This window comes from Hyperolius riggenbachi, chromosome 3 (assembly GCF_040937935.1).
Source record: "Hyperolius riggenbachi isolate aHypRig1 chromosome 3, aHypRig1.pri, whole genome shotgun sequence".
Classification (NCBI taxonomy): Eukaryota; Metazoa; Chordata; class Amphibia; order Anura; family Hyperoliidae; genus Hyperolius; species Hyperolius riggenbachi.
Genome location: NC_090648.1, coordinates 94,423,708 through 94,567,886, shown reverse-complemented (window position 1 = coordinate 94,567,886; position 144,179 = coordinate 94,423,708). Strand labels below are relative to the sequence as shown.

The 144,179-nt window shown below is 45.5% G+C and overlaps 2 protein-coding genes across 2 annotated transcripts; one reads left to right on the top strand and one right to left on the bottom strand.

Moving 5' to 3' along the window:
- The first annotated feature begins 33,921 nt into the window (after positions 1 to 33,921).
- Positions 33,922 to 68,874, top strand: STAR (steroidogenic acute regulatory protein). Its single transcript, XM_068274605.1, has 8 exons — positions 33,922 to 34,067; positions 42,159 to 42,464; positions 45,234 to 45,347; positions 46,390 to 46,517; positions 48,609 to 48,767; positions 55,465 to 55,649; positions 58,092 to 58,185; positions 61,359 to 68,874. The coding sequence occupies exons 2-8, from the start codon at positions 42,401 to 42,403 to the stop codon at positions 61,470 to 61,472; spliced, it is 858 nt and encodes a 285-aa protein (XP_068130706.1). The 5' UTR covers positions 33,922 to 34,067; positions 42,159 to 42,400; the 3' UTR covers positions 61,473 to 68,874.
- A 1,517-nt stretch (positions 68,875 to 70,391) lies between these two features.
- ASH2L (ASH2 like, histone lysine methyltransferase complex subunit) lies at positions 70,392 to 128,058 on the bottom strand. Its single transcript, XM_068274604.1, has 16 exons — positions 127,955 to 128,058; positions 121,778 to 121,844; positions 118,384 to 118,526; positions 118,184 to 118,272; positions 117,081 to 117,175; positions 110,097 to 110,192; positions 107,801 to 107,896; positions 105,247 to 105,322; positions 95,818 to 95,908; positions 86,849 to 87,066; positions 86,577 to 86,744; positions 84,447 to 84,640; positions 83,103 to 83,195; positions 80,963 to 81,061; positions 75,990 to 76,049; positions 70,392 to 73,284 (listed from the first exon to the last, which is right to left on the bottom strand). The coding sequence occupies exons 1-16, from the start codon at positions 128,041 to 128,043 to the stop codon at positions 73,177 to 73,179; spliced, it is 1,782 nt and encodes a 593-aa protein (XP_068130705.1). The 5' UTR covers positions 128,044 to 128,058; the 3' UTR covers positions 70,392 to 73,176.
- Positions 128,059 to 144,179: the final 16,121 nt, after the last annotated feature.

Sequence of the window (144,179 nt, the reverse complement as noted above, 5' to 3'; positions counted from 1 at the left end):
AAGAAAAAAAGAAACACAGCCTAGTTATTTGTGTGCTTGGCACTGTACATACACATGTCTATCTCATCATGTCACATGTCACCTCGTGTGTCTTAAGGGCTCTGCCTCTGACACAGGATACCTGGCTTCCAACCTTGGCTCTTCCTGTTCAGTAAGCCTGCACCTGTTCAGTAAAGAGACCTTGGGCTAGACTCCCTAACACTGCTACTGCCCATAGTGGCTGCAGCTCGGGAGCTTTGAGTCTGCCAGGAGAAAAGTGTGATATAAATGTTCTATGTCTTGTCTCTGTTTCCCAGAGTTTGTTGTAAATATGTTGCAGTTAGCATATAACTGGGAAGTGAGCCAGTTAAAATCAGCAGCTTCTACATTTGATTATCTCAGTCCTGCATGCAATTTGCAACTAACTCAGAAATCGAGTCTCTGATTGATCATCTCTAGGGGGAAACAGGAGACAAGGAGGGAGGAGGTGTGAAGCAGAATAAAGTGGAAATCAATGTGATGCTGAAGGACAGAATGAGCAGATCAACAGGCAGATCACTAAGCAGCCTGCCAGAGATGAACTGATAAAGAGGAAGCGGTGTATCATACGGGCAAGAGAGGGTGAGGGAGGCAGACAGGCTGTATAAGAGGGTGAGGGAGGCAGGCAGGCTCTATAAGAGAGGGTGAGGGAGGCAGGCAGGCTGTATAAGAGAGGGTGAGGGAGGCGGGCAGGCTGTATAAGAGGGTGAGGGAGGCGGGCAGGCTGTATAAGAGGGTGAGGGAGGCGGGCAGGCTGTATAAGAGGGTGAGGGAGGCGGGCAGGCTGTATAAGAGGGTGAGGGAGGCGGGCAGGCTGTATAAGAGGGTGCGGGAGGCGGGCAGGCTGTATAAGAGGGTGAGGGAGGCAGGCAGGCTGTATAAGAGAGGGTGAGGGAGATGGGCAGGCTGTATAAGAGAGGGTGAGGGAGGCAGGCAGGCTGTATAAGAGAGGGTGAGGGAGGCGGGCAGGCTGTATAAGAGAGGGTGAGGGAGGCAGGCAGGCTGTATAAGAGAGGGTGAGGGAGGCGGGCAGGCTGTATAAGAGAGGGTGAGGGAGGCGGGCAGGCTGTATAAGAGAGGGTGAGGGAGGCGGGCAGGCTGTATAAGAGAGGGTGAGGGAGGCAGGCAGGCTGTATAAGAGAGGGTGAGCGAGGCAGGCAGGCTGTATAAGAGAGGGTGAGAAAGGCAGGCAGGCTGTATAAGAGAGGGTGAGGGAGGCAGGCAGGCTGTATAAGAGAGGGTGAGCGAGGCAGGCAGGCTGTATAAGAGAGGGTGAGGGAGGCAGGCAGGCTGTATAAGAGAGGGTGAGGGAGGCAGGCAGGCTGTATAAGAGAGGGTGGGAGAGGCAGGCAGGCTGTACAGGAGAGGGTGAGGGAGGTGGGCAGGCTGTATAAGAGAGGGTGAGGGAGGCGGGCAGGCTGTATAAGAGAGGGTGAGGGAGGCGGGCAGGCTGTATAAGAGAGGGTGAGGGAGGTGGGCAGGCTGTATAAGAGAGGGTGAGGGAGGCAGGCAGGCTGTATGAGAGAGGGTGAGGGAGGTGGGCAGGCTGTATAAGAGAGGGTGAGGGAGGCGGGCAGGCTGTACAGGAGAGGGTGAGGGAGGCAGGCAGGCTGTATAAGAGAGGGTGAGGGAGGCAGGCAGGCTGTATAAGAGAGGGTGAGGGAGGTGGGCATGTTGTATAAGAGAGGGTGAGGGAGGTGGGCAGGCTGTATAAGAGAGGGTGAGGGAGGCAGGCAGGCTGTAAAGGAGAGGGTGAGGGAGGCGGGCAGGCTGTATAAGAGAGGGTGAGGGAGGCAGGCAGGCTGTACAGGAGAAGGTGAGGGAGGCAGGCAGGCTGTACAGGAGAGGGTGAGGGAGGTAGGCAGGCTGTATAAGAGAGGGTGAGGGAGGCGGGCAGGCTGTATAAGAGAGGGTGAGGGAGGCAGGCAGGCTGCACAGGAGAGGGTGAGGGAGACGGGCAGGCTGTATAAGAAAGGGTGAGGGAGATGGGCAGGCTGTATAAGAGAGGGTGAGGGAGGCAGACAGGCTGTATAAGAGAGGGTGAGGGAGGTGGGCAGGTTGTATAAGAGAGGGTGAGGGAGGCAGGCAGGCTGCACAGGAGAGGGTGAGGGAGACGGGCAGGCTGTATAAGAAAGGGTGAGGGAGATGGGCAGGCTGTATAAGAGAGGGTGAGGCAGGCAGGCTGTATAAGAGAGGGTGAGGGAGGTGGGCAGGTTGTATAAGAGAGGGTGAGGGAGGTGGGCAGATTGTATAAGAGAGGGTGAGGGAGGTGGGCAGGTTGTATAAGAGAGGGTGAGGGAGGTGGGCAGGCTGTATAAGAGAGGGTGAGGGAGGCGGGCAGGCTGTAAAGGAGAGGATGAGGGAGGCGGGCAGGCTGTACAGGAGAGGGTGAGGGAGGCAGGCAGGCTGTACAGGAGAGGGTGAGGGAGGTAGGCAGGCTGTATAAGAGAGGGTGAGGGAGGCGGGCAGGCTGTATAAGAGAGGGTGAGGGAGGCAGGCAGGCTGCACAGGAGAGGGTGAGGGAGGCAGGCAGGCTGTACAGGAGAGGGTGAGGGAGGTAGGCAGGCTGTATAAGAGAGGGTGAGGGAGGCGGGCAGGCTGTATAAGAGAGGGTGAGGGAGGCAGGCAGGCTGCACAGGAGAGGGTGAGGGAGACGGGCAGGCTGTATAAGAAAGGGTGAGGGAGATGGGCAGGCTGTATAAGAGAGGGTGAGGGAGGCAGACAGGCTGTATAAGAGAGGGTGAGGGAGATGGGCAGGCTGCACAGGAGAGGGTGAGGGAGGCGGGCAGGCTGTACAAGAGAGGGTGAGGAAAGGAATTATGAGAGTAAGTAGAAATATACTCACAAACCGGGGTTACCTCCAAGGTAACCACTGTAAATGCAGGTGGGAAGAATAGACCTGTCCCCACTCAGGATTAAGAAGTCGCTCTCTGTAGATCGGAAGAAAAGGGGGGTTTGTCACCCCTCCACCAGGGGTGGACTCAATTGAGGTATAAAGAAAACAGAGGCGCCAAAAGGATAAAATACACGAAAAATCTTAAAATTGCTACGGAGGCAGTGGTGGACTTACCTTCCAGAAGCAGAAACAAGAACTGTCAATTTCAAAACAGTTGTAAATTTATTGACATACTCCAATAACAAAGTTGCAATGCATTTCGCAGGTTAAGCCCTGCTTCATCAGGCAATAAACAAGGAGTATATGGCAGTATCAGGTCAGAATTTCGCTAAGCGCCTCTTTTAAAACTGCAACTATGACAGTATGATGCAATGATTTAAAAAAAAAAGCTATATAACTGAAAATAAAAATATGTGACTCTTTTCTTTGTTACTAATGTTCTATTTATTATCCGTACTACATATCCAATTCATTATGTCATAAGGTTTTTTTTCCACTTCAGGTTTGCTTTCAGCTAACCCATCATAATGATGTTTCTACAATAAAAAGCAGAGGCGATGAGCTCCCCTACCTTCCTGGTCACGCGAGGCACATGTGCATAGTACTACTGCGGCAGATTTATCAAAGCCAGCGCAATCAAAAAGCGCAAACCTGGAGCAAAAGTGGAGCAGTTGTCCAGAGCAACCAATCAGAATCCTGGATCTGGGCATCTTCCGCTCTACTTTTGCCCTGATTTCCTTTGCACTGGATTTGATCAGCTCGGTCCTTAGATTCACAAAAAGAGTGTAAAAGATGACAAGGTCTCCTGGAAAGCTGACTATCCTGCAGATTTGCGATCATTTGCTCACTTTGCAAAATGGCTGCAGTCTCAGCAGTTCTAGTGAAGTGCTAATTCACTGCAAGAGCCTGTCCTTTCCCATACAATAGGCTGACAGTTACTGCTGCTGCAACTGCAGCATGGATCGCCCAGCCCTGTCTCTACATCCACTGCTGACAAAGGACAGAAGAGGAGAGTGTCAGTGTGAGGTGTGCATTACCTGAGCTGTGTCAGAAGAGGAGAGGTCAGCGCTGGGGAAGATCAGGGTGCCAATCCTGCTGCATTTCTGCATCTGTATACAGTCTTGCTTCTGTGCAGAGTATACAGAGGCAGTGACAGGGGGAGAGGGAGAGGGACGTTCATGATTGTGGTTGCTTAGGAAACGCACCTCACCTCAGGGCTGCAGCGCTTAACGCAAAAAAAAAAAAAAGAAAATCAGTTTTTTTAAACCTCTAGCAGCAACTCGCATCCATTGCAGGAACCTTCTGATGATGTAACCCCTAAGCTTCATTTTAATGCCTTTAAACCATATTGTATATTATAAATATTTTAGACACAAGCAAATAACTTTTATCTTGGGCTTTTCTCCTGGCGAACGCAAAGCACCGGAGCTGCAGCCACTAGGGTGCGCTCTGTAGGCACAAACAGTGTTAGGGAGTCTTGCCCAGGGTTTCCTTACTAAACAGATGCTGACTTACTGAACAATGCCTGAGTATTGGGCTGATGAGTTATCACAATGGGGTCCCTTGTTGTGTAAATATTCCAGTGTAGAAGGACCATACAGACATTAAAGGATACTCAAGGTGACAAAAAACGAATGAAATAAACGATTGTATCTATTTTCCTTCTCCTAAAAATGACTTTTTAAGATATTCCACAGTTTTATTTTATGTTTAAATCTACTTTTTAAGTTTTAACTGTTTTATTGTTTTTGCTCAATGACACATTCATTGAAGTATGCCAGAGCTAAAATCTATGAGCTATTGACCCTGTCTATCTCTATCCTGCTCTCAGAAGCCATTTTCTGCTAGGAAAGTGTTTTAGTTGGAATTTCTTATCAGTGAGGGTCACACTGTAGTCACTTCCTGTCTGAGTCAGGACTGAGTCAGCCACTTACATACCTGATATTTAACTCTTTCAGGCAGAGAAAGAAAAAAAGGAACACAGCCTAGTTATTTGTGAGCTAGGCACTGTACATACCCATGTCTATCTCATCATGTCACATGTCACCTCGGGTATCCGTTAAGCAGATCCGATTGTTTTTTGGTCTATCTCGCCTGAGTATCTAGCGTGAGTACAGACACCCCATGACATCGTTTCGCGATCCGCTGTGGTGTGAGTCTTCCTCACGCTTATGTATCCGAGTCTGTTTTGTCTAGTTTTTATTAATCAGAAAAAAATAAATACATAAATAACCACACTGAAATAATGCTTCCTACTGATCTTTGCATTCTGTAGAGTTGAATGAACATTTATCAGCAAAATGAGACCGAAGTGTCACTTTGAAGAGAACCTGAGATGATCCTAAAGCAAAAAACATAAGATACTTACCTAAGAAGAGGCCACCCTCGGGATCCTGCAGAGGTTTCCATGCCCTCCTCCAGGCCACCACTCTTGCCCGGGACTCTTTTTCGGCCATGTTGCACCCGTGCGCAGCAGCACAGAGCTGCTGGTGGACGAGAGAGGAGAACGGCCATATAACATACCTGAAAAGCTCTTGTTGGCTATGTTCTGGGGGTCTGCGCAACGGTGGGGGCCAGAAGGATGTGGGAAGCCTCCCCTCTTCTCAGGTAAGTAGCTGTTTGTTTTTAATATTTCTGCCTCGGGTAACTCTACACAAAAACTCGACATGTTTCATTTCCTAAAGTGGAAATTTTGTCAGGAGTGAAAGGTGCTCAGTGCTAGAGTGCCATAGTGCTAAAAACAAGTTACATTAAATACAAATCACATATTTGGTATAACAAACTAACAGAGTAACGGCCGTAGCAAAACAGCCTGCTGTAGTCCATCCTTAAAGCTGCCTTTTTATAGTGTGTGACCAGACCCAGAGGATGCTGGGTAGGGCGGGATCCAACTCCTCCTCCCACGTGGGAGTATCTCCTTGTCTGATAGGTTCAAGTTAGAGTCCATCATTGATATCATCCAATCAACCAAGTCCCCATAGTCATTCATATAGTGGTAGAACATGAAAATTCCCAACTTTAAACGTATTTTTTCCCCTAAGGTGGATCCTCAGTAGCAGGCTAAAGCTGTAGTGCAGCGGGTCAAAGTAGCGGCACAGCATTTCAGCCCAAAAACGAAGAATCCGTATTTTGGGCACTCTGATTGGTCCAGCCGGGGGGGTGGGGGGCGTGGTCGAGCAGAGCGCTCAGAGGCCTACGTCAGGGCTGCGCAGCCAATAGGCCACCGCTGTCCTCTGGCGGCGCTCGCTCTGGTACGTAAGTGCACATTGACAGACGTGATCATAGGCGTGATCACGTCTAAATGCGTTGCCATGGTGATCCCAGCCACCAAGGCAGAACCACCGTATAGTGTGCGCTGTTACGAACAGGCTGCGTGCCAGTAGTCATGGTAACGCATAAACAAAGTCACATTCGTTATGGGCGCCGTACCATAAATCAGCTAGGTCACAAGAAATCAATTCTACCCAACTATAAAACGAGGCTGGTGGGAATTAAAAAGGGGGACTGCCGGAAGATCACATACAAAGATATATTAGTGATACAAGGGGAAAGAGGATGGAGTAGATACCCAGTTAGCAAGCAACGGTCATAATATAGAGGAGGGTGAAGGAGGAGGAAAATAACTACTCAAGTCCATAGTCAGATATAGGATCAACTCTATATACTCATATTAAAGCGCCAGGAGTGGACTAATGGAGGTAAGTCTTCACATGAGGAAAAAGCAGCTCCACATCCATTAGTTAGACACAGGAGAGAAATACAAGGACACAGCAAAACACCAGTAAAGGAGGTCTCGGGGGGATGGGGGGGGGTTCCACATTTACAAAAAGGGGGAAAAGGTAAACCCCTCATTGAGGCCCTTAGGGCTCAGAGTGCCCAGTCTAAATATCCATCGGGCCTCAAGCTGACGCAACTTCTGATCCAGATTACCCCCCCGAGGCCCCATCTACCATTTCTGTATAACCCAGAATTTCAAACTGGACGGGTCACCGCCATGTTTTTCATGGCAAGTGTCTAGCAATTGGGGTGTTGCGTTTGTGGTTAAACCCCCAGACAACTCAGGAACAGGGACAAATGGGGCTACAAGCCCCGTCAGTGGAGACGGAGGGAGGAGGAATGGTAACACCTGATGTGACTGATACAATGCGAATTATTAATCTTACTGACTACACACTGAATCAACATGAGATTTCTGTCCTCTCTAAGGGATTGACTTTTGTGCCCACGCCCGACTTTGATCTCTTCGACACCGTCAAAGATGTCAATTTGTTTGCGAGTAAGTTGGCCATTTACAAGTATATGAATTCCCCAACCATGCAGGCTAAACGACTAGAGCAGGGGTCGGGAACCTATGGCTCGCGAGCCATATATGGCTCTTTTCATGCCTGCGTATGGCTCTCTGGCTCGCTAAAAGACGTGTGACAGAGCGGCCAGAGAGCCTGTGTTTACTAATCTGCCCCGCCGTAATCTGCGCCGCGGCCCCGCCCCCCTCCTCCATGCCGGGTCTTTGTACTTATGTGTGCCTCTTTCATCGGCACCGCCTCCCGCGCCAGAATGCCTTTTCTGCCCGACCCAGATTGATGCTGGCGCTGCCTGTGAAAGTGATGTCACACGTTACGTGTGACACATCGGCGCAGCCAGCGGGAACTGAGGCAGCTTGGCGGGGGGAGGAGCCGACCCGACGACGTGCGACCCGGAGGCAGCCGCACCCATAGCTACTGCTTCGGAGCGCACTAGTGCACAAGCCAGCAGCAGCCGCCGCAGGAGCCGCCGCCGTAGGAGCCGCCGCCGTCACTCCAGGTCCAGGAGGTCACTCCAGTCTGGTAAGTTCATTTGTGGGGAAATCTTCTGCCAATGAGAGTTCATTTGTGGGAAAATCGTCTGCCAATGTGATAGGCATTTGTGGGGAAATCGTCTGCCAATGTGATAGGCATTTGTGCGGAAATCGTCTGCCAATGAGATTGCACTTGTGGGGAAATTGTCTGCCAATGAGATTGCACTTGTGGGGAAATTGTCTGCCAATGAGATTGCACTTGTGGGGAAATTGTCTGCCAATGAGATTGCATTTGTAGGGAAATTGTCTGCCAATGAGATTGCATTTGTGGGGAAATAGTCTGCCAATGAGATTGCATTTGTGGGGAAATCGCCTGCCAATGAGATTGCATCTGCCAATGAGATTGCATTTGTGCGGAAATCGTCTGCCAATGAGATTGCACTTGTGGGGAAATTGTCTACCAATGAGATTGCACTTGTGGGGAAATTGTCTGCCAATGAGATTGCATTTGTGGGGAAATAGTCTGCCAATGAGATTGCATTTGTGGGGAAATCGCCTGCCAATGAGATTGCATCTGCCAATGAGATTGCATTTGTGGGGAAATAGTCTGCCAATGAGATTGCATTTGTGCGGAAATCGTCTGCCAATGAGATTGCACTTGTGGGGAAATTGTCTGCCAATGAGATGGCACTTGTGGGGAAATTGTCTGCCAATGAGATTGCATTTGTGGGGAAATCGTCTGCCAATGAGATTGCATCTGCCAATGAGATTGCATTTGTGGGGAAATAGTTTGCCAATGAGATTGCATTTGCGGGGAAATTGTCTGCCAATGAGATTGCATTTGTGGGGAAATAGTCTGCCAATGAGATTGCATTTGTGGGGAAATCGCCTGCCAATGAGATTGCATCTGCCAATGAGATTGCATTTGTGCGGAAATCGTCCATTAGCAACTGCATAACAACGTTATTAAAGAATGCAGACACTTATTGTACTTTAAAAGTGTTTGTTTTGCATAAAATGTACACATTACCTTGTATTTAGTTTTAAACATATTGTATGGCTCTCACAGAATTTCATTTTAAAATATGTCGAGTTTATGGCTCTCTCGGCCAAAAAGGTTCCCTACCCCTGGACTAGAGGAATTCGATGCAAACGCTTTGGACATCCTGAATGACCTTTTAGAGGAGAATAGGACTGGGGACATACAACTGGGAACACCAAAAAGTAACCTGAAGAGTAAAAGCAGGTTTTGTCCCAGTATTAGTGGCTACCCTATCATCCAGACATTTGTAGACACTGTGGTTAAGGACTTAGAGGACCTGGTGAAATCAAAACACCATACTGACAATAATCTTAGTAAAAACGAACAACTCGCCCTACAAAAATTGATGACTAATGATGATATAGTTATTAAGAAATCGGATAAGGGCGGTAATATTGTCTTACAGTCCCGGGATGCATACGTTAATATGTGTCGTGTGATTCTCTCAGATGAGAGACAGTATAAGATATTAGAGGGGAATCCTACACAGACCTTCTATAAGAAACTTGAAAGCCTGTTAAAAGAAGCATTGGGAAAAGGCGTCCTTGACAAGACTGATTTTGACTGTATGCTTAATAGGTCCCCCACAGTAGCCACGTTTTATGCCCTCCCCAAAGTCCATAAAAATATATGTAACCCACCCGGTCGCCCGATTGTTTCGGGCAATAACTGCCTTACCGAACAGATTAGTAAATATGTAGATTCTTTTATGAGACCCTTTGTGGAAAGTCTTCCAGCATACCTACGTGATACTATGGACCTTCTGAACAAACTACATGATGTACATGTTGGTAACCAGGTATGGCTGGCCAGTCTAGATGTAGAGGCCTTATACAATAATATAGACCATAAATTAGGCCTTAATGCCACAAGCTATTATCTACAATCTAGAAGTATCTACTTGGCAGAACATTCTACTTTGATCCTAGACCTGTTGTCATTCATATTGAATCATAACTATTTTTTGTTCCAAAACAAATTTTACCTACAGAAGAGGGGCTGTGCAATGAGGACGGCTTGCGCCCCATCATATGCAAACCTCTTTTTGGGGTTGTGGGAGGACACAATTGTCTTCGGAGAGGAGTTGGCAATATACACTTCTCATGTGATCTTCTGGGGCCGTTTCATAGATGACATCTTCATCTTGTGGGACGGCCCCAGGAATCTATTTGTCGATTTTGTTAAACAGGTAAATGCTAATCAGGGGCGTAACTAGAAATCACTGGGCCCCCCTGCAAAACATTGGATGGGGCCCCCTCCCACCAAACCCCTCCCCCAGAAAGTCTGGGGGTAGAACAGTGCTGTACACAAGACCCTGCTGAACACTGAATAGGGACTGTCTACAAAACTTTGTATGATTCCTTATCAGTGGCTGAGCAGATGCAGTCATGAGAACAATTGTGAAGAGAGCAGAAAGTTTTTTCTCTCCCTGCCCTTAGTTGTCAGTCTCTCAGGACAGGGCCCTCTGTGGCTTCTGGGCCCCCCTGCAGCTGCATCCCTTGCAGGGTCTATTGTTACGCCCCTGATGCTAATGACATTGGAATGTTTTTCACCCATGAGATACACAGGGATAGCATTAACTTTCTAGATGTGCAGATTTGGAAAAACGACAGTGGTGGCTTGGATACCAAGATCTTCCGTAAGCCCACGGCCACTAATTCCCTGTTGGAATGGCGTAGTTTCCATCCGGAATCTCTAAAAAGGAGTATCCCAAAAGGGCAGTTCCTGCGGGCTCGCAGGAACTGTACTAATGAATCAGACTTTAATGAGGAGTGCCAAACCCTAGAAAAACGCTTCACTAAACGTGGTTACCCGAGAGAAGTGATAAGGGAAGCATATGAAAAAGCACAGGCAGTGGAGCGTAAGGATCTCCTTATCCCGAAAAATCGTGATTCCCCAAAAGAATGTACAAAGGCGAGACTAGTCAGCACTTTTTCTAACCAATCAAATAATGTGAAGCGCATTCTAGGGCGACACTGGTCCATTTTGAAATTGGACACACAACTAAAGGATTACCTACCAAGGGCACCCCTCATTACATACAGAAGGGGAAAAAACTTGGGGGACAACTTAACGCACTCCTTTTTACCCACTGTTAATAAAAACACTGCTAAGGAAAGGAAAACCTGGCTGAATTCTAACCCCCCCAAGGGAATGTATAGATGTGGGAAATGTAAGGCTTGTGCAAATGTCCTCAACTGTAAGAATTTTGTTGCCCCCAAGGATGGACGTACTTTTGAGTTGTGGGATTTCTTTAATTGTAATAGTGAAGGAGTAGTATACGCCATCCAGTGTCCTTGCCCCCTAATTTATGTGTGTGAGACTACAAGAGTCGTCAAAGAAAGAATTCTGGAACATCTGGTAGATGTTAACCACAAACGCAACACCCCAATTGCTAGACACTGCCATGAAAAACATGGCGGTGACCCGTCCAGTTTGAAATTCTGGGCTATACAGAAATGGAAGATGGGGCCTCGGGGGGGGGGGTAATCTGGATCAGAAGTTGCGTCAGCTTGAGGCCCGATGGATATTTAGACTGGGCACTCTGAGCCCTAAGGGCCTCAATGAGGGGTTTACCTTTTCCCCCTTTTTGTAAATGTGGAACCCCCCCCCCCCATCCCCTCGAGACCTCCTTTACTGGTGTTTTGCTGTGTCCTTGTATTTCTCTCCTGTGTCTAACTAATGGATGTGGAGCTGCTTTTTCCTCATGTGAAGACTTACCTCCATTAGTCCACTCCTGGCGCTTTAATATGAGTATATAGAGTTGATCCCATATCTCACTATGGACTGGAGTAGTTATTTTCCTCCTCCTTCACCCTCCTCTATATTATGACCGTTGCTTGCTAACTGGGTATCTACTCCATCCTCTGTTCCCCTTGCATCACTAATATATCTTTGTATGTGATCTTCCGGCAGTCCCCCTTTTTAATTCCCACCAGCCTCGTTTTATAGTTGGGTAGAATTGATTTCTTGTGACCTAGCTGATTTATGGTACGGCGTCCATAACGAATGTGACTTAGTTTATGCGTTACCATGACTACTGGCACGCAGCCTGTTCGTAACAGCGCACACTATACGGTGGTTCCGCCTTGGTGGCTGGGATCACCATGGCAACGCATTTAGACGTGATCACGCCTATGATCACGTCTGTCAATGTGCACTTACGTACCAGAGCGAGCGCCGCCAGAGGACAGCGGTGGCCTATTGGCTGCGCAGCCCTGACGTAGGCCTCTGAGCGCTCTGCTCGACCACGCCCCCCCCCCCCCCCCCCCCCCCCCCCGGCCCCGGCTGGACCAATCAGAGTGCCCAAAATACGGATTCTTTGTTTTTGGGCTGAAATGCTGTGCCGCTACTTTGACCCGCTGCACTACAGCTTTAGCCTGCTACTGAGGATCCACCTTAGGGGAAAAAATACGTTTAAAGTTGGGAATTTTCATGTTCTACCACTATATGAATGACTATGGGGACTTGGTTGATTGGATGATATCAATGATGGACTCTAACTTGAACCTATCAGACAAGGGGATACTCCCACGTGGGAGGAGGAGTTGGATCCCGCCCTACCCAGCATCCTCTGGGTCTGGTCACACACTATAAAAAGGCAGCTTTAAGGATGGACTACAGCAGGCTGTTTTGCTACGGCCGTTACTCTGTTAGTTTGTTATACCAAATATGTGATTTGTATTTAATGTAACTTGTTTTTACCACTATGCACTCTAGCACTGAGCACCTTTCACTCCTGACGAAATTTCCACTTTAGGAAATGAAACATGTCGAGTTTTTGTGTAGAGTTATAAGTTAGGATTGGGAAAGGGGAGGATGGTAACTTTGTACCTCTGACAACACCCCCTACCAATATATCACATTCTATTGTGTATAACAAAATAGGTCTTTTTTTAGAACTATATAATAAAAGCTAAGTTTTAAAATTAGTTATCTTCGAAAAGGGTATATGCGTGTTGTATTCAGAATCAGGGCGCCGGGAAAAAGGGCGCAGGGTTTTAAAAGATAATCATGAATAACGTTTAAAAAAAATTTGTGTTATATTTCGTTTAAAAATAATGTTTTATAAAGTTATAAATCATTAAATAATGTGTATAAAATCGGCAATTTTAAAAACGTTAATCTTCCTGTTTAAAAATTGAATTTATAATAACGTTTTATAAAACATTAATACGAATTTTCCTAAAGCTATACCTAACCCTACTCTCACACAGAACCCTCCCTGTACCTATCCCTAACCCCTAGACCCCCCTGTTGGTGCCTAACCCTAAGACCCCCCTGTTGGTGCCTAACCCTAAGACCCCCCTGTTGGTGCCTAAACCTAAGACCCCCCTGGTGGTGCCTAAACCTAAGACCCCCCTGTTGGTGCCTAAACCTAAGACCCCCCTGGTGGTGCCTAACCCTAAGACCCCCCTGTGGTGCCTAAACCTAAGACCCCCCTGTTGGTGCCTAAACCTAAGACCCCCCTGGTGGTGCCTAAAACCTAAGACCCCCCTGTGATAAGCATTAATAACGTTTAAAAAAAATATGGTGCGGTTTTTCGTTTAAAATGTAAAAAAAAAAAATGTACGGTTTTTTCGGTTAAAAGTAATGTTTTTAAAAAAATATTGTACTGTTTTTCGTTTAAAATTAGTGTTTAAAAAAATTATAAATCATTAAATAATGTGTAATCATGAGAAACAGTTATAAAACATTAAAAGTCTCCGGGCGCCGCTTTTAAAACGTTATTTTTCTCCAGCGCCCTTTTTTCCTGTTGGGCGCCGATTAAACGGTATTTATTATGGGAGTGAATGGCGGCGCCTTTTTGTCCACCTGCCTCATGCGCCCAAATTTCCTGCTTCCGTGTTTTGCATTTATCGGGTGCACTGTAAGGCAGACGTGTCATGAGACAATTGCACTCCTGTAACACTGAGCTAGTGGCTATAATACTTGTCAAGTCACTCATTCAGAAAATGTATTAGGGCTTGTTCACACTATGAGCCTTTGGGTATTTTTTTTAAGCGCTGGCGATTTTAGAAATCGCCCTCAAAGCGCTTTGTGCAATGATTCCCTATGAGAATGTTCACATATGAGTGGTTCGATTGCGTTCCGCTTCAAAAGCGCTGCCTGTACTACCATTTTCTGAGTGCTTTGGCTCAATGGAATGTATAGGGAAATCGCTAAGCACTTGAAAAAGCGCTGTGTATAGCGATCTCCCCAGGGCTCCCCGATGGTTGGGTTGAGATTTTTACTACAAGCTTCCAGCAGAGCTGTAATACATATGGAAATAAAACTGTAGTGGGGTTGGAGATTATAACAAGCTCTCTTGAACATGTTTAACTACACAAATGTTTAATTCAATGTTTGATTCTAGTTTCAGGTTCACTGGAGACCTTTACAGTAAAATGGTAGAAGGCCACAATGACCCATTTTTTTTTTACTTACATAAGAAGGGATATTTGGAGGCCCCCTTATTCTTTTTAAGGGGGCTTCCAGATTTATTTATACCTTTTAAAAAGGACTAAATATACTATAGTGCAATCTCAGACAGGCAAAAAAAAAAGTTCTCTGAAAAAACTTTGACACATGTACAAAAATAGAAAGAATGGTTCTTCAATATCACAATAGTACGGTAGGTCTTAAAAGCACATTGGTTGGTTTGAAAAAACAGTTGGTTGTAGCTTTGTGGGCATTTAAACTTCAAGGCAACTGTAAGGCTTGGTGGTGTATTCTCCACAGTCAGCATGCAACGCATGAGCTGACGTGGAGGAGGTACACACACTAGCACAAGGAGACAGGCTATCCCTAGTATAGTGGAGGGGAGGACTGACTCCAATAGGAGAGTGTGGCGCACAGAGTCGGTGCCGATCCGACAGCCACAAACAATGCTTCCGCTATAACGTCTCAGCGCAAAGTAGCGCTGAGCGTATAAACCAGAACTGAGGAGATCAGGACAGGTAGACAGAATGAACGCTTGCTAGCTAGCCGCTACTTAGTGACAGCAAGCGTCCACAACAAGACAGACTGGAATGAGGCAGCCAATGCGTAACGGCGATGGCGTGCCTCACACAGACAGGACAGGATAGTCAGGAAATAGCAGGATCAAGATAGATGAACGTAACACAGATAAATATACAATAAGCATGATTTCCTAGCGTATTACAATTACAGCTATCAATGAAACTATTTGTAACGTCTGACTAACATATGTATATATCGGCAATGAACCGATATATGACATAAGCAGGAACACTGACTTAGGACTGGAACGATACAGGGAACAGGACTCAGAAGGATTCGCTATCTCTACGCAGAGATGAACGCAATCCACAACCGGTAACAGGACAGGATTCAGAAGGATTCGTTATCTCCTCGCAGAGATGAACGCAATCCACAAACGGTAACAGAACAGGATTCAGAAGGATTCGTTATCTCTTCGCAGAGATGAACGCAATCCACAAACAGAACCAGGAGCAGGGTAACTACCTCAGCACGGGTGATCACGGTACGCGCAACCTACCAAAACGTGCTGGAAAGCTGACTAACTGCACACAGGATATAAACAGTTTGTGTACGTATACATCAGCGACACTGATGTATCAACGTAATACGAATACAAGGAAAATAATAAACGTGCTGGTATGCATATATATTGGCAATGAACCAATATATGATGCAAAGACCAGCAAAGTATCTTTAGAACAAGAAACACGATCGGGGGCTGAAGCGACAGCAAGACAGGCTTAAACTGAAGCTATGAAAACCTGAGGAGTCCTGCAGGAAGCAGATCTTTATACTGAGGTCATCCAATGGGAGCAGACATGCAGATTCCCACACAGGTGAATGATAATCAGTCACAAGCTGACAGCAGGGAAAGGCAGACAAAGCTATGCAGCTTGCATGGAAAGAGATCAGAACTGCCTGAGCTGCAGCACTACTACTTCCAGCAATACCTGCTGCAGCAGCGATCATTACAGCAACGACACATGTTCGTTTCGGGCTTTTGTATAGCATTATATGTGCCCTTTGTCAAGCCGTAATACCCAATTCTGCGTAGCTCAACCAGGGGAAAAAAGACCAATCAGGCGAAGAGCCAAAAAGTGGGGGGCGTCTGAACCCACCAGACGCACTAAACCTTCCCAGAGGCTGTAATGAAGAGCTGCTAAGCGGGAACCCCTTAGCAGCTCTTCATGTGTCGTTGCCTTGAAGTTTAAATGCCCACAAAGCTACAACCAACTGTTGTTTCAAACCAACCAATGTGCTTTTAAGACCTACTATTTCTGATATTGAAGAACCATTCTTTCTATTGTTGTACATGTGTCAATAAAGTTTTTTCAGAGAACTTTTTTTTTGCCTGTCTGAGATTGCACTATAGTATATTTAGTCCTTTTTTAAAGGTATAAACAAATGTTGAAGGGCAAGGTGGATTGCCCCAAAAAGGACTGTGTTCTTTGATCCTCCACAATATAAAGGATCGTATCCCAGAATCTGTTTTATAAAACGGCTTCCAGATTTAACCAGATGTCCTCCCTATAATATCACCTTCTCCTGGGCACCAGAAGTCAGGTGTCCATAACATTGTACATGGGTGCTGTGCAAAGGGAAGAAAACATTTGCCACCCCCATTCTGTAAAGTACCCCTCAATGTGATGGACCATGAGGGATTGCTCAGGGATCCCCACTCTCAGCGACTTTAAATTCCCTGTATGGGTGACAGGACTTAGAGGGGGCATACTGTACGTATTATAACATCGTAGGTCAGTTGGGCGCAGGGTGAGCCTAATGACGCTCAAATTCCCGGTGGCATTAAATACTTTTCCCCCTCCGAGTTGTAGCAGCTCAGATGGGAAAAGTAATTTGGGGTTCGGTGATCATTGGAACCCCGAATTACCTGAGCGTGGTCTGCGCGCTATAGCATTACTGCTATAGCGGTGCCCAACTCAGGCTACACAGGGCCTGCACATCACCTAATCCACCTGCTTCATTAGGGCAGAGCAGAGTCGAGACAAGGTCCTCCAGCAACCACGGCTGAGACACCAAAGTGCGCGCCTCCATCCCTCCCACCCCAGACGTCACACACCGATTGCTGTTAGACTAAGAGGCGCCCCAGGGGGCCCCCAACACCTTCATCTCTAGTGTCTGGCTTGCAGTCACTGCCATGCATCCCCTTTTTTATTTCTCTCTGCTTCAAACACAATAGGGAAATGATTGCTGAGTGAGTTGTGCGCCCCCTCCTACACTGCGCCCTGAGGCTGGAGCCTCTTTTGCCTCTGCCTCGACCCGGCCCTGGGGCAGAGCACAATCTTTTTTGTAGTTTCTTCTTTAAAATTTACTTTAATAAAAAAAAAATTGGACACTTCCCCACCATCACCACCACTGCTAAAAAAAAAAAAAGGACATATGTATGTTTTCCCATTATTTAAGAAGGGCAAAAAATCAGATCCAGGAAATTATAGACCTGTAAGCTTAACATCAGTTGTATGCAAACTATTTGAGGGGTTACTAAGAGATACTATACATGACTTCATAGTAGAAAATAATCTTATTTCTCAGCATCAACATGGGTTTACTAAAGACAGGTCCTGTTTGACTAACATGCTCAGCTTTTATGAGGTAGTGAATGCTAATATGGATATTGGGAATGCTGTAGATGTGATATACTTAGACTTTGCTAAGGCCTTCGACACTGTCCCCCACAAAAGTCTGGTGCAAAAGATGAGGATGCAAGGACTGGGGAAGAGTCTGTGTGCTTGGATAGGGAACTGGCTAATGGACAGAAAACAAAGAGTTGTGGTCAATGGATCATACTCAAAATGGGAGACTGTTAGCAGTGGGGTCCCACAGGGGTCTGTACTGGGTCCAGTGCTCTTCAATTTATTTATTAATGACCTAGTGGATACAGTAGTGAGCAATGTTGCTATTTTTGCAGATGATACAAAATTGTGCAGAATCATCAACTCTAAGGAAGATAGTGTTATATTGCAACAGGATCTGGATAGGATGGCTATATGGGCACATACATGGCAGATGAAATTCAATGTTGACAAATGTAAAGTCATGCATTTTGGTCGTACCAATGGTCTAACACCATACAAAATAAATGGGATACAGTTGGGAACATCAAACTTGGAGAAGGACTTAGGAGTACTCATCGACAACAAGTTAAATAATCGTACTCAATGCCAAGCCGCTGCAGCTAAAGCTAACAAAATTTTGGGATGCATTAAAAGGGAAATAAAAACTCGAGATGCTAGCATAATATTGCCCCTGTTTAACTCTCTAGTAAGGCCACATCTGGAATATGGAATTCAGTTCTGGGCACCACATTACAAAAAAGATATTGCAGTTTTAGAGCAGGTGCAGAGACGAGCAACAAAATTGATACGTGGGATGGAAGGTCTCACTTACCAAGAAAGGTTAGATAAACTGGGTTTATTTAGTCTAGAGAAAAGACGCCTTAGAGGAGATCTAATTAACATGTATAAATACATCAGAGGGCAATATAATAGCTTAGCGGATGAGCTTTTTGTCCCTAGGCCTTCTCAAAGGACTAGAGGACATGATCTGCGCATGGAGGAAAAACGTTTTAGCCATTTATTTAGGAAAGGGTTCTTTACAGTAAGAGTGATTAAGATGTGGAATGCATTGCCACAGGAAGTCGTTATGGCAAACTCTATACCTGCATTTAAAGGGGGCTTAGATGCTTTCCTTGCGTTGAATGACATCCATGGCTACAATTACTAGGTAATGCCAATGATGTTGATCCAGGGATTTTATCTGATTGCCATCTGGAGTCGGGAAGGAATTTTTACCTTGTAAGGGTTTTTTCGCCTTCCTCTGGATCAACAGGGATATGTGAGGGAGCAGGCTGGAGTTGTACTTTGTACTGGTTGAACTCGATGGACGTATGTCTTTTTTCAACCAAAGTAACTATGTAACTATGTGGATATAAGTGATATATACACACAGTACATAATTACCAGTATAATTATATTGGGGAGGAGGGGTGTTGTAAAAAAATAAACATTCCCCTCATACATTATTTCAATAAACATGATTCTCAATATGTAACGATCGGTGAAGCACAGAGAGGTCTGATTACCGATGATCTGCAGTATCACGGGGAATACAGACGTATACCAGATTATAAGTGATCTGCAGTCTCACCGATAATCCAATATACTAGCTAACCTCTGTTCACCTGAGTAGAGTGTGGTGTTTGGTGTAACAGTAACACTTAGAGGACTAGGCCTCAGTGCAGCAAGGAGTACTGCACAGATTCCTTCCGCAGACCTGAGCTCTCAAAGACGGGAGGAGTCAGACTGACAGTAGGAAGGATAGTCTGAGAGTGACACTCAGGAGGAGATGTCACTGACAGGACGAGGAACCGCCTCCAAGCGTAAGGTCGGTTCTCGAGGTCGGACAAGCCAGGTCGTACACACACGGACAGACAAAGTACAAGATCATAAGGCAGAGGCGGAGTCTAGGTACAGGCAGAGTTCGGCAACAGGGTATCAGAAATATCGAGGTACTAGATCAGGAGGCAGAAGCAGAGTCTAAGGACGAGCCGGGGTTCGGCAACAGGGTATCAGAAATATCGAGGTACTAGATCAGGAGGCAGAAGCAGAGTCTAAGGACGAGCCGGGGTTCGGCAACAGAGTATCAGAAATATCGAGGTACAAGATCAGAGTTCAGGAGGATAGTCAGGCAAGCAGGAAGTCATAACAGATAATCACAATCAAACTAGTACTTTAGCTATCAACAGAATCTAGCTAAGTGTAGGGTTACAGCTCCAGCTGGTCCCGGCACACTTATGGATCTGACTACGGATCTGGGTGCTCCCACATGTGTTATCGCACGCCAGACAAGGAACAAGTGAACAGCCAGCAGTATATATACTCAAGGACCTTTCCAGGACCTCCCTAATTGCTGGACCAATGGAAGTTGTGGAAAATGTCAGCTGACCAGCCTGGTCAGCTGACTACTTCTGGCTGTTATATAAGCTCTGTCTCTGTGCGCGCGCGCGTGTCACTGTGAATCCTGGTGGACTATCAGTCCCAGCCACACCAGAACTGTCTTGCAATGTATCTTGAGCACCGCGTGTGGGGGCCACTTCCAATGCGGATTCCGACGTTTTCAATGCGGATTCCGCCGTTCCCAATGCGGATTCCGCCGCTCTGCCTAAGCGGCATGCGGCGGTTTTTCCGCGTTGTGATGCCCTGCTGGACGCGGAAACAGCCGCCTCACTTTGAGAGACAGAGGCTTTTCCGCGTTTCATCACAGTACCCCCCCCCCCCCCCCCCCCCCGAGGAGTGGACTTGAAATTCCCTCACTAACTCATCCGCATGCATGCGGTTCCCAGGTACCCATTGCCTCTCTTCAATGCCATACCCTTTCCAATGTACCAGATACTGCGTAGAATTTTGTACTACCCAAGAATCTAAAATCTTCTCGACTTCATATTCCGGTCGATCATTAATTATTACCGGAGGAGGAGGATTGAGACCCACATGAACTGCAGGTTTCAGTAGGGATACATGGAAGGACCTAACGCCACGCATGCTCGTAGGGAGATCAATGGCATATGTGACATTGTTGATTTTCTTTGCTACCCGGAATGGGCCCACGAATCTGGGCCCCAACTTGGCTGAGGGCTGTCTCAAAGTCAAGTGGCGGGTGGACACCCAGACCAAGTCTCCTGGTTGAAACCTCCACTCTAAAGAGCGTCTCTTGTCCGCTTGACCTTTCTGACTCTGAAATGCTTTCACTAGATTATCTTTTATGGTCCACCACATGTCCCTAAATGACCTCTGCCAGGCCTCCAAGGCTGGGAATGGGTTGGACGCAATCGGTAACGGAGAGAATTTAGGTAATCTCCCGGTCACTATCTGAAATGGACAGAAACCCGAGGAAGAACTCTTTAAGTTATTGTGCGCAAATTCTGCGTACGGTAAAAATTTGACCCAATCACTCTGCGCTTCAGCAACGTAACATCTTAAAAATTGCTCTAATGATTGGTTGACCCTCTCCGTTTGGCCATTTGTCTGTGGGTGGTAGCCCGAAGAAAATGACAGTCCCATGCCCATTTGGTGACAGAATGCCCTCCAAAATTTTGAGACAAACTGGACTCCCCGATCGGATACTATGTCTTCCGGAATGCCATGCAGCCGGAAGATATGGGTGATGAATAGGTCGGCCAATTCCTGGGCCGAGGGGAGTCCTTTCAAGGGCACAAAATGGGTCATTTTACTAAAGCGGTCGACTACCACCCAGATGACCGACATGCCCTCCGACCTAGGAAGCTCCCCCACAAAATCCATGGACAAGTGGGTCCATGGTTCGCTCGGGGTGGGCAAAGGCTGCAGAGTACCTACAGATGCCAGCCGGGAGGGCTTGCTTTTTGCGCACACCGCACATTCCCTGACAAACTCTTTGCAGTCAGCTGCTAGGGAAAGCCACCATGCTCACCTGGCCACTAAATCCTGCGTTCTAGACGCCCCAGGATGTCCCGCATTCTTGTGTGAGTGGACCATCTCCAAGATCTGGAGACGGAAGGGCAACGGGATAAACAAAACCCCCTCAGGTTTCCCTTCCGGGACATCCTGCTGGAAAGGACCCAAAGTTTCCCTCCAGTCTTTCCAAGTCTCGGTAGCGGCTAACACCAACTTTCGTGGAACAATGGTCTCAGGAACAGAGGGCTGTGCTGTCTCTGGCTCGAAACACCTAGAGAGTGCATCCGCCTTGGTATTCTTACTACCTGGAGTGTACGTAATTAAGAATGTGAACCTCGAAAAAAATAACAACCATCGAACCTGCCGAGGGCTTAACCTTTTAGCCCCCTCGATGTACTCGAGATTCTTGTGGTCGGTATAAACCGTGATGGTGTGCTCCGCTCCTTCCAGCCAATGACGCCACTCTTCGAAGGCTAGTTTGATGGCTAGGAGCTCCCTGTTGCCTATATCGTAGTTTCTCTCTGCCGGAGAGAACCTTCGTGAAAAATAGGCACACGGGTGTAATCTCCCTTGAAGACCTAAACGTTGAGACAGCACAGCCCCCACTCCAATCTCTGAGGCGTCTACCTCAACTATGAACGGGAGAGAAGTGTCCACGTGCCTCAATATGGGCGCTGAGCAGAACAACCCCTTTAAAGTAGCGAATGCCTGTAAGGCCTCGGGAGGCCAATGAGTGGTGTCTGCCCCTTTTTTTGTAAGACTGGTAAGGGGTGCAATTACTGTGGAGTATCCCTTAATAAACCTTCTATAGTAGTTTGCAAAACCCAAGAAGCGTTGTAAGGACTTTAACCCCACCGGCTGCGGCCACTCCAAGACCGCAGAGACCTTGGCAGGGTCCATAGATAGGCCCGAGGTGGAGATTATATATCCCAGAAAAGCCACTGACGTGACCTCAAAAATGCACTTTTCCAGTTTAGCATATAACAAATTCTGCCTCAGTTTGTTCAAAACCCATCTGACATGAGTTCTGTGATCAGAGAGGTTGTTAGAAAAGATAAGGATGTCGTCAAGGTAAACTAAAACGAACTTCCCCAACACCTCCCTAAAGACCTCATTAATGAGTTCCTGGAAAACGGCCGGAGCATTACATAACCCAAAGGGCATTACCAGGTACTCGTAATGCCCGTCCGGAGTATTGAAGGCTGTTTTCCATTCGTCGCCTTCTCTGATGCGCACCAGGTTGTATGCCCCTCGTAAATCTAGTTTCGAGAATATCCTAGCCTCCGTGACCTGTGTGAATAGGTCATCTATTAATGGCAGCGGGTAGCGATTCTTCACAGTGATTTTATTAAGCCCCCGATAATCGATACATGGCCGTAAGCCCCCATCTTTTTTCTTAACAAAAAAGAAACCTGCCCCAGCGGGTGACCGGGACGGCCGAATGAAGCCCTTGGCCAAATTCTCACGGATATAATCCTGCATGGCCAATTTCTCGGGCCCCGACAAATTGTACAAATGTCCCCGGGGAGGTACACAACCTGAACGGAGATCGATGGGACAGTCGAAAGGGCGATGTGGGGGTAGTTTGTCAGCGGCCTTGGGACAGAATACATCAGAAAATTCGGAGTACTGATCTGGCACACCTCCCACCTGAACACTGGTTTGCCCCAATGTCAACTTTCCCAAGCACCGTCGGAAACAATGAGGTGACCAGGTAGTTAACTGACCCGTGACCCAGTCTATTTGAGGTGAATGAGTTTGCAACCACGGCATGCCTAGGATAATAGTGGAGGTGGACATACGTAACACATAAAACCATAACTGTTCCCCATGCAGTACCCCTATGGCGACTTTTACCTCCGGGGTCTGTGACAGTGGGCGCTCCCGTTGCAGAGGGGAATCGTCCACTGCCGTGACCTGAATGGGGGGACTCACTGGAATGAGGGGAATACCCAACTCCTGAGCAAATTCAAGGTTCATAAAATTAGCCCCTGAGCCTGAATCGACAAACGCTTCAGTGGCTACTGACTTCTTCTCCCATGTAATCGTACAGGGGAGAAGCAATTTTTTCTCTTTAAGGGGTGAAAATTGTGTGCCTAGGGTGTCACCCCCCACTACTCCTAGGCAAACTCATTTCCCGACTTGTTAGGGCAATTTCGCACCCTATGTCCTGCCTCTGCACAGTACAGGCACAGACGTTCTGTCATTCTCCACCTCCGCTCCACCTGGGTCAGTTTTGATCGACCAATTTGCATTGGCTCGGGTGGAGGCAAGGCCGGAGAGGGTGAAACAGGCGGGGATGCCGTAACTGAGGATGCAGCAGAAGGTACCGCATACGAAGTCACCCTGACACGGTGACTGCCCCTAGCCTGCCTCTGATGGCGAAGTCGACGATCGACTCGGATGGCCAATGATATGGCCTCATCGACTGTCTTGGGCTCGGGTAAGGTTAACATCAAATCGGAGACCTCCTCCGACAACCTAGACAAGAAATAATCCATCAGAGCAAAGTTGTCAAATCTGGCGGTAATAGACCACCTACGAAACTCTGCCGCATAATCCTCGACCGACCCTCTGCCTTGCCGCAAAAGTTTGAGCTTCCGCTCAGAGGTTGCCGCAAGGTCAGGGTCGTCGTATATCACGGCCATAGTCTTAAAAAATTCCTCTACCGAGGTCAGAGCAGTATCGGTGGGAGGCAGATTGTATGCCCAGGTCTGGGAGTCACCGGTTAACAATGTTTTAATAAAAATGACCCGTTGGGTCTCAGTTCCCGAGAATCGGGGTCTCAATTCGAAGTACGACAACACTCTACTCCTAAAATTCCGGAAGTCAGACTTGTGGCCGGAAAACTTATCAGGTACGGGCATACGTATGTCATCACTAGGAGGGGATCGCACCGAATCAACTGACATCTGAAGGGTTTGCACAGAGCCTGTTAGGGCATCAATCAAAGCTTTGTGCTGGCCCAGTGCTTGATGGATAGTATCCACTGTAGTGCCAAGCACGGTCAGAGGGTCAGCGCGTGCGTCCATCAGTTTATTGGTCTGGCGTTCTGTAACGATCGGTGAAGCACAGAGATGTCTGATTACCGGTGATCTGCAGTATCACGGGGAATACAGACGTATACCAGATTATAAGTGATCTGCAGTCTCACCGATAATCCAATATACTAGCTAACCTCTGTTCACCTGAGTAGAGTGTGGTGTTTGGTGTAACAGTAACACTTAGAGGACTAGGCCTCAGTGCAGCAAGGAGTACTGCACAGATTCCTTCCGCAGACCTGAGCTCTCCAAGACGGGAGGAGTCAGACTGACAGTAGGAAGGATAGTCTGAGAGTGACACTCAGGAGGAGATGTCACTGACAGGACGAGGAACCGCCTCCAAGCGTAAGGTCGGTTCTCGAGGTCGGACAAGCCAGGTCGTACACACACGGACAGACAAAGTACAAGATCATAAGGCAGAGGCGGAGTCTAGGTACAGGCAGAGTTCGGCAACAGGGTATCAGAAATATCGAGGTACTAGATCAGGAGGCAGAAGCAGAGTCTAAGGACGAGCCGGGGTTCGGCAACAGGGTATCAGAAATATCGAGGTACTAGATCAGGAGGCAGAAGCAGAGTCTAAGGACGACGAGCCGGGGTTCGGAAACAGAGTATCAGAAATATCGAGGTACAAGATCAGAGTTCAGGAGGATAGTCAGGCAAGCAGGAAGTCATAACAGATAATCACAATCAAACTAGTACTTTAGCTATCAACAGAATCTAGCTAAGTGTAGGGTTACAGCTCCAGCTGGTCCCGGCACACTTATGGATCTGACTACGGATCTGGGTGCTCCCACATGTGTGATCGCACGCCAGACAAGGAACAAGTGAACAGCCAGCAGTATATATACTCAAGGACCTTTCCAGGACCTCCCTAATTGCTGGACCAATGGAAGTTGTGGAAAATGTCAGCTGACCAGCCTGGTCAGCTGACTACTTCTGGCTGTTATATAAGCTCTGTCTCTGTGCGCGCGCGCGTGTCACTCTGAATCCTGGTGGACTATCAGTCCCAGCCACACCAGAACTGTCTTGCAATGTATCTTGAGCACCGCGTGTGGGGGCCACTTCCAATGCGGATTCCGACGTTTTCAATGCGGATTCCGCCGTTCCCAATGCGGATTCCGCCGCTCTGCCTAAGCGGCATGCGGCGGTTTTTCCGCGTTGTGATGCCCTGCTGGACGCGGAAACAGCCGCCTCACTTTGAGAGACAGCGGCTTTTCCGCGTTTCATCACACAATAGCCATCTTTTCAGCATAAGCACACTAACACTTTCTAAGAACGGTTATCCTTGAGGATTGAGTCACCACACATCCAGCATTGAATTCTCTCTTTTTGTAACTGTATTTTTAATTTCAATAATAACACAGAATGAAAGAGACTACTTTTGTAATAACCTGAACTGAAAGGTCATATTTGTAAAGCAGTGGAAATACCAGCAGATTCTTCCCAGTAGAGTCCTTCACCGGCTCTGCGGGTCTCCTCACCAGCTCTGCGGGTCTCCTCACTGGCTCTGTAGACAAAGGGGAATAACAGACCTACAAGGAGGCAAGTTAAGTTCACTGCGAGTCTCTGCGATGATGACTGGAAGCTATACTCGAAAAACAGAATATTTATTGAGAGATAATTTAAAACTTTCATGGTACACAGAGCAATTTTTTGTACTTTATTAGATTTTAAAGGACCACTATCATGAAAATTGTAAGATATGAAATACTTGTATGCATGTGTATAAAATTTACATTTATCCCAGAGTAAAATGTACTTTTTTCATATGTTGCTGTCACGTACAGTAGCTTATACAAATCTGACAAATCTGTTTTGGACTAGTTCATTTCTTCAAGGGGGGGATCTCAGGGTTTTCTTTATTTTCAAAAGCACTTCTTACTGAATGGCAGTTGCTTGGTCTAACTGTCAAAATTGTGTGCAAGCGAGTAGAGAGGCTGGTTAATATATTTGTACAGATCCTTTCTGGGGAGGGGTTTTGTAAAGAATTAAGAAAATACTGAGCATCCCCTATGAGTAGATGGACTAGTCCAAAATCTCTCAGATCTGTCAGATTTTACTACCTACTGTAAAGGTGGCCACTAACAGTCCTATTTCTAGCAAAAAAAAAATGTGTTTGAGCAATCAGATAATTCTGATTGGTTGTAAATAATCTCAGTTGATGGGCACAATCGATCACGAACGATTATAAAAATGTCCGATTGGATTTTTGTCTAAACAAAATTTGGATTTTCTTGTCAGTTGTGAGAGATAGGAAGCAAAGATTGGTTCATTGATGGTGTAGTGAACAATTTATTTCAATATTTCACTTCGAGTCAGAATTATCTGAACGCTCAAACGATTTTTCGTTAGAAATTGGATCATTAGTGGCCACCTTTGTAGTATAGGCTAGTGGGATTTTAAAGGGGCTGAAAAGTAACTTATTGTTTGAATAACATATAGAAGAGAGAGTATTGTAAATCAGATCATCCAGTAAGTTAAAAAGTTTTACATTTGATTGGATACAAAAGACATTACAACCTACTAGAACAGGGGTCCTCAAACTAAGGCCCGCGGGCCGGATGTGGCCCCCTGAGGCTTTTTTACCGGCCCCATACACACAAAATTGTATTACTTATAGATATGGTCAGCTACATCTTTAAATATTGGTGGTCCGCATATAGAATAGCAGTGCTGGCACCACCCATCCACATGGAAGCCATAAAGCAGTAATTTTGCTGGTTTCCAATCAAATTCCACATCAGGTGACACTGCTGTCCAATTGGTCTGCACGCTGTCACCTGGGTATGCTACACTGTCTGGCACGCAAAGATTTCGGCATCATTTAATGTACACTCCGGCCCCTCATCAGTCTGAAGTATGTTGACCCGGCCCTCGACCCAAAACGCTTGGGGATCCCTGTACTAGAATGTATATATACAGAGTTATTGTTTTTTTTTTTTTAACATTATATGCTCAGGCAGAACGACCAATTTGACTACTGGAAGAAAATACAAACTTTAGCATATAATATTACTTGTATGATTCATTATTCCACTCATGATTTTACTTCTCAGTTTCAACAGATGATGCGTTGTCTCCAATTAAATATGGTATGTGATGGAAATTATGGTATTTGCCAAGTGCCCAACTTATTTATTATCTTTTCTAAAAAGATAAAAAAACGTTATATACTAAGTAACACTTTAAAGCAAACCTGCAATCACAAAAAAAAGATACTTACCTCAGTGAAGGAAAGCCTCTGGATGCTCCCCGATCCTACACAAACTGTCGCAAATTGGGATGCATTGCCCAATAACTGAGAAAGCCCACAACCCCTCACAAGGAAAAGGCTCCCAGGATATAATAAAACTGGGCAGCACAGTGGAATAGCGCCTAGCACTCTCGCCTTGCAGTGCTGGGTCCCTGGTTTGGTTCCCAGACACTATATGCATGGAGTTTGCATGTTCTCCTCCTCTCTGCATGAGTTTCCTCCAGGCACTCCGGTTTCCTCCCACATCCCAAAAAACATACAGAAGAGTTGATTGGCTTCCCCCTAAAATTGGACCTAGACTATGATGGACATAGGACTATGGTAGGGGTTAGATTGTGAGCTAATCTGAGGGGAAGTTAAGGAACAAGACGGCGCACGTGAGCTGTCAGGTCACATAGTAACAGGGAAAAAGTAACTGGGAAGGAGGCCGTAATCATGAAGGATGGACTGTGTACAGAAGAATGATGTGACGTCTGTGTGAAGAATGGCGCCCTCGGAGGTCCAGAGTGTACAGTGGCAAGATGACTGGAGGAGGAGAGGAGTGCGGAGGAAGGATCATGCGAGATCTTCGGCTTCTAGTGTAGTCACAGTGTAGTGTAGTGTAGCTGGTGGGCATCAGAGGTTAGTGTAGAGACTTTAGACTATGAGTATTGTAGGAACAATCAGTAACATGACTCTACTCTGTAAAAAGCACTATGGAAGACATCAACGCTCAATAGATACAGAATAATAATAATAACAATATTAATAATGGTAGGGTTTGTTTTTTTACCATTTCAATTTTTACAAGTTTGCATCTTTTTCTTAGGGACACGTGTGACACTGAGGAGTAGTGGAAGTTGCTTGTGGCCCAGTCATTAAGACATAATGTGCTATATTAATACAGTGCCTACAGAATGCAAAATAGGTTTTCATACTTTTATGCTATCGACAATTTTTGGATCCACTTGTAATCTGTTATGACCACACCCACTGTGTATGGGTCCTCATATTCTGCACAGGGGCCCACTGTTGGCTGTGTCTGCCTACATGTGAATATAACAATTTGATCTAGAAAAGTCTTCAAAAATCCTCATTTCCCATCTATAACACATCTGCCTCCCGGAACATTTGAACGTTTCACAATAGCTATTCTTCATCAGCTGACAGCGTCAGAGCCCTCAACCAATCATAACTTTTAATTTTAGAATATTCCATAATCTCACGTGGCATGGGGTGGATTTGTCATTAAGGCAGCCTGCGTCTTAAAAATAGACTTCAGAAGCATTTCATTTTCCACACCAGAATAGATGCAAATAGCAAAGTCTTACATTTTTCCAGTTGACCTACCCCATAAGTGACCCGTGGTGGACTGTGTAAGGTCAGTGTGATGGAGTGGCCTGACGTCATGGAGACTGGCAGTGATGTGTGTGCTCTGCAAGCTATAACTCATCATACAAATATTATTTTATCCTTGAATCATATCACGCTGTGTTACTTAAGCGTCTTTCCTTACTGAGAGGCTGAATAATGTGTAGGAATCTGAACACGTGGCAGAAGTACAGAACTTAACCTTACTTGGAATCAGTTCTCCCTCCTCTACTTATCTGTTCCTCATATTATAAAATACATACATAAACTTCTCTTGTCTGGGTTGGTCCCTCTGCTCCCACTTCTCGAGCAATTAAATTTCCCTTCACTGACACATCAGCGGCCTATTTCTCTCTAACTACTCATCATTTTGATATGAAGTTTTCATAGAATGTAAAATCTGATGGTATACTCTATTTTCTATTTATGTCCAGTCTCTACTGTACGGACTTGTAACAGGTTTCATTTTTCATTATAGTCCCATATGTAGATAAACACACGAAGATGCTTATTTAACCACTTCCCTACCACAGGTAATTTCACCTTAAAAACCAGAGCAATTTTCACACATCACGCTCCTCCCATTCATTCGCCAATAACTTTGTCACTACTTATCACACAGAAATGATCTATATATTGTTTTTATTTTCACCACAAATTAGACGTTCTTTGGGTGGTATTTTTCTTGCTAAGAATTATCTTATTTTATATGCATTTTAAATGGAATAGCAAGGGAAAAAAATCATTATTTCTCAGTTTTCAGCCATTAAAGTTTTAAAATAAACATTTAAATTATGTCCCTATTACAATGTACGGTGACAACATTTTATTTGGAAATAAAGGTGTATTTTTTCCGTTTTGATATTATATCAATAATTACAAACCCTTATTTGCAAATATAACAGTAATATACCCTCATGACATTCATATTAAAAGGTGAAGTCCCTAACATAACTATTTATGTATTTGATTTAAAATGTTTTTACAGCTGTTTTATTTTGGTAACTATGGGGAAGGTAGGGGTTGAAAGAGTTAACTAATGAGGGGAATTTTTTTTTAAATGTATTTTGCATGTATTTTTATTTGACCACTAGATGTCCCCACACTATCCTGTGTACTGTTAACAGCACACAGGAAGTATAGATTATGTAAGTGTAGTGTATGCGTATTTACTTTCAGCCTGACCACCAGCATCTCACTGATGCCGGTGATCATTAGTTAAAGGCACTATGATTGGCTTTTGGGAACACATATTCCCAGTCACCGATCAGTGCTCAGCACAACGGTGGTGGGAACATGCACAGCAGCACACGCGGTGGTGAAAATGCGAAAGTACATAAATACGCCGCTGATCTGCAAATTGAGTTTTCAGGGGCATGTATATACGTACCAAGGATCTGGAAGAGGTTAAAGAGGAACTGTAGTTAAAATAACATGATGAATAAAATTGCTTATTGTTTACAATTTTCATTTATAGATTATTTAGTCAGTGTTTGCCCATTGTAAAATCATGTCTTTCCCTGATTTACATTCTGAAATGTATCACTGGTGGTGACAACTTTAGCCCTGCCAGGTGATCTGTATGGAATGTTTGTTACTGAGAGTTCTATGCACAGGGGGAGATATTGCTTGCTTGGCAGTTGGAAAAAGCTGTTAATTCCCACAATGCAATGAGGTTCACATACAACAATGAGGTTCACATACAACAAACTTTCAGGACCTTGGTCATGACATCACACTGTGAGAGGAGTTTCACCACAATATCACCCATACCGACCACCTTGATAATCTGTTTGAGAAATGGTAAAGATTTCTCTTGGAAAAGGGGGTATCAGATACTGATTGGGATGAAGATCCATCCTTGGTTATAGTTCCTCTTTAAGGTTAGACAGTAGGTGGTGGTGGTAGTGGGGGGGTCTTTTTAATTTCATTTACGGGGAATTTAGGATAGGCATTAGGTGGTGGGGGTTAAATTTAGGCATTAGGTGGTGGTGGTGGGGGGGGGGGTAGGGTTAGGCACTTAGAAGGGTTGGTTAAGGTTAGAATAGGTGCTAGGTAGTGCATAGTAAAATATTGGCGCCGTAATACGCACTCAAAGTAGAAGTCCTGGCCCTTGAGGCTGAAGCATCTACACATATAGCATGGGGGGAGATTGGAAGTTTGCAGGAATATTCACCAAGTATTGGCTGCACAGGAGAAATGGAAGTTGGCAGCAGCACAGAACAGCTCCTTTATGTGCTCATATACTTGATGGGAATTTGGAAACAGAAAGCAGAGATCCATCGAGCTCCATACTGTGCCTTGTTCAGGAACAATCCAGCTGTGTCTGGTTCTCCCGTGGTGACCATCCTTGCTAGCTTTTCCATTTTGTAAACTTTATCTAGTGTAAATAAACTTTGTTCTATTTCCAGATCAAACGATGGCATCATGCATGCCTCCCCAGTCTGCGATGCACATGGAGGTGTACAGGAGATGTGGCCTCCTCTAGAGCTTATAGAGAGGTCTTCTGCACACCACCCAACATCTCAGACTCGACCATGATTCCGTCCATCAGATTCAGGAGAGGTTTTCTCCTGTTATCTGCAAAATAGACTTTCAGCATCTAGCAAGTAAAACAGTTGCAAAAAATGTAGGTAAGAAAAAGAAAAGTTGCGTTAAATTTCAGTTGGATTGGAAAAACATTTTTGGAGCCCTTTTTTGCTTGCAGGAGTTAACAGGATTTTTTTTTATGGTGCAAAAACATTTCCTTTGAAAAAATGACTGAATCAGGGACTGGGTGACCATAAATCGGTAAATGATTCATGATTCAGGAAAACAATTGGTCCTCAGATCACTGGCAGATTATGAAACCCACCATTCTTTTGAATTATGGATTGATATTTCCAAGATCACAGACTCAAAATCACTTCAGCAATCCACCACCATTTAAACCACTTCCTACCAGAGGATGTGAAAAGAAGTCACTGCACTCTACTCTCTATAATATATATATATTCATTTAGATGTGATAGGTTGTGATAAAGTTATTGCCAAAGTAATCAGAGCTGCACTGAACTGTGAAAACAACCTCAGAGAAGTGAACAACCTTGTTCATATTAGTAAACAACAGCAGAGTCAAGGAAGAAGAACCTTCATATAAAGCCATGATCATCCTTTTATCATGTATGGTTCTCTAAAGTCTAAAGCCTGTCATATTGGGGCAGGCTTTCTCCCGACGTGTGAAAAAGATGGATCCCTCTTCTCTGATTGACATCCCTCTCTGGTCGACATCTCCCCACCCCGCATAGATATTAGAAACAGAACTGCCTTAAAGTGGATCCGAGATTAAAAACTAACTATAACAAGTATCTTGTCTATATATCTTATCTAAAGTTTAGATAGTTTACACAGCAAATCTAGCTGCAAACAGCTTCAACAGTTTATGATTATTTATTCCTGTGATACAATGAGAGTTTCCATGTTCTGCTTGTGATCATTACACACAGGCAAGCTAATCTGTATCTCCAGCCCTCAGCCTGTGAAGACTTCACTTCCCTCTCCTCTGCCTCTAAAATCTCTGGCTAGTAACACCTCCTGCCCAGGCTGAGCTCCCATAAGCCCTTGCTACATGGGTCTCAAAGTGCCAAGGCACTGGAGAAGCTGTGAGTGAGACTTGTTTAGTTTATAGAGAATTAGAGTATTAAAACAAAACAAAAACAAAAAAAAACATTTGGCTTGAGGAATGCCCTATAAACTATATGAAAGGAACACAATTATGCAATGAGTAAAAGTTTATCTCAGATCCACTTTCTTTCTTGGGCATGGAGTTCACTAGAGCTTCACTGGAATCCATGATGAAGCTAGTGGATGTTAGACACCTTGGGCTCGTTTAGGCCTCTTACACAGTAAGGCCTCGATTCATAAAGCATTCCCGCATTCGGAAACGCTGAAAACTGCTCACTTTACCGACCACACAGCAAAATCTGTATTCATAAAGGCTTTTTCCGCATGAAAAGCCGACATTCGCCAGCAGAGTGATAAATCACCGCCTTGTGCGGTGATTATCATAGCAAAAGTAACAAATGTCAATTCATAAAGATTAGAGGTAGCGGTATGCGGACGGGTATTACCGCTACCTCTGATGTGGCGAGAAGCGTGCGGAATACATTGCAGTGAATGGGACAGACCTCCCAAGCAGCTGCAGAGAGAACACCGCACGGAGGGACTCCGCCTGCTTCTCCTGTTTCCGCATGTCTCCCGACAGCCTAACGCCTGCCTACAGCGGAATATCTCCGCACACCTTGTCACAACTAGCAACATTTTTATGAATTACCACCCTGAAGGCGGAAATACCGACAGCGGTGTTTCCCCGCTCGACGTTACCTTTCCGACAGCACTTTTATGAATCGAGGCCAAAGACGTTGCGTTTGGTGCATAACGTGCCCCTAATGCAACGCATTGAAAGACTATAACTTGGACATTATTTAGACCTGCTTTTGTTGCGCTGTTTTCATTGCACAGTGATAGACCAAAAATTGCGCATTACTGAGCATGTGTAAACAGTCTAACGCAGCTAAAACGTGTATAACGCATAGCATGCAGCACTTTCATTTAACGTGCAGCGTTAGACACCAACGCAACGTCTGCACTGTGAACAGCCCATTGATTTTTCATTGGTGTGAGTTATTCTGTGTTACATGTTGTTGTAACGTGCGGCTTTAACATCGCACTGTGAAAGAGCCCTACGCTACATGTGATTCCAATTCTGATTTTTGGGATTAAAAAAGTCCTGCATGTTGCTTTTTTTCTTCTTGTTTTGCTAGCATCCCGTGAAAATTTCAAAACTGAAGTGCGATTAGTAGTGTTAAAGAAGCTTCAATACTTGAACTATTGGAGATTAATTGCTACATGTTGTTTTTTTAAGATGGGAAAGTGGACATACACTTTAAACCTTTTATACTTTTTCATGTGTCTTTACATTTTAACTTAATGCTTGTAGCTGAGTCCATTGCATTGTTTGATGCCAGTCCAGGCTGGATGCATGCGATAAACTCTGCAAAGTGTCACACTTTATAAATGCATAATTATAATATCTCTCTCATCCCCAGTTTCTCCAGTCTGTGGTCCAGCTGGCCATGAACTCAGATGAACAGAACTGGACCTCTGTGCAGAGATTATACTGCAGAAATGATATCTCAGCTCAGTGTCGGGGTATTCCAGCACTGCACTCTGTTTATCTTGGCACTGGGGAACTTCTGCAGTGTTAGAGGTCTGCATTAGGTGAGCATTTAGGGATCTTTAAAATTTTATTTTACACTTTTTGGTCTGTTAAAGTGAACCTCCGGACTAAAAATCTACTCAGCAGAACGGAAAAGGCTTGGTGTTTCTTTAACAGTTTCACAGCATCAGAACTTTGTTTTTCTTACCAAAGCATCATTTTTAGCTGCATTTTTAGCTAAGCTCCACCCATCAAAGAAAACTGCCCGGGATTTTTTTCCCTGATGCTGTGCAAAGCATGATGGGATTTCCTATGTTGTTATTCACGTTACCTAGCAACTGGGAGGGGTGATCAGCACACAGGACAGTTGGAACTGTGTCTCATGCTCCCTGTCACCTCCTTTCAGCCAAAAAGATGGCTGCCCTCATGAAATCATACATTTGCCTGTTCTTTTAAAACAGGGTGGGTGAGAGATTATATTACCTATCTATTTTAATTAACATAACTAATGTAACTTAATGACAGTATGTTTGTTTGGGCTGATGTTCCTCTTTAACCTCTTGAGGACTGCAGTGTTAAACCCCCCTAGTGACCAGGCCATTTTATGTCAAATGGGCCACTGCAGCTTTAAAGGGAAGGTTCAGGGAGTAGCAAAAAAAAAAATCCAAATCCACTTACCTGGGGCTTCCTCCAGCCCGTGGCAGGCAGGACGTGCCCTCGGCGCCGCTCCGCAGGCTCCCGGTGGTCTCCGGTGGCGCGCCCGACCTGGCCAGGTCGGGCTTCTTCTGCGCTCCAATCTGCAGCTCACTGGTGCACGCTGACGTCATCGGACGTCCTCCGGGATGTACTGCGCAGGCTCATAACTACTGGAGACCACCGGGAGCCTGCAGAGCGGCGCCGCGGGAAGCCCCAGGTAAGTGGATTTGGATTTTTTTTTTTGCTCCTCCCTGAACCGTCCCTTTAAGGCCAAGCTGCAGGGCCGCACAACACAGCACATAAGATTCCACCCCCCTTTTCTCCCCACCAACAGAGCTCTCTGTTGGTGGGGTCTGATCGCCAACCCCCACCCCCCGTGTTTGTTTGTTTTTTGTAAATATTTGTTTTATTTATTTTTTAATAAATTGTACTATTTTTTTATTATTTTTTATTGTGGACCCTCCCTCCCCCCGCCAGCCAATCACTGTGATCAGCTGTCATAGGCTTCAGCCTATGACAGCCGATCACCTTCAGGTCCCCCAGGGGGACAGCCATGTCACACGGCTGTCCCCAGTTCAGCGCTGCTGCTGATCGTAGCGCTGTACATGTAAATAGACGGCGATCATGCCGTCTAACAGTCTCCCGAGTTGCGATTGCCGCTCGGAGACTGAAGGCGGGGCGGAGCTCCGCCCCCCAAGCAGGAGATGCGCGCGCAGCCTGCAAACTGCTGCCCCAGGACTTTACACAGATCGGCGTTAGGCAGTCCTGGGGCTGCCGCCGTGGCCACGCCCAGCGGCGTGACGCGGTTGGCAAGCAGTTAAGGGGCCCATACACTGCTCGATTTCAGCCATCAATCAACCGATCGATTCTATAGAATCGATCGATCAGAAATTGATTCTTTCAAATCGGCAAATCGATCAATTTGCAGCTGATTTCGATCGATTTGATCTGACAGGATGGAAAATCTAGGTCGATCTGCTGCTGGCAGCAGATCGATGGCCCATAGAGTTGCATTGGATCCAATGGTGCAATAATGCATTTAGATCGATTTCCAATAGATTTCATTCTGAAAACACCTGATCTGCTGCCTGCTTGTTCAGGATCTATGGCTAAAAGTATTAGAGGGAGAAGATCAGCAGGACAGCCAGGCAACTGTTATTGCTTAAAAGGAATTAAATATGGCAGCCTCAATATCCCTCTACAGTTGTCCTTTAAAAGTCACAATTGAAGCAGCCTTACCGGTTTTTGATCAGGAGTTCAGGTCCACTTTAAAGTGTATGTATTTATATCAGCACTCATTAGCATATTTTGCTGAAGCTTACCTGTTTCTGTGCGCCTCTCCCAGCCACAGACTGGTTATTTATGTTGAGTTTCTTTTCACTGTTTTTGATTCTTTGCACTACATGATATTTTACGATTGCTTCACTCTTTTTAATGTACAAAATCGTTTATGTTTTAACTTGGAGACTCTTTATGTGTTTGCTATACTTTGCTCTTTTTCCAATTTTTATCCCCCCTGCATGGGGATTATTATTATTTATTTATTTATTTATTTATTATTAAGTTCTCTCATTAAAACTTTTGAAACTATTTACAGCCCCATAACCCTCTATTAAGCAGGGAAATTCCAAACTCTGTAAAATGTATAAGCAATAGGCTCGTTGCTATACACCAGTGGTTCTGGAGGCTAGCCTGGCTTCAGGGGCATAAAGAGGTCATTTGCATATTCAGTAGCGGTGCATTGTGGGTAACCACAGTTGCTCACTTAAAGCTGAATAATTCTGTTTTAAGAAGGCAAACTACATCAACTAAATAATAAAACCTATGGACAGTTTCACTTTCACCTTTTTTGGCCCTCACTTTCCCTCTCCTCTACATCAGATAATAGAATATATAATCTGAGTGGGGGAACAAAAACACTTTATTATATTCTGTCACTTTAAAATCACCATTCCACGATTTCAACAAAACTCAGCACAATTTAAGAAAATTGTAACTGATAGTAATCTGAGAACAATCCAATCCTCCTCTCCCCACTGAATGTTCTTTACTCAGTTAACCTTATGCAACCAGCATTGGAGGCTTCATCAGACACAGGTGATGAGGAGAAGTAAAGAAAACTGTCTACACAAGCGATAAGAGAGGCTAGGGAATAAATAGAGATGATCGGGCAGGAGAGAAGACACTGATCTAGCAATCTGTGCATCAGAATGTTGGAATAAAATGAACAAATAAAGTCTATTCATCAGGGCCGGATTTGTACTCTTTACCGCCCAAGGCCACTGTCACCAGCCGCCCCCCTTCAGTATAGGTAGCAAGATGACCCCTCTGCCCTTCCTTCCTGTGCAGTATAGGTAGCCAAATGACCCCTTCCCCCTTTCCCTCCAGTATAGGTAGCCAAATGGCTCTTTTAATCCCTCCTCCCCCCCTTCCTTCAGTATAGGTAGTCAGCTCGCCTTCACACCGCAGCAGCCATCAGTGTCACTCATTTCTCCGCTCGTCTCCAGTGCAGGAGCTTCCTCTTCCTTTATATCTCCAATACTGCCCAAGTCCATATCTGCTGGGCCGGCCACAATGCAAATGTGCACAGAGAGCAAGGTGGCTGCGGCACAGGCGGTTAGCAGCAGAGTACCGCAGTCAGGCGCTTGCCTGTTCTCCCTGCATTGCAGCATTTGCAAGCTTGCACCAGTTTAGCCTGCTGCTTTGGTGCCCTTGCTCCGGTGGTGCCCTAGGCCATGGCCTAGTGGCCTAAATCCGGCCCTGCTATTAATACTCTAATAATAATAATGCTTTTGCATTCAAGCCTGACCATATGGAAACCAATAATGTCCTCCTGTATCTGTCACCGGGGATACACTTTAATAAGGTAACAGAGGCATCTGACAATCTAGTTCCAGTCACGTGACCAATGCCTGGGCACCAGGACAGGAAGTAAAGGATTTTCACTAGGAGTGGAATAAAAACGTTACCACTGTATTGCAAAAATTGATTGTGTTGCTGTGTTTAAGAGATATCCGTTAAATACCTGCGCAGGAACCTTCTGATTGCATTCATAAATAACGACACAGGCCCTTATTCAATTCATTTTTTCTCCTTCGTTTTCTACAAGTCGATATGTTCACACCTTGGACTTGATTCACTAAACCGTGATAACTCGTATCACGGCCACGCTAGCGTTTTCGCACACATTTTTTCAAGCAAAAATTTGCGATTGTCAACGATGAGTTATCACGGTTTAGTGAATCAAGCCCCTTTACAATAAAGTGCCTTTAAAACCACCTACAAACAAAAAAATACTTAAAATTATTTTTATAGTACTTTTTCATATACTTTTTGGCACTTTTTCAATTGCAAAGGGCAGGAAAGTTGTTTTAACCACTTGAGGATGTCACCCTGGGTTTTAAACCTCCTAGTGACCAGGCTATTTTTTTACAAAATAGTCCACTGCAGCTTTAAAGTGAACCAGAGACGAAGCACCCTTGTGTATTTTACCATAGAAATCAGTGGGAACATTAGAGAAAACATTTACCATGCTCTCTGTTCCATCCTCACTGCTAAAAGTGTCTGTTATCTAGCTGAGATAAGAATCCCGGACTGAGCATTGATTCTGGCTTTGCTATAATGACTCAGCTATAATGATTCCTGAGCAAAGCCAGCAGGGGGCAGGCTTGGACTTGAAGACAGCAAAGAACACAGTCTCAGCTATAATTATTCTGTAGCAAAGCCAGACCGACTGCTTAGTCGGGATTCTTATTTTAGAGGTGATAACAGGCAAATTAAACAGAGAACAATGTAACAAAGAGCAGATTAGGTGTTTACTGTCATGTTTCCACTGATTTATAAGGTAAAATACATGAGGTTGCTTCATCTCTGGTTCTCTTTAAGGCCTTGCTGCAGGGCCGTACAACTCAGCACACAAGTGATTCCCTCCCCTTTTCTGCCCACCAACAGAGCTTTCTGTTGGTGGGCTGTGATGGCTCCCAGGATGTTTTTTTTTTTAAATAAATATTTATTGTTTTTCTTTTAAATAAAAAAAAGTTATTTTTTTTATACCCCTCCCTCCCTCTGCCAGCCAGTGACAGCAATCGTCTGTCATAGGCTTCAGCCCATGAGAGCTGATTGCTCTCCTGCGTCTCAGGGGGACAGCCGTGTCACATGGCTGTCCCCAGTACAGCTCTGCTGTGTAGATCACAGTGCTGTACAGACTAAATAGACAGAAATTTCGCAGTCTAACGGTCTCCTAGCGGCGATCGTCATCCAAGCAGGCGCATCGGCGCATGCGATCTCCTGCAAATCCCAGGACTTTACGCCGATCGGCGTTAGGCGGTCCTGGGGCTGCTGCCGTGATCACGCCCATCGGCGTGACACGGTCTTATACTAGTTAAACAAAAATTAAGAAATTATTTAATAGGAGAAAACGCAGGAGAAAAAGTTAATTGCATATGGGCCAAAGGCCCTTATTCAATTCATTTTTTTTCTCCTTAGTGTTCTCCAGGCTGATATTTTCACACCTTGACCCATATGCAATTCACTTTTTCTTCTGAGTTTTCTCCTAGGAGATATCTTCAAAATTGTCCATAAAATGCCCTTTAAAGAGACACTGAAGCGAAAAAAAATATGATATAATGAATTGGTTGTGTACTATGAATAATTACTAGAAGATTAGCAGCAAAGTAAATATTCTCATATTTTTATTTTCAGGTATATAGTGTTTTTTCTAACATTGCATCATTCTCTAATATCTGCAGATTACACAACACTCAGCATTCAAAATGATTCTTTCAGAGCAGTCTGTGAACTAATGACCTCTCCTCTGGCAGAGAAAAAGAAAACAGTTGAGATAATAAAAGTCAGAAGACAGCCCTCTCCACGACTTTTGAAAGTCATAGAAATGAATGGCTTTTTTGCATAGAGATAACAACTGGAGTTTCTTAACTCTTCCCGTACTGGAAACAATTAGACTGATGTATCTGATCTTAATGTTTTATTTCTTAGCTGTACTACACATACAAATCATAATATCATTTTTTTTTCCGCTTCAGTGTCTCTTTAAATCACCAGCAAGTGAGAAAATACTCAAAATAATTTTGATAGCCCTTTTTCAATTTACCTTTTGGTACTTTTTCAGTTGCAAAGTGCTAAAAAGTTATTTTAAATGGAAAATTAAAAAATATCTCCTAGGAGAACAAAATAATTGCGTACGGGCCCTTATCCATAAAATGCCCAGCAAGCAAGAAAATATTCAGGCCCATATGCAATTCACTTCTTCTCCTGTGCTTTCTTCTAGGTGATATTTTTCACAACTTGTCAATAAAATGCATTTTAAACCTCTAGGGCTTGATTTACTAAGCGGTGCTAACCTACTTAGCACGTCTAAAGTCTTTAGGTGTGCTAACCAGGGTGCTAAGTAGGTTAGCACCGGTTTTCTCAATCAGATGGCGCGCTAAGTACCGCTCGCAAAGTCCTATGCGCGCGCTAAGTCCCATAGGCTTTAGTGGGCACTTCGCGTGGAGTGCCCTGCGCTCTGTGCAGTGCGTGTGCAAAACTTTGCGCGCGGTACTTTGCGCACGATCACTGCTTCTCACATTTCAACTGAGTTTAGACGTGCTAAGGGCCAGTGCTAAAGTTAGCACCGTATTGTAAATCGAGCCCCTAATGTTTTGGTACTTTTTCGGTTGCAAAGTGCTGAAAAGTTATTTTGAATAGAAGTTGAAAAATTATCCCCTAGGAGAAAACCCAGGAGAAAAAAAAATCAATTGCATAAGGGCCTCAGAATCATTTTGATAGCACTATTTCACCTTTTGGTAATTTTTCATTTGCAGAGTGCTGTAAAGTTACTTTAAAGGGAAGGTTCAGGGACACCTTGCAAAAAATAAAAATCGATATCCACTTACCTGGGGCCTCCTCGCCGCCGCTCCAGAGGCTTCCGGTCGTCTTCGGTGGCCGACCCGACCTGGCCAGGCCGGCTGCCAGGTCGGGCTCTTCTGCGCTCCAAGGACGGGCTCTTCTGAGTCCCACGCGGGCGCGCTGACGTCATCGGACGTCCGCCGGGCTGTACTGCGCAGAATTACTGCGCCTGCGCAGTACAGCCCGGCGGACGTCCGATGACGTCAGCGCGCCGGCGTGGGACGCAGAAGTGCCGGGCCTTGGAGCGCAGAAGAGCCCGACCTGGCAAGGTCGGGTCGGCCACCGAAGACGACCGGAAGCCTCTGGAGCGGCGGCCAGGGCACCTCCTGCCTGCCACGGACTGGAGGAAGCCCCAGGTAAGTGGATATCGATTTTTATTTTTTGCAAGGTGTCCCTGAACCTTCCCTTTAAAGAGAACCCGAGGTGTGTTTAAAGAATGTTATCTGCATACAGAGGCTGGATCTGCCTATACAGCCCAGCCACTGTTGCTATCCCAAACCCCACTAAGGTCCCCCTGCACTCTGCAATCCCTCATAAATCACAGCCGTGCTGTGAGGCTGTGTTTACATCTGTAGTGTCAGTCTCAGCTGCTCCCCCGCCTCCTGCATAGCTCCGGTCCCTGCCCCCGTCCCTTCCCTGCAACCAGCAGGGAGGGAAGGGATGCAGGCGGGGACTGGAGTTCTGCAGGAGGCGGGGAGAGCAGCAGACTGACACTATAGAGATAAACACAGCCAGCTCTGACAAGTTGTTTGTCAGCAGCGTGGCTGTGATTTATGAGGGATTGCAGAGTGCAGGGGGACCTTAGGGGGGTTTGGGATAGCAACAGAGGCTGGGCTGTATAGGCAGATCCAGCCTCTGTATGCAGATAATATTCTTCAAACCCACCTCGCGTTCTCTTTAAATAGAAGATCAAGCATTATCACCTAGGAGAAAACTTGGGAGAAAAAGTGAATTGAATAAGGGCCAAAATCTATTATAGGCTCTAACCTTTCACTTTCAGTTCTAAACTACAGACTAACCAGCAAGCTCATGGTGACCCAGAACTCCTAGGAGTGTGTGAGGGGCTACAACGTCCTAAAACCCCCTTACTAAAATGCACGGAGAACAAAAGTTTGCTTTCTTAAAACAGAATTTGCAATAATTCAGGTTGGAGTGAGCTTGAGATGTCTCCCAGAGCAACACTGCTGAATATATGCAAATTATTGTACCCTTAGAAGCTAAACACACCTCTAGAACCGCTGGAATGCAATGATGTGTCAGTTTGTTAATTTGTACAGAGCCATAATAATCCAACATGCATACTAAAAAGAGAAAAAAAAAGTCTGAGCAGAGTTCCAGTTTAATGCCTTTTGAGCAATGTTCTGAGGCAGTCCGCGTTATGTTATTATGAAACACCACGGATAGGGTTAATGGCTTAAGCACCGTTGCTTCATCTCTGCCTTGATGTACTGTATCAGGGCTTAATCATCGGCTGACATGTTTGTGGAGCTTGTGTCCTTGCCCCCGCTGGTCTCCTGCAAATGGTGGTGTCCTTATCTGTGTCATTGCAGCGCATCATCCTTCAGGCGGGAGGATTTATATGAGGTGCTGGACCCAGTCCCAGCTGTACAGATCACACAGACCCAGAGCTGATATACACTGACTCCAGGCACTGATCACCAGCACTCAGTCTACACAGAGGTGACCAACTGTCTGCAGAACGCCTGGAGATTCTGACAACCAACTTCTAATACATAACCAGCGACCAACGGCGCTCACTGACTTCCTCCGCTGAACACTCCTGATATACGCCATGCTGCCTGCTACCTTCAAGCTCTGCGCTGGGATATCATACAGACATCTGCGCAATATGACAGGTGAGGCATTGCCACAAAACCTCATCCACTCACCTGTGAGTAGCAGTAGAGTGTTGTACCGTGTTAGCCAGCAGTGAAGGCAAGAAGTTTTGCATCAGGTTGATACCACTTATTGGCTAATAAATGGTATCATCCTGATTCAAAACTTCTTAAAACTAACCTGTAACAAAGACTGGTTAACAAAACTATTTTGTTTTATAAAACCTGGAACCACCGTAGACGTGAGAGGACGGTCATACAATCCACTTAATTGCTATAGTATAGTGAATGATATGGGGCAGAGATGGCAGTTTGCCTCAAATGCAGTGCTGGGACAAGGTCCTCCAGCACCCAAGGCTGAGACACCAGACTGCGCCCCTCCATCCCTCCCTTCCCAGCCGTCACACATGAATTGCTATTAGTTTAAGAGGGGCCCCAGGGCTCCCAACACCTTAATCTCTAGTTATCTGGCTTGCAGTCACTGCCATGTATCCCCTTTTCTTATTTCTCTCTGCTTCAAACATAATAGGGGAATGATAGCTGAGTGAGTTGTGCGCCCCCCTCCTACACTGCGCCCTGAGGCTGGAGCCTCTCTTGCCTCTGCCTCGGCCCGCCCTTGCTCAAACGTTTTAATGTCTTTTTTATATATTATCTAAGTTTGTTATGGTAGTAACAGTACATTGTTGGGGTGATGCAGGCATAGCTATACATCTCTGTGTCTGTTTGTGTATACACAGCAGAGGGTGACTAGATCACTCATTCACAGGGAATCGGGGACAGTGTACTTAGGACCGGGGTCCCATGAAAGCCTTTTAGGTACTTTTTTGTAGTTGAAGGATGACTGAAGTGAGAGAGATATGGAGGCTGCCATATTTGTTTCCTTTTAAACGCAGCTAATTGCCTGGTTATCCTGCTGATCCTTTGCCTCTAATACATTTAGCCATAGACCTTGAAAAGCGTGCAGATCAGGTGCTCTGACTTAAAGGACAACTGAAGTGAGAAGAATACGGAGGCTGCCATATTTATTTCCTTTTAAACAATAACAGTTGCCTGGCAGCCTTTCTGATCTATTTGCCTGCAGTAGTGTCTGAGTCACACCAGAAACAAGCATGCAGGTAATCTTGTCAGATCTGACAATAATGCCAGAAACCTCTGATCTGCTGCATGCTTCAAATATCCCTCTCAATGAGATTTCTCAAACAGGATAATTCCTTTGAAGCTGCTAATAAATATGGCATATGTATATCTTCTTATGTCAGAGGATCAGCAGGATAGCCAGGCAACTGGTATTGCTTAAAAGGAAATAAATATGGCAGCCTCCATATACATCTCACTTCAGGTGTCCTTTAAGTTTAACTGGATTTGCCACATGCTTGTTTTAGGTGGGGGACTCACTTCTGATAAATAAAAGGTCAGCAGAACCACCATTAAATAATGAACACCTAAATGTGAAATGAAGGTGGCCAGTTTAATTTAGTTGGGTACACACCTATTACAGAAGCCAGAAGGTCATCACACCAACCAGGCAACTGGCATAATTCAGAAGAAGATAAAGATGGTGTATTGGCAGCCCCTAAATTCGTCCTACTTACAGTGAACATGAGGAGATCGATATGGAGGCTGCCGTATTTGTTTATTTGTAAACACAGTTGCCTGGCAGACTTGTTGATTTGACTATTTGGCTGCAGTAGTGTCTGAATAACACCAGAAACAAGCATGCAGCTAATCTTGTCAGATCTGACAATGTCAGAAACACCTGATCTGCTGCATTCTGGTTCAGGGTCTCTGGCTAAAAGTATTACAGGCAGAAGATCAGCAAGACAGCCAGGCAACTAGTATTGCTTAAAAGAGAATAAATATGGCAGGCTCCATATTCCTCTCAACTCGGGTTCAGTTTCCATTCATGTAGACCCCAATGGTGTAACTAGCAAGGAAGGTGTGTGTGTGTGCGCGCGTGCGTGCGTGTGTGTGTGTATATATATATGTGTGTGTGTGTGTGTGTGTGTGTGTGTGTGTGTGTGTGTGTGTGCGTGTGTGTGTGTGTATATATGTGTGTGTGTGTGTGTGTGCGTGTGTGTGTGTGTGTGTGTGTGTGTGCGTGTGTGTGTGCGTGTGTGTGTGTGTATATATGTGTGTGTGTGTGCGCGTGCGTGTGTGTGTGTGCGTGCGTGCGTGTGTGTGTGTGTGTGTGTGTTTTAAGATTACCACTCCAAGCAGTACAAAGTTATGTGGCCATCGATCATGGTCCTGCCGAAGAATTCTTCTTATTTATTTTCTCCTGGGGGCCTTATTAGTATCCTGCTGAGAAACTGTTGTCTTGCCTGACTGCAGATGATAAGGCTGGGTTATAGCAGATAGCTTCTGTTAGTTCAAGTTAGACTGATAGAATGTTGTACTGTATATTCAGGTAAGGGCGGCTTACGGATTGGACTGTATATTACATTATTATGCAAGATGTCTGCCTCCAGCACTGTCTGTAAGGATTTGGGAGATACCTTTTTAACTGTATGTTATGCCAGATTGTAATTCCACTTTAAAGACAAAAAAGAAAAATCTGCTAGTTTGTAATAAATATGATATCACACAGGATACAATGCCATGAAGATTTATTTATATATTATTAGTCTCACATTCATGACCACAGTCTTGCATTCTGTCACGAAAAATTGTGTGAAGTTGAATTGTATTGAGTAACATTATAAATATGCATTTACAGTAAATATGTAAACATATCATTTTTAACTATAATTGACTACATATTTACATTTGTTAATGTTATTCATTTGCCAGGACTCAGACGAACGGCAGCTGTTGCCCTCTCACAAGAACTGGAGAAGCTGGCTCTGGTGGGGCCCGGGCCCAGTCAATGGATAAACCAAGTTCGGAGGCGGAGCTCCTTACTGAGTAAGACCCATTAACTTCCTCCATAAAGCAAAACTTGTGCCAAATGCACTCTTCAAACAAGTGTTAAGGTGGTCACACAGCATACAATAAAAAGATCCAAGTTTACACCAATTCGATAAATACGATCAGTTGTCATGAAAAATCAAAAGCTTTTTTTTTCATTTGTTCGAGAAATCAGATCGAATTTCCCATTTTTATTCGTTAAAAGAAGGTTCGGAGTGTTGGATTTTTCTGATCAATTATTATGAAAATTAAATGGTGTTGGGCAGATAGTCAATTACTTGATGTACAGACCCAAGCATTTTTTCTGAGTTTTCAGTTATTTTATTCACAAATCATTATTGGGGTAAAATTGAGTCAGTGTGAAAGTAGCCTAGTTCTTGTAAGCAGAAGGTCGGCCATTTTGAGCTGCTCACTGGTGTATAATAGAAAGATACTTTCTGCATGTACAAGGAATGGAGGTGTACTGTTGAAAAAATACTATATGAAAATCAATAATCAAAAGGAGGTCTCAGGGACCAAATAAAATCTTCATAATACAATATTTAAGATACAGAAAAGAGTGAGAAAGTAGCCCCTATAAAGCATTGTGCTACCCACTAAATAATGAGTTAAAATGTCTTAGTAAGTATGTGCACAAAGATACATTTTAATACACATAATAACCACAGGTACATATGTACAAGACAAAGACAAATAACATTTATATCGCGCTTTTCTCCTGACAGACTCAAAGCACCAGAGCTGCAGCCACTAGGACGCGCTCTATAGGCAGTAGCAGTGTTAGGGAGACTTGCCAAAGGTCTCCTACTGAATAGGTGCTGGCTTACTGAACAGGCAGAGCCCTTAACCATTACACTATCCAGCCACTACATATGTAAATAAATATACAATGGGTGTAATAATAGATATATTACATAGTAATATAGACATCTGTTCATCAAGTCCAACTAATATTGTGATTGATTGATTGATTGATTGATGTGGCAGCTGCGTGTTGCATGTGCCTGACTACAGACTTCTGAGTGTTTTGCTCTTCCAGGTTCCAGGCTTGATGAGAAGGTCTTCAATGAAATTGAGATGTCCTACATCAAACAGGGGGAAGAGGCATTGAAGAAATCCATGAATATTCTCAGTGAGCAGGACGGGTGGAAAGTCGAGATTATTGAGGTATTGCGAAGTTTATGTTTTCCAACTAATCCTAATGTCTTTGCTAAATGGGCAGTTAGTGGAGATACAATTAATAGTATTGCAAGAAGAGAAGGTAGAACACTGCTTGCTTTTGTTTCACTCACACATTTTGTGCTATAACTATAGTCAGTGTAGAGATGTGAGACACCCAGAGGACAGTCAATAGTGTGTGAAGGAGAGGAAGGTACTCTAGCCATTGTGCACATGGTGCCAGTTCGAATGACAAGACACAGAACGTTTATATTGCACTTTTCACCTGGTGGACTCAAAGCGCCAGAGCTGCAGCCACTAGGACGTGCTCTATAGGCAGTAGCAGTGTTAGGGAGTCTTGCCCAAGATCTCCTCACTGAATAGGTGCTTGCTTACTGAACAGGAAGAGCCAAGATTCAAACCCTGGTCCCCTGTGTCAGAGGCAGAGCCTTAACCAGTACACCATCCAGCCGAATGCAGTAGGTAAAGTCAATCGGAAGCAAAGGACTTGATTGAGCAACGTTTTCCAGGGCTGGAGATCAATGGAGAATCATAAAAACTCCTTCAAACCTGGCGTATTCCCTGGGTTCCTGGAGAACCCTATTAGTTCATGCCTGATGTCCTTTTTATGTCCACTACAGCTAATGTGCACAGGGCTGGTTTAAGCAACAATAGGGCCCCAGGGCAAAATAAACCTGGGGGGCCCCCCCAACATATACCCCAGAACAAAAATCGGCATTAGGGGACCTTTTTTGCAGCTTGTATAGTCAGGGTGTGAAGTCCCAATGGGTCGGAGCTCCACATTCTGGCTATCCCAGCCTGCATGGGGGACAAGGGGTTAAAAAGTTTCAGGAGGGGGGACCCCCCTAATTTGGTTTGTTTTTTTTAAATTGCCACACTGTAAACATAAAAAAAAAATTGGGAAAATAGGAAAAAATGCCAGGGATCTTCATACAGCCATATTGCGGCTGTATAGCGATCCCTGGCCAAAGCGCTGTGGCTGCGTATGGACCCCCTGGAAACCCCGTCAGGAAATTTATTGCGCTTTCGTTTGATGCATGTAAAATTACACTACCGTTAGGTTTGCTACTAAAAGTGACATTTACCGCATTTAACCTCTTGACGACCAGCTAACGCTGATTGGCGTAAACTGGTCATCTGCGGGTTACCATGGAAACGATCAAGCGGCCTTTCCATGTCAGTTCACGGAGGGTGTCTCCGTGAACAGCCGGAGAGCCGCCGATCGCGGCTCGCCAGCAAAATGTAAACAGGCGGGTAAGAAATCCCCGCTGTTTACATCATACGGCGCTGCTGCGCAGCAGCGCCGTAAGGCAGATCGGCGATCCCCGGCCTCTGATTGGCCGGGGATCGCCGGCATATGATAGGCTGAAGCCTATCCTTCAATGCGCAGGGCGAAATCCGTCCTGTGCAGCTCACAGGGGGAGGGAGAGGGCGAGACGGCGGAGAACGCTGCGGAGGGGGGCTTTGAAGAGCCCCCCCGCTAAGCAAATGCAGCCGGCGGTGATCAGACCCCCCCAGCAGGACATCCCCCTAGTGGGGAAAAAAGGGGGGTAGTCTGATCGCCCTGCTGCACTCCTGATCGGTGCTGCGGGCTGTAGAGCCCACGCAGCACCGATCACTGAAAAATCCCCTGGTCGGCAAGAGGTTAAAAGTGTACTTTTTTCCTTCGAAACTTTAAAATCGATTTTTTCAAAAACTATAAGGTCTTTTTGAAAAATTGTTTTTTCCTCTTATTCCTAATGATCTCCTTAACATAGCCTGCAAATTTAGGGTTTCTAGCATTTAAGGTGGATTTGCTATTAACCATTAAAGTCGGCAGGTTTTTAAATGTGTATTTTTTTTTTCCTTTGAAACTTTAAAATCGATTTTCTCAAAAACTATAAGGCCGATTTGAAATTTTTTTTCCTCTTGTAGCCACTGGGGGCCCCTACAAGCTCTGGGGCCCTGGGGCAGCTGCCTCCTTTGCCTCTATGGTAGCGCCGGCCCTGAATGTGCACTTTGACTCTAGTATTACAGTGATATTCATATTGAGATAAATGCACAAGTCAAACTAATGTATATTCACATCTAATTTTGAAGGCAAATGGAGATAAAGTATTAAGCAAAGTTCTGCCAGACATCGGAAAGGTCTTCAAACTAGAGGCAGTCGTGGAGAGGCCACTGGATAAAGTCTATGGAGAACTGGTGGACAACATGGAACAAATGGGGGACTGGAATCCCAATGTAAAGGAGGTCAAGGTAGGACAATGCCTACATGCCATAGTTTGTAAAGCTTGATGTAAAGAAAAACCACCATATCTTATATTTGTCTATTGGTAACATTGTATACATTTGAAACCCTCTTAGGCCTGGAACCCACTACACATCGCAAATCACTAGAGCAATCGCTAGCATTTTTCATTAGCGTTTTGTAAGCGATTTCATGAGTGTTTTCCGTCGCTTTTTTGAGCGATTTTTAAAAAGTGTAAGCTTTTTGCCAGCGATTGTGTAGCGATTTGCCATTAGCGATTTTAATTCTGATTGGTCCTTTCAGTGTATCATATTTTTTTTACAGTTTGCAGTAATTTAAAATCGTATTCAAATTGCTATGTGTAGCAATTCGTGAGCGATTTGCCAGCGCTTAAATACTTTACATTGAAGCGCAAACGCTCCCAAAATACTGCATGTCCTGCGATGGCGATTTTGCTAATTGAAATTGCTACTGTGGAATTTGTTACATTTATTTACATTGGCAGAGCGTTTAGGGAAAGCGCTAGTAAATTAAATTGCTCCCTAAACGCTAAAAAAATCGCTTTAGTGGGTTCCAGGCCTCATACTGTATTTTACCATACAAACGTTCTTACAACAGCTGGCATTATATTGCTGTAATCACACCTCTGTGTCTTGTATAATATATGACATGAGCAGTAAGAGCTTTCACTTGGCTGCGTCTAATATGGACCTGATTTTAGTGGCTACCAGACGCTTCTAGTATGACCTTCTGGAGTTTTCAAGTATCAACACAACGAGACCTTCACTACAGCCAGAAAAAGTCAAAATTGTGTCCCTGAGCTTCAATCATTGAACTTCATCCCAATCAGTAGCTGATACCTCCTTTCCCATGAGAAATCTTTTCACTTTTCTTGAATAGATCATCAGGGTCTATAGCTGATATTGCGGTGAAACTTCCCCCACAGTGAGATGTGAGGGCCATGGCCCTGACAGTTGGCTGTCTGTGAGCCTTGTTGCATTGTGGGAAATCACAGTTGTTTCCAACTGTTAAGCAGTATCTCCCTCTGTACATAGAACTCTCAGTAAGACTCAGTTCACATTCTTGTGGATGCAGATCGGATCCGTATGTCAAAACCGTGTCCTGCCCTCATATTGGATAAGAAGTCCGCAGAGAGGAGGAGCAGGAAGTTGGCAGTCCACTTTGGCTTCTGTTTTCTGTGTATGAAGGGAGACCTGTTTTGTATTGCCTTTCATCGCCTACATAGGGATCCGCGCTCTGGAAAACAGTGTCAAGTCCGGACTTTCCGCTCAGTTTTCATGCACGGAATCCCATGGATCCGTTTTTCTTTACAAGTGAGGACGGACAATATTTTTAACATTGGGATCCGTGGCTCCGTTTTTGTCTACTTCAAATAACGTACCACGCGGACACTGTTTTTAAACAAGTGTGAAACGACCCTGAACAAACTTTTTGCAGAGATCACCTGCCAGGACTAAATATGTTGTCACCGGTGATAAATTTCAATATGTAAATCAGGTGGTGGAAAGATTTTACAATAAGCAAACACTGCATAAATGAATATTGTAAAAAAATATGCTATTTTCACTCCAGTTCCTCTTTCAGTCTATGCATTCTAACTGCATTCTAAACAAAGAGAGCATCACTCCTTTGTGCCAAAAATTACCTATAGTGAACCTCCAGACTAAAAATCTACTCAGCAGTATTGAAAGGGATTGGTGTTTCTTTAACAGTTTCACAGCATCAGAACTTTGTTTTTCTTACTGAAGTCTCATTTTTAGCTGCATTTTTAGCTAAGCTCCGCCCCATCAAAGAAACTGCCCGGGCTTTTCCCCCCTGATGCTGTGCAAAGCATGATGGAATTTTTGATGATGTTGTTCTCATTGCCTACCAACTGGGAGGGGGTGATCAGGACACAGGACAGTTGGAACTGTGTCTCATGCTCCTTTTCACCTCCTTTCAACCAAAAAGATGGCTGCCCTCATGAAATCAGAAACATTTGCCTGTTCTTTTAAAACAGGGTGGGTAAAAGATTATATTACCTATCTATTTTAATTAACATAACTAATGTAACTTAATGACAGTATATTTGTTTACGCTGAAGTGCATTCTGCAGAGTCACTAAAATTCTCATTTTAAATAATGATACTAGGAAATTTTACTGAGGCGCCCAAAAAGCTAAAATAAAATGTTATATTGAGAGATTCATACTTTTCTTGTCAGTATCTGGGAAGGCACAAGGATGCAGGAGGACCCCTGTGAATCACATTCTTTTCTGTGTGTTACATAAAGTTCCCATCGGCCAGTGAGGATGTGTAAATGTGATCTCTAGGAGTTCCCCCAGAGTAGAAGTTTATTATTTTAATTATTTTATTTGTGGAAGGTACCTGCATAGAAGAACACAGTGTTATAGAGATCTTTCATTACAGTTACTCTTTGTGACCCTAGGCCAAGTATGTTGGTGCTCCCCTTCCAAGTGCAGCAGGCCCTCCCATTCCAGGTGCAGCTCCCTCTTCCATGTGCAACATTCATGTGCTGCAGCCCCTCCCATTCCAGGTGCAGCTCCCTCTTCCATGTGTATCATCCATGTGCTGCAGCCCTCCCATTCCAGGTGCAGCTCCCTCTTCCATGTGCAACATCCATGTGCTGCAGCCCCTCCCATTCCAGGTGCAGCTCCCTCTTCCATGTGTATCATCCATGTGCTGCAGCCCTCCCATTCCAGGTGCAGCTCCCTCTTCCATGTGCAACATCCATGTGCTGCAGCCCCTCCCATTCCAGGTGCAGCTCCTTCTTCCATGTGTATCATCCATGTGCTGCAGCCCTCCCATTCCAGGTGCAGCTCCCTCTTCCATGTGCAACATCCATGTGCTGCAGCCCCTCCCATTCCAGGTGCAGCTCCCTCTTCCATGTGTATCATCCATGTGCTGCAGCCCTCCCATTCCAGGTGCAGCTCCCTCTTCCATGTGCAACATCCATGTGCTGCAGCCCCTCCCATTCCAGGTGCAGCTCCCTCTTCCATGTGCAACATCCATGTGCTGCAGCCCCTCCCATTCCAGGTGCAGCTCCCTCTTCCATGTGTATCATCCATGTGCTGCAGCCCTCCCATTCCAGGTGCAGCTCCCTCTTCCATGTGTATTATCCATGTGCTGCAGCCCCTCCCTTTCCAGGTGCAGCTCCCTCTTCCATATGTAGCATCCATGTGCTGCAGCCCCTCCCATTCCAGGTGCAGCTCCCTCTTCCATGTGTATCATCCCTGTACAGCAGCCCCTCCCATTCTATGTGCAGCCCCCTCTTCCATGTGTATCATCCATGTGCTACAGCTCTTCCCATTCCTGGTGCAGCTCCCTCTTCCATATGTAACATCAATGTGCTGCAGCCCCTCCCTTTCCAGGTGCAGCTCCCTCTTCCATGTGTATCATCCATGTGCTGCAGCCCCTCCCATTCCAGGTGCAGCCCCCTCTTCCATGTGTAACATCCATGTGCTGCAGCCCCTCCCATTCCAGGTGCAGCCCCCTCTTCCATGTGTAACAGTCATGTGCAGCAGCTCCTCCCATTCCATTCTCTCTGATATGTCCATCACTGTTGATAGCAAAATCATTATCCCACCGGGCCTTCTACCATCGAGGAGATGCACAGCCTTTCCCAGGGCCGGCTCTCTCATGAAGCAAGGTAAAACATTTGCATCAGGCGCAGAGATTTCAGGGGCAGCATTGTTGTACTGTGTGCACCTTCCTGAGGAGGAATGGAGTGGCTGAGGGTGAGCAGTTTGTTTGTCACAGACTCACAGCCAGCCAGTGTGCTATTGTGTTGAGCTGCAGTATGTCATGTGAGAACATTAAATGAAGCAGATGAAATTGTCGGTTACTGTGCGATCATTCCAAATCGGGGGGAGGGGGCGCATTCTATTTTTCACAAGTTTGCCTCAGGCAGCAAAAAGTCTAGATCCGGCCCTGGCCTTCCCTGCAGGTGTTTGGGCTATTAGGACTATATACATTTCACAATGTGGCATCTTCACTGTATTACTGCAAACACACTCCAAACTATTGAGCAGTCGCTGTTTGATTTCTGGCACAGAGATTCTGATATCTTACATTTCCTTGGCCTTTTTATCGCCGCGGCCTTGGCGTCTGCTTCATATTTCACAGAAGAACATTCTTTGTGCCTGATGAGACTTAATCTCCCTCATTAATGTCCTCACCATGGTTCAGCGTATTTCCCTCCAGGGAATGAGGCTTGCTTACAGAACAGGCCACGTGTTAGGACACTTATTGCCACTTGTAGACGTGTCGCAGCTGTGCGGCCTCTAACTGTTGTGAATAACAATTTGTGAGTGGCCATCCAGAATGATACATTCATTTGTTAAGCAAACATCTGCAGTGCTCCTAATGGCCACTTCCCTGAGGCAGAACCAGGGAGCTGGCACTCAGCGGTGTATCTGTTAGAGGCATGACGACAGAACTGACCATATGGTGAAATCTACCTAATCTTTGGCTGCCTTCATTCTTCATTCAGGATTAACCTCTGATATACAGTATGAAGGTCATCTGGAAAGCTGTTTTCAATTAATCAATTTCAGAGATACGTAAGTGGTTAAAAAAAAACAGGATAATCGTTTGAATTCCTTGATCGAAAAAAAAAAAATCATTTTCAACTTTCATTCGATTTGATCATATAGATCGAATAAACAGGAAAATCGAACGTTTTTATTGTATGGTGTATGGGCACCATGAGACACCTTCGTCTGGGTCAGGTTAGAGATGCTCATTCGGATAGCGCCAGTGGTGGGCTGAAATTTTGCATGAAAATTCGCAATTACGCATCATAATCGTAATGCAAAATTTCAGAGAAAATCACAATTTCGTATATAATAGTAATATTTCATCATTTCACATCATTTTTCGCATAAATTTGTGCCGACTTTGGCGGTTAAATGCAAAGCCCCCATACATGCTATTGCTGCCATATGTTAAAGGACAACTGAAGTGACAATAATAGAGGCTGCCATATTTATTTCCTTTTAACCACCCTGGCGTTCTGATTAAATCGCCAGGGTGGCTGCGGGAGGGTTTTTTTTTAAATAAAAAAAAAACTATTTCATGCAGCCAACTGAAAGTTGGCTGCATGAAAGCCCACTAGAGGGCGCTCCGGAGGCGATCTTCCGATCGCCTCCGGCGGCAAGAGATAACACGGAAGGCCGCAACGAGCGGCCCTCCGTGTTTCGCTTCCCTCGTCGCCATGGCGACGAGCGGAGTGACGTCATGGACGTCAGCCGACGTCTTGACGTCAGCCGCCTCCGATCCAGCCCTTAGCGCTGGCCGGAACTGTTTGTTCCGGCTACGCTGGGCTCGGGCGGCTGGGGGGACCCTCTTTCGCCGCTGCACGCGGCGGATCGCCGCGCTGCAGCGGCGATCAGGCAGCACACGCGGCTGGCAAAGTGCCGGCTGCGTGTGCTGCTTTTTATTTGGTGCAAATCGGCCCAGCAGGGCCTGAGCGGCAGCCTCTGGCGGTGTTGGACGAGCTGAGCTCGTCCAGACCGCTCAGCAGGTTAAATAATACCAGTTGCCTGGCAGAAGTGGCTGAGTCACACCAGAAACGAGCATACAGCTAATCTTGTCAGATCAGACAATGTCAGAAACACCTGATCTGCTCCATGCTTGTTCAGGGGCTATGGCTAATAGTATTAGAGGCAGAGGAGCAGCAGGGCTGCCAGGCAACTGGTATTGCTTAAAGGAAATAAATATGTCAGCCTCCGTATCCCTCTCCCTACAGTTGCCCTTTAAGGAGAATAGTGGGTACAAGTGGAAGAAATCATTTTTGGAAAAGACCTTGTAGTTTTTGAGAAAATCGATTTCAAATATGCAAAGAAAAATGGTATTTAAACTGTCATTTTTCAGTTTTAAAAAGCATTTATTTTCTTTGCATTTTGTGCAGAATTGCGTGGAATTGAAATCCTCACTTCAGATGGGAACTTGGCATTTCCGATTGGAATTCTGGAATTGGAAATCGTAATTCCACAGACATCTGATTTACCGCAACGCTGTCATTTTAGCCCCGTCACAGAACTCGGAAGCTTCGGAGCAATCAGAGAATGCAGAATTTTTCTTCAAAAATCAGATTGCCACAGTCACTTTAGACAAATCACAAGATTCTGTTTTTTTCCCAATTTCTGAATTATTTATGCATTATTTATGCATTTCATTTTTGCATTCTCTGATGCAAAAAAAAAAAAAAATGACAACTAAATTACTCCTTGGAAATTGAAAAAAAAAAGTAATATCGGAAAACTAGAAATTGGAGAAACGTAAAATTGGAGTTTCTGCGGAATCGGAAATGGGCATTTCTGACCATCCCTAGTTGAAATGTCCGAAGGGTGCCAGATGGTGTTTTCCGCCCTTCTTTTAGTAATCTAGTGATTGAGCTTGATGGGTAAAAATGTTTTTTTCAACCAAACAATGTACGCAACCATGTGATGTTGATAATTCCGTCTGGCATACAAATTTCACACGAATTGCGTGCAGTTCCAAAATGGGCTAATCAAAATGAACGGGATGTGCATGTGATCGGCTTCACTGTAAGCTGCATACAATTTGCATGATATTTGCAAACGCCAAAATCATTAGCATCTCATTAAGCGTTTCCAGTGATGAGGTAATTAGCGTTATACTGCGGGATTACTGGTAACGGGAATTCTTATTTCCTCCGCAGATCCTCCAGAAGATTGGGAAGGACACGATGATCACCCACGAGAAGGCAGCAGAGACTCGTGGCAATGTTGTAGGGCCACGTGACTTTGTCAGCGTTCGCTGCAACAAAAGGCGAGGCTCCACCTGTATCCTGGCCGGAATGTCCACGAGATTCGGGGAAATGCCAGAACAGAAAGGTTACGTCAGGTGGGTACACGTAAAAAAGCGCCGCGGTAATTTGGACGCCTGGGGCTCGCCGATAGTAGATTACGGTAAATTATTGATATTCTACTAATGAGCAGTGGCTAATTCTGACAGAAAGAAATCAGTAAAAATTACCCAAATTCTGCTATTGCCTAACCCACTTTTTACTGTAACTGTAACCCTCCCTCTACTGATGCTTAACACTAACCCACCCCTGTAATCTCCGCCACCTCCTGACATTGTGCTGCCTGTTACCGATATTTCAATGGGGGGGGTTGGTCAGACACTCAGACCACGACAAAAAACAGTAAAGGTACTTGAAGGTAACCAGTGATGTCTTTTTAATACGCTGTGTGTGCTCAGGGACGGTTCTCACTCGGAGTGCAAACCGCGATCACAGTTTTGCTGCGATTTGCATTTTGATCCCTGTTCAACAGAATGAGAATCACAACACATTCATCCCCAAAGAACTGCATGCAGCACATTTGCGATTTATGCAAATTGCAAAAGCTGTAGTGAGAATGATCCCATGGGGATACATTAGCAGCAGTGCTTTGCTGTTCGCCGGCGATCAGCAAAGCACTGAAAAGCGCCCAAGTGTGAACTAGCCCTCGAAGCAACTGAAATCAGTAATGCATAAACATAGGAGAGAGGAAACAGCTTGGCAGTGGCACTACTCAAAGAGTTTAATTCTCAAATAATTACAAAAAACACGTGACTGTCCATTGTAACAATCTGGTGCAATACTTATCGTGGCTCGCTGGGGTGCTGGGTAAGCAGTGGATGCCAGTGATGCACGGCTTTACGACTGTTTCACTGTGCTGAGCTTCTTCTAAAGCTTAATGCGCACAGCGAAACGGTTGTCAGGCCGTGCAGCACTGGCCCCCACTGCTTACCCAGCAACTCACGATAAGTAAAGTATTGCACCTGATTGTTACAATGGACATTCACTTGTTTTTGTATTTATTTGGCAATTAAACGCTTTAAGTAGTGCCAAGCTGTCTCCTCTCTCCTATGATCATCTAGTTCCGATATTTATTGGGTGCCACATGTATTCCCATAATTATAGTAACTTGTGCAACAGCAGTAGACCGTTTCAAACCTGCAAGACCCTTTGCAAACACTTAGGCCTGGTGCACACCAAAACCCGCTAGCAGATCCGCAAAATGCTAGCAGATTTTTAAACGCTTTTTTTTATTTTTATGAGGCGTTTTGCTAGCGTTTTGCGGATTGCTGCTGCGGTTTTCAGTATAGTAGATTTCATATATTGTTACAGTAAAGCTGTTACTGAACAGCTTCTGTAACAAAAACGCCTGCAAAACCGCTCTGAAGTGCCGTTTTTCAGAGCGGTTTGCGTTTTTCCTATACTTAACATTGAGGCAGAAACGCATCCGAAATCCAAAAAATGCCTCACCCAGGCATTTTTCGTTTCTGCAAAACGCCTGCCGCTCTGGTGTGCACCACCCCATTGAGATACATTGACCAAGCAGATCCGCAGCCGCAAGCGGATCTGAAAACGCCCAAAAAGCCGCTCGGTGTGCACCAGCCCTTATAGCAGGAAGTTAGGACTACGTGGCTTAGGAAATATGCAGACCAAACATGAAATGATGACTGTGTCCTCACCTCCACCCTTCTATCACTGGAATACTTGCTTAATTACTGTGTTATTGATTGAAGAACTGACTATAGTTGTTGCTCTCTGTATTTTGAGTAAAAGGTTTCATTTTTACATGAATACTTCAAAGGTGTAGCAGCTTCCATGCAGGATCAAAACTCAACTCTAAGCACACAAATCCACCCTCTCCACAGTGTTGATAATTGTATAAAAGATCATTAAAACCCTTCCTAATACTTAATTTTGCATTAGAAATTATGATCACATAACCATTATCCAGAGCCGGATGATCACCCACAAGTCAAACCTAGGCAGCTGTCTAGGGTCTGGAGAGAGTAGGGGCTTGGTGGATGCTAGCCTCCACCAAACCTAATTAAAAACGCCAGGTGACCATCAGAGATGGGCAAATCTTTCCTAGGGCCCTATTTCATTTGAAACCTTTTCTGCCATTACCTGTGTGGGTGCATACAAAGCAATCGGCTAAAATAAAATTAAAACCTGGTCAATTAAACTCTTCCCCCGTGGAACACTGACTGCAGAGGATAGGGGTCATTTCTTGTGGTGACCTAAGACTGTCTCCTGAAACTATCATGAGAAATAAATTTAGATGTGAAAAGTCTATTGTCTGAACAGGCCATAATTCCATACCTGATTGGCTGCCTTGGGGTATCACACTTTCCACATCATTGCTCCTCGTGCTTCTCCACTGAATTTGTCTGTTATGTCTCTCTGTATTTCTATGCTGCAAACAGACTGTACTAATGTGCAGTTTCCAAGAATTGCTAAGCTGATAATAAAGTAACTAACTTGCTGTAAATGTGTAATTCTAGGGGGGAGAATGGACCCACGTGCATGGTTCTACACCCTATACAAGGAGATCCATCAAAGACTAAATTAACTTGGCTTCTCAGCATTGACCTAAAGGTACGTATACTGTGCGAAGTACACTTGCTCTACAGACGGGTTGTCTTCATTCACATGTGTCACATTAAGAATAAACTTTTTGAAGGTTCATTGTGCAAGTTTTGTATTTAAGTGTATGTAGCTTGAAAATGGTCTAAAAGCAGTGTTCCCCAACCCCGTCCTCAAGGCCTACCAACAGTGCATGTTTTGTGGAAATCCACAGAGGCAGGGCCGACCTTAGGTTTCACTGCGCCCTGAGCGAGACCTGATTTTTGTGCCCCCCCCCCTCCCCCCTCATCCTCTTTGCACATAAGCGCACACACAGACACACACACACACACCCATATGCAAGTCACCTTTTCTCCTGAGATATCTCCTAGGACAGTGGTTACCAACCTTTTTGACGTCGTGACACATCACGCCAAATGCTCAGATCTCTGTGACACGTCACATATGTATAATAGCAAAATACTACTAATAACCACGAATGGATGGAAAAAGTGCATTCTCCTGAATATACTTAAACATAAAGGCTAGAACCTTTCTGGAATATTAATAAAAACAATCAGTGGGACAGTTAGCCACACCCCCACCCGCCCCTCCCATTTAGAATGGTAGCACAGCACCGACAATTTGCACCACGCGTTATAGCCGCAGTGCGCCCCCCCCACAAAAAAAAACACCCTCAGACTCCATATAGGTAAGTAGCCAGGTAAAGGTGCCCCAGTATAGGAAGTAAGTTGAAGGCCTCCATCACCCCCATAGGTAGCCAGGCGTAGGTGCCTCCAGTAATAGGTAGCCAGGTGTTGGTGCCCTCAGTAAAGGTAGCCCAGCTATAAGTGCCCCTAGTATAGGAAATCAGGTGTTGGTGCCCTCAGTATAGGAAGTCAGTTGAAGGTCTCCATCACCCCCATAGGTAGCCAGGCGTAGGTGCCTCCAGTATAGGTAGCCAGGTGTTGGTGCTCTCAGTAAAGGTAGCCCAGCTATAAGTGCCCCTAGTATAGGAAATCAGGTGTAGGTGCCCTCAGTATAGGAAGTCAGTTGAAGGTCTCCATCACCCCCATAGGTAGCCAGGCGTAGGTGCCTCCAGTATAGGTAGCCAGGTGTTGGTGCTCACAGTAAAGGTAGCCAGCTATAAGTGCCCCTAGTATAGGAAATCAGGTGTAGGTGCCCTCAGTATAGGAAGTCAGTTGAAGGTCTCCATCACCCCCATAGGTAGCCAGGCGTAGGTGCCTCCAGTATAGGTAGCCAGGTGTTGGTGCTCTCAGTAAAGGTAGCCAGCTATAAGTGCCCCTAGTATAGGAAATCAGGTGTAGGTGCCCTTAGTATAGGTAACCAGCTATAGGCACCCCCTTGGAAGCCGGTGCCCTAAGCAACTGCTCTGGTCGCTCAGGTCAAAGGCCGGCTATGCACAGAGGTAGTTAATCAGCTCTGCTGAGACACTAATTACCTCACCTGTGCATGTTTGTGGTTTTCTGCAAAACATGTACTGTTGGTAGGCCTTGAGGACAGGGTTGGGGAACTCTCGTCTAAAGGATATCCAACTTCAGTCCTCAAGGGGAAAAGGTCCTTATGCATTTTTGGCTAATTGATGGGACTGAGTCAGGGAAGGTGTGGTTTATCAACATTGGCGGCTTCAGCTTCACATTTTTTTTTGGGGGGGGGGCATAAAAGGGGCACAATGGCTAGATAGTGTGGATCGTTTTGGTGATCAAAATTGATGTTTGTATAGTGAGCTTTAGATATTTTTTGCCTAATGATAGAATTAAAGCGGAATATAACCCTGCATTTCAACTTTGCTCTAAAACATTATTTACAGTATATTATATGCAACGAGCATTTTTTTTTTACTAGACCAGTATTGGAAGGGTTACACAGGGCTTTAAAGTTCCTGGAGATTTCTGCAGACGCATCCAAAGCTGAAATAGATACATTTTGTTTACATAAATGTATCTAAGTGTTGAATGTGACTCATCTCTCTGACTGAGAAGGAGTTGGAGGACAGCCAAAGAGTGTGTAACATTTATCAATAGATACATATAACTAGATAGAATGTAACAATCTGAACTTCTGCATATTTCTCCACGGAACTTTAAACCTGTGTTTAACCCTTCCAATGCTGGTCTAGTAAAAAAAAAAAATGCTTTTTGCATATAATATGCTGTAAATAATATTTTAGAGCAAAGTTGAAATGCAGGGTTATATTCCGCTTTAAGGCTAACTAGTTCAGCAATGATAGGAACCAAATGTAAATGCCACAAATAGAACTAAAAAGGCTTTTGAGCAGAGCAGATTGTCCAAATGATGGTACTATTATGGAAGAAAATTTACTTACAGATATACTTGGCTAGTTTGCTGGCATGCTTTAATCATTATTTTCTAGCAAGCTGCTCCTGTGTGGATGGATCGCAGACAAATCATTCCAGCCCCCAGCCTGTGTCTCATGACTCTAAAAGCAAGGGGAGGGGGAAGAGGCAGGAGGGAGATAAACACTGTGGGCTTGTGCACACTGAGCGGGTTTTTTGGCGTTTTTTTTGGCAATGTATCTCAAATGGGGTGGTTCACACCAGAGGGGGAGGCGTTTTGCTGAAACGCATACTCCCGGGGTGAGGCATTTTTTGGATTGCGGAGGCGTTTCTGCCTCCAATGTTAAGTATAGGAAAAACGCAAACCGCTCTGAAAAACGGCAGTTCAGAGCGGTTTTGTAGGCGTTTTTGTTACAGAAGCTGTTCAGTAAGAGCTTTACTGTAACAATATCTGAAATCTACTACACCAAAACCGCTTCCCAAAACCGCAAAATGCTAGGTGAAACGCTACAGAAAAATAAGAAAAAGTGTTTCAAAATCTGCTAGCATTTTGCGGATCTGCTAGCGGGTTTTGGTGTACACCAGGCCTGTGTGTGTATAATTCCTTATCTTAGTAGCTAAGCATTGCTGTAGTCTAGAGCATGTATTTTACAGACGGGATATTTTGAATCAGACTAATTATCCTGATTCAAAACTTCCTGTCTGTAAAATACAAGCTCTATTTATTGGCTAATTTAAAAGAAAAAAGTAAGCTTTCCGTTAGTAAGCCTTCTTCAGACTCTATTCCTGTTGACTGACACTGTTAGGACATTTTCCTAAATTAATCAAGAAAATCAGTTCTCTAAAATAAATACATAGTTACAATTATTGTTTTTTTTTACCCCGCAGGGATGGTTGCCTAAGCCCATCATCAACCAGGTCCTCTCCCAGACACAAGTGGACTTTGCCAAGCATCTCCGGAGTCGAGTGGCCACGCCCTCCGCCAGTGTGGCCCTCTGCTAAGCCTGCCGTGTCCATCTTATCATGACGCTCATCTACTCATCCGTCACACTAAGGGTGGCCATAGACCTCAGATGATGACTAGCTGTGCAGGCACAACTCAGCCACCAGGGGGCGCCTTCTTCTCACATAAGAATACATGTTTCGGTCACCCACACAGCAGTGAGCCAAAGGGAGTGGGTAAAGCAGAGCATACACCATACCGTCGTGATTGTACAATCTTACTACTTCTAAGCAAACTGTTCCCAGTATTCTCAATCCGTTGACCCCCCCCCCCCCCCTACTACATAGATGTGGTAAGACTGTATGGTGTATGACCACCATAAAGACACCACCAGCTCATCTCACTGCTGTAGACGTGATATTATCATCCAGTCTTGTAGTAATCGGGCAATGATCATCTTATGTCTATGGCCAGCTTAAAGTTAACCTGTCACAACAGAAATGCCATTCGTTTAGGAACCGATAGCTTACTCTTTGGCTTCACTGTTTAATGGGCCATTGATGTGGAAGCAGGAAGATCAGATGTATTATTGAACGGACTATACCTATTCACCGGACAACATGCGCGATTACAGTTGCAGTGACGCATTCTCCTATGTGCTGTGTAGGCAAATCAGAACGCTGTTCCAAATGATTCGGAACAGAATTTGAATTTCAAGCACAGCAGGCCACGGCAGTGTGTAGTGGGGGTGACCTCACCCTTGGCGCTGCCCTGCAGGGTATGTTCCAGCTCTAAATACTTCCTCCTTTAGAGCCAGAAGGAGGAAGTAGCTGGAGAGCTGGAACTTACTAGTGAGCACTTGGAGTAGCTATTCATAATAGAATTTTAAATTATGGTAGATAGCGCTGCCCATGGCAGAGGGGGGTTAACTTATCTTATCCCAGATCCTTTAACTTAGCCCAATCTGTAAGTCCGCTTAGGGTGGCATTTGGCCTTTATTCGGCTCTTTTGCATCAGGTGACACTGCTGTCCAACTGGTTGTCACCTGGGTATGCTTCACTGTCTGCTGCACAAAGACGGTCTTCGGGTGCCGCATGACTGAATGGCTGCTGTTGGGAGTTCTCCTGGCATGATTTGGGGGAATATATACCTAGATTCAATGGGCTTGATTCACAAAGCGGTGCAAAGTGTTTGCACGCCAGTGAAAAGCCCCTTATCACGCCTAAACTCACTTTAGGCGTGATAAGAAGAAACTCGCGCGAAGTTACCGCGCGTAAGTGCGCGCGCAGCACCCGACGCTTCGCGCGAAGCTCCCATTAAACCCTATGGGACTTTGCGCGCGCGCGCGCTCTCACGCGCGTACGCGCGGTAACTTCGCGCGAAGAGCAGGAAAAAGCGGTGATAACTCAGTGGTGAAAAGGTCATCACGCCTAAAGTCTTTTAGGCGTGATAACTGGGTTATCACCGCTTTGTGAATCAAGCCCAATGTAATGTTTTTTAACATAATTTTATGTATTTTCCGGCCCCCCAGCAGTCTGAAGTATGTTGACCCGGCCCTTGACTGAAAAAAGTTGGGGACCCCTGTTCTAAGTGAATGATCCCAGACCCCTCAGGCTGCACCCATTTCATATAAGCAATGCCTCCAGGAGGGTAGTCAGGTGACTGCACAATATGGAAATAGGGATGGTTAATGACATGCAAATATTTCTGTTTTTATACAGGATTAAGGATTTATTTTTTTATGCAAATTTATGCGGTTTTAAAAACAGGCCAATTCAATTCCACTAAGATAGAATTCATTTAGTCCATTTTCAAGCTGTGTAATTATTTGCATCTCATTGCCCACCTTTTCAGGCCTGGAACCCACTAGAAAGCGCAAAGCGCTATTGCAATCGCTAGTGATTTGTGGTAGCGTTTTGCAAGCGATTTTGGGAGTGAATCCCGTGCTCCTGTACAACTTATTAGAATGGAAATGCTCCCCAGATGCTGCATGTCCTGTGATTGCGGTTTCCCTGGTCGCAATCGCTCTAGTGGAATCTGTCCATTTACATTTGCAGAGCATTTAGGGAAATCGCTAGCGTTTTAAAGCGCTCTCTAAACGCTAAAAAAAAATAAATGTTCTAGTGGGTTTCGGCACTTACCATGATTTAAACAAGCTTGCTGCTACATGTCACGCAACTGATTTGTGCTGGCTTTGTTTGCCCCATGTCACCTCTATTCAATGTGTCTCTTTGATAAAGATGTGAACTGGATTAGTGATGGTAAATCAGAAAATGGTTTGAAGGTTAGAAAGTGGTCTGCAGCATGCTCTTCTCCTGTCATTGCTGATCACACGGCCTTATGTATATATAGTGTCACATGCAAGGATGATTCCACTAGGGCTTTATTAGTGGCTCATTTGAGGCCTGGAACCCACTACAAAATGCTGTCACTAATCACAATCGCTAATGTTTTGTAAGCCATTTCATGAGCGATTTTAAAAAGTGTAATTAGTTTGCCAGCGATTGTGTAGCGATTAGCGGTTTTAATTCTGATCGGTCCTTTCAATTAATTATCATTTTGTTACAGCGTGCAGTAATGTAAAAACGCTAGCAAAATCGCACTGTGTAGGTTTTGACGAGCGATTAGGCTAGCGTTTATATACTTTACATTGCAGAAATGCTAACGCTCAAAAATGCTGCATGTTTTGTGATTTGATAAATCCCAATCGCTCCAGTAGAATTTGGCCCATCCATTAACATTAGCTGAGCATTTAGGGAAATCGCTAGCGGTTTGAATCACTTCCTAAACACTCAGAAAATCGCTCTAGTGGGTTCCAGCCCTTACTGTGTCATCTGTACACAATATCAGAGGAAGCCACAGAATGATGTATACAGTGATTACATGTACTTGCTTTATATTGCAATCATCTATGCAGCTAATGGAACATTAGCAGCTTATCTCTAATTTCCTTTTACAAAGAGATAGTAGGAAGTGTTATCAGCTTGTATTTATTTTATAGACTATAAAAATTTACTATTTACGGTACTTAAAATGCTTGAGCTCATCCATAGAATCTACAAGGCCTCATTTCACAGTCAGATGAACTGTGCGCGATTTGTCGAGCAGTTCAGCTGCCAGCCACGACATGCATCCAAGCGTTTGGTAGCGCTGTGCGTGTCAATTATCATACGGCGGCATAAAAAAAAATAAATCTCATGCTGCATCTTAGCACGGCAACTGCCATGCTCAGGTCCAACTCTAAGTCTATGGCAAAAAAAAGTATTAGAGGCAGAGGATCAGCAGGACAGCCAGGCAACAGGTATTGCTTAAAAGGAAAAATATGGCAGCCTCCATATCCCTCTCATTTCAGGTGTCCTTTAAAGGGAACCTAAACTAAGAAGGATATGGATTTTTCCTTTACTGGATGTCCAACGCCCACGCTAAGCGATAGTAAGTGCCCGGCCGTGGGACTGGGGCAGCTGACAGTTGGTGAATTCACCGCCTTCTGCTGCTCGTGGAAATGAGGTCTGAAGGATCCATTAGAGCATATGCTGAACCTAAACTAAGAGGGATATGGCTGTTTCCTTTTTAAAAAATACCAGTTGCCTGGCAGCCCTTGCTGATCTCTTTGGCTGGATCACACACCTGAAACAAGCATGCAGCTAATCCAGTCTGACTTCAGTCAGAGCACCTGATCTGCATGCTTGTTCAGGGGCTGTGACTAAAAGTATTAGAGACACAGGATCATCAGGAGAGTCAGGCAACTGGTATTTTTAAAAGGGAAAATCCATATCCTTCTTAGTTTAGGTTCCCTTTAAAGGACACCTGAAATGAGAGGGATATGGAGGCTGCCATATTTTTCCTTTTAAGCAATACCAGTTGTCTGGCTGTCCTGCTGATCCTCTGCCTCTAATACTTTTTTTTTGCCATAGACCCTGAACAAGCATGCAGCAGATCAGGTGTTTCTTACATTATTGTCACATCTGAAAAGATTAGCTGCTTGCTTGTTTCTGGTGTTATTCAGACACTACTGCAGCCAAATAGATCAGCAGGGTTGCCAGGCAACTGGTAAAAGGATATAAAGATGGCATAGTTTTCTAACTTCAGTTGTCCTTTAAGACCTTTTTGGGACAGGAAGCTGAACCGCTCCCGTACAGCGCACCAGCTTGGCACAGGTGATGGAGAGGTGGCCCTGCTATGGAGTCACATCCGAGCAGTGCTGTGCTCAGATGCAACATCTCACTTTTTTGCCCCCGAGTGTAAACATGTGGGGGTTACAAAAGTTGCCATTCGCACTCGAAAAGCGCTCATGGCTAGCTGCCAAGAAGCATTCAGTTTCCTGTGTGAAAGAGGCCCTTTTATTGCCTTTACATTTGGACATTTGCCATACAAATTTGGACTCCCTTAGGGTTAGTTCACATGCGCAAATTGCGATTTTGCGGCATGAAATGTCACGTTTTTACTGCAATTTGAGATTCCATTCAATAGAACAAGAATCACAACACAATTGGCCACAAAATGCTGCATGCAGTGAGTTTATGATTTATGCAAATCGCAAACCTTGCAGTGAGTATGATCCCATGGGGATACCTTAGCAGCAGCGCTTTGCTGATCAGAAAAGCGATGGACAGCTCCCGAGTGTGAACCAGAACCAGCCCTTGGGGAAGGATTACACTGGAGGCGTTTTTGGATTTTTTTGAGCGCCTGCAATTTTTCAAAATCGCCCTGAAAGTGCTTACACCATGCTATCCTATGCGCTAGTTCAGATTAGGGCGATCTGTCCGCTTTCCACTCAGAGAAGCGCTGCATGGACTATTTTCAGGGCAATTTTGCTACAATGGAAGATATAAGAAAAACTGCAACGAACAGAAATCGCCGGGAAGGGGGGAAAAAAATAGCTCCAAAAAAAATTTCAACGCGAACGTGATCGGAACGCAATGTGAACGAGGCCTAATTGCAAGAAAATCTATTGCAACAACATTGTTTGCACTACCCAGCTGTCCCAAAGTGCTCCCATTCTTGCCAGTGCCTGATCTGCAATTGAGGATAATCTATACATACACTTTATGCAATATATTACATGTGGCCAATAACGCAGCCCCATAAAGCCAACATAACTACATTTTTCCACTTTCATTCTGCATATGAAACTTGCACCAATTTTTTTTGTAATACTATTTTTATATTATTTATTTCCCTCATATTTTATTTAATATTTATAATCAAAGCTGTGTAATTTATTTTTTTCTTTCTGTTTATTGTGAAAGGTGTAAAGCTAGTTTCTTGTTCGGTGTAAATAATAATGTGGACTATCCCTGCAGTGACACTTACCGATCAAAGTAAATCCTGGTACACACCTTCAATTATGATTGGCTAATCACTGACCGATTTTACCACCTCCATGTAGTATGAGTGTTTATCTACACAACCTGTTCATAGTATTCCAAATAAGTTGACCCTTATACTACACGAAGGTGGTAACATTGGCCAATCAATATTGAAAGTGTGTACCAGGCTAAAGGTTCGTATACACGTCCGATAAAGATCGTTCATTACGAACGATTCGTGACGTTTACACGATATTCAAATTAGACCGAAAAGATTGTTCGTAATGAACGATTGTGTACACACGTGAACGATATAAGTATAAAGTACTGAACGACGAATGATAAAAAAAATGTGTGCGCAAACGGAAGTGACGTTATGACAGGCAATAAGAACATGCGTACTACTCCACAGATAATCATTATCAGACAATCTTTGTACACACTGCAATGATTGAACGATTATCTTTCGAAAAATCCGCCGGGTTGGATCGGTCGGATTGAACGATAACGGTCGTTATCGTCCAAAAAAACGATCGCTGGAAAATTTGGAACGCACATTTATCAGTCCGATTGTCGTTATCGTTCGTTTTCGAACGATCGTTATCGTACGTGTGTACTCAGCTTTAGGCCTCTTTACCACAGACAGTTGAACTGTGTGCTCAGCAAGCAGTTACCAGGCAGTAGTGAGAAGTTTTAAGACAGCAGTGAGCAGTTACCAGGCAGCAGCGAGCAGTTGTAAGAGTTTGAGAGGCATTTCACTGCCTATTAACTGCCCATGGAAAACAATAAAAAAAAAGACAAATACCTAAGGGTCTGAACTTTTTAAATATGCATTTGAAGGGGGTATACTATGAACATTTTTTAAATTATAAGCTTGTAAATAGTGATAGCAAAACGGAAAAAATGCACCTTTATTTCCAAATAAAATATTGGCGCCATACATTGTGATAGGGACATAATTTAAATGGTACAATAACCGAGACAAACGGGCAAATAAAATACATAGGTTTTAATTATGGTAGCGTGGATTAATTTAAAGCTATAATGGCCTAAACCGAGAAATAATGATTTTTTTTTCAATCTTTATTATTGATCCTGTTAAAATGCATTTATAAAAAAAATAATTCTTAGTAAAATGTACCACCCAAAGAAAGCCTAATTAGTGGCGGAAAAAACAAAATATAGATCAATAAATTGTGTTAAGTAGTGAAAAGTTATTAGTGAATGAATGGGAGGGTAAAATTGCTCTTATGCAGAAGGTGAAAAATCCCCGCGGGCTGAAATGGTTAAAGGAAACCTGATGTGAGAGGGGATATGGAGGCTGCTAGATTTATTTTCCTTTAAGCAATATTAGTTGCCTGGCTATCCTGCCTCTAATACTTTTAGCCACAGCCCATGAACAAGCATGCAGCAGATCAGGTGTTTCTGACATTGTCAGATCTGGCAAGATTAGCTGCTTGCTTGTTTCTAGTGTTTCTCAGATACGACTGCAACCAAATAGATTGGCAGAGCTGCCAGGCAACTAGTATTGTTTAAAAGGAAATAAATATGGCAGCCTCCATATACCTTTTTCTTCAGTTGTCCTTTAAGCAATACCAGTAGGCTGGCAGTCCTGCTGATCTCTTCGGCTACAGTAGTGTCCGAGTTGCACACCTGAAACGAGCATGTAACTAAGCTAGTCAGACTTCAGTCAAAGACATCTGAGCGGCATGCTTGTTTAGGGGCTAAAGCTAAAACTATTAGAGACAGAGGATCAATGGCAACTGGTATTGTTTAAGGAAAAAATGTCAGTCTCCATATCCTTCTCATTTCAGGTTTCCTAAAAAAAAAAAAGTAGCCAATCGGCTGCACTTTGAAATTAGCAGTCTATGTGGGCTGGATCTACATACACAAGGGTAATTCCAAGTTATAAGTATAGCTAGAAGTAGATACACAACTAGCATAACATAATAGTCACACACTTTGTAGCCTTCTCTTGGATTATGAAGAAAATTCTGTAATACCTTAATGCAGAGTCTAAGGGAGGGATCATCTGCCTAAAAGCATAATGTTTGAAAATGTTTTTATTTAGGCGTAATTCTGAGTCATAAGAATAAGGTTATCTAGAACAAGATGTAAACTGTCTGAAATGTTGTATCTGACTGTTGTCCTTTCTAATAAAGATTTTTCTATCCTCATCTACTTGACTGTTCTTTACCGAAACACGACATCCATGAAGAGACACCAAGGCATACCTCTTAACTTGATTTCATAAGAAAAATATGTTATTTTATAATTCACACCATGCTGGTCCTTTCTATCAAGTGTTTTGTGTTTGCTTGAACCCCAATTTACACTGGAAACCCGTGTTGCATTACCCTGTTTTACGGCAGGGTAAGGCAACGGCAATGCAAGGAGGTCTAGCACTCTTACTGTGTCGCTTTGCAGCAGAAGTGCCCGATCTGCCACGGAGCCACCGCAAAGTCAATAGCATGTTACCGGTCATCTTCTGCAGCGAAGACAGAAGTAATGCAAGTCAATGGGTGATGCAGGAATTGCGCAGAATGATGGGGATCCCCAGTGACATACTTCCTGTGCAGCAGGGAGTACGTCAGTGGGTGAGGGGGGCGGGGCAGCGCAATGCATATGACGCTGTCGGCGCACTCTGCCGCAGGGTCATATAATTGACATTTTGTGCAATGCGGTGCGATGGGAGTGGGGCATTGTACTGAAAACACACAGGCCAGGTGTAAAGCCAGCCTACACGATACAGTCTTAACTAACCTTCATCAGGTGTGATGAAGGTCGATTAAGACGGTAACATGTAGTGTTCTGTAGCACTCTCAATACAAGTATATTGTGAAGAGGAGGGTCTAAGAAAAGTGCACAGTGGTACACGGTTGGAAGAAAGAAATGAGGAGTGTATAGGTCATTGCTTCTTACACCAATCCTTCTAATGTCAGCCTCTCCACACTTGTCCCAGAATGCAACCTCACCATCAAAATTTTCCTGACCATATATGCAAATAATTCTTCTTTACATGCAAATTTATTGCAAACTGTATGCAGCACTAAGGGCCCATTCATACTAGAAAGTAGCAGCACGGTAAATCAGTGGACACTCGCGATTTCCAACCATTGCGATCAGTGCTTTGTTTAGCACTGTACTGCGATCGCTCGAGAATAGCGGAAAAATGCTGCAGGCAACACGTGATCGCCAGCAATCGCGGCAGTGAGACCACTGCCATAGGGTTATAATCGAGCTAGTGCTTTGGCGATTAGCAGGAATCACCCGCTAATTGCCCTAGTGGGAATGGGCCCTATAAGCGCTTTTATAAATGCTTTTTAAAAACGCTCCCACTGACTTACATTAAATTCGCAGAAAGCTCTGGAGGCCATAAAGTGCTCAGAGAAGCGCTTATAGTGCGCCTGGGCCCTTAGAGCTGCAAACAATGCAAAATGATTAGTGTCTCACAAGGAAAAGCCAAATATCACGGTACACAGCCTGAAGATTGCCGGGGAAAGCAATCAAAGCTTTTGGCTAAAGCGTTTGCAGCAAAGACAGAGCGTGGAGGCTGCAGACATCCTCCCGTTCCAAGAGCTTGCTCTCTACAGCCCAACATACGACAACTACCGACCAATCAGCTTTCAGTCTGCTGGCGTGTCCAATGAATAGACAGCTTAGTAGGACTTAAAAAACAAAGAAGCAAACTTTATTTAAAACACAACATTCTTAGAGGTATAATATTTTACATCTGAACATAAAGCAGATTCAGTAACACACATGAGGCCTCAGTACGACCAGGAAGAATATAATACTTTACCGATAAGAGACAGCTGTTACTTTACTTGTTGCACTTAAAACAAACTCCTGCAGAATAGTTTAATTTCAAATTCTGGAAGCAGAAGGGTTAAAAACTGTCAGGTTTTATTGTGACCAACAGGATAAAACTCCCCTGACTTATGGCACTTGAGGAGGAGGAGGAGGGAATGGTCAGGCCTCACTGGGACAGGACGTGAGGTCAAATTTTACCATGGGCAGCAATAGCAATCTCAACAGCCACAAACCATTTCAAAAAGGAAGTGGATTGCCATTCCAGTAAAAAGAACTAGACAAGGTCAGCAATTCTGGCTTGCATGCAAATTTAATGCTGGAACCAGACTAAGTTCACACTACAGGCCGATGAGTGGATACGCTGAGCCCCGTCAGTGTCCGGTGAGTCGCCACCATTCGAGTTGCCGCTGGGCTCAAAGCCCAAGCAGAACCTTAGGGCTACCATTGGTTAGATCCAGGGGACTCCTAACAGGGAGGATTCTCATTGGTCCACCTTTCAGTGAACCCCCCTCGTGCTAGAGAGGATTACCAATAGTCTTTTGCAGGCCATTGAAGCCCTATAGTTCTGCATCACCCCAATGTATGGCCACATCGATGATCAGATAAGATCCCTCTCTGACTGAATCTGATTAGCGAGGGATCTATCGCCTGCCCACACACAGCGATTTCTAATAGATTTCAGCACGAGTCCTGGGTGATGCAGCCTCCTGGGTGACGCCTCCTGGGTGACGCCTCCTCCCCCCCCCCCCCAGTCTATCTTCTCGTGCAGGCTGCTGCAACTCCTCTAGTATTCAGCATCACAGTGAGCGCCTGTACCAAACGACTCGGTGCAGTGGCGTCACAACATGTGGAAGTGTCACACGAAACAGTCGCTCATGGTGAAGCCGAATGGAGGAGGCCTGGAATCGTGCCGCGTAGAGGTGAGACTAACACTGCACATGGGTAGAGGTTGGATACGCGGGCACAGGATGTCTGTGGGGGACCATTAGAAGCCCCGGGTAAGTTCAACTCATTTTCCCCCGACCCCCCCTACAGTGTCCCTTTAAGGCTTGGTTCACACTAGGCCTGATGCCAGACCGTTTTCCAGAGCTCACGGCAACAGTTGTGCAGCAGAGACCCACGCTTTTCTATGGGTTCATTTACACATATCAGTTTGTACCGCGTTTCTGTTTGTCTGTTGGGTTAATGCAATGGCCAAACTCAAACTACATGGTTTTTTTTTCCCTTACAGAGGATGCATTACCAATCATTCTAAAGAATGGCACACATTAGCTCTGCTTTGCAATGGGCACTGCAACAAATCTGTGGCACGGTATAGTGTATATAAACTAGTTGGATACCCTACAGTTTCGCCGTTTCAGCTGCCATTTGAACTGAACCCGAAACCAGATGGGCCGTAAGGGAGAAAACACTGCCACATGCCTCTCTGATACAAACACGCAAAAACGGCGTAGACAGCCCTTCTACTGTTCCCATTATATGTGCTGCGCAGCAGCATGATGCGCTATCACGCTGCTGCATGCATTTTGGGGAATCGCAGTGCTGATCCATTCACTGTAGTAAATGGGATCTGCAGTACAGCGCACAGTAGCACAGATGGTGTGCGATCGTACGCACTGCGTTCTAATCGCACAGCCATCTGCGCTGAATGATCTGAATGAGCCCTTAAAGTGAACCAGATACGAAGCACCCTCATGTATTCTACCATATATATCAGTGGGAACATTACAGAAAACACCTACCCTGCTCTCTTTCATTCTTCAGTGTTCAGCTTGATTCTTATCAGCCCTGATAAAATCCCTGACTGAGCATTCAGTCTGGCTTTGCTCAGGAATCATTATAGCTGAGTCTGTGTTCTCTGGTGTCTTTTCAAGCCCAACCTGCCCCCTTTTGGCTCTGCTCAGGAATTATTATAGCTGAGTCATAATAGCAAAGCCAGACTGAATGCTCAGTCGGGGATTTTATCAGGGCTGATAAGAAGTAGTCTTCGTCTTTGGTTCACTTTAAGCAAGGCTGTGTAGTTGGAGTCGAGGAGTCGGAGCAATTTTGGGTACCTGGAGTCGGTAGTTTCATAAACTGAGGAGTCGGATTCAGATGATTTTTGTACCGACTCCACAGCCCTGCTGTTAAGGGCAGTTGATGTGCAGACATTTCCTGGATCTGGTCCCTCCAGACCACATAGGCGGTCACTGTATAACAATCTGCAGGCTGAAACACTTTATGTAATGGTCTGTAAAATGTATTAAAGCAACTGAAATGAAAGGCTATCCACGTTGCCTTGTGGCAGCCAATCCTCTCGTTTTCACACAAGAAATTATTTGGAATCAGAGATAAGGCGATATAAAAGGTTTGTTACATAGGAGTCCTGATGTTATGAAGGAAAGTAATACCTCAGCCCTGGAAATCTGGACATTAAAAGGCAAAGGGCTATTAATTCCAGAGCCATGTAACACAGGGGAACCCTGAGCAGAAGCATTCTGTGTCACCTGTCACACTACCGCTACGAGCGGCCAGCAGAGAACCTTTCCGTTCTCGTCTTCCGTATGGCCACGGATAATCAGTTCCTTACATCAGCCATTATTCAGTGTAAATGAAAAACAAAAATAAAAAAGGATAGGGTGGAGGAACATAATGAAAAGGATTAAGGCTCCCATGGGGGGCTCTTTCTGCCATCAACCTCGGTTTCCACATGGTAGAGAACATCTGCTAACGTGTGTTCAACAACCGCCATACACGCCATGTCATTCATCTGCGGAAGAGACAACAGGTACGTTTAGATGCGGTCATGGAAGACCAATTTGATTTACACTGCCAGATATCAGACATAGCTACTACCTTTCTGTATACAGATCACATTACAGAAAATATATTGTTGGTCAGAGGCATAGGGGTCACCATAGCAGCTGCTGTGGGGCCCAGTGGCAATGGCTGGCAGTGATAAAGGGGGTCTGTGGCAGACGCCATGGGGTGCAGAGTTACATGAGCAGAGTGGAGAAACGTTAACTCGCCTCCCTTCTGGCTACCTAATACTGAGAGCCCCTCTGGCTACCTACATTTGGGGCTACCAAGCTCCATACTTGGGGCTACCGAATACTGGAAGTGCCTCTGTATACCCATACTGGAAGGCTACCTGATACTGGGGGCATCTCTGGATACCTATAGCGGGGAGCATTTCTGCCTACTTTTACTGGGAGCCTAACTAATACTGGGGGTACCTCTAAATACCTATAGCGGGGAGCATTTCTGCCTACCTTTACTGGGAGCCTACCTAATACTGGTGTGTACCTCTAGATACCTATAGCGGGGGAGCATTTCTGGCTACCTATTCCGGGGGCCTACCTAGGGCTACCTAATACTGGGAGCACCTCTGGATACCTATAGCGGGGAGCATTTCTGGCTACCTATACTGGGGACCTACCTAATACTGGGGGCACCTCTGGATATCTATAACGAGGAGAATTTCTGGCTACCTATACTGAGGGCCTACCTGTGGCTACCTAATACTGGAGGATACCGCTGGCCACAAATGCTAGTGGGAGGATGCCTAATTATGGGGGCATCTCTGGCTACCTAAAAGTTTTGTGGGGCATGGGGGGCGCAAAGTTGCCTTATTGTTTTTTTTTTGGGGGGGGGGGGGGGGGCATAGAAAATTTTGCTATAGGGCCCCATGGTTTCTAGCCCCTGTCGGTTATGACTAAACCAAGTCGGCTGCAGAAGAATGAACTATGAGCGAGAAGCTTGTGCTTGTTGATTTCGCTCAAATGGTTACTGTAAAAAAAAACTGTCAGCGGATTGAGTCACCAGTAACATGAAAGGAGTCCAGTGTTCTGCTGCTGGGGAATCCAAACTCTGCTGGTTCACCAAACCATGAATATCAGTGCAATCAACTCCCCATAGACCAAAGACTCTCAGCCATTTAATGAAAACATAGCAGCAACAAAACATTGTACTAAAGGTGGCCACTAATGACCCAACCTTTTTGTCTAATTTTACCAAATCTATGTAGAGGGCTTAATTGTGGGAATCTCTTGAATGGAGACTCTAGACAGTCCCTTATACAAGATTTGATTACAAGCATGTTGCTCTTAAACCAAGGTTCTACTATATTACATAGAAATGGTAAGATTGGACAAAAAAGACTGGATCATTAGTGGGCACTTTTAAGGTACCCATACATGGTACAAGCAATTTGTTAGATGTTCCCGTTTATTCAATCAAAATGATCGAATAGAGAAGAAATCAAAAAGAACACTATAAAATACATTTTTATAGACTGTTGTGTAACAACACTGCTTGGCGACTGCGTCATGCTGATGGGCGTGGACACGGCGGCAGCCCCAGGACCACATAACGCAGATTGGCGTAAAGTCCTGGGGCGGGGATTTGCAGGAGTGACGTTGCACGCGCATCTCCACGTGGATGACGGAGCTCCGCTATTAGTCTCCCAGCGGCGATCGCCGATAGGAGACTGACAGACAGCGAAACTGCCGTCTAGTCTGTACAGCGCTGTGTTCTATGGCAGCGCTGTACTGGGGACAGCCGTGTGACACGGCTGTCCCCCTGGGACGCAGGAGAGCAATCAGCTCTCATTGGCTAAAGCCTATAACAGCCGATCGCTGTCATAGGTTGGCTAGGGGAGGGCAGGTAGAAAAGGAGGGGGAGAAATCACTTGTGAGCTGAGTTGCACGGCCCTGCAGCGAGGCCTTAAAGCTGCAGTGGCCTATATTGTAAAGAATGGCCTGGTCGTTGGGGGGGGGGGGGGGTGTTAAGCCTACAGTCCTCAAGTGGTTAAAAACCTGATGGCTATGATGCCATCAACAACAACAAATAACATTTGTAAAGCGCTTTTCTCCTGTGGGACTCAAAGCGCATAAGCATGGCTCAGACCATTGTGGTACAGAGGAAGAATTTTATAAGTCCAGAAATGCCAGGCTAAACAGGTGGCTTTTCAGTCTGGATTTGAATAGCTCCAGGGATGGTCCTGTCTTTACTGGGTGTGGCAGGGAGTTCCAAAGAGTAGGGGCAGCATGACTGAAGGCTCTATCTCCAGATTTTTTGAGGTGCACTCTGGGAGTGATCAAGTTTATAGAACTAGCTGATCTGAGGTTGTGAGAGGTGTGGTGAAGCTTCAGCAAGTCCTTCATGTATCCAGGGCCCAGATTGTGCAGGGATTTGAATGTCAGCAGTCCAATCTTGAAGAATATTCTCCATTCTACTGGTAGCCAGTGCAGTGAGCGAAGGATCGGTGTAATGTGACAGTGGCGAGGCTGGTTTGTTAGCAATCTGGCAGCAGCATTCTGCATTAATTGCAGGCGACGCAGGTTGGCTAGCCCTGTGTCTCTTTCACTGGCATGATATATAGGTCTAATAAACTTCTATAGAGCCTGCATAACTGAAAAGATAAAAAGAGAGACAGGAGAACAGCAAGGGGGAGATTTCGGAATGAGCACTTACTGGACGGAACGACACATCTTTTGGAGGATATTTGAAATGTGGTCCAAAGTTTATAGAAACCTACAAAAACAAAACAAAAAAACAAGTCAGCTGGAGTACAAGAAAATTCATCTAAAAGTGAACCAAAGGTGAGTGTGATATGGAGGCTGCCATATTTATTTCCTTTTAAACAATACCAGTTACCTGTCAGCCTGCCAATCTATTTGGCTGAAGTAGTGTCTGAATCGCACCAGAAACAAGCATGCAGCTAATCTTGTCAGATCTGACAATGTCAGAAACCCCTGATCTGCTGCATGCTTGTTCCGGGTCTATGGCTAAAAGTATTAGAGGCAGAGGATCAGCAGGACAGCCAGACAATGTGTATTGCTTAAAAGGAAATCAATATGGCAGCCTCCACATCCCTCTCACCTCGAGTTCACTTTAAACTGTACCAGATATAACAAGAAAGCACTGTTGGATACAGTATATTGTGAGAAATATTATATATTAGCAAGTTGTCATTGTTCTTTACCTTCCTGGCAGTAATCCCGAGCCTGGCTCTGGCTAGCCTCAGGAGGTATATGGAGGCAGCACAGCAGCAGTTACAACTCTCCTCCCCCCAGTATCTGGATACTTGCTGCCCATGTTTTTTTGGTCCTCAGAGGCTCTTGCTCCCTCTGGTGGATCGCCATTTGTCACATGACAACACAGTGATCTCACCACAGGGGTTGAGTGCCACCTAAAGGATAGGAGGAGGAATAGCAGCGCTAGATTCCGAGGAGGTAAGGTGCGGCGGCTACTGCAGATCTCTCTGGAAATAGGATTTTTTTCCCCCCTGAATTTTAGGAATTAAAAGCTCATGAAAAAATAGTACTGCTTTTAGACTCTAAAAGCCAAAAGAATTAGAACTAGAGGTTAAGAAATAACAAGTAGCTGTAAGTATTATAATGAAATACACTCTGCATTCTTGTATGATTTCTAGTGTGTAAATAGTCTTAGCTATAATTAGGAACAGTGTATATCTTGTGTGATCATTTATGACTCACGTAACAGTTTGCATTCCTGTATGAATCATGGCTGGTATATGCCATTCATTAGGAACAGGATAGATCTTGTGTGATTTATAACTCATATACTCCCTATTTAAAAAAAAATAATATAATAATAATAATAATAATAGGCATGAGATGAGACAATTCATCTACAGCTGGCAGGGCCGGGCCGAGGCATAGGCTGGAGAGGCTCCAGCCTCAGGGCGCAGTGTAAGAGGGGGCGCACAATTCATTCAGCTGCCATTCCTAATTGTGTATGAAGCAGAAAGAAATAAGAAAAGGGGATACATAGCAGTGACTGCAAGCCAGATAACTAGATATTAAGGTGTTGGGGAGGTTGTGGGCCCTGTGGCCCTCTTAGTCTAATAGCAATCAGTGTGTGACAGCTGTGGTGGGAGGGATGAGGGGCGCACTTTGGTGTCTCAGCCTTGGGTGCTGGAGGACCTTGTCCCTGCTGTGACAGCTGGCAAACGTACATTCTGACTATGAGAGTCACAAATGCATTATGGCCATTAGGAGGAGTTCCCTGCCCACATCTGTGTATAAATATGGGTCCAAAAGCTCAGTCAAGGCATTTGCTGGGCCCTAAATACATATGGCTTGAAGAAGGTGGGATGAATGGATTTTATAGAGCTTATGTAAATACTGATAACCAATGTATTATGTTGCTTTTTATTGATTGCTGATTAAAACACTGTTGTATGCAATTTTGTACATCATTGCAATACTTTTATGAAAAAAGAAAAATAAATTTTGGTCTAAAACTAGTTATTTCATTGGAGATATCTTAGATTCGAGGGGGGTGCTAACAAGTATTGAGCCTTATGCTGGGCATACACGGCTCGATTGTTTCGCCGCTCGATACCATAGTATCTTCCGCTCGCTTTTTATCTTTTTCCATTCACTTCAATCCGGAATCGAGCGGCTAAATGATCCTGCGGGAGATCGAACATGTCAGAAATTATCGAACCATCAAAATCGAGCCGTGTATTCCGAGCATAACCCTCCCAAAAAATTGAGCTAGTAAGCTTCAGGGTCTACTCGGCTATTGACGAAATTCTGTTTTGTCCGCACGTTTATTGCCTGATGAAGCGGGCTCGGCCTGCGAAACACGTTGCACTTTTGGGGTACTACCGTATATACTCGCAAGCAAGCCGAATTTTTGACCCCCCAAAAGTGGGCCAAAAGTTTGGGGGGTCGGCTTGCTTGCGAGTCACGTTGGTCGGTGGTCGTAGCCCCCCCCCCCCCCCCCCCCGCGGCCGCCGCTGCTGCTATTAGCTTACCCTGCGGCCCCTAATATTCCCCTCTCCATCTCCCGGGCATGTAAATAGTTCACAGCAGCTCGCTCCATGGCGGCTGCTGTGTGATGACAGGAAGCTGTAGGCAGAGCGGATTCCATAGCAACGGCCATTACAGGAAGCCGCTCTCCCTACAGCTTCCTGTCATCACGCAGCAGCCACCGTGGAGCGAGCTGCTGTGAACTATTTACATCCCCGGGAGACGGAGAGAGGAATATTAGAGGCCGCAGGGTAAGCTAATAGCAGCGGCGGCTGTGTGTGTGTGTGTGTGTGTGGGGGGGGGGGGGCACTATCCTAGCTATACTGGGGCACTATAGTGCTCAGTATAGTGCTCAGTATAGCTAGTATAGTGCCCAGTATAGCTAGTATAGTGCCCAGTATAGCTAGTACAGTGCTAAGTATAGCTAGTATATTGCCCAGTATAGCTAGTATAGTGCCCCAGTATAGCTAGTATATTGCTCAGTATAGCTAGTATAGTGCTCAGTATAGCTAGTATAGTGCCCAGTATAGCTAGTACAGTGCTCAGTATAGCTAGTGCCCAGTATCGCTAGGTAGTGCCCAGTATAGCTAGTATATTGCCCAGTATAGCTAGTATAGTGCCCCAGTATAGCTAGTATAGTGCTCAGTATAGTGCTCAGTATAGCTAGTATACTAGCTATACTGGGGCACTATACTAGCTATACTGGGCAATATACTAGCTATACTGGGCACTACCTAGCGATACTGGGCACTAGCTATACTGAGCACTGTACTAGCTATACTGGGCACTATACTAGCTATACTGAGCACTATACTAGCTATACTGAGCACTATACTAGCTATACTGGGGCACTATACTAGCTATACTGGGCAATATACTAGCTATACTGAGCACTGTACTAGCTATACTGGGCACTATACTAGCTATACTGGGGCACTATACTAGCTATACTGGGGCACTATACTAGCTATACTGGGCACTATACTAGCTATACTGGGCACTATACTAGCTATACTGGGCACTATACTAGCTATACTGGGCACTATACTAGCTATACTGGGGCACTATACTAGCTATACTGGGCAATATACTAGCTATACTGGGCACTATACTAGCTATACTGAGCACTATACTAGCTATACTGAGCACTATACTAGCTATACTGGGCATTATACTAGCTATACTGGGCGCTATACTGGGCACTATACTAGCTATACTGGGCACTATACTAGCTATACTGGGGCGCTATACTAGCTATACCGAGCACTTTACTACCTATACTGAGCACTACCTACCTATACTGAGCACTATACTAGGGCACTATACTAGCTATACTGGGCACTATATTAGCTATACTGAGCACTATACTAGCTATACTGGGCACTTTACTAGCTGTACTGGGCACTATACTAGCTATACTGGGCACTTCACTAGCTATACTGGGCACTACCTACCCATACTGGGCACTATACTAACTATACTGGGACACACTGGGGGGGGGGGGATCACACGGCCAGCATTTCCTACCACCGGCTTATATGAGGGTCAATCATTTTTTCCTGGTTTTTCAGGAAAAAGTTGGGGGTCGGCTTGCTTGCGAGTATATACGGTATTTAATAAATGTGATTGCTACTTTTCAGACAGTCTTTCGTGTCTGCTTTATGGAGGTAAGTCCACCGCTTCCTCCCAGCAAATTTTGAAGGTTTTATCCACTTTTATTCTGCTGGCGCCTCTGTTCTCCTACTGCAAAATCGTGTCCACCCCTGGTGGAGGGGTGATCTACCCCTTTTTCTCATCTACAGAGAGCGACTTCTTATCCCTGAGTGAGGACAGGTCTAATCTCCTCACCTGCCTATACAGTGGTTACCTTTGTGGTAACCCATGTCTGTGAGTATATTCTTCTCACTGATTTGCCTTACTTCGTTTATGTTTTAACATACTACACTATATTGGGCTCTCGGTTTCTCTACATTATGGGGAAGATTGTACGTGAGGTCACAGACGTCATGCACAGCCACAATCCTCCCCATAGGGAAGACTGGAGCTGTGCGGGGAGGCTGCGCGATTGCTGGAAGCAGGCTGGGTAATGTATAAGTGGCTGGATCGGGGGGGTGCTGGCCACCTATACTAGCTAGCCTATTAGCTATACCGCTCAGGAGGTTAAAAAGCTGCAGGACAGATGTCACAAGTGCACTGACATCCAGGGAGACTATGTATCATAGTGTGGCAGTTACAGCTTCCAAGCTCATTTTTTTCAGGGTTAAGGTTCAATACTTGACAGCACCCCCCCTGTACTACAGATACATATTGTTGGTATGACAGGTGACCGAGAACCCATCTGACCAACGCTAGTAGGAAAAATGATTGAGTTTATTACTCTCCATGGTTGGTTCATCTATTTCTGATATGAACTACCACCACAGACACCAGTAACAGAAAAACTACACGTCTGTCTGCATTCACAACAGTCCATATACAAACCTGAATTTGGTCCCTGTTCAGAAAGCTAGAACGCTACACACAGATGCTGCTCACCTCTGTTCAGCATCAATAAAGTTTTCATTACAAAAGTCTTCAAGAGCAGGACATTTAGTGTTATACATCCAACAAAAAGGTCTAACAATGTTCCAACAATTATCTGGGCATTTTATGCAAAGTACTTACAGTGCAGCCTTTGTACAGGGATATGGCAGGATAATATACACCTTCAAACACGTCTTTATAGGCCACTCCTTGATTTACACCATTCTTATAAAATACAATCTAGGAAAAAAAAAAAGTAATACGTTACAGGGAAATAAGAAAAAGCATTTTTATTTTTACAGATTTTGATTCCTTGATCTGCAGCAGCCTTTCGCACTGGGGCGGTGTGGTCATTTTACTGCTCCCCACCACAGGGCAATGAATGTCTATTGAGACTTTCATCCTGACGCAGTACAGTGTAATGCAACGGAAGTGATCTATGTTATCGCTCGGTTCTGCATCGATGTGCAGCGGACTGAAAGTCATGTTTCTATGGCGACGCATGTCAATGTGAAAACTTGACTGATGTTTTACGCGCAGAAGCGTATTTTTGGCAATACGATTCCGTGCACGTGATCGCATCGGCCACAGGAAGTGAGCATCACTTCCTGCTCGGCCAGCTGCCAGATTGGGATTACGCGGTAATCCCCAAAGGCCTTCTTTGGCGGTGTAATGCGGCCCAAGGGCCGTACCGCTGCCGCCAATGTGCAATGTGAAGCCAGCCTCAGATGGCCGTCAGACTGTAGGGTAACGGCCATCATTATAGAATTAAAATACTATGCAAGTGACTGCTGTCCAACATGGCGTAAATTTCTAATCCTCGGATTTTTTGTTTTTGAATAAATAGTGTGCTTAGAAAGTATTGGGGGGTACCTGAACTCTGCAGGTCTCTGAATTTGGAGGCATTTGTATATTCCCCTCTCAGGGAGGATTATATCCATACCTCTGCTCTGACTGTTAGTCCCACTGGCCAGACTCTCCCAGTCAACAGCAGCCAGCTCTCTGCATTGCACCCCCCCATTGTCAATTAACCAAAAGCTTTGGTCTCCTAATAAGGTGAGGTGAAGACTGGGGGGGGGGGGGGGTAATGACATTGCTTACAACAAATGATCACACCATAAAGCCAGTTAATATACAAGGAAAAACCAGGTGTGTGTCACGGGGAGGGGGGACCCCCACACAGCAAGCTGGAACTTTCATCATACACATATTTATCTCATGTCACATATTGCCTCGGGACAGGTACACTTTAAACCTGAAACAGGCCTCAGTCTGCTCACTTATTTTTCGGGACCCTTTTACGCTGGCTGTGTATCGATGAAACAATTCAGATCACAGGACGTCATGTAATCACAGTGCCCTATTCCCACTGATGTGATTTGTACCAAGTGCACAGTAGTGCGAAATGCATTTTCCCTTGGTCTGCATTACAGTCATTAAGAACGCAAAAAAATCAAGACAAGGTTTTATGACTTGCAATACTACCTCTGCCTGGACTATGTATGAATCAAACATCATGCATAATGTCATATTATGTTGTTAATGTGGCTGCTATGCCACGTGCAATGTCTGTATTGGATGCAATGCACTGTTCTTGCAATAAAGCCTATGTTTGTTTAAAAAAAAAAAATAATAAAATAAAAAAATAAACTCTTGCCACCAGAGGAAGATGGGCTTTGGAGCTGTAATTGAGGAGTCTGAGTTGGAGAAATTTTGGGTACCTGGAGTCGGTGGTTTCATAAAGGTTTTTGTACCGACTCCACAGCAGAGCCGGGACAAGGTCCTCCAGCACCCAAGACTGAGAAATCAAAGTGCGCCCCTCCATCCATCACACACTGATTGCTATTAGACTAAGAGGCACCCCAGTGCTCCCAACACCTTAATCTCTAGTTATGTGGCTTGCAGTCACTGCCATGTATCCCCTTTTTCTTATTTCTCTCTGCTTCAAACACAATAGGGGAATGATAGTTGAGTGAGTTGTGCGCCCCCTCCTACACTGTGCCCTGAGGCTGGAGCCTCTCTCGCCTCTGCCTCGGCCCGGCCCTGCTCCACAGCCCTGAGAGGGTGCAGTTTACACCCTCTACAGTTTCAGTGAGGGCTCAAATCCTCGCTGATCTGGATGGTGTCTGGAAACCACAGAGCTCTCCCCCGTTCTCAGGTGACTTGTGTCTGACTGACAGAATCGATTGTTCCATTTCACTAGCCGCATCCTTAATGCACATTACCAGGAAGATTGTTCCTCAAGTCAACAGCTCATGCTGATGGTGTATTTATCACTCACCTCACTGGTAGGGGTTTGCTTCAAATTCTTCTCCGCTTTATCCACAAGATCTTTCTCCTCAAAGTACAAGTAGCTCTTGAATTTGATCAAAGCCTTGAAGACAACACAGAAGAGAAGTCACTGCGGAGGTGCAGCCTATGGTCCAATACAGACACATGTGTCATACATAACGGCACCTGGCTGGCATTCTCCCATTTATCTTTCACACAAGATTTCAGGACCGAAATGTATGAAGCATTTACCTGCAATCCTTCCTAAAGCGTACGAAACAAGCCACTTTTACAATTTGATATTATGGGCAGAGATAATCAATGAGATGTGAATAACTTCTACTTGCACTCTAATTTCATGTAAATTGAATGTAGCTTGAAACTGGACCAATCCTAACAATCCAAGTTCAAGCTCCATTTGAACGCATGTAGAAATGATTTGCATCTCATTGACCAGCTCTGATTATGATCTCTGCACCTGAATTAGACACCACAGCACCCCCTTCCCCCACCCCCCAATCCATAGCTGCCATTTCTCAATCACTCCTGCTCATAGTGGAAACGCGCACATTTAAAAACCACGCTGCGATCATTTGGGTGTGAGAGAAAGCTGCTAGTGGATTATTGGTACAATTACTTTTCTATTTTACTATGACCTAACCTAACCCTCATGCAAGCCCTCCCTCTTGATGCCTAACATTAACCAATTCCTCCACCAATGCTAAATGTGTACTGGAGATGAGAGGATTTAAAAAAAAAAAAAAATGTATACATACCTGGGGCTTCCTCCAGCCTGATCAGTCCCTCACCGCCGTCCTCCGCTGTCTGGATCCTCCATAAGCTCAGGCAGTCAGCTGTTTGCGCTCCAGTGGCTGGGAGCTTACTGCGTAGGTGCAGAAGGCTTCCAGCCGCATGCGCATCAAGCACCGACTGGCCGAAACTAAGGGAGCCCTTATGGAGGATGGAGAAGGCAGAGGACGGCGGCAGGAGACTGAAATTTGTTGAAATGCAATTGGTTGGGGGGGGGGGGGGGGGGGTTGGGTGTTGTAAAATGCAGTGTTGGCAAGAATTTCATCATGACTCCTGTACTTTTAGCCTATGTAGCGTGCAGCAGCTGACAGCACTGGAGCCCTCGATCCAAGGGTTCACCTTCCCCTGGATCACCTGGGTTACTGATGGTGCGACTACTGATAGTCCTCTTTATATTGGTTAAACTTGATAGACAAAAGTCACCTAACCAGCTATGGTGATCAGAATGCAGGCATCTTCCAGCATAACCCTGACATGAAATGGTTATGTATCCACATTTTACTATGCAGGCCACTGCATGTGCTGGAATAGAGTTCTCATGTACCTTGTCTTTGTAGGTGTCAGGCAGAGCTTGCGCTGTCTCCGTGTCATCCGGCAGGGAAATATAAAAGCCCAATGTGTCTCCCTGACCATAGGAATCAGAATAATGCTTCCCAATAGACTGGTGGAACCGGGTGCCCTTCTTGCTGCGCCAAGAGTAGCTGAATTTGTCATAACCCAGCGGAGCCTGAAGATTACCTGAATATAAAGACAGAAGAGCAGCAAAAAATGGGAAAGAAATGAATGAGTGTGCTTATTGCATCTGTGTTACCTTTGGCAGTGCAGCCCCTTTGTTCCATAACCCCATCTGTAGGTACCAGTACACTAGGTGAAAACGTGTGAGAGCTCTTGAAGGTTCAATTAGCATAAAGCCTTTCCTCAACTTGTCACCGAAATATCACTGAGGCCCGGAACCCACTAGAAAGTGCAAAGCGCTATCGCTAGCGATTTTAATAGCGTTTGGCAAGCGATTTCCCTGCTCCTATACAATTCATTAGAAAAGAAATGCTCCCAAAATGCTGCATGTCCTGCGACTGCGATATCCTTAATCGCAATCACTCTAGTAGAATCTGCCCCATCCAGTTACATTGGCAGATCGTTTAGGGAAATCGCTATCGATTGAAAGCACTTCCTAAAACGCTCAAAAAACGCTCTAGTGGGTTTCAGGCCTTACTCATTCCCGTATCAATCACTCACCCACAAGAAGGCTAAAGCCTCAAAGTTACAGAAAAGCTATCCACACTTATACAATAATATTTATATGAGAAATTATACACCCATTATAACTGACAAATGATTGTAATGTCAATTTCACTTTCAGCTATTAAGGCAAGGCAGACCGTACTAAATGCAAAGCCTAACAAATAAGTTAGACACTTAATTATGTAGAGAGAAGGCCTAAAGTGTAGGGATGAGATGCAAATATTGCAGAGTTTATGCAAATGCATGCAGTTAGAAAATTGACCAATCATTTTAAACCTGGGTTTAAACTGATTGGTCCTTTTTCAAAGTGCATATACAGTATTTGCATAAAAATGTGCATACATTTGCATAAACTCAGAAATATTTGCATAGATCATCCCTACTAAAGAGCCTTTCCATTCCTCCCTCGGGTGTCCTGGTTCCAGCGCTGACACCTCCTTTGAAGTTTGTCTGCACTGTGAGCTCTCTCGTAAGGCATCAGCACTAGCGTCCCCGAGCGCTTCAGAAGATGGGCGGCTCCATTCTGCACACGCAACAGAGTGTGCACTGGCGGAGGGACATGAGTGCTCCTCCCAGAGGTGTATTCCACCAAATAGTCCAGTAGCTCTAATGGAAATGACAGCGCTAGAACCAGGACACAGAGGGAGGAGCGGGAAGGCTCTTTAGGATCCAGAGACTTTCCTCTCTATAGTACCTTACTTTTTTTCACTTCAGTTTTACCTTAGGGCCTGTACACACTGTCAAAATTGAGAGCTCAGAGCCCAGCTTTAGTACAGCTAAGCTGTGCCGAGTCTGAGAGCAAAAGAGAAAATCTGTATGAGGTCTAATTCACACCCGCAATCACATTCTGCTCCACGATCGCAATTTTAAATTATGTCAGGAAGTGAAAAAAAAATCCCTCTGCAAAAGCACTCACAAAAGTGCTTTATACAGCAGAGGGAAAGGTGATAAAGAAAAAAAAATGCTCAGTGCTTGAAAAAGTGCTGGTGATTTATGATGAAAACAAGGCCTAAGGGTGCGTACAACATGCAATTTTGATTGGGCAACAACTGGCCAAATTTTACTACCTCCATGAGAGCTTACTTACACGATCTGCTCATAGTATTCAGAATCTGCTGGCCCACATACTACATGAAGTGGTAAAACTGGACAATCATCGGCCAATCAAAACTGGATGTTGTGTGTACCAGACAAGTGGCAGAGAAGAATACAAGCAGCATAGAATACACAGCATAGAACAGTATGAGTGTGAGGGGAAGCTCATACAGTCTGTCAATGGAGTGAAGGCCTTCCGGACAAGGGAACTCCAGCCAGGATGGGAGCTTGAAAAAGAGGGAGCATGGGGGGGGGGGGGGGGGACCCCATCAAACAAAATCTAAAGAAACAACAACGTGTCAGGTTTTATTATAGAGTCCACGCCTGGATTTCTTACCTAATGCTTGAGACCAGCCCAGCCTGGCAGCCGTTTCTGGTGGCATGTCGTCTATAAAGATCTCAAAATACCAAGACCCTTTTCTCACACCGTGGGAAGCTCTGACCATAGAATAGCCCTTTTCTCCCAGAACAGTCAGCCGGTCATCTGAGATCTTCAGCTGGGGAGCTGTAACAACGTCACAAGAGGTAAGCATTCACAGCATAACATGGTTGCTTTTAGAACAGACGTTTACTAGAAACTTTCTCTGTCCACTGGAGAAGGTGACTTGCCTCGGTCATGAAGTGCGAGCAGCACCCGCTCATACAGACAGGATCGGTACAGGTCTCCTGGGATTGGTTTCCCAGCCCAACAATCCAACTCCAGTTTCTCCGGGTCCGGTGCATGGGGGTCTGGCTCTGCCAGGATGTATCGGTAGCCATCTTTGTTGAACGGGTGCTCTAATGGATACCCATGTGGAGGTAGACGCTGGGCTGCAAAAAGTGGATCACTACAAGGGGAAAAAAAAAAAAAAAAAAAAAAAAAAAAGCAGAAGATTACTCAGAAAAATATTAACCACTTACTCCACAGCTCAGTATATCTACGTCAGCTGTGGCTTCCTCCAAGCCACCATGACGTTGATATACTGACTTGCTTGCAGCCCTGGTGTGCACGATCGGGTGCACTTCAGAGCGCACCCCCCGGCACTGTCAGCTGCATTACTAATTGTCGAAAGGGAACATGTTCCCTTGTAGCCAATTAGTCCACCCCCCTCCCATGAATGATCGCTGCAGTAGTCAAGTATCCGGGTCCCGGCTTGATGACGTCATCAAGCCGGGACCGGATATTTGGCATAGCCTGGGGGTGATGGGGGGGGGGGGGGGAGTATTTATAATGGGGGATGTTAAAATTACTGAGGGGCATCTGGCTAACTGGGGGGGTGTCTAATAGTAAGGCACATCTGGTTATTCGGGGGGATAACCTAATACCATGGGCACATTTGGCAATGATTGGGGGGGGGGGGGGGGGGCGGTGCTAACCTTGGGGGCATATCTGGCTAAAATGGGGGAATGCTGATCCCAGGGGCACATCTGGCTATAATTAGGGGCGCAACTGAAGATCTATGCTGGGGGCGGCAAATGCGGGGGACACATCTGACTATACTGGGGGGGAGGGGCTTATATTGGGGACATATCTGACTATCCTGGGGAGAGGGGGGGGGGGGGCTGATACTGGGGACACGTCTGGCTATCTATTCCGGGGGATAGAATACTAGTGGCATGGTTTTTATGACAGTAGCACTCTTTATTTTTAAGCTGGAAACGGTAAAAACTGAGAAATCATGCATTTATTTTTTTTCCTCTTTTTCCCCATTAAAATGAATAGAAAACAACTATATAGATCATTTAAGTGTCACGAGTAGAGATAAAGTTATTGCTGATTAACTAGGGTCATGGCTAAAACGTCAAAACGGCTCTGGTCCATAAGGGGGAAACAAGGTCTGGATGCAAAGTGGTTAAAGGACACCTGAAGTGAGACAGATATGGGGGCTACCTTATTAATTTCCTTATAATTAATGGGGGATTCTTTTTTTTTTTTTTTTTTTGATGTATGTAGTAGGTGTAATTTTCTTATTTGGCCACTAGGTGTCCCCCACTTTATTCATATGCACTGTGAACAGTACACAAGAAGTGTTGAGTGTATGTTATTATTTTCACTTTGTCAATGGCCACCAGCATCTCAATGCTTTAAAGGACAACTGTAGTGAACGGTATACGGAGGCTGCCATAATTATTTCCTTATAAACAATACCAGTTGCTTGGCAGCCCTACTGATCTTTTTGGCTTTAGCAGTGTTTGAATATCACCTGAAACAAGCATGCATCTAATCTTGGCAGATCCGACAATAATGTCAGAATCAGAAATGACTTTATTCACCAAGTACGACAGTTGTCGTGCCCGGAATTGGTTGTGGTACACATGGCATAGGCATTTCTTACATGACGGACAGAGCAAGAAAAGACAGGAATATACAATGAGACGGGTATAGCAGCATAGATTGTAGAAACTGGGGAACAGTTCATTTGAGAGCACTGGCAGCTAGAGTGAAGGGCAGTACTGCCCAGAGTGGTGAGAGTTCAGGGATCCGAGCATTGGCTAGGTGTTACGGACGGTCACGGAGGGAGGGTTTGGAGTTCAGGTGGAGGACAGCTTGAGGGAATAATGTGTTCCTGCGCCTGGTAGTTCTGGAATAGATGGTCCTGTAACGTTGACCTGTTTGCATGAATTCGAAGTAGCGGTTCCCTGGGTGAGAGGGGTCCTGTGAAATCTTGGAAGCCCTCGACCTCAGTCTCGCTGTGTGGAGGAGGTCCAGTGGTGGCAGGGGCGATCCTATGATCTTCTATGTAGTGTTAATTACCCTTTGGAGTTTGAACTTGTCCTTGGTGGATGCCCCTGCATACCATACAATGACGGAGCAGAGTATGGATCCCGTGGTAGCGGTGTAAAAGCTGATCAGCAGTTCGCGTGGCATACCGAATCTCTTAAGTTGACGCAAGAATAGCCTCTGCTGTGCCTTCTTCTGTATCCTGGAAGTGTTCTGCTCCCACCTAAGGTCCTTAGTTATGGTTGTACCGAGGAACTGTATGTCGGACACCCTGGAGACTGCATGTCCCTCAATAAGGACTGGAGAGAGCGTGGAGGGGTGCTTCCTGAAGTCTACAATGAGCTCAACAGTTTTTGTTGCATTGAGAACGAGCTTGTTTCCCTTGCACCAATTGCTGATCCCCTCAATCTCGCTTCGGTAAGTGTGCTCACCTCTGTTGTCGATGAGGCCGATGATAGTGGTGTCGTCTGCGAATTTGATGACTTTGACGGAGTCTGCAGATGAGGTGCAGTTGTTGGTGTCAGGGCTGTGGAGTCGGTCCAAAAATCCACCGACTCTGACTCCTCAGTTTAGGATTCCACCGACTCCGACTCCACGACTCCGACTCCTCTAATTTGCATATTACAATTTTGTTGATTAAAAGTATGTAACATGAAATTCGTCTCTTAACTGCCAACGCTTAGGAATTTTACAAGACAACTGAAGTGAGAAGGATATGTAGACTACTATATTTATTCCCTTTAGACTAAAACTAGTCCTTGGTAAGAGTACTTGTAAAAGGTACAACCGGAACAAAGAACATCTATCAAGTGTGGGTGCATGTAAGAATGTGAGGAGATTGTAAACAGACAACACCTCTGTGTTCAATGTGCACAGCATTCTCAGTGGATTCCCTGCAGCTCTGTGGGGAGTGCATATGTAGAGTATAGTACTACTGTGTAACAAAGTAAACCTGAGACAGATGAAATTAAAGTTTTATACATACCTGGGGCTTCCTCCAGCCGCCTTCAGGATAATCAGTCCCTCGTTGTCCTCCTCCACCACCTGGATCTTCTGCAATGAGTCCAGGTACTTGAGCCAGTCAAGCGTAGTGCGCATGCACACACTCCGCCGCCAGGAGCATACTACACCTGTGCAGCACTATTGCGCAGGTGCAGAATGTTCCTGGCTGTGGGAGCGGCATGCGGCCGGACAGCGCTGACTGGCTGAATTACCAGGACTCATAGCAGAAGATCCGGGTGGTGGAGGACAGTGAGGGACTGATTAGCCTGAAGGGGGCTGGAGGAAGCCCCAGGTATGTATAAAACTTTACTTTTCATCCGTCTCAGTTACCCTTTAATTTGTAATCACCAAACCAAATTTTAATAACATATCAAATTATTTTATTTCATCAGCAAAGGGAGTGCATACATTTGCATAAATCAGCATCAATGCAGATGTATTTCCATCTCGTTGACCATCTCTATTAGTGACATAGCTACACATCAGGCTTTATTCTTACAGCATAGATGTTATTTAGTATATATAAGAGATTCCTGTGTACACATCATATATACAGTCACAATCTGACCTAAAAATACGGGGACTGCTTTATTGAAGCAGCACAAGTAACTAATTTTGATTGGTTTATTTCATTTTTGTGGACTAAGCACAGCTATTACTGTATATATACTGTATATATACATTATTTTTTAATGACTATTATCTGAGAAATAGAACATTTTATCATATTTTCTATTTTAATTACAGTTACAAATTCATTAGGAGTCGGAGTCGGTGCATTTTTTCCCGACTCCGACTCCAGGCACCCAAAATTGCCCGACTCCACGACTCCGACTCCACAGCCCTGGTTGGTGTACAGAGAAAAAAGTAGCGGGGACAGCACACACCCTTGCGGAGCCCCTACATTGGTGGTTTATCGTGGGAGGAGCAGTTTCCGAGCTTAACCCGCTGCGTTCTGTTGGAGAGAAAGTAATTGACCCACGCACACAGGGTGGGATTGACTCCAAGCTGCCTAAGGTTGTCGAGCAGGATAACCAGGCAGATGGTTTGAACGCAGAGCTAAAATCCAAGAACAGGATCCTGGCATAGGAGTCTGGTTTGTCAAGGTGCTCTGTGATGTATGCCAGGCTGACGTTTATGGTATCCTCCACGGGCCTGTTGGCTCTGTACGCAAACCGGCGTGGGTCGAGGAGGGCATCAGTGGAGCACTTCAGGAGGGCCAGAACAACACATTCGAGGATCTTTGCGATGACACTGGTAAGTTGAAGTTGTTAAGTTCTGTGTTCCCGGGCTTTTTGGGAACTGGGATAATCAGAGATCTTTTGAGGCAGGGACCTGTTGAAGATGGGGGTCAGGGCGGGAGCAAGTTGATCTGCACAGGTTCTCAGGCAGGTTGATGACACACCGGCAGCTTTCCTGGGGTTGATTCTGTGGAGGAGTCTCAGTATGTGCGCTTCCTGGACTACAACTGGCACAGGGGGGGGGGGGGGGGGCGTGATTCGGCAGTGGGGATGGGAGGGGAGGAGCTTCCCTTGGCACAGTGCAGGGACACCTAGCTGCACAGATTGGTGCTCGAATCTGCAGTAGAACTCGTTGCGCTCTGCAGCCAGATGGGTGCTTGGGGTCGCATAATGTGTAGGGGCTTTGAAGTTCGTCACCGCTCTAAAGCCCTTCCATACCTCCCGTGGGTTGTTGGACTGGACACTAAGACCCAGCTTGTCAGAGTAGGCCCTTTTTGCAGCTCTCAGTTCAGGGAGTTCCTAGCTGCCCTGCACTCCTCAGGGGAGCCAGACTTGTGTAACTCCTCCTTGAGTTTTCACAGCCGGCGCAGCTTGATGTTGAACCAAGGCTTATTGTTTGGGAAGACCTTGAAGGTCTTGGTTGGGACGCATGACTCTCTGTCCACTCCTCCAGGGAGGGTGCCTCCAGGGTCGTCCAATCAGTGCAGTCGAAACATGCCTGTAACTCAAGCTTTGCCTCCTCTGTCCATTTCCTGACAGTCCTGGTGATGGGCTTCGAGGACTCAAGGAGCCTTCTGTAGGTGGGGATCAGGTGGATAAAGTTATGGTCAGAGTTCCCCAGGGCAGCTCCCTGAAAAGCTTTGTACGCGTTCTTTAGAACTGTGTAGCAATGGTCTAGGGTGTTGTGATTTCTGGTGATGTGCTGCTTATACCGAGGCAACTCCTGCCGCAGATTTGCATTGTTCAAGTCCCCCAGAATGATGAAGAGGGCTTCCGGAAGTGCAGTTTCCCACTGGAAGATGGTGTCGCTAAGTGTCAGAAACAATTGATCTGCTGCATGCTTGTTTAGGGTCTATTACTAGAAGTATTGGAGGAAGAGGATCAGCAGGGCTGCCAGGCAACTGGTATTGCTTAAAGGATACCAGAACCGAAAGGTTCTGATAAAAATAATAGCTGCACTGTGTAGGGGGTAAAAAGTACATACAGGCAGCTCCTTCTGGCCCCCTCCGTCTGCCACCGTTATTGTGATATCCATGCCAGTGGCTGGCGACTTTGGTGACCTTTGCCCTGGACATACTGCACCGTGTGCGCAGTATGTCCTTCCCTCTTCACTTCTGGCTGGCGCATAGTAAGCGGGCTCAGAAGCACGCTGACACCTCCGTCTTCTGTGTGCTGCGTGTGCGCTCCACTAAACCAAGCATCATATTACGTGGATATTACAATAACGGCGGCAGACTGAGGGGGCCAGGAGGAGCAGCCTATATGTACTTTTTACCCCCTACACAGTGCAGCTATCATTTTTACCAGAACCTTTCGGTTCTGGTATCCTTTAAAAGGAAATAAATATGGCAGCCTCCGTATTCCTTTCTCTTCAGTTGCCCTTTAAAGCAGACGTGAACTCAGAACCTCCTCTCTGCTCTGAAAGATACACAACAGCACAATAACCTTTAAAGCAGAACATTTCTTTGCTACAGCTGATACAAATCCTGCAATAAATCTTCAGTGTTTCTACTTCCTGATTTCATGGAAGCAGACATATCCTGTGCTTTCAAATGAGCTTATCAACCATGGCAGTCAGGTGACACGGGGACAGATCAAATTACAACTAAAAGTACTAATAGACACAGAATTAACACCAGGACAATTAAAGGGGTTCTGTGGGGGTTGTGGAAGAGAAAAACTGACACTTACCTTGGGCTTCTATGAGCCCCGTGCAGCGGTAATGTCCCACGCCGTCCTGCTCCCATCCGCTGTTCCCCGCAGCCGGCACCGGGCTATTATTCGTCTGACATACAGACGAATAATGCGCGTTGCCGTGCCTCCGCTCGCGTCATCTGAGGCTTACTGCGCAGGCGCAGTACAACGGAGCCTTGTACTGCGCTTGCGCAGTAAACTTCCGATGACGCAGGCGGAAGCGAGCGGGTGCGCGGCCACTCTAGCGCAGCCGCAGTTGGATCCCATGCCGCTTAGACCGGGGCCGGCGGCGGAGAACGGCAGATGGGAGGAGGACGGCGTGGGACATTACCGCTGCACGGGGCTGATAGAAGCCCAAGGTAAGTGTTAGTTTTTCTCTTGCACAACCCCCACAGAACCCCTTTAAAGCTGTTATTGGAAACTATTCTCCCCGACACTCTGAGGTAAGAGTACACACATCCTGTCTTGATTTGCCAATTTTACCACTTGTATGTAGTATGAGAGATTATTTACACAATCTGTTCATAGAATTCAAAATCTGTTGGTCCTCATACTATATGGAGGTGATAAAATTCGCCAATCAAGATTGGACAGAAGTACTTGGCTTAAAGGAGAACTGTAGTGAAAGGTAGATAGAGGCTGCCATATGTATTTCCTTTTAAGCAATACCAGCTGCCTGGCTATCCTGCTGATCCCCTGCCTCTAATACTTTTTGCCCTAGACCCTGAACAAGCATGCAGCAGATCAGGTGTTTGACATTTTTGTAAGAACTGACAAGATTAGCTGCATGCTTGTTTCTGGTGTGATTCTGCAGGCAGATAGCTCAGCAGGGCTGCCAGGTATTGCTTAAAAGGAAATCAATATGGCAGCCGCTATCTACCTCTCACTACAGTTCTCCTTTAAAGGACATCTGAAGAGAGAGGTATATGGAGGCTGCCATGTTTATCGCCTTTTAACCACTTAAGGACCAGGGGTGTTTTGCCGGATCTGTGCTGCGTGGGCTCTCCAGCCCACAGCACAGATCAGGAATAAGGCAGGGCGATCAGACTTCCCCCTTTTTTCCCCACTAGGGGGATGACCTGCTGGGGGGGGGGGGTCTGATCGCCGCCGCTCCGTGTGGCCAAGCGGGGGGAGGGGCTCCTCAAAGCCCCCCTCCGCATCGATTCCCAGCCTCCCTGTCCTTCCCTCCCTCCCCTCCTTCCTATGGGTGGCACAGGATGGCGATCCGTCCTGCACCGCCTCTGATAGGCTTCAGCCGTGCGACGTAAACACCGGGGATTTCTTCCCCACATGTTTACATTTAGCCTGCGAGGGCTGTTCACAGAGACACGCTCCGTGAACTGACATGGAACGGCCACTCAAGCGAGCGGCCGTTTCCATGGAAACACCACTTTGACCTGCCGACGCCTATCAGCGTTAGGCAGTCGTTAAGTGGTTAAGCAATACCAGTTGCCTGGCAGCCCTGCTGACTCTCTGCCATAGACCTTAAACAAGCATGCAGCAGATCAGGTGTTTTGACTTTATTGTCAGATCTGACAAGATTAGCTGCATGCTTGTTCTGGTGTTATTCAGACACTTCTACAGCCAAACAGACCAGCAGGGCTGCCAGGCAACTGGTATTGTTTAAAAGGAAATAAACATGGCAGCCTCCATAGTCTTCTCACTTCAGTTGCCCTTTAAACGTGCTGCTGTAGTGAGAGAAACGGGGGACACCATAATACATAACGTCAATAGTCTGGATGTCCTGCTGATCTTAATGGTTTCAGAACTAGGCTAGTGTGGTGACAGCATGTTATTAGGCTAGGTTCACAATGGGAAGTTCCCTATAGCAGCAGTGCACAGTACAGCCTGAGTGCTTCCGAAGAGTAAGGCAGAAGAGAGCAGTCTACGACCACTGCTAATGGGGGAGCCTGCAGTGGGAACGCGGGAACCGGGAGGAGACCAGGAAGGCTCTATAGGACCCAGAGCCTTCCCTCTCCTTAGGCAAGTATCTGTTTTTTGTTTTTAATTCAGCTTCAGACTCCTTTTAATGCACACGCTTTGCGGTAATGCATGCATTGTTACGATGCCGTTATACTGCTCCCCCCACACTCTGATGTGGCTGACACACCGCAAGGCACCACGGTGAACGTAGTCTTCATCCTTGTCCCTAAACATGGATTTTCTTTTGTCACACACATTAAAGGTCATCCGAGGTGAAAATAAACTAATGAGAAACAATTTTATCTATCCTCCTCCTCCTAAAAATGACTTTTTTTTTTTAGTTATCCAGCAATTGTTTTATAAATGTAAAGCTACTTTTTAGGTTTTTACTGTTTCATGGCCTTTTCTCAATGACACATGCTTTTAAGTATGCCAGAGCTAAAATCTATGAACTGTTGATCTTGTTTATCTCTTTCCTGCTATCAAAAGTAATTTATGGCCAGGAAAGTGTTTTATAGCTTATCAGTGAGGGCTACGCTATAGTCTGACCTGGTCCCGACCCAGACAGAAGCTGTCACTTGCATACCTGATTTTTAACTCTTTCAGGCAGAGGAAGAAAAAAAAAAAGGAACAGCAGTGTTATCTGTGTGCTTGGCACTGTACATACACATGTCTATCTCATGATGTCACCTTGGTTATCCTTTAAACTGGCTTATGCAAAGCTAATAGTTATAGAAATGTGATCAGTTGCAAAAGGGTGGAAAAAAACAAACAAAAAAATACCACACAAAGGCTACCTTCGGGCTCTCTTTCCTGCGCTCGTGGAGCCGCCATCTTGCTGCTTGCGCTTTGCTCCTCGACCTTTGGCAGTGCTGGCAGCTGCTGACCCTACAAAGATAAATCCAAAAATGTCAATGAAAGTAAGTATAATCCAGCTCAGATATTAAGACAGCAAGAGTATATTCCAGCACATAGTGTTTGTTAAAAACTGGGGGTCCACATTATTTGAGAAGGGATATGGAGGCTGCTATATTTATTTCACTTTAAACAATACAAAATTGCCTGGCTATCCTGCTGATCCTCTGCCTATAATACTTTTAGCCATAGCCCCTGAACAAGCATATGCAGATTGGATGTTTGACTGAAATTGGACAATTGAAGCGAGAGAAATATGGAGGTTGCCACATTTATCTCCTTTTAAGCAATACCAGTTGCGTGGCTGTCCTGCTGATCCTCTGCTTCTAGTACTTTTAGCCGTAAACCCTGAACAAGCATGCAGATCAGGTGTTACTGACAATATTGTCAGTTCTGACAAGATTAGTTGCATGCTTGTTTCTGGTGTTATTCAGACACTACTGCAGTCAAATAAATTAGCTGTCAGGCAACTGGTATCTTTTAAAAGAAAATAAATATGGCAGCCTCCATATACCTCTCACTTCAGTTGTCCTCTAACTGGATAAGCCAAATTCTTGTTTCAGGTGTGTGATGCAGACACGACTTCAGCTATTAGTAGGGCTGCCAGGTCACTGGTACTATTTAAAAGGAAATAAATATGGCAGCCTCCATATCCCCCTCACTTCAAGTGCCCTTTAAAGAGACTCTGAAGTCTGTCCCCTGGCCGGAGGCTGGGAGTGGAACTGCTGTGAGGGACATGTCGGCTGCAAGGGGCAGGAGGTAGTCCCAGTTAAGTAAATGTCATTTAGGACTAGTTTCAACTAGCCACCGCACGGAAGAATCGCTAGGGCAAGTGGGTGGGGGTTTGGGGGGAAATCGAGAGGCGGGAGCCCCTGCACCTAAATAACTTATATAGTGGGGCTCCTGTACCTACCTAGCCCATCTCTGGGGACATCTACCTAGCCCATCTCTGGGGACATCTTCCTAGCCCATCTCTGGGGGCACCTACCTAGCCTATCCTAGGGGGGGGGGGGGGGGGGGGGGACACCTAAGCAGCCTATCCTGAGGGACATGTACCTAGCCTATCCTGGGGACACTTACCTAGCCTATCCTGGGGGACACCTGCGCCTACCTAGCCTATCCTGAGGGATACCTACTTAGCCTATACTAGGGAACACGTGTACCTACCTAGCCTATACTGAGCGACACCTGTACTTACCTAGCCTGTACTGGGGGGACACCTGTACCTAGCTATCCTGTACAGGGGGCACCTAGACCTGGCTACCTACCTACAATAATCTGCAGGGGAATCTGAAGACAGATGGGCACCACGCGGTGGGAGACACAGGACAGGCAATGTATAAATGCACCGCCGATTCCCGAGCGATTTAATGTTGAAATTTATTGTGAATCAGCCTGCGGAGTATGGGCAGCTGAGCGATCTCTCCCTAATCAGATTTGATTACAGAAAGATTAGTCTCTTGGTTGAATCTGCCCATCATCTCTAGATGCAAGGCCACCTTTACTTTTTGTATTAGTGCAGGTTGAGCAGCTGCAGCTTGGAAGTATAAATGATTAAAGATTTTGGGGAGTAATGTTGAAATTTAGTTTAGATTTTACTTTTCAAGCTTTTATTGGACTCAAAATGTACACTAGACCCCTGCTTGACACATTTTGTTGAGTTACAGGAAAAAAAGGTTAGGAAAATTAATTGGATCACTTTTTGCACAGAAATCCAGCAGAAACTGAACGCCAGGGAGATTAAAGGACAACTGTAGCAAGAGGGATATGGAGGCTGCCATTTTTATTTCCTTTAAGGCTGCTTACACACAGGGACGTTACAGGCGCACGTTAGTGCAGCCTGTAACACTCCCCCAACGCACAGCAATGTAACACAAGTGGGCTGTTCACACTGCCCACGTTGCGTTACATGTAACGCTGCACGTTCTTCCGAAAGTGCAGCATGCTACGGCGTTAGAGCGGCTTAAGCCGCGTTAGACTGTCTGCACATGCTCAGTCATGTTGGGGAGGAGCGGAGAGCGGCCAGGCACATGGCTAATTAATATTCACTGCACGTTGTGACGTGCAGTGTTTACTTCCTGGTGCGGCCGCTCTGTGCGGTGATTGGCCGGTGGGACCACGTGATGCCACGTGTCCAAGAGCACGCATCACGGACGCCAGAGTGAGCTGCACAACGCGGCTCACTCTGACGTCCACATTGAAGAGCACCAGGCCTTGCGTTAGGTGCACATTATGCGACCTTAACGTAGCACCTAACGCAACGTCTTGGTGTGCAAGTAGCCTTAAGCAATACAGTTTCCTGGCAGCCCTGCTGATCCTCTGCCTCTAATACTTTTAGTCATAGACCCTGAACAAGCGTATACAAATCAGGTTTTTCTGACATTAGTGTCAGATCTGACAAGATTAGCTGCATTCTTGTTTCTGGTGCGATTCAGACACTACTGCAGCCAAACACATTAGCAGGGCTGCCAGGTAATTGGTATTGTGCTCCGCACAGAAAAACTAGTTCCCGACTAGTGATGTAAATTACCGACTTAATGCGGTAATTACCTTAGGAAATGTCAAATGTTAATTCACAAAGATTTACGCAATTAATTTACCGGACAAGTGTGTTTGATATTTTTCTCCAGCTCACAGCAGCCGATAACTCGCTCTCCCCATGCTGTCTTTGGCCTGGAACACACCAAAGGAGTTTTTCTGAGCGTTTTGAGTTTTTAAATCTGCTGCTAATGTTATCCTATGTGTCTGTGCACACTGGAGCAATGAGGTTTTGTAAAAAACCCCATAGCATTACATTGGGAAGAGCTTTTAGAGGTTTCAAAAGCTCTTCCCAATGTAATGCTATGGGGTTTTTTACAAAACCTCATTGCTCCAGTGTGCACAGACACATAGGATAACATTAGCAGCAGATTTAAAAACTCAAAACGCTCAGAAAAACTCCTTTGGTGTGCACCAGGCCTTTGTGGGGTAGATTTCACAGACAGCCTTTGTGGAGAGCCAGGCAGCCAATAGGGAGAGCTACACACCCTGCTTCTCACTGTGATTCGATGCGATGAGGTATCGGTTGGGTCTTTCAGTGTATCAAACCAGAGGAAGAAGGTTTTCAAAAGGCATCCCTGCATGCCTTTAGATGTGCATATTTGTATTGCAGCATACAGAAGAGCTCCCCCTGGTGGCTGCAGCACATCTAAAGGGATAACTGGGATGCACAAGACAGAAAACTTCTGAGTGATACACACAGCTCCCTGCCTGCCCGCTGCCCTGTTACACGCTGGTAAGTGACACTTACCGAGCAGGGCTTAGTGAATTGAGGCATGTTTTTTCGGTAAATTACCAAACTTCTGCCTCAAGTGGGAAACCGGTACTTATCCGTTAGCCAGGCGCATCCGGCAGGTGGCGCTGTTGTAGCTAATTTCATTCATACTTAGTTCACGTAGTACTGTGTGAATGGAACCGCCGCAGGTGGCGCTAATTACATTTATACGGAATGTAACAATACAGTGTTAATGGCAACTAATACATTGTATTTGAAGTGGCCGGAAATTGTCACTTAATGGAATTAAAATGAAGGCGGCGGCAATTTAACAGATGAAGCCGCCGTCTTCGTCTGTTCTTCTCCCCCTTTGCCCTCTCGCTTCTATACAATGCTGGCAGCCTGCGGGGACATGCGTGTCCCCCCAGAGTCTTTCGTTGCGGCAGGGAATCCTGCTTGTTTGCTTGAGACGAACGACTGTGTCCCCCCCAGCTGGCAGTGTTCTATAGTTGAGAGAGGGCAGAACAACAGACGAAGGCGGCGGATTCACCTGTTATATTGCCGCCGCCTTCATTTTAATTCCATTAAGTGACAGTTCCGGCCACTTCAAATACAATGTATTGGTACTTATCCGTTAGCCGGGCGCATCCGGCAGGTGGCGCTGTTGTTGCCAATTTCAATCACAAAACTGTGAATGTAAACGCCGGATGCGCCCGGCTAAACTGTATGTAATGCCCCCGGCTAACTGAATGTAAACGCCGTAGGTGGTAACAATATGTATATTAAAGAAGAGGGTACTTATCCGTTAGCCGGGCGCATCCGGCAGGGCTCTATACGAGAGAGGGCAAGGGGGGGGGGGGGAGGAGAGCAAGACAGGAAGCAAGCCGGCGGCTTGATCTGTCACATTGCCGCCGGCTTATTTGTCATTTAATTAACTCTTCTTTAATATACATATTGTTACCACCTACGGCGTTTACATTCAGTTAGCCGGGCGCATTACATACTGTTTAGCCGGGTGCATCCGGCGTTTACATTCACAGTTTTGTGATTGAAATTAGCAACAACAGCGCCACCTGCCGGATGCGCCCGGCTAACGGAAAAGTACCAAAAAAAGTGTAAAATACCGCAATAAGGTATTTTACCATCCAAAACTGGCCATTGTGAATAGTGCCCATAGTATGCGACACAACGCTGGCATAGCATGCAATGCGACTTTTCCTCTCTGTTGCTTTTACAGGGAATGCAAAGCAGCTCCCACTGGGAACTTAGCATTAGATCATCTGTATTGCTGAAAATAGAATCTGACATAGAATATAAGTACAATACGGCTCCTGCAATGACAGATCAAAAGAAATGCTACCAACAGCACAAGTGAAAGCTGAAATAAATTCACAGCAATATTGTAAAAATTAAAACTAATAATTTGAGCTAATGCAAAATGATGCAAATACATTTTTGCAGCTTGACAATGGGCCAATGAAATCCCACCTTGGCTTCATCTGATTCATTTTCAAGCTACGTACATTTCAAAACAATCTGCATAATTTTGCATCAGCTTGGACTTATTTGTATCCTAGTGACCGCGTACATGTGAATTTGGCGCTGGTACACTTGGGCGCAGGATCCAGCTGTTATATGGCTGGTCCTGCTTCTGCACAGGTCCGGGGCGTTTTAATTACTATTCCCCCTCCAGGCCACCATGGATATTGGGGGAATGAAATAATTTGGCTTCCAGCGATTGCTGGAGGCCGAATTATTGTGTTTTTTAAGCAACTTCGGCTCCGTCTTCTGACGGAGCCGACCTTCCTCACTGAGCGCCGCTATAGACTGATTCCCATTACAGTCTATGGCGGCGCTGGCTGCGCCCAAAGGTAGCAGCGCTGAAAAGCACTGCTCCGCTAGTGACCACCCCTAGGCACAACCATTCCAATCTGTAATCTCTCCTTAGCACCCAATTGGATGATCAACTTCAACACAGAGAATCACACTTGCCCAGTAGCCCAAATTACTACTACTACTATTTTTTTTTTCACTTAGGCTGCATTTCCACTTGTGCGGTGCGAATCGCCACGGTAAAAATTCGCATGCGGGTCCATGCGAATTTTCATGCGAATGGATGATGATGCATGCGAATTTAACCATGGCAGCGGTGTGCTTTTCTTTTGTTTCTATGCAAATTCGCATTAAAATACGCATGCCCAAACCTCATGCGATTTTCCTATTAAATACATTGTATGCGATTCGCATAGCGGTATGCGATATGCGAATTCTGATGGCTCTGCCATGCGAATTTTTTCTGCACAGAAAAACGCAAAGCAATCCTGACAAGTGGAAACAGTCCCATTCACTTGTATTGCTATGCGAATTCGCGATAGTGGAAATGAGCCCTAAAGGGTAAGTAAAAGTTACCTTTTACATTCCGTCTACCACCAGCCATGAATATCTGGATCTAACAAACCCACGTCTGTAATGTGTACCATGTGCTGCTCAAGCTGCAGAACAGGCAGCCTAGCTCAGCTCCCCCTCCTGGCTGCACAGATGAGGGATAATTGCAGCATAATTGCCTCACCTGCACAGACTGATTGACTAGCAGGAAGCTTGCACACTCTCACAGTCAGTATGAGCAGAGCAGTACTGAGCAGCTGAAATCAAAACCACACAAGGTAAACATTTTCACATATGTGCCCACAATTCTAATAGGCCTCAATTCACTAGACTTTATCAAATGTTTGGTAATTTACCTCATGAGTAAAATCTAATTTTGAATTCACTAAAGTGTTATAGAATTATTGAATATTTTATTGATAAAACATTTAATAAATCTAAACACCTTTAGTGAACTCAAAATTAGATTTTATACATGAGGTAAATTATCAAACATTTGATAAAGTGATAAAGCTTTGTAACTAGAGCCCTAATTGTCAGGCCTGAAAACCACTAGAAAGCACAAAACGCTATCGCAATTGCTAGTGATTTGTAATAGTGTTTTGAAATCGCTTTTTGGGAACGATTTCCCTGCTCCTATACAATACATTAGAATGGAAACGCTCCAAAAATTAAGCATGTTCTGCGATTTCCTTAATTGCATAGCTCTAGTGGAATCAGTCCCATCCATTTACAGTGTTTAGGGAGAGTACAGGATACAGCGGTATATGGCTGATCCTGCTGCTGCACAAGTCCGGGCCGTTTTAATTACTATTCCCCCTCCAGGCCGCCATGGATAGTGAGAGAATGAAATAATTCGGCTTCCAGCGATTGCTGGAGGCCGAATTATAGTGTTTTAAAAGCAACTTCGGCTCCGTCTTCTGACGGCCCCGACGTTACTCACTGAGCACTGCAATAGGAATGATTGCTATTGTAGTCTATGGAGGTGCCGGCTGCGCCCAAATCTAGCAGCGCTGAAAAGCACTGCTCCGGTTTAGGGAAATTGCTAGCGATTAAAAGCACTCCCTAAACGCTCTAGTGGGTTCCAGGCCTAAAGCAGAACTGCTATCTGCTAATAGATACGGATGAACAATCGGATTTGAAACCATGTTCTATATGCTTCAGAATAGATATGTAATATGATGAGCAGACTAGGCTCTATTCGCATGCAGTAACCAAATGTTGGAAAATTACCAACTGAATTGAGAAAAGACTAAAAAGTGATAAAGTGCGGTAACATGTTGGTAAATATTACTTATTTTAGACATAACTTCTTCAAAAAATGAAATTCATAATGAAAAAAAGAATGTGTACTTTTCCGTTAGCCGGGCGCATCCGGCAGGTGGCGCTAATTCCATTCATACTTCACGTAACAAAAGTGTGAATGTAACCGCCGCAGGTGGCGCTAATTGCATTCATAGTTAACGTAACAAAAGTGTGTTAAAGGATGGAATTGTGTTTTAAGTGGCCGTCTCGTTGCGGCCAAATGTATTGTAAACTGTGAGTTAATGGAACTAAAATGAAGCCGGCGGCAATGTAACGGATGAAGCCGCCGGCTTCGGCTCTGCCTCCTCTCCTCCCCTCTGCCCGCTCTCTCCTATACAATACTGGCAGGGGGGGATGACACGCGTCCCCCCCAGAGTCGTTTGTCTCAAGAAAACAACCAGGATTCCCTGCCGTGACGAACGACTCTGGGGAGACACGCATGTCTCCGCCGGCTGCCATTGTTCTATAGGGGAGAGAGAGAGAGAGGAAAGGGGGAGGAGAGGAGGCAGAGCCGAAGCCTCCCAAAAGCACTGGAAAACACTCATGAAATCGCTTACAAAATGCTAATTAAAAACGCTAGGGATTTGTAGTGGGTTCCAGGCCTCAATCATTTTAGAAGAAATAGTCTTGACTGGCTATTTCCTTTTAATTAATACCAGTTGCCTGGCTGTCCTGCTGATCCTCCACCTCTAATGCTTTTAGCCATAGACCCAGATATGACAAGATTAGCTGCATGCTTGTTTCTGGTGTGATTCAGGCACTATTGCAGCCAAATATTTCAACAGGGCTGCCAAGACACTGGCATTGTTTAACCACTTAACGACCGCCTAACGCCGATAGGCGTCGGCAGGTCTTAAGTGGTTTTCCATAGAAACGGCTGCTCGATCAAGCGGCCTTTCCATGTCAGTTCACGGAGGGTGTCTCCGTGAACAGCCGGAGAGCCGCCGATCGCGGCTTGTCGGCAAAATGTAAACACGCGGGGAAGAAATCCTCGCTGTTTACATCATACGGCACTGCTGCGCAGCAGCGCCGGCATATGATAGGCTGAAGCCTATCCTACAATGCGCAGGACGGATATCCTGCGCAGCCCAGCTCAGGAGGGAGACGGAGGGAGAGGAAGGGAGGGCGGAAAACGATGCGGAGGGCGGCTTTGAGGAGCCCCCACCCGCAAATCAGTTATAGCCAGCGGCGATCAGACCCCCCCAGCAGGACATCCCCCCCCTAGTGGGGAACAAAGGGGGTGAGTCTGATCGCCCTGCTGCCAACACGATCTGTGCTGTGGGCTAAAAAGCCCACGCAGCACAGACAAGGGGAAAATCCCCTGGTCCTTAAGTGGTTAAAAGGAAATACATATGGCAGCCTCCACATACCTCTCACTTCAGTTATATATGATAACTATGACTCACTTCAGTCATATTTATTTATAAAGAACCCAAGCTTGCATTTATGTATTTAAAAAAAGCTACTACCTCACCCAGTGGCGGGGGCCAAGCCTCGGGTACACTTTATTTGTAAGCAATACCAGTTGCCTGGCTATCCTGCTGATAGACCCTGAACAAGCATGCAGCATATCAGATGTTTCTGACTGAGGTCTAACAAGATTAGCCACATGCTTGTTTCAGGTGTGTGATCCAGATATTACTGATGGGGTGAACAGAGCAGGGTGGTTCAGAAAGAGGAGGGGAGTGGTTTGGAATAGTGATGGTCATGTCTAGGAGAACTCATAGAGAAGCATGTGATCAGTATGGTCAGGTGATAATCGGGAAAGATAACAGGGATTTCACTCATTTCTTCTTGTTCCTGCACTTGTAGTGCGCTGCACATTTTTTCGCTATGCTCATTCCCACTTTTGCCCACGGGGGTTGGAGAGGTCGTCACCTATAATATTCTGCCCTGGGTAGTGATGATCATGTCTAGAAGAACCCATGAAGCATGCGATCAGTTTAGTCAGGTTATAGATATGCACGTCTCTGATTGGCTAGTCCTGAAGATAAGCAAGTCTCTGATTGGCTAGTCCTGAAGATAAGCAAGTCTCTGATTGGCTAGTCATAATCATGTGCTACAGCAGGATGTGATCACAGCAAATCAGAGCTTTGCAAATCTATCAGCTGATCAAACAAATCACATGCCTCTCCATAAGTTCTCCTAATCATGACCATCACCAGTTTGGATGGCAGGCTCTCAGGGATCCTGCTAGCTATCTGCCAGCAAGAAGGAGCATTTACATGTAAAACTATTCATAAGTGGGATTTATAATAACCCTACACTAATATTGGTAGTCGGGTGTGAGGGAGAGGAAGCCATTAGAGACATCAAAATATTGGGAATGTTACACATGCTGCCTATACTCTGTACAGGAAAAACATACCATTTAAGCCTCCTCCAGTAGCAACAGCACTACTCTGCCTCTGGTTGTCATAGGCTGGACCAATATTCGCCAAATCCTACAAGACAAAAATAGAATTAAATTATAATATGATCTGTCTATGGGGTGTTCCTTCCATGACACTCTGCCTGAATTATGGAGGTTTTCCAGGGGATCTGCCATCAAGTGTAGAATGCTTGCAGTGTGGCAAATACTAAAAGGTTCATGAAATCGTGGCAGGGATTGCAGTCCACAATACACTTGTGTGTTACTACAACTGCCCGATCATCATTTCACTGAGGCCAGTGCAATTCCGGTGCAATTTAAATGCAGCCGAATTGCATTGGTTGTAGCTCCATGTCTGTCAAGCGCTGACATGTGGTGATGTTACCCAGTGGCAGAGGACACTAGCGCCAGTGCCGAATGCTAATAAACACCTGGCCGGTGAAGGAGAGCAGCTGACAGGCAGTGCAGTCACCACCTGTCAGCTGCCCCTGTGATAGAGGCCTAATTCTTCAGCAATCCTCACAATGATCTGATATGACTCGGGTAAGGGTTGGGAACTTTGCCACTTTACAGGACAGCCGTCATAAACTAAAGCAGGGGTGTCTATCTCAAATAGACAGTGGGACAAAAAATAAAACTTGACTAAGTCAAGGGCCAACATTGATATTTACTGGAAAAAAAAAATGTTCATATTTGTTTTTTTTTTCTTTGTTTTGTAGGCCAATTTCAATGTTAATCCAAGTAGCGACTGGCAGACCCAGTTTTATGGTGCCAGAGTCTGGCATCTATGACTAAAGTGATGGGGGGCAAATGAGAATTTTATACTAGACAGAAACAGCTTACACATACAATCTGCTCATAGTACTCAATCTTTTGGCCCTCATACTAGAGGCCTGCATCGAGTTACCCGAATTGCGAGACGGGTTCAGGTACCCATTTTGATTCTATTAGTGTAGCGGCCTGCAGATGCGAGTAGTGAAAACAAGCAAGCATGAGATAATGTAGTCAAAAGTAAAAAAAAATAAACAAACAAAAAACCTTTGACACTTATTTGGTTTGTGTACGAAAACAGGTTTCACTTACTTTACAGCCTTCCAGTGAGACTACCAATGTATATTTTATAATAAAATGGAAAAAGCGGGTCAGGAGGCCTGCGGGTCAGGTGCAGGTTCCAGATTCACCAGAAAGCAGGTTGCGGGTTGGGTGCTGCTAGTGGGGCTGTGGGTGCGGGCCTCTACCTCATACTATACGGATGTGGTGAAACTGGCCAGTCATTGGCCAATCACAATTGGATGTATGTAACAAGCTTTAGTCTGTAGCAGGATTAACAATAGTTTCTGGGTATTTCAAGTCCTACCCCATAGAGCCACATTAATCCATGCCATGCACTGATGAGGATCAACCAATCCGAAACAGTCTGTATGCATGTTGGATTATTGTGGCTCTGTACTATTAGCAAGCTGTACTATTTGCATGCTAGTGGTTTAAGAGATTTGGTGAGCTTACAGAGACCAGGGAAAATTTGCATATTGAGGAGTGATGCATCGTGGGAGACATATGCTCATTCCAACCTAAATACTGTATTTTCTGGACTATAAGACTCACCTTTTCTCCCCCAAAAGTGGGGGAAAAAAGTATTTTATGCAGGGAGTTCCTGAATTGTGAATGCCTGCCAATACTATCCTCCAACCGGCCGCAATGCTGGGGACTCCTTGTACAGTGCCCATGCAAAGGACACAGGGGCACAAAGGGGCATAGAGGAGGGCACAAGGACGACACAGGAGGACACTAAGAGGTACAAGGGGGCATGAGGTACAAATCCACAAGATGCCCTTTCACCATGGATGCACCAGGTTAAATATATATACCTTTAGGGCTCGTTCCCACTGTTGCGACGCGATTTCGGCCGCATTCCGACGCTTGTAAAAACGCATGCGGATGCGTTTCCACATGCGTTTTTACCCGCGATTTCGCCTGCGATTTCGCATGGCAGGGTGCCATGCGAAATTAACCATGACACTGCCAGGGCTAAATAAAATTGAAAAAGGTGCGAAATCGCACGCGAAATCGCGGGTAAAAACGCATGTAACAAACGCATGCGTTTTTACTATTAAATACATTAGCGGCGATTCGCACGGATTCCCGACGCAGGCGAAATCGTTGGCTCTTTTGTGCGTTTTTTTCACGCTGAAAAAAACGCACCTCAACAACGCTACAGTGGAAACAGGCCCATCCACTTGTATTACATGTGCGGATCTGCATGCGTCCACGCATGCAGATCGCGATAGTGGAAACGAGCCCTTATTCTCCTGGTTTTTGTCCACTAAACCTAGGTGCGTCTTATGGTCAGGAGCGTCTTATAGTCCGAAATATACGGTAATTGTAAATACCTTGTTTTAAGAAGACAAACTTTTGTTTCTTGTTACTGACACATCAAATACCCAGGTAGTAATGAGGAGAGAAGAAGCAGCTCTGTCTGCATCCCATAATGTGGTATAAATTAAGCATAAAACAATTATCAAATGAGACCTCTTATGTAGGCTTTTGTTACCTGATCAAGGAGGCCGAATTTTGGATAATCATCTTCAGGGTCCTTGCTGCCGGGGTCTGGATGCTCCTTCACTAGAAATACATCTCTCTCTTTAGTCTGCAAGCATAGCAGGTCATTCAGTACACTGCTTAGTGTTCTCTGAGCGCAGACAATACCAGTCATAAGCAGTAACTGTAAAGGGCGCACCCTTCTTACAATGTGTTCAATAAAGAGCATGTTACATAGCAAATGTTCAAGCTATGAAGATAACATGCATGTTACAACATAAAAAAAAAATTCAAACAGAAGTAGAGGTTGATTGGCACAAGATGACAGTGGACTGTAGACAGGTAGGGGGTAACAGGTGACCCAAGTTGTGCCTCCAGATCAGTGCATGAACATGCAATAGTAGCAAGTAGAAAAAAGTATCCGGGCACCAACAGCAGCAGTAATGCTAGTACACCTTTAATACATCCCCAAACCGCTTGACATACAGGTAAAGCCTAACAGCCGTTTCACAGGAAAAACCTGCTTCTTCAGAGGCAACCAAAAGCTTTTGGTTGCCTCTGAAGAAGCAGGTTTTTCCTGTGAAACGGCTGTTAGGCTTTACCTGTATGTCAAGCGGTTTGGGGATGTATTAAAGGTGTACTAGCATTACTGCTGCTGTTGGTGCCCGGATACTTTTTTCTACTTGCTACTATTGCATGTTACAACATATAGAGTGTGCTTTGTGAAAACTGAGCCGAAATGGCAAGAATCCAAGTTCAAACTAACTCTATGGCCTGGGACCCACTACAAAGCGCTATCGCTAGCAATTTGTGGTAGCGCCATGCAAGCGATTTTGCTCCTATACATTAGAATGGAAACGCTCCCAAAATGCTGCGTGCCCTGAGATTTGCCAATCGCTCTAGTGGAATCTGTCCCATCCATTTACTTTGGTAAAGCATTTAGGGAAATCACTAGCGATTCAAAGCGATCCCTAAACTCTCTATTGGGTCCTTTATTGAAGGATCCTTTTCCCCACACATAATCCTTTCCTTCCTTCATATTCTACCATTACTAACCTGTCTACCCCCTAACCTGAACTGATAAAAACTATGCATTCCCTACCTTTTCCCCTAATGCAGAGCAGGATCATCCACCAGGCAACCTGGGCAGATGCCTGGGGCCTAGTGTCAAGCGGCCCACCTGCCACCTTCTCTGACCTATCTTACTAAAAGGCCCCCGAGGCGCACCAAATCTACTACCTTGCCTAGGGCCCCATAACATCTGAAGGCTTCTCCCCTAAACATCAAACTCCAGCTGATCAATCTCCTTTTATCTTCACCCCAGCATAGAGTGCAGGCACTAGAATTCTGACTGGCACCCAACATGTATCTATATAAACAATATATTTATCTATATTAAATGTGGGTATCTGCACTCCCCCTTTCTACAGAATAGCTGAGCCTTGTGACACAAAAACGCACCCTGTAGGTGCCAGTATCAGTTATGTCACAGCTGAGCACAAATGCCCATATACAAGGCAAGAACCTGTATGGGCTGCAGGTCCAGTGAAGGCATGTCCCTCCAGATGACAATCTCCAACCACTGCATATCTAAATCCAGTAACGTGGAAGACCCTGAGCAAGATTACTTGTGCCAATATTTCCAGACTCACTGGGGTCTCATTTTAAAAATGGAAATATGGAGACGGTTGTTTATTATCACTCAGATTTCACACTCCCGTTCTACAGTGCACTGTATTAACCTCCTGAGCGATAATCCCGAGCTGAGCTCGGGGTATGTCGCGCAGGAGGATTTCTCAGGCTCCGCTGGGCCGATTTGCATAATTTTTTTTTTGTTACACGCAGCTAGCACTTTGCTAGCTGCGTGTAACTTCCGATCGCCGCCGCTCGCCGCCGATCCGCCGCTACCCGCCGTTCCGCGCAGCCCCCCCCCCTCCCCAACCCCTTGCGCAGCCTGGCCAATCAGTGCCAGGCAGCGCTGAGGGGTGGATCGGAACTCCCTATGACGTCACGACGTCCATGACGTCATCCCGCCCCGTCGCCATGGCGACCAGGGAAGCCCAGCAGGAAATCCCGTTCTGAACGGGATTTCCTGCTTACTCTGATCGCCGAAGGCGATCGGAGTGGGTGGGGGGATGCCGCTGCGCTGCGGCTATCATGTAGCGAGCCCTGGGCTCGCTACATGATTTAAAAAATAAAAAAAATTAAAAAATAGTGCTGCGCCACCTCTTGGGCGATATAATTGTATCGCCCAGAGGGTTAAAGGAAGATAGGAAGATATTACACTGAACTGTCATAAAACAGCGTACCATAGTCTTTACAATACTGTTCGGCCAAGTCATCTTTCCCGGCCTCTGTCGCGTGGTCAGACTCTCCCAGTATTTGTCAATAAATGGAATGATATCCTACAGGAGAGAATATTGGATCAGTGAAGGAGATGACACATTTATATAACATTTCATGCAGCACTATAGAGAGCATCAAAATTCACACTAGTGTCCCTCAGTGTGGCATGCTGTCTCCAGCACAATTCAGGGATTTGTATTTCCTTCTGGAACTGGCCATCAGTAGGCTTTAGGTAACAGGGGCTTGTAACATCCAAACATACAAATTGACAAAAATATAGCCCCAAAAAGATATGTCCCCCCCCCCCTTTCTTTTTTCCCTTGTACCTGGTCTGGGTACATTAGCCTAACCGCAGGAACTGTGCAGTGTCAGCAGGATTGTGAGGTGTTTTTTTTGTTGTTGTTTTGCGACAGTGGCAAGCTTATCTCAGCATGTAAATAACAGAAAGCATCCAATTTTGGATGAATAAAGCAGACCTGAACTCCCTCTCTGCTCTAAAAGATAAGCAGCAGCATAATAACCTTTTTAATAAAAACATTTGGTACTTTTCCGTTAGCCGGGCGCATCCGGCAGGTGCCGCTAATTACATTAATCGTTCAAGTAACAAAAGTGTTAATGTAACCGATTGTATTGTGTTTTTATTGGCCGCCTCGCTGCGGTCAAATGTATTGTAAAAAGTGATTTAATGGAATTACAATGAAGCCGGCGGCAATGTAACAGATGAAGCTGTCGGCTTCGGCTCTCCTTCCCCTTGCCCTCTCTCCTATACAATACTGGCAGCCGGCGGGGACGTGTGTGTCCCCAGAATAGTTTGTCACGGCAGGGAATCCTGATTGTTTTCTTGCGACGAACGACTCTGGAGAGACACGCATGTCCCCCCCGGCTGCCAGTATTCTATAGGCAGGGGCGCCTCTAGCCTTCTTGTCACTCCAGGCAAGAAATCCTGTGGCGCCCCCCCCCCCCCCCCCCCCCCATAAAAAATAAAACAAAAATCATATACATTATAGAACACTTCACACATGATATAAGCCATCAGAGAGGGATAACTATGAAATGGGGCCCTAGGCAAGATAACACTTTGCCCTCCACTGATGGTCACCTGGCTTATTTAGTTAGATTTGGTGGGGGCTAGCAACCACCAGGCCCCTAAACTCTCTCTAGACCCTAGGCAGCTGCCTAAGTTTGCCTTGTGGATGATCAGCATTGTATGCCATACAGCACATGCTGCCAGTATGCACCTCAAATACAGCATCCACACTACAAGTTCCAATGGCAGTCACATTGCAAGATTGGATTATCAAGCAAGACATTCTTACTTTCAAAATAATTTTTCACAAACATTATGAGATATGCAAATATGTTACCACCTGTTAGGGTAGGACTGGAGTGGGTATATCATGACATTGAAGGGCTGATATGGTAAGGTGGTTTAAGGCCCAGTGCACACCGAGCGGTTTTAGCAGCGATCCGCCAACCGCATTTGTCTGTGAAAACGCTTGGCTAATGTATTTCCATGGGATGGTGCACACCAGCGGTTTGAGGTTTTTAGCAAACCGCAAACGTGCCTCCTGCTGCACATTTGCGGTTTGCAGAAGCGATTCTGCCTCAATGTAAAGTATAGGAAAAATGCAAACCGCTCTGAAAAACGCTAGATCAGAGCAGTTTTCCAGGCGTATTTGTTACAGAAGCTGTTCAGTAACAGCTTTTACTGTAACAATATTTGCAATCTGCTTCACAAAAACGCTCGGCATGTTTAGAAAATGTCTCTAAACATGCCTAGAATCGCTCTGAAATCTGCTCCAAAACCGCTAGCGTTTTGAGGATCTGCTAGCGGTTTTGGTGTGCACTGTGCCTAATAGTTTGATTCATAATCCATTCTGGAGATAAGCACAGTGTGTTTGTAGTGTAAGTGATACAAGAGAAGAGAAGTAGAATGGAGGGAGGAAGGGTAGTAGAGGGTCAGAATTGATGACATGGATGAGCAGATATCTATGAGTAGAATAGAGGCTCAGTGGGTACCACTACTGCATTTTAGTGCTGAGTCCTAGGCTTGAACATTGGCCAGGGCAAAATCTGCATGGAGTTTCTGTCTTCAGACACTTCAGACATTTCCTGCATCCTAAAAAACATACTAAGTCAACTGGTTTACCCCAAAACAATCCTATATTGAAAATATTAGACAATAACTATGGTAGGGATTAGACTGTGAGCTCCTCTGAGGACAGTCAGTGACATGACTATGTACTCTGTAAAGTGCTTCAGGAGATGTCAGTGCTATATAAATAAACAATACTAATATGGTAGGACATTTTACTATGACTATGGTAGGGTTAGATTGTGAGCTCCTCTGAGGACAGTCAGTGACATGACTATGTACTCTGTAAAGTGCTTCAGGAGATGTCAGTGCTATATAAATAAATAATAATAATATGGTAGGACATTAGACTATGACTATGGTAGGATTAGATTGTGAGCTCCTCTGAGGACAGTCAGTGACATGACTATGTACTCTGTAAAGTACTGCAGAAGATGTCAGTGCTATATAAAGTACTGCAGAAGATGTCAGTGCTATATAAATACATGATAATAATATGGTCGGACATTACAGTTTGGCTATGGTAGGGATAATATTGTAAGCTCCAGTGAGCAGTCAGTGACATGACTATGTACTCTGTAAAGTGCTGAAGATGTCAGTGCTACATAAATACACAATAATAGTTCCAAATGCTACTGACTCCCCTGAAGAGTGCTCAGACTAGTGTACATAGTTGTGCACATTGTTCCCCAAGTAGCAGTTGTTTGGTCAGGGAGACAGTGGGAGAGGGAGCATGAGCAGAGGGTGAGGGCAAGCAAAGTTAAGCTCCACACTCACCACAGTGACTGCAACAACACAGGAAGATGGATCCAGCGAGGTGTCCCTCATGACAAGCGTCCAGCGATTCATCTTCCTGCCAGCGGGTATGTGAGATGTCACGTGACATTACAGGACGGGCGCGAACGAGAAGTCAAGCGACCTCAGTACTTTACTTGATCCTCAGTGACGGTCACTTTTCACCACACAACGCTAAGTGATGTCATGACATCGTGTAAATGACTACTTGTCGCTCCAAAAAAAAAATTGATGAACATCAGGAAAATCGTTGGAAAAATCGTGAGGTGGTACATAGCATTAGAGAGAGGGCAAACAGACAGCATTAATGGAAATACATTATTATGCCATCTTCAATTATAAGTAGTGATGGATGTAATTACACACATTGCTTACATGTCCATTATCATTGTTTGAGCTTTAGATGCTGCCCTCCTATTCACTCACGCACAATGAAAGACAAAACCTGCAACCCCCACTGTGTCCATTACACATTTCAAACACTGTCCTGTTGAATTCAGGGAGAAGTGCAGGCTGTGTAGGGGAGAGGATCAGATGATCCTACCGCTCCATAGCTAGTCATGGCGATTGTCCTGACATCTAGACATGCAGACATTCTAGCAGAGCACACAGCTGTCTGCAGAGTTTACTGTTTGTTTGTCTCACTCCCTCTGCAGACTCAGTAACATTTGGGGGTAGGGCGCTGTCTCCTCTGTGGAGGGGCAGAGAGCAGCTATAAGCCAGACACCTTCTTAGGGAGTATCTATAATTCTGAACTCTGAATGATTCTTTAGTGACTTAGCAGAAGGCTATTTGTGAAAAGAGCAGAGTAACCAAGCAGCTCAGGGTGACCCAAGCTACTAGGAATGTATAGGGGGGTAAAAGGAACCAAATGCCCTCCTACTAAAAAAGCAAAGCTTGGTGTAATTTGCCTTCTTAAAACAGAAGGAAATCTTTTTCTCTCGGTCCCTTCCAACGGTCTTTCAGGACAGGAATTTTTATTTCCCCTTGGACTGACAGTAATTTATTGCGCCTTCCCCATCAAAGCCGCTCCAAGCCGCTGCCTGGGTGGTCAGTAGGTAAAGGCGCCCCTGTCTATAGGAGTAAAGACACAATACCAATACGGCCAGTAAAAAACGCAATACAATCAGTTACATCACCACTTTTGTTACATGAACTATTAACCTCCTTGCCGGTTATCCCGAGCTCAGCTAGGGTAACCTGCGCAGGAGGATTTCTCAGGCCCCGCTGGGCCAATTTGCATAATTTTTTTTTATTGCACGCAGCTAGCACTTTTCTAGCTGCGTGCATATTCCGATCGCCGCCGATTTGCCGCTACCCGCCGCGCCGCCCCCCCCCCCCCCCCCCCCTTCCAGACACCTTGCGCAGCCTGGCCAATCAGTGCCAGGCAGCGCTGAGGTGGATCGGGATTCCCTCTGATGTCCATGACGTCATCCCGCCCTGTCGCCATGGCGACTGGGAAAGCCCGGAGGCAATCGGAGTGGGTGGGGGGATGCCGCTGCGCAGCGGCTATTATGTAGCGAGCTCTGGGCTCGCTACATGATTTAAAAAAAAAAAATTTCTTAAAAGTGCTGTGCTGCCCCCTTGCCGCGGGAATTGGACCGGCAAGGGGGTTAATGTAATTAGCGCCACCTGCCGGATGCGCCCGGTTAATGGAAAAGTCTCAAACATTTCTTTGTTACAGCTGATACAAATCCTGAAATCTGCACTGTTTCTACTTCCTGTTTTCATGGAAGCAGTCATATTGATAACATCCTGCGTTTACAAATGAGCTTATCTACCGTGGCATTCAGGTGACGCAGGGGAGAGATCAAATTACAACTTGTGATTAGACACAAATGAGGAGAAATTAGACAGGCCACACTCTCTAAATACACACAGGGTGCATTTCTTTGTTTTCCTCCTGTCCTGTGCAAGAGTTCAGGTCCACTTTAACAATGGGTTGGGGGAAGGGCAGAAGTGATGTTGCATACATTTTTCATCGGGTGACTTTTTTTTTTTCTTTTCCTCAGTTACTAGGGAGTTTTATCCCACTTTAAATGGAACCCAAACTGAGAAGGATATGGATTTTTCCTTTTAAAATAATACCAGTTGCCTGACTCTCCTGCTGATGCTGTGATGACTTTTAGCCACAGCACCTGAACAAGCATGCAGATCAGGTGCTCTGACTGAAGTCAGACTGGATTAGCTGCATGCTTATTTCAGGTGTGTGATTCAGCCACTACTGCAGCCAAAGAGATCAGCAGGACTGACAAGAAACTGGTATTGTTTAGAAGTAAACATCCATATCCCTCTCAATTTAGGTTCCCTTAAAGAGACTCTGTAACATTCAAAAGATCCCCTGGGGGGTACTCACCTCGGGTGGGGGAAGCCTCCGGATCCTAATGAGGCTTCCCACGCCGTCCTCTGTCCCACGGGGGTCTCTCCGCAGCCCTCCGAACAGCCGGCGACTGTGCCGACTGTCATTTCAATATTTACCTTTGCTGGCTCCAGCGGGGGCGCTGTGGCGGCTTTCCATTCCGAACTACACGGAAATACCCGATCTCATTCGGGTCCGCTCTACTGCGCAGGCGCAGGAAACTTGCGCCTGCGCAGTAGAGCGGACCCGACGGCGATCGGGTATTTCCGTGTAGTTCGGAGTCGACAGCCGTCAGAGCGCCTGCGCAGGAGCCAGGAAGGTAGATATTGACGTCACCGCTGCCCGGACTCCACGGAGGGCTGCAGCGAGACCCCTGACGGATGGAGGACGGCGTGGGAAGCCTCATTAGGATCCGGAGGCTTCCCCCACCCGAGGTGAGTACCCCCCAGGGGATCTTTTTATGTTACAGTTCCTCTTTAAAGAGAGAGTGAAACAGCATTTGATTATTGTAAAGCACCTTACATGGTGCTAAACCGCTGCATCCCCGCGGCAAAACGAGGGGTTTATACCCCCCAAACCCCCTCTCCTTTGTCCGGGGAACGCTTCCTGCTTGAGGCAGAGCTAATGGCTGTAGTTCTGCCTGTTCGTGCGTTAATCCCCGCCTCTCCCAGCCCTTCTCAATCTTCCTTCACTGAGAGGGGCGAGAAGAGGCGGAGATCCGCGGGCAGATTGACGCGCATGATGGCAGAGCTGCAGCTCATAGCTCTGCCTCCATGGGCAGCAACATCCACGACCAAAAAAGTCGAGGATTTTGCAGGGGGGATTTGGGGGGTATAAACCCCTCGTTTTGCCGCGGGATAGTGGCGGTTTAGCACTATCTATAGTGCTTTACAATAATCAAATGCTGTTACACTCACTTCAGAGACTAAGCGGTATTGTCACCATAAAAATCTAATTTCAACAGCAACTGGTCTGAGTGTATTAAGTGATAAAGATGCTAATCCTGCATTCAAAACTTTTTTTTGCTGTTATGGTTTGGAGTTACCACTTACTTTAGGAGCACTGGCCCTAGTGCCAAACAGTGCCAAAAAGTTGAATGCTGGGAGTTCTTTTGAATGCTGGGAGTTCTTTTTATCTATAATATATTCCTCCTCTTCCATTTATTTCCCTGCCTAGTTGATAGCTTGTGTTTACAAGCAAGACTGAGGAGACTCAGTAATTGGATGTGTAAATTAAAAAAAAAAAGACTCTGGGAGGAGGGCAGCTAATGAATACACAATGAGCAAGAGAAAGGAGGGGGAGAGACGAGTCAGGGAGGTTATGATGTCAGCATTAGCTTGGCAAGATGGCCACTGCCTAGAATAGGATTCTCTGCTTTTCCTTTATAAAATTCACAGGAATCATTACATGGATAGCACAATACATCTGTTATGTAAGTAGAAGTAGTATTTATCTACTTATATATGTGTTTTTTATTTCTAGGTTAGCATGGGTGTCGCTTGTTCTTTAAGATGGCCACTAACGATACAATTTGCTGAACCATTCTCTATATGAACGATCGTAAATGATCGTTTGGGACCACTAATGGACAAAAATCTACTAACCAATCCGATCGGATTAATGAAATTGATCCGAATTTTGGTTCGATCCTACAACTACAACCAGTGCTTTCTACCATTACAGCTGTGTAAAGGTTACCTTGTCTTTGGAAAACATAGTCTTTGGATGTTCATCCTGGTTTCTAGATTGCCATGTCAAGTTTGCTAATGTGGTCAAACACATCTCCTTTAGATCTGCAAATCAAAGAATATGAAGCTAATTACTCTGGTAAAGGTGAAACGCTTCAACATGACAGCAAGTTTGAACTACAGCTGCATTTTCATTACAATTCCATTATTGTTATACACAGGTAATCCCAGGTTACTAACATCCCAAGTTACTAATAGCCTTCATATCCTTCGCAATGGCGTCAATTCCATGCAGAACAGGAAAAACGAGAGCACAGAGAGCTTGTGGAAGGGGTAGGGGGGAAAAAAAGAGTTAAACTTACCCGGGGCTTCTAATTGTCCCCCGCAGACACCCTGTGCCCGCACAGCCACTCACCAATGCTCAGGCTCCGCCTCCGGTTCACTTCTGGAATTTCAGACTTTAAAGTCAGAAAACCACTGTGCCTGTGTGGCCGCGCCCTCGCTGACGTCACCAGCAGTGTATTGCACAGGCCTAGTACAGTCTGTGCCTGCGCAGTACGCTCCTGGTGACGTCAGCGGAATCGAGGACACGGCTGCGCAGTGGTTTTCCGACTTTAAAGTTGGAAATTCAATCTCCCCTTTCCCAGATGGAGCCCTGATACTCCAGGCCATCAGAACCTGCATGCTACCAGGAACACTCCACAGCTGAGTACAGCAGCTTCTTGACATCGGAACTTGGCCAGGTCACTGCTCTGCTCCCCGAATCAGCAGAAGGTAATGGGCAGGATGCAGGTTCAGGAATTGGCTGGCCACATGTAGCTACGTTGTGTCCATTTCCTGTATTCGCTGACCAGAACCCGAAGTGACCAGACTTTGGGTTCTGGCCATAATACATATATTTTTCTTTATTTTTTTTATATGAAATATGACTGTGTATAAATAAATCTATAGTGATGTTTATATTGATTAGCATTCATCTTTATTTTTTTAATTCAACAGTGAGTTCTGTTTTGTGAGTTCTGTTTTGGACTAATGGCATCAGGACTGTATCTGAACGGACACACTGTGGGCAGTTTCATAGTTTTCCTGCATATAAAGTAGTTCGGGACTTACTGGCTTGCTTTCTGAGAAAATAAGTATTTCCGCTGTGGTGACAAACATTGCAATGGAAGCTGTAGTTGGTCATAAATGGAAGACAAGACCTAAAGTAATAATAAAAAAAAAAAATATTACTAGCATCACTAGCCTTACAGACTTCTAACCATGGGTAAGTTACTTTGTATATGAAGTGTGTAACAGAATGTAACACATACGTGGTGTCTATTCCAAATGTATCTGCTCCAAACCACTTCAGGCAGATCCCACACTGCAGCTCAATCTCTCCCAGCTGACGTCCATTCTCCTCATCCACTGAGCCTGTCTGTGTGTCCATGTTTTCACCATCTGCTGTGGAGTCCTGTGAGGAGAATCCGAGAGCGACGGCAAGAAAAAGGATCATTTCCCATTCAATTCCGCAAGGCTGATAACAAGCCAACCCCACCATAGCCACATAACACCAATCCTTTGCTCATTCCACTGGCTACCCATAAAATGGAGAATCCGCCTTCAAAATTGGCATACTAACATTCAAATCTCTACACAACCTAGGCCCTGGATACCTGAAGGATTTATTGCAGCTGCGTCATACCTCCCACAATCTGAAATAATCAGGATATAATGCTTAGTATACACCATACAATTTTCTGTTAAGGCGCATACTTCCGCATACGATGGGTCCGCCAGACTCTCCCGCTTGGCGGACGTTCTACCGACAGTAGCACGTGTGTACAAGCTGTCGGCAGACTGATAAGGCTGTTTCTGCTACTGTTGGCAGAACGTCCGCCCAGCGGGTGGGTCTGGCAGATCCGTCATTTGCGGAAGTATGGCGTGTACACGCCTTTAGATTTTCTGTAATTAGATTTTCTGTAACGTACTGGTAGAGACTGGTCATTATCTCTGGTGCATTGTCTCCTGGTTATCTCTTGCTGAGTAGAACAATGCCAAATTGCTAGGCAGATAGATGGTTAGATAGATAATTTCCTGCATGTTGGCAGGTAAATCTACCAGAAAATTGTATGGTGTGTACTAGGCATAATAACTTGACCACTCTAGAGTCCAACTTAAAACCTTTGTAGCCAGACCCTTCTATTTTGCTGTGCCTTCTATTTGGAACACCTTGCCAAACCCAATCAAGACATCTTCAACTCTGGAAGCATTTCAATCAAAACTGAAAAGCTACCAGTTTTTACTTTATTTATGATCACTAAACGTTTTTCCCTGTAACACAGCACTATGTACTGATCTGAGACAAGCGTATCCGCTTTGGATCCTGCGAGAGAAAAAGGCTTTACAAATGCTTTGTTCTTGGGGCTGGATAGTGTACTGGATAAGGGCTCTACCTCTGACCTAGGAGACCAGGGTTCAAATATTGGCTCTGCTCGTTCAATAAGCCAGCATCTATTCAGTGAGTAGACCTTGGGCAAGACTCCCTAACACTGCTACTGCCTATAGAGTACGCCCTAGTGGCCGCAGCTCTGGCACATTGAGTTCATCAGAAAAAAAGCGCGATATAAATGTTCTGTGTATTATCATATAATTTAACAAAGACTATTTGTTTTCCAAGGAAGTAGCATGATCTGGTTTTTCCTCTCAATATATCTTTGAGCAATGTAAATATGTCACATCGCCATTTTCCAGGCTACCTCCAGCCAGCTATTCTAATATACTGTGTAGATAGTCGCTCCCCCGTAACCACAGCACTTTTCTACCCTGGAATCTGTACTCCTCTTCAATACCAACAGCCCTGGTATTTCCTCTTCCTACATCAGCTGCATCAAGCAGGAGATCTTGTAGCTGATATTCCATGCTTGCACTAATTTAGTGACTGGCAGACAAATGGACATTCCAAACTCCAACAGACTGTTAAAATCAGGATGATTTGCTGAGTGAGGGCTTGTTCAGACTGAGCGCTTTTCTTTTTAAAGTTTTTTAAAAGCGCTGACGATTTTTAAAAGCGCTTAAAGGAATACTATCGATTCACATATTTTTTTTACAATTGACACAGGAATTGTTTGGGAAGTGCTGCTAAGTACTGGTGTATACATTTTAGTAGCAACTTCTTTGTTTACTGTTATCAAAATACATTCAAACTTTACTGATGCCAAAACCCAGACTGAGCCATGATGTGAGGGGAAATTCCCCTCACACTTGATCAGTTAACTCTATGTGTAGCTCTGTGTGTGACAGAGAAGAGAGCTCCCAACAGCTGCAGCCTGCAGCTCCTTTGTCCTGTGCTTCTGACTGACCTGTCTGAAGAGAGCAGAGGAAATGTAACTAATTGTCACAGCATTTTCATACTGTTTATGCTTTCAGTTTGATATTTGCTTACTGTAGTCTGATATGCAACTCTGGCTGTGCATTGAAGCAGACACCCCTTCTGCAATTGATTTGTCCCAATATAGCTAAATCCTACCCTCAATAAATTACAGCTTTTGCCTCTGATATTTAACATGAAAAGTAGGAAAATGTTTACACAGCTACTTAGACATTATTTGCACACTATCATTTTAGAACATTTGGGTATCGATAGTATTCCTTTAAAGTGAACCAGAGACAAAGCACCGTCATTTATTTAACCATATACTGTATATCAGTGGGAACATTAGAGAAAACACCTACCCTGCTCTCTGTTTCATCCTTCACTGCTCAGCCTGCTTCTTATCAGCCCTGATAAAATCCCGTTCTGAGCATTCAGTCTGGCTTTGCTCAGGAATCATTATAACTGAGTCATTATAGCAGAGCCAGAAGGGCCAGGCTTGGGCTTAAAAAGACATCAGAGAAGACAGACTCAGCTATGATTCTTGAGCAAAGCCAGACTGAATGCAAAGTCGGGGATTTTATCAGGGCTGATAATGGGCAAGCTGAGCAGTGAAGAATGAAACCGAGAGCAGGGTAGGTGTTTTCTCTAATGTTCCCACTGATATATATGGTAAAATACATGACGGTGCTTCGTCTCTGGTTCACTTTAAGCAATGTTTCTCAATGTGGGTATTCTCACATGAGGGATGAGCTTTCTTTCCAATAGCAAACCCAGCTCCTGCACCATTTCCTGAGTGTTTGCACTTCAATACAAAGCATAGGGAAATCGCAAAGCGATTGAAAAAGCGCCTTGGTGAGCGTTTTTAAAAATAAATACATTGGGCTCAATTTTGGTAGCGTTTAGTAAATCATTACCTCACATAGCTACCAGAATTGAGCCCAATGTGTTTATTCAGTTCCTGGTCAGAGTTAACTTCCTGACTGTCGTCAGGAATAAAAAGAAAATCGCCAAACAAAAGCACTTAAAGTGCAAATCATAAGGAAAAACGCTCAGAGAAGCGCTCAGCGCTTCTAATATGAACTAGGCCTAACTGTGTGCTCAGAATCAAGGTACATAGTTTGCTATGATTGACAAATCCTATTACAATGTGTGGAACTGAACTCAAGGGATAACTGATTTCTCAACAAAATTGAAGTTCACTTTATGTGGAATGCCAGTTTCTAAGAACTTCACACTGGTGAACTTAATGTGCAGAGTTCAGTTATCATCCCCACAGAATCGCTACAAGATGGTATTATGCACTCTGGAGGGTGTTACCAATTGCAGAGCCAGCTCTGTACATCACTTACCAAAGCATCCTTTTCATTGGAGGATTCTGTGTCTGGTCCAGCTCCTGAGCCCAGCTGAATGGAGTCCCTACAAGGAACAAAATAAGTTATCAACTTCAGCACATATAGAATAATTGTCACAATAGATATGATGTAAATATTACACAAACACAAGTGGAGGATTTGGTAGTTTTTATAGGCACTTCTATCATTTGACCGCCTTGTACCTATCTGTTGTGTCTCCTGTGACGCAGTAAATCCTTTCACTCCCACATAGGACGAACAGCGCAGGAGATTTGGGCGCAGCCGGCGCCACCATAGGCCGTAATAGGAATTACAGCTATAGTGGCACACAGGGAGTAACTTCGGTGCCTTCAGAAGACGGAGCTGAAGTTACTTTTAAAACATAATTCGGCTTCCAGCAATTGCTGCAAGCCAAATTATTTAATTCCGCACCATCCATGGCAGCCTGGAGGGGGAATAGTAATTACCGTATATACTCGCATATAAGCCGAATTTTTGATCCCCAAAAATGTGCTCAAAAGTCCCCCCTTCGGCTTATATGCGAGTCATATACAATTCAGGTGTGCAGACAGACTGCTGCGGGGGGCCCCGAGCGCATACTTGACAATTGCTGGAGAGCTGGAGTGAGCTGATCAAGCATGGATGAGCGGGGACATGCCGCTCTTTCGCATCAGGCAGCGGGGATGAGCGGGGAGAGGACAATGTCAGGCGGCAGGGATGAGCGGGGAGACATGTAGAGCTGGAGCTGTTGCGGTGGGATGAGCGGCTGTCCAGCAGAGACACAGCAGGCTTCCGATATTCTGCAGCGACGGGCGGAGAAGTGGTGAGCTGACACGCATAGAGCAGCACGCACACAGGACGTGCAGCGATGAGCGGCTGTAGTGAAGCCTGTGTGACATCTGCTCTCACTGTCTCATCCCTATGACGCCATCTAGTGGCATCTTGAGACGTGGGAGAGAAGCAGCCTGCTACTAAGAGAAAGCTAAAGCTCGCTGCTGCACAGAAGGAAAAAAAAAACCCCGGTTAGAAAAAAATGCTGGCACTTGAGATTACTGTACTGGGCGGATGATGGCAGGCAGATCTTGTTAGGCACAGTAAATGTTCAAAACAATCTGCAAATCGTCTGTATGCAGTATGCAGCACATGTGCTCACTGTAATCTTAACAGTGAGCCTATGTACAAGTCCTACTGTACATACAGCCGACTTGCAGATTGTCCTGGAGATTTACCCTGCCTATCAAGATCTGCCTGCCATCAGCCCAGTATAGTGTCACAGATTCATATTTACTTTATTATTATAATGTAAGATGTCTTTTAGCTGTTCGGTGCCACTGTCATCTTTACCCTCCTGCCTAGGTCTCCAGTTTTAGGCTGTATTGCATGTCCAAATTTATAACTATGTAATGTATACATACCGTATACTGAAGTGATGTCTAAATTAATGTAATTTTATTGGCATTTACTTTGATTTTTGACACTCAGGAGCCACTGCATTCCCTACCCTCGGCTTATATGAGGGTCACTCATTTTTCCCTGATTTTTGAGGGAAAAGTGGGTACCTCGGCTTATATGCGAGTATATACGGTAACACGGCCGGGACTTGTGCGGCAGCAGGATCAGCCATATACCGGTTGTATCCTGCGCCTTTATGTCTCGTACGCCACATAGGGTGCTCCCTGCATGTTGTCTTTGCAAAGCTCTCAGCACTTGGTCTAAAAGGACAACTGAAACGAGAGGGATATGGAGGCTGCCATATTTATTTCCTTTTAAACAATACCAGTTGCCTGGCAGCCCTACTGGTCTATTTGGCTGAAGCAGTGTTCGAGTAACACCAGAAACAAGCATGAATCTAATCTTGTCAGATCTGACAATAATGTCAGAAACACCTGATATGCTATTATGGCTAAAAGTATTAGCGGCAGAGGAGCAGCAGGGCTGCCGGGCAACTGGTATTTCTTAAAAGGAAATAAATATGGCAGCCTCCATATCACTCTTGCCTCAGGTCCACTTTAAAGTTATATATGCAAACCACCATGAAACCGCTACAGTATATACAGTACAATAAAATAACCAGAACTCTAACCAACTTATACATAGAAAACAGACTGACATGGTACCTGTCTGCAGACACAGTGACGACTTGGCTATAAGCAACCGTAACAAAGGTAATCTCAATATTTGAATAATCAATAGTTATGGAGGGCATTTAGTATACCAAAGGGAATATGAAGGCAGCATAGTAAAAGATAAGACAGCAGCAAGCAGACAAAAAAAAATCTGCATTATTCTACAGGTAAAAGAGATGGGATCACCTCATCAAAGCAGTGTTCAGGACAACCAGGTAGATATGGAGCGTGGCTGTTGGCTAGATGGATTTGTGGTGTTTTTTTTTTGTTTTGTTTTGTTTTTTTAATTCAGTCCCAGTCACATGTGGACCCACTCCCAAGAGGTGGAACAGCAATGGCCAATAGAAGCAATATTCACATGTCGCGTAGTATCCCGATACCCAGCCAGGGGTGGGGGAGGAAGATGCGCCCACCACCACCTATGCAATGCTTACAATACAGCGGGTGTGGTACGCCATCATAACACAGCATTCTGTGCGTTTCTGCAAAACATGCGTGCTAACAGTGAAGCATGCAATCCATTGACTGTATGCGACTCTACATATGCATAACATGTGACGTCACATTCCTGTTGCGTTGTGTTATTGCTGTTACAGGGAACGCAACTCCCACTGTAAACCTAGCTTAAAGAATAGGGCAAATTAACAACTTGGGTTCACCTACACTTTTTCATGTTGTGCCTTATGTGGAAGCTGCAATTTTCATAATCCAGACAAAAACTGTGGATTCAGCTCATTTCCGCGCTAGTGGGAACAGGCTCTAAACAAAATCACAACGCTGTTGTGGGAACACCCTTATAGGGTTGCATTAGCCTTGTGCTTATAAAAATGTGGGTGCACTGAAAAGCGCTCAAAAGCAATCTTGGTGTGAACCAAACCCTTAAGGGCAGGTTTGTAAGTGCTCAAATCCCTTTAAGGCTGGATCCACACTATAAACGCTTTTCTGAGCGCTTGTGATTGCTGAGCACTTTCTGGGCGCTTTTTAAAAATCACTACCATTCACTTTCATTAAAATTGCGGTAAAAATTACATACAAATCGCTGCGACTGCGCAAATTGCATATGCATCGATTTTTTTTCATGTGATTTCAATGAAAGCAAATCACTCAGAAAAGCGTTTTATAGGCTCCCTGCACACTGCAATCCATTTTCCGATTCCGTCATTCCATTTTTCAATTCCGATTTTCCTGAATACATTCAACAGAAAAACGGATCAAAAAAGGCAGCATGCAGTAAAAATTAAAAATCGGAATCGGATGTAAAAAACAAAATCTGAATCTCATGCAGTGTGCACTAGGCCATAGTGTGGATTTAGCCTGCCAATTTGTAATGCATAAGATAGTTAATTTGTATTTCAGATGAATTAGCAATGCAATAAATGCTATGCACTGCACTTTTTGCAATACAGTCATATATTGAAAGTAGCTGTCTGGGTTGCTTCATCCAGTGTGAACTTGGCTCCAGCGTGTACATGCCTCCATTCTGCACAGCGGTGTCACTGGGGGAAGTGTGAGCTGCACCCACTATTATGCCTGGTACACCCCATGCAATTTTCTGTCAGATCAACGGGTCAAATCGATAATTTCCATCAGGTCCGATCAGGTTTCTAATTGATTTTGTGCAGATGTGATCAGAAAATTGATTGGAAACCTGACTGATTTATCGTAAATCCATTTGAGCCTTCCATCTGATCAGGGCTGTGGAGTCTGTACAAAAATCATCCAACTCCTCAGTTTATGAAACTACTGACTGACTCCAGGTACCCAAAATTGCTCCAACTCCACAGCCCTGGATCTGATGGGATATTGCATTGTGTGTACCAGGCATAATTGGCAGAGCTGTTGTAATTTCTGCTATAGCTGGATAGGAGTGCAGTAGTGGAGAAATCATGCGGAGGCTGTCATCAGTGATAGTGTCAGATGATGTGGAGTGATACGTGCTGCAGGTGCATCACCTGACACTTAATTATGACCCAGCCAGATGAGTGGGAGACTTATTGCTGAAGATGAGGTGTCCCCCACCAGAGTTGAGGTGAGTATAGGGTTTTTAATTTTATTTAAAGGTACCACTGACATTGGGTTCTGGAGGGGGAAAACACATACATGGGGATACACTGACTATGTATTGGGGGGGGGGGGGGGGGGGGGGGAAAGTTTATTACATATGGAGATACACTGCCTATGTCAGTCTATGGGGGGGAAGAGAGGAGAGGTGTTATTTACTGCACTTGGTGACGCCTTGGATCTCAGTGCAAGAAGCTGATGTGGATGAGCTCTCAGCATAGATGCTGGCGCTAGTCAGCCAGTTTGGGTGACTCAGAAAATCTCATGGGGAAATTCCGCTAACGTGATTGGATGGACACGGCTCTCTTGAACTTCTAGGTTTCAGATAGGTAGTAATAAACTACGCCTACACTATTCAGAACGTTTTCTGCTGTAGACTTATGCTACGTACACACTTGCGATAACAATCGTTCGTTACGTTTACACGATATTCAAATTAGACCGAAAAGATTGTTCGTAATGAACGATTGTGTACACACGTGAATGATATAAGTATAAAGTACTGAACAACGAACGATAAAAAAAATGCGTGTGCAAAAAGAAGTGACGTTATGACAGGCAATAAGAACATGCGTACTACTCCACAGATAATCATTATCGGACGATCTTTGTACACACTGCAACGATTGAATGATTATCTTTTGAAAAAATCCGCCGGGTTGAACGATAACGGTCGTTATCGTCCAAAAAAACCCGATCGTTGGAAAATTTGGAGCGCACGATTATCGGTCCGATTGTCGTTATCATTTGTTTTCAAACTATCGTTATCGTACGTGTGTACTCAGCTTTAGTGTGCTGTAATTGGAGAACTGTTCCCTAAGGTTTCCTGCTAAATGTCCCGCAAACTAGACTAGCGCCTAGATGCCTCTCATGATCTATAATTCCTGTAGGATTACACAATTTGCATATTGTTTTCATAAGAAGCTGAATAGCTCTTGAATGGTACTTATAGACGGCAATCACATTGTCAGCAGCACAGCTCTTGCGGGTAAGACTTGCCGTTCTGTAGAAGCCCATTCTATGAAACAGGTGCTTACCATTACCATCTGTGGTACCCAATAACTACAAAAAGGATGCCACTATCATATATCCAGTGGTGTAGCAATAGGGGATGCAAAGGTTACAACCTCTCCGGGCCATCCTGCAACCACAGTATTAGCTCTCTATTAATCCTGTACTGGTAATAATGACTTCTTTGAATAGTAGTGATCATAAAGTGTGTGTGTGTGTGTGTGTGTGTGTGTGTGTGTGTGTGTGTGTGTGTGTGTGTGTGTGTGTGTGTGTGTGTGTGTGTGTGTGTGTGTGTGTGTGTGTGTGTGTGTGTGTGTGTGTGTGTGTGTGTGTGTGTGTGTGTGTGTGTGTGTGTGTGTGTGTGTGTGTGTGTGTGTGTGTGTGTGTGTGTGTGTGTGTGTGTGTGTGTGTGTGTAAAATGTGCACTCCTTAGCTATGCCACTGCATATCTTTCAATTGGTCCAGCTGTATGCCAAGTATGAAGAAAAACATGCATTTTTAAAAAAAAAAAGGTTTCTCAGGGAAGTACATAATTTCCTATATTTTTAGGTTCCTACTCTCACAAATGTGGATACTCCCAGCCTTCAGAGGTTTGTATGAATATTGTATGACAATCATTGGATCTGAGATTCCCTGGCTGTTCCAAAGTGCTGGAAAGCAGAAGCTCCATACAGATGTTGTCCCAGAACCCCAGTGCTGCAAGTGGGAAGTGCTACATTCTTAGCCCTGCAGTACTATAATGTTTCTCCATGCACGGGGGCTTCTGGGACTTGTAGTTCCTCTCTGCAGGAAAAGTGGGCAACTTGCAGTGAGTTTAACCTTAGCCAAGCCACTTCTCATGTCCATTGTGTGCTGCCTGCAGAGGCCATTCACTGCCTCCATTCATGCTGCAGTCAGCAGCACACATCAGACCCACATTCCCTACACGACCCCTTATCAGCACCGTGCAACTCCATGCCCCGCCCCCACTGCTTACCCGCTTCGGTTATCCCCGCCCCCTCCCGGGCTGGAGCCGGATCCTCCTCCTCCCGCCTCCGCACCCTCCTTCTCCGCCATCGCCGCCATCTTCGTACACAGAGCCACGTGCTGCCGACGCCGAGTGTGGGCGGGGCGTCGTGGCGCCTGCGTAGTAGAGATAGTGGAAACCGTCAGCCGCCATGTTTGTTGAGGGCGTTGATTCCATTACACGACCGAAACGCGGGAAAAGCGGTTGATTGAGAACCCGTGCCTCCAGTTCCTCGTCGTGTGGAGACTCTTCCTGTGGCAGACCGTATGGGCCCACAGAGCGATTAACAATAGGAATATTTAATATAAGTTGTATTGCAGTGTGTATTTATACATCTTTCATAGAGGTTTTTCTTTTTTCCAATAGCAATTCACAGGGTTATATAATATATATGGGCTCATTCACTATTGCACATTAGCAATTTTTCTACTAAGTTTTCTCCTAGGTGATATTTTAAAATGCCTTTTAAAGCATACCTCCCAACTTTTTGAGATGAGAAAGAGGGACACTTAAGACATGCTCCTGCCCAGGGCCGCTGTGGTGAAATTTTTTGCAACTTTATCAGATTTTGCAACCGGTTGCACTTATTTAGGCCCGTTACACACCAAAAGCGTGCAGGAGAATGGCTCCTGCACGCGTTGCGGCGTGTCGTCTGGAAACTTCGGTGCGACGCTGAGTAGCGGCGGTAGTAGTTAATTACCCCGAAGGGGAAACAGCGATTCCCGACGATAAAATGCGCCGGGATGCGTCGTACCGCAACGTATCGAAACGCTTTTACCTTGGTTAACGCAAGGTATAGACTTTGCGTTAAAACGCCAGAAGTGGGCTCTGGTGTGAAAGAGCCCTTATAGGTATAGCTATCAGAAAGTGCAACCTAACCATTGACTTTAACCTATCTGTATCAGAAAATGCAACCCAACCAAACCCTATTCTCACACAGAACCCTCCCCTCTTGCTCAACTAATAACCCCCCCTGGAGGGAACAATCCCCCCTCTTGCTCAACTAATAACCCCCCCTGGAGGGAACAATCCCCCCCATACCCCCCAACCGTCCCGTTTTCGTCGGGATTCTCCCGATTTGGGGGGGCCCTCCCGCTATCCCGGGCCCCCCCCTCTCGAATCCCGACGGCTGGCAGAGAATGGAGGCGGAAAAACTGATCGAGGCTCCAGCCGCGGTACTGAGGGATGCGGGAGCCCGGCTTCAATACTTCCTCCCTCCCTCCCTCTGTGAATGCCCCCTAATGTATGTCCGTGTGCCCCCCTCTCCTCCCCTCCCTATAGGCAGAGTGAGCGCAGCGGAGCGGGCAGTCGGGTCCTCTTACCGCTGGCTGATGCACGCATACTGTCTCTATCCGACCTCCATGTGCTTCCTGTGACGTCATAGTAAACAGGAAGCACATGGAGGTCGGATAGAGACAGTACGCGTGCATCAGCCAGCGGTAAGAGGACCCGACTGCCCGCTCCGCTGCGCTCACTCTGCCTATAGGGAGGGGAGGAGAGGGGGGCACACGGACATACATTAGGGGGCATTCAGAGAGGGAGGGAGGGAGGAAGTAATGAAGCCGGGCTCCCGCATCCCTCAGTACCGCGGCTTGAGCCTCGATCAGTTTTTCCGCCTCCATTCTCTGCCCAGGCGCCCCCCCCCCCCACCTAAAAGTGGCACCCTCCTCCCCACCCACGGTGACGGGCATTCTCCCCCCCTCCACTGACAACCCCCCTAATTAATCACATAAGGGGACACTGGGGGCACATTAGGAGGGAGGGAGAAGCTTAATAGCGTCCATGCGGCATCCATGCCGCATACGCATCCCCGGGCTGGTGCCTCGATCGGGTTTTCTTTTCCCCCCCCTCGGCCACCCTCACCACCCTCCTCCCCCTCCCACTGGCACCCTCCCTTTCAGGAGTAATTAATTAAAATTTTTTAATAAAAAATAAATTTAAAAAATAAATAAAATAAAATAGTGGGCGTGGCTAGGGGGTTGGGCGTGGCCAGGGGCGTGGCCTAAGTGTCCCGCTTTCGACACTTAAAATGTTGGGAGGTATGATCCCCCCTCTTGCTCAACTAATAACCCCCCCCCCCCCAGGAAACAATCCCCCTTCTAGCTCAACTAATAACCCCCCCTGGAGGGAACAATCCCCCCTCTTCCTCAACTAATAACCCCACCCCGAGGGAACAATCCCCCCTCTTGCTCAACTAATAACCCCCCCTGGAGGGAACAATCCCCCCCTCTTGCTCAACTAATAACCCCCCTGGAGGGAACAATCCCCCCTCTTGCTCAACCAATAACCCCCCCCAGGACACAATCCCCCTTCTAGCTCAACTAATAACCCCCCTGGAGGGAACAATCCCCCCTCTTCCTCAACTAATAACCCCCCCACCCCGAGGGAACAATCCCCCCTCTTGCTCAACTAATAACCCCCCCTGGAGGGAACAATCCCCCTTCTAGCTCAATGGGATCTGTGGTTGCAAAAAATTACAGGCGTGTTAACAGAGAGGAGCCACGCCTACACAGTCATACACTGTCCTCTATGGCAAGTTGCAAAATATGATAGGTAGCAAAATTTTTCACTACACCGCCATCAGACATTTTGGGCTCCTGACACATCATCAGGCCTGGGCCCACACACTGGTTGCTGTACCCGCCCACTAGCCTCGCCACCCCCGTGTCCGTGCGCTGTGGCGAAAAATGTGCATGGCTCCGACACTTTATCCGTTCTCTTTTGTTCCCCTCTTTTCTTCCTGTGTATCTTTTGTCCCCCTCTGTCTCACCTCAGTTTGTGCCTTTTTTGTGTCCCTCTGTGTGACCTCATGTTCCCGTCTCATCTCTTTTCTCCCTGTGCCTCTTGTCCGCCTCTGTTCCCCCTGTGCCTATTTTATCCCCCTTTGTTCGCTCTTGTCCCCTTCTGTCTCAGTTCGTCCCCCTGCCCTAGCCAGGTACAGGTGCCCCCAGTATAGGTAGCCAGGTATATGTTCCCCCAGTATAGGTAGGTAGCTATGTATAGGTGGTTCCAGACCCAGTATCCTGACCCTGGGCCACCACCTACACCTACACCCAGTATCGGTAGCCAGGTGTAGGTGGTGGCCCAGTATAGGTAGCCTGTAGCCAGATATAGATGGTGCCCCAGTATAGAAAGTCCGCTTACTCATCTGCTCCCCACGTTCAAGCACTGATATCACTCTTCTCTTAGTGCTGGAACGCGGTGTGCTGGTTAGTAAGCCCCAGGCCTGCAGCCAGCACATGCGGCCCTTTCAGCGCTTTGGGGGGCCCAGGGCCCCTCACTGCAGTGTCAGTTGTCCCCCTCCCCTGATGGCTGCCCATCTCCTGCCACACCCCTGATCACGACCCCCTCACACCCCTAGTCACGCATACCATAAAGATTTCACAAGACAAATTTGTTCTTTTATAACTCAAAGAACACTGGTCCTCTCTATCCTGGTTCATTTTCCTTCATATTACATTTGAAAATTAGAAAGTTATCCATTTAAAGAATGGGTATAAAGTTTAGAGTCAAGCAAACACATTTTTTTTAGTAGAGAAATAAAAATATTTACATAGAAAGAGGGACAAAGTCCTGAAAGAGGGACAAATGAGGTGGATAGAGGGACATGGCTCCCAAAGAGGGACAGTTGGGAGCTATGTTAAAGGGACCCTGAACAGAGAAAAATGGCATCTGGAGTCTGGACTTACCTGGGGCTTCCTTCGGCGCGCCCCCCCATAGCCCTTGAGGTCCCCTGGCGTCCTCTGGGTCTCGAAGTCGCCGAGTTAAAGGAGCCACCACCGGGACCACGGAGGGGACACAGAGGACGCCGAGGGACCTCGCAGGATATGGGACGCTGGAGGATGTCCCAGGTAAGTACAAATTATGTTTACTTTCTCTGTTCAGGGTCCCTTTAAATCACCAGCAAGCAAGAAAATGCTTAAAGTGTACCTGAGACTTTGAATAGTGCTGTATTTATACTTACCTGGGGCTTCCTCCAGCCCCATGTGGTGAGTGGGCTCCCTCGCCGTCCTCTCCAGCCACACCGTTATCACCTCCACTAATATGTCTACTTGCAACCAGTAATGCTTTTCTGTGCGTGCACGGCTGGCCAAATTATCAGAGAAAGGAGAGGACAACACAGGAATCCATGAACCACGTGGGGCTGTTGGAAGAAGTCAAGCTAAGTATAAATACAGCACTATTAAAAGTCTCTGGATTCCTTTAAAATAATGTTGATGGTACTTTTTCACCTACTGTTTGGTACTTTTTCAATTGAAAAATTCTGAAAAGTTATTTTAAAGGGATACTTAAAGTGACCCAGAGATTAATAAAAAGCCTGTTTTTTACTTACCCGGGCTTCCTCCAGCCCCATAAGCATGGATGCGTCCCTCGCCGTCATCAGGCGTGCCTCCCGCGGTCTGCCCTGAATCCTCCGTTCAGCCGCAATCAAACCCTGTTAGACGTCTCAGTCGGGCTCAGTCTGACTGAGTGACGTCAGCCAGGGCCTTCTGCACTTGCGCAGAAGCCCCCCTGCTGACTTCACACAGCCGCTTACCGGAGCAGATTGCGGCTTAATGGAGGACGGCGAGGGACGCATCCATGCTTAAGGGGCTGGAGGAAACCCCGTCGCCAGCAAGTTTCGTTTCGCCGACAGTCCTGGCCACGCGTAGCCTTCTTCTCGTTCCCGTCCGCAATAGCAGGTGCAGTAAGCCTGTCGGCGAAAACAAAACTAGCTGGTGGCGAGGGACAGGAGGATTTGTGAGTGACTGTGGGCGCACAGGAGGGCTTTAGGGGGCTGGTAAAAGAGAAGAGGTATAATTCCTTTCTAGGAAAAAAAACTGGAGAAAAAGTTAATTGAATAAAACCCTATGTACGGTGCAGTTAGTTATGATGTACTGCACATAGCATGTGATCCTCATGGGAGCATGAAATTCCATAGACTTTTAGGTGTTAGTTTACTTTAGGGAGCCCAGCAGCAAACCCCATAGACAAATGGCTGCTTCCTGCTCTGCCAAACTTGCTACATTTTGTAGTGACCACTAATTTGTAAGGAATGGGCGACCCAAAAGGGACACAAACATTGCACCTCAGGGCCCTTCTGTCCTTGAGCTTTGGGCACGGTGCTTGATTCGACTTCCGCCTGTGCTCACACAACTTTATTAGAGCTATTTGGTTGGTGGCGTGGACAGTGACACCTGCATGGTCCAGGGCTGTGGAGTCGGAGTCGTGGAGTCGGGCAATTTTGGGTGCCTGGAGTCGGAGTCGGGTAAAAATGCACCGACTCCGACTCCTAATGAATTTGTAACTGTAATTAAAATAGAAAATATGATAACATTTTCTATTTCTCAGATAATAGTCATTAAAAATAATGTATATATACAGTAATAGCTGTGCTTAGTCCACAAAAATGAAATAAACCAATCAAAATTAGTTACTTGTGCTGCTTCAATAAAGCAGTCCCCGTATTTTTAAGGTCAGATATACATATCTGATTGTGACTGTATATATGATGTGTACACAGGAATCTCTTATATATACTAAATAACATCTATGCTGTAAGAATAAAGCCTGATGTGTAGCTGTGTCACTAATAGAGATGGTCAACGAGATGGAAATAATTCTGCACTGATTTATGCAAATGTATGCACTCCCTTTGCTGATCAAATCAAATAATTTGATATGTTGTTAAAATTTGGTTTGGTGACTACAAATTAAAGGGTAACTGAGACGGATGAAAAGTAAAGTTTTATACATACCTGGGGCTTCCTCCCAGCCCCCTTCAGGCTAATCAGTCCCTTGCTGTCCTCCACCACCCGGATCTTCTGCTATGAGTCCTGGTAATTCAGCTAGTCAGCTCTGTCCGGCCGCATGCCGCTCCCACAGCCAGGAACATTCTGCACCTGCGCAATAGTGCTGCACAGGCGTAGTATGCTCCTGGCGGCGGAGTGTGTGCATGCGCACTACGCCCGACTGGCTCAAGTACCTGGACTCATAGCAGAAGATCCAGGTGGTGGAGGAGGACAACGAGGGACTGATTATCCTGAAGGCGGCTGGAGGAAGCCCCAGGTATGTATAACATTTTAATTTCATCTGTCTCAGGTTTACTTTGTTACACAGTAGTACTATACTCTACATATGCACTCCCCACAGAGCTGCAGGGAATCCACTGAGAATGCTGTGCACATTGAACACAGAGGTGTTGTCTGTTTACAATCTCCTCATTCCCCTGCAGAGTACCTGCACATCATTCTTACATGTACCCGCACTTACATTGCCTAGGGCCTGATAGATGTTCTTTGTTCCGGTTTGTACCTTTTACAAGTACTCTTACCAAGGACTAGTTTTAGTCTAAAGGGAATAAATATAGTAGTCTACATATCCTTCTCACTTCAGTTGTCTTGTAAAATTCCTAAGCGTTGGCAGTTAAGAGACGAATTTCATGTTACATACTTTCAATCAACAAGATTGTAATATGCAAATTAGAGGAGTCGGAGTCGGTGGAATCCTAAACTGAGGAGGAGGAGTCGGTGGATTTTTGGACCGACTCCACAGCCCTGGCATGGTCCCCTATTTCTTTTAAATGGGATTCCTGTTAGGCCCACTAACGTTAGTGGCAACTTTCACGTTACCATTCTCAGTGCAGCTGTGCGTTCTTGTGCATCGCACTGTAACAGGGCCAGGTACATTTTATCAGACAATGTGTACATTTTTCTGTCCCCTTCTCTTTTGTTGCAGCTTTTGGCACTGTAACACGACGCATATGCCATGCATTGGGAACATATGCATGGAATTGGGTTCGTGCATCATGCATTGTGTAGTGTGACTGACCCCTCAGAGGAGCTCAAAATCCACTGGGAATGAAGGAGGGCGGGTCACGGTGCACATGCATGGTACAAGTTTTTCATTTTTTTGATTAGATAATTTCATTCGATTATTCCGTTAGAGCGAAAAAAAATCACATAATTGTTTTTTCGAGGTACCATACACGACCATTCAATTTGTCAGAAAATCCGGAAAAAAATGACTGAATTTAGAGATTTTTCCATCATGTCAGATTTTTATTAAAAAAACTGGATAATCGTTAGTTTTTCTTGATTGAAAAAAAAAATATTATTTTCGACTTTTATTCGATTTGATAATTTTGGGAAAATGAAATGTTGTACTGTGTATGAACACTATTCGAGAGGTATACTGGGCAGCCACTGAATGGACTTCTACTGTCCTTCCTCTAATATGTTGGCGCTTTATAAATACAATAAATAACAAAATTATGCCTGTGAACCAAAGCAACTGCAATGGTTGCTATGGTGTTGAGTCCTACACCTCTAAACACTATATTAAAGGGAACCTGAAGTGAGTAAAATTATTTAAAATAAACACATGATGTAGCTGAAAATGAATATTACATACTCACCTCACCGTCAGTTCCTCTTAGAAGCTCACCATTTTCTTCTTACAGTGATCCCTTCTAGTTCTGACAATATTTTGTCAGAACTGAAATATACCAGTTGCTGTCAGTTATATATCAGCAGCTGTCAGTTACAACTGAATGTGCAAGGTAATGTCCATGTTTCCCTATGGCTCAAGTGGGCGATATTACAGTTTAACAGTGTGCTGACTAGGAAGCTGTTATGGGGTATTGGCCATTTTAAAAATGGAGGATGGAGAATTCTATTGATCACAGTGGACAAATAGGACGCAGGAGAGGAGAAAGAGATTGATGAGTAGAATACACGGAAGGTAAGTATGACCTGTGTATGGTTATTTTGACTTTTTATTTTCAGTTCAGGTTCTCTTTAAAGAAAAAACATTTCTTTGTTACAGCTGATACAAATCCTGCAATAAATCTGCAGTGTGTCTATTTCCTGCTTTCATGGAAGCAGACATATTGTTAACATCCTGCGTTTTCTAGCTAGTGTGATTAAAGGATCAGTTTCTTATTGCTCCTAATGCAGTGCTTCAGCCTCCGTTTCCGTTCCGCCTTGGCTCAGCAGTCCAGAAAAAACTGCTGCAGCACCAAACTTTCAGTCCATTCAGTGGAGCGTGTGGAACGAATCCTTTCAAACAGATCCATTCGTTAACATTGATTTTTACTGCCAATGTGACCCGGGCCTTATTCCTGCCCTGTAGCATTGGCAGAAGGCTCCGCAGTAGGTGAGAGCGTCAGGGCAGATTGGCTGCAGGTGGCGAGAGTCTTCCCTCACAGCCAACACTTCTGCACCTGCAGAGCGAGCCTGACTTCCTGGCACAGCTGACCAGCACACGGGAGCCTGGGTCAGCCTGTGCTGCTGTGTAGGTGGCCACCTGTTTAGTAGGAAACATATACATTCTGTCTGGCTTCACGTGAGACAACCAACAGCTGAGATCCAGCTAAATTGTAGTTAAACATTTTGGTTTCACCACATGCAGGGTTGTAGATACTGAGTTGGCTAAAATTAAAATAGGCCTGTAGTGACCAAAACTTCAAAGAGTAGCAAATGCCGCATATACAATATACACTGTATATACATCCTGCACAGGGTGATGCGGGACGTGTTACAGCCGGAGTGCTACCTGCCTCAGCGCTGTGTCACACAGAGGAGAAACAGAGTTAGGGTCATATTTAGCAATAGGTGTGCTCATGGCATTATAGAGTGATACGCACGCACGCACGCACACGGTGAGAGGAAATTTGGGCAGGTGCAAAGCTGGTATTTGTAGCTGCAATCTGCGTAGCTAGCAGCCATGGTTCTCATATTTCCCTCAATTATATAATAACACGATTTTGGGCGACCCAATTTTGAAGGCAATACATTTATTGATGGGTTTACATAAGAGGGGGCATTTAGAGTTAGGCAGCGGTGGGGGGTAGGTTGGGGTTAGGTGATTAGGCCCATCAGCTTCTCTGTTTTCATGCAACACAACCTGAATAAGGACTGATGCACACCAGAGTGGTTCTGGAGCGTTTTTTAAAACGCTTGCAGGGGGAAAACCGCTTGGCTAATGACAGTGAATGGGCTGGTGCACACCAGAGCGGGTCCATTTTTTCCACAAATGCAAACACAGGGGCTGCAGCATTTTTTAGATTTCTGAGGCGTTTCTGCCTCAATGTTAAAATATAGGAAAGTAGAAAACCGCTCTGGAAAACGCTAGATCAGAGCGGTTTTCCTGGCGTTTTTGTTACAGAAGCTGTTCAGTAGCAGCTTTACTGTAACAATATTTGTAATCTGCTACACAAAAACGCTAGGCATGCTTAGAAAACCTCTCTAAACATGCCTAGATTCGCTCTGAAATGTACTTCAAAAACCTCTAGCGTTTTGTGGATCTGCTAGAGGTTTTTGGTGTGCACTGGGGCGTACGTTAAAAAGGGGCGCTGGGAAAAAAGGGCGCGGGGTTTTAAACGATAAGCATGGATAACGTTTAAAAATGTATTGTACTGTATTTCGTTTAAAATTAATGTTTTATAAAGTTATAAATCATTAAATAATGTGCATTAAATCGGCAATTGTAAAAACGTTAATCTTTCGTTTAAATAGTGAAACGTATAATAACGTTTAAAAAAAATTACTAAGTAACCCTCCCTGTACCTACCCCTAACCCCTAGACCCCCCTGTTAGTGCCTAAACCTAAGACCCCCCTGTTGGTGCCTAAACCTAAGACCCCCCTGTTGGTGCCTAAACCTAAGACCCCCCTGTTGGTGCCTAAACCTAAGACCCCCTGTTGGTGCCTAAACCTAAGACCCCCCTGTTGGTGCCTAAACCTAAGACCCCCTGTTGGTGCCTAAACCTAAGACCCCCCTGGTGGTGCCTAAACTTAAGACCCCCCTGTTGGTGCCTAAACCTAAGACCCCCTGTTGGTGCCTAAACCTAAGACCCCCCTGTTGGTGCCTAAACCTAAGACCCCCCTGTTGGTGCCTAAACCTAAGACCCCCCTGTGATAAGCATTAATAAAGTTTCAAAAACATATTGTGCGTTTTTTTCGTTTAAAAATAATGTAAGAAAAAAAAAAATTGTACTGTTTTTCGTTTAAAAATAATGTTTGAAAAAAATATTGTACTGTTTTTCGTTTAAAAATAATATTAAAAAATGTATAAATCATTAAATAATGTGTAATCATGAGAAGCAGTAATAAAACATTAAGTCTCCGGGCGCCGCTTTTAAAACGTTATTTTTCTCCGGCGCCCTTTTTTCCTATCGGGCGCCCATTAAACGATATTTATTATGGGAGTGAATGGCGGCGCCCGATTTGTCCACTAGCCTCCTGCGCCCTTTTTTACTGTTCCTTAGAAAAATGTTAACAAAAAATTGCACCATTAATGGATACCTTAAAGTGTACACAAGCCAAAGCTCGGTTATTGTGATACTTACCTAAGGAGAGGGAAGCCTCAGGATCCTATTGAGGCCTCGCTCCGTGGTCTGATGTCTGATATGCGGAAGTGACATCACTTCCGCATATAAAGCGTGGTGGGTCCGTACACCCGCTCTAACTGGTCGCCGGCTGATACTGAGGTCTGACGCTGCAAGGTGAGGGGGGCGCCTGTCACTCACTACCTAACCTGGGGGTCCCTGTCACTCACTACCTAACCTGGGAGTCCCTGTCAATCACTACCTAACCTGGGGGTCCCTTTCACTCACTACCTAACCTGGGGGCACCTGTCACTCACTACCTAACCTGGTGGGCACCTGTCACTCATTACCTAACCTCGGGGCCCCTGTCACTCATTACCTAACCTGGGGGTCCCTGTCACTCACTACCTAACCTGGTGGTCCCTGTCACTCACTACCTAACCTGGGGGTCCCTTTCACTCACTATCTAACCTTGGGGTCTCTGTCACTCACTACCTATCCTGGGGGCACCTGTCACTCACTACCTAACCTGGGGGCCCCTGTCACTCATTACCTAACCTGGGGGTCCCTGTCACTCACTACCTAACCTGGGGGTCCCTGTCACTCACTACCTAACCTGGTGGTCCCTGTCACTCACTACCTAACCTAGTGGTCCCTGTCACTCACTACCTAAACTGGGGGTGCCTGTCACTACCTAAACTGGGCGGCTACTGTCTCTACCTAAACTAAGGGCTCCTGTCACTACATATACTGGGGGGGTCCCTGTCACTACCTGAACTGGGGGGCACCTGTCACTACATACACTGGGGGGCACCTGTCACTACATACACTGGGGGGCACCTGTCACTACATACACTGGGGGGCTCCTGTCACTACCTAAACTGGGGGACTCCTGGCACTACCTTAACTAGGGGGCACCTGTCACTACCTAAACTATCCAGGCCAGCCAGCCCAGCATCACCACCAGCCAACCAGCCCAGAATCGCTGTCAAAAAGGCCACCGCATCACCACCAGTCAGGCCACCATTTACTTCAACCAGCCAAGCATAGCACAGCATTACCGCCAGCCAGGTCACAGCATCACCGCCAGCCAACCCAGCCACAGCATCGGCCACAGCATCACTGCCAGCCAACCCAGCCACAGCATCACCGCCAGCCAGGTCACAGCATCACTACCGGGCCTTTCAGCCCACACATCATCCCCAATTCAACCAAAAACAGTATTACCAGGCACAGCAGCCAGTAGAGAATTCAGAAGCCAGGTGAGAAGTGTCTACCATATTAAGGGGACATTCTGCCTATTTATGTGAAATGCTGTCTATTTATTTGCCTCATTACTGCTGAATTTGTGTTGTTGGGGGCCTCATGATTGTTGAATTTGTCTTGTTGGGGGCCTTAAGATTGCTGAATTTGTCTTGTTGGGGGTCACATGATTGCTAACTGCAAGACTATGGGAAAAGCTGAACCATCGTCATATGAGACAATAGCATTAAACCTACTTTTTTAGCTGTTTAAAACAGAAAATAAAACTGGGAGGTTCTAAAAAAAATGAATACATTTTTCAGGAGTTTCAGGATGGATGAAATTGTTTATCTTCACAGTTTATTTTCAACTTGTATTTTCCATAATGTTCATGTATGAGTTAAAACGTTTGTACAGTATTTAGTTTAAATTGCTGTTGCTACTTTGCGATAGTGACTCTTGGGTTGCAGTTTGGGCACTCGGCCTCCAAAGGGTTCGCCACCACTGTCCTAATCAAGTGATAGGCAAACATGGCTCTCCAGCTGTGAAGGAACTACAAGTCCCACAATGCTTTGCAGGATTCTGACAGCCACAGTCATGATTCATAAAGGCAAATGCATTGTGGGACTTGCAGATCCTTAACAGCTGGATAGCCACATTTGCCTATCACTGTCCTAATCTAATGTCCCACCATGGCTGAGTTCATGTAAATTTGTCTCCACCCGTGACCACACCCACATTCTGGTCCATGGCTCACCCATTTTTCGGCACGCCGCACAACGTAACCCTCATATTTTTCGGCAAGCTAGCTGCAGTGTGCTGATCTCGCTGCCTACAGTATAAGCAGTTCTCTAGTGCCTGCACTGTGTGCTGATCTACCTCCAGTGTGTACAGTATAAGGTGTTACTCTGTGCCTTTACTGATTGTAAACCAGCTGTATTGTATGCTGATCCCTGCTACTTTCAATCCCTGCTGCTTTAAGTATGTACAGTAATAGCTGTAAAGCCTGGTACACACATACAATTTTGATTAGCCAATTTTAGCTCTGTTCATCCAATTCATTGTCTGTTGGCCCACTTACTGCATGGGGGTGGTAAAATTGGTCAGTGATTGACCAATCAAAATTGTATGTGCGTATACATCTTTGATCTATGCCTATACTGATTGTAAATTGTCTAAATAAAGGACAGGGGGCTCCATCCAATATTTCGATGGGCAGGCCCGTTATCTGTAGCTTACACCGCTGCTAAGTTCATGTACATTTGGCCCCACCCATGGCCATGCCCATTTTTGTTGCGGCGCACGCCCCCCACCTAGTGCCCACAGGTGCCCCGATCTCCAAGGACCCTAGGAACGCCCCTGCTGCTCACCGTACACTTTTTTGGCAGTTGGACGGAGCAACTGCAATTCACTAAATGCATTTTGAAAATAAAGATACCCCTGTGAACCCCCATGAGGTGATGGGCTAGTCCAAAACCTGTCGGTTCTGTCAAATTTCTACTACCTACTGTAAGTGACATCAACATAGGAGAGAAGTAATTTATGGCTCAATTCACTGAGGAAGACGTACTTCTTATTTGTATGCATTTTAAATTTTAAGTTTTTCGCGACAGTTCCTCTTGTTGAACTTCTTGCAGCCCCCTGCAGTCATCCTGTGCCCGCGCCATCCTTTCCGCAACCCTCCTGTAAACAGTAGCGACCCCCTCAAAGCTGGCCAGTGGTGTCTAGTCGGAGGCTACTGAGCATGAGCCGTGCGCCCCCTGACTCTGATGCCAGGAGCATTCTGCACATGTGCAGTATCAATTTTCCAATACTAAGCATGCGCAGAACGCTGCCGACAACCGGGACACGATGAGGAGGCGCGTGGCCAGCCAGCTTTGAGGAGGTCGCCGCTGCTGACTGGAGGGTCGCGGAAGGAGGGTGTGGGCACACATTAACAAGAAGCCACAGGTATGTTAAACTGCATTTTTTTAGGCCTTGTTCACATTATAAATTGTAAGCGCTGAGCGATTTTGAAATCGCTTTTATAAGTGCTTTCAGATCAATTTTCGCTTAGAAAAGCGCTTTTCTAAGTGCTTTTGTGTAACTTTTTTTTTCACTTCCTGACATTAGTCAGGAAGTGAACTCTTTGCCCTGGAAATAAAGAAAGAAAATGTATTTACTCATTAAAAGCACTCGGGAAATCGATTTTCAAAGTGCTTTTTCAAGCGCTTAGCGATTTCTCTATCCTTTCTATTGAATCGCAAACGCTCTGGAAATGGTGCAGGAGGCAGGGTTTGTGATTAGATAGAAAGCTCATTGCTTATTTGAGAACACTCACATAAGCTAACATTGCACTAGCGCTTTGAGGCCCCATTCACACTTAGAAGCGCAAAACGCCGGAGATTTTTTCCAGCGTTTTGCAGGAGTGATTTTTCTGTGATTTCACATGGAAAAATCACTGAACACTGTGGCGAGTTTGCCGTGACCGCGTTTAGTGCTTCTATAGCACTGAAACGCGATCGTCGGGAAATCGCCTGAAAATGGTGCAGGCGACACGTTTGTGTTTCGCATTTTTGCCCGTTTTTTTGGGCGATTTGCAGCGTTTAGCGCAAAATGCCCAAGTAAGAACGGACCCATAGGGTTTGAGCGTTTTGCTGAAACCGCGGCAAAACGCTCTAGTGTGAATGGGGCCTTAGGCCTCGTTCACATTTAAAATCGTAATCGCAAATGCAAGTGTTTTGCGATTTTGTGCGGCAGGTCTTTTTTCCCCTCCCGGCGCTCCACTGTGCATTGCGTTTTTGGTAAAATCACTTTCCTAAGTGCTTTTCCAGTGCGGTTTTTAAATTCACTCCCTGGGGCAAGACAGGAAGTGAACTCTTTGACCCGGAAAAGAATAAATACAATGTATTTATTCTTAAATACGCGACCCCAATCGCTGCACACATCGATTTTGTGAACATTTGCACTTTTCCTATACCTTCCAGTGAGGGCAAAATCTCTTCAAAAATGGTACAGGCAGCGCTTTGGTGAGCGGATCGGAAACTAAACGCTCAGATGTGAACTCTCTAGGGAGTCATTGCACAAGCGTTTTTAGGGCGATTTTGAAAATCGTCCGCGTTTGAAAAAAAGGCGGAAAACACCCCTAGTGTGAAAGAGCCCTCAAGGTGATTTTTTAAAATCGTCAGTGCTTAAAGGACTTCCGAGGCCAAAAAGATGAAAATTACACAATACCTTTTATATATCTGAATCCACGGAGGACGTCCAGCGCGTCCTCCGCACCGTACCGCCGTCATTGCTGCCTTTCTCTTTCCCCCCTGGCTCGGCCCGACCCCACTGAACGGGTCGCATAGGCTTCCACTACTAAGATGGCCGCCGCCTTGAGCCGCGGCTGCGCAGTACGCTTTGCCCTTAGTGCGACTGCGCAGCCTTCAGCCCGCCTCCCGCAGCGTACAGATTCCGTAATGCTGCCCAAGCGTTTGTCCGTACGCTGCAGGAGGCGGGCTGAAGGCTGCGCAGTCGCACTAAGGGCAAAGCGTACTGCGCAGCCGCGGCTCAAGGCGGCGGCCATCTTAGTAGTGGAAGCCTATGCGACCCGTTCAGTGGGGTCGGGCCGAGCCAGGGGGGAAAGAAAAAGGCGCTGGACGTCCTCCGTGGATTCAGATATATAAAAGGTATTGTGTAATTTTCATCTTTTTGGCCTCGGAAGTCCTTTAAAAATAAGCGAAATCGGAATGTGAACAAGCCCTGAAGCCACTAGCAAGCAAGTAAATACTAAAACATTTTGATGAATCCTTTTCACCTTCTTTTTGGTACTTTTTCAATTGTAAAGTGACAAAAAGTTATTTTAAAAAGAAGTTGAAAAATTATCTCCCAGGAGGAAATTTAGGAGAAAAACTTAATTAGATATGGGCCATTGTCATTTTGTTTTAGGATATTTTAGGTACATTCAACCATCCTGTAATTAAACGTATTATACATTTCAATTTGCGGTTGGTAGCTTCTGTACAGAACATGTCCTACTGTTCATATAATCTGTTGAAAAGCACAGTGTAAAGCCCAATCTGCAAAACAATGGCAAATTGAATTGAATCGAATCCTGATCGGACATGTCGGATTTAATCAGATCGTAAATAGAATCGTAATCGAATTGCACAAAGAATCGAATCGTGTAGATGGAGCTGAAAAAGAAAGCATATAGCTGATCACCAGTGCAGACACGCCTGTATTGTGAAAGTAATTAGTGATTGAAGCTGTCAGACACAGGGCAGAGGACTGAGTTAGTGGTGAGGTGAATGAGGATGTGGATTGGCTGTAATCAGACGTGTTTTGACTTCCAGGACTGAGGCCTGCCTTTTGTTTTTCTTGACAGTTCATGTAGCAGTCAATCCACAAAGCACAATCCACATAGTGTTTTTGCACAACACCCAGGAACACCACACACTGCCCCACCAGACACTGCTTCCCCATCCCCATTGGATGGAAATGCAGATTTAGGAGTAAGGCTCTGTTCTCATCTGTAGTGTCGGCTTCGATGGTCCGCTGTGGTCTGGCTGCAATCTGGGGCAGATGCGTTGCCCTCATAGGCTATATGGGGGAATGCATCCGCCATTCCATTATTATTGCGAACGGCACAGAAGTGCGGACCGCTTACCGCAACTGATCTC

Bases quoted from the DNA above. Each gene is read 5' to 3' on its own strand.
- STAR (XM_068274605.1), top strand. From the start codon at position 42,401: ATGCTGCCTGCTACCTTCAAGCTCTGCGCTGGGATATCATACAGACAT. The intron at 42,465-45,233 runs GTGAGGCATTGC...TTCATTTGCCAG, and splicing joins ACATCTGCGCAATATGACAG to GACTCAGACGAACGGCAGCT. The intron at 55,650-58,091 runs GTGGGTACACGT...GTGTAATTCTAG, and splicing joins GAACAGAAAGGTTACGTCAG to GGGGGAGAATGGACCCACGT.
- ASH2L (XM_068274604.1), bottom strand. From the start codon at position 128,043: ATGGCGGCGATGGCGGAGAAGGAGGGTGCGGAGGCGGGAGGAGGAGGA. The intron at 118,527-121,777 runs GTAAGTGATGTA...TTCTCCTCACAG, and splicing joins CCAATGAAAAGGATGCTTTG to GACTCCACAGCAGATGGTGA. The intron at 76,050-80,962 runs GTAAGTACTTTG...TTGTTTTTGTAG, and splicing joins CCCTGTACAAAGGCTGCACT to GTTTCTATAAACTTTGGACC.